The sequence below is a fragment of the Diceros bicornis genome, unplaced genomic scaffold, assembly GCF_020826845.1.
Source record: "Diceros bicornis minor isolate mBicDic1 unplaced genomic scaffold, mDicBic1.mat.cur scaffold_283_ctg1, whole genome shotgun sequence".
NCBI classification, from domain to species: Eukaryota; Metazoa; Chordata; class Mammalia; order Perissodactyla; family Rhinocerotidae; genus Diceros; species Diceros bicornis.
The window spans coordinates 160,913-305,091 of NW_026691157.1; the positions used below are offsets into that span (position 1 = coordinate 160,913).

At 42.9% G+C, this 144,179-nt stretch overlaps 4 long non-coding RNA genes and 1 pseudogene across 6 annotated transcripts; 3 read left to right on the forward strand and 2 right to left on the reverse strand.

The window, feature by feature from the left end:
* Nucleotides 1-4,993: 4,993 nt before the first annotated feature.
* Nucleotides 4,994-14,435, reverse strand: LOC131402821 (uncharacterized). Its single transcript, XR_009219000.1, has 3 exons — nt 14,376-14,435; nt 7,485-7,532; nt 4,994-5,139 (listed from the first exon to the last, which is right to left on the reverse strand). It is a non-coding gene; the product is annotated as an uncharacterized LOC131402821 (long non-coding RNA).
* Nucleotides 14,436-48,757: 34,322 nt separating this feature from the next.
* Nucleotides 48,758-59,725, forward strand: LOC131402817 (uncharacterized). 3 transcript variants are annotated; one of them, XR_009218996.1, is made up of 6 exons: nt 48,758-48,820; nt 48,907-49,040; nt 49,279-49,386; nt 53,494-53,538; nt 54,984-55,115; nt 59,682-59,725. It is a non-coding gene; the product is annotated as an uncharacterized LOC131402817 (long non-coding RNA). The 3 variants fall into 3 exon arrangements; XR_009218995.1 differs by lacking the exon at nt 49,279-49,386; XR_009218994.1 differs by lacking the exons at nt 48,758-48,820; nt 48,907-49,040 and adding an exon at nt 49,127-49,195.
* A 2,424-nt stretch (nt 59,726-62,149) lies between these two features.
* On the forward strand, nt 62,150-64,090 carry LOC131402816 (uncharacterized). The gene is made up of 3 exons (XR_009218993.1): nt 62,150-62,229; nt 63,741-63,848; nt 63,940-64,090. It is a non-coding gene; the product is annotated as an uncharacterized LOC131402816 (long non-coding RNA).
* A 623-nt stretch (nt 64,091-64,713) lies between these two features.
* Nucleotides 64,714-92,083, forward strand: LOC131402818 (uncharacterized). Its single transcript, XR_009218997.1, has 3 exons — nt 64,714-64,780; nt 91,080-91,167; nt 91,940-92,083. It is a non-coding gene; the product is annotated as an uncharacterized LOC131402818 (long non-coding RNA).
* A 14,533-nt stretch (nt 92,084-106,616) lies between these two features.
* LOC131402823 (tubby-related protein 4-like) lies at nt 106,617-131,623 on the reverse strand (annotated as a pseudogene).
* Nucleotides 131,624-144,179: the final 12,556 nt, after the last annotated feature.

A 144,179-nucleotide genomic window follows, 5' to 3' on the forward strand; every position in this document is an offset into this window, starting at 1 on the left:
GGCTGAGTAGTATTCCATTGTATATAATACATACCACCTCTTCTTTATCCATTCATCTGTAGCAGGGCGCTTGGATTGCTTCCATGTCTTGGCTATTGTGAATAACGCTGCAGTGAACACAGGGGTGCATAAATCTCTTTGAATTGTTGATTTCAATTTCTTTGGATAAATACCCAGTAGTGGGACAACTGGAAGGTATGCTATTTCTATTTTTAATTTTTTGGGAAATCTCCATAGTGTTGTCTCTAGTGGCTGCACCAGTTTGCATTCCCACCAGCAGTGTGTGAGGGTACCCTTTTCTCCTTATCCTCTCCAACATTTGGTACTTTTTGTCTTGGGAATTATAGTTATTGTGACAGGTGTAAGGTGATCTCTCATTGTAGTTTTGATTTGAATATCCCTAATAATTAGTGATGTTTTACATCTTTTCATGTGTCTGTTGGCCTTCTGTATATCTTCTTTGGAAAAATATTTGTTCATATCCTCTGCCCATTTTTAGATTGGATTATCTGTTTTTTTTTTGTTGTTGGGTTGTGTGAGTTGTTTATATATTTTGGAGATTAACCCCTTGTCAGATATATGATTTGCAAATATTTTCTCCCAGTTGGTGGGTTGTCTTTCCTTTTTTTTTTTTGGTGAAGAAGATCAGCCCTGAGCTAACATCCATGGTAATCATCCTCTTTTTTTCTGAGGAAGACTGGCTCTGAGCTAACATCTATTGCCAATCCTCCTCCTTTTTTTTTTCCCCCAAAGTCCCAGTTGATAGTTGTATGTCATAGTTGCACATCCTTCTAGTTGCTGTATGTGGGACGTGGCCGCAGCATGGTCGGAAAAGTGGTGCGTTTGTGTGCGTCTGGGATCTGAACCTGGGCCGCCAGTAGCGGAGCGCGCACGCTTAACCACTAAGGCTCGGGGCCGGCCCTGTCTTTTCGTTTTGTTCATCGTTTCCTTTGCCTTGCAGAAGCCTTTTAGTCTCATGTAGTCCCATTTGTATATTTTTTCTTTTCTTTCCCTTGCCTGAGTAGACGTGGTATTGGAAAAGATGCTGCTAAGACCGATGTCAAAGACTGTACTGCGTATGTTTTCTTCTAGGAGTTTTATCGTTTCAAGTGTTAGATTCAAGTCTTTTATCCATTTCGAGTTAACTTTTGTGTATGGTGGAAGATAATGATCTACTTTCATTCTTTTGCATGTGGCTGTCCAGTTTTCCCAACAGCATTTATTGAAGAGACTTTCCTTTCTCCATTGTATGATCTTGGCTCCTTCGTCAGAGATTAACTGACCACAGATGTGTAGTTTTCTTTCTGGGCTTTCAGTTCTGCTCCATTGATCTATGAGTCTGCTTTTGTGCCAGTACCATGCCATTTTCATTACTATAGCTATGTAATATATTTTCAAGTTAGGATTGTGATGCCTCCAGCTTTGTTCTTTCTTTTCAGGATTGCTTTGGCTGTTCGAGGTCTTTTGTTATTCCATATATATTTTAGGATTCTGTGTTCTATTTCTGTGAAGAATGTCATTGGAATTCTGATTGGCATTGCATTGAATCTGTAGATTACTTTAGGTAATATGGACTTTTTAACTGTGTTTATTCTTCCAATCCGTGTGCATGGAATATCTTCCCATTACTTCAGGTCATCATTGATTTCTTTCAATAATGTCTTATAGTTTTCATTGTATAGGTCTTTAACCTCTTTGGTTAAATTTATCCCTAGAGACTTTTTTCTTTTTGTTGCAATTGTAAATGGGATTGTATTCTTGAGTTCTCTTTCTGTTAATTCATTATTAGAGTAGAAATGCAACTGATTGTGGTAAGTTGATTTTGTACGCTGCAACTTTGCTGTAGTAGTTGATTATTTCTAATAGTTTTCTGATGGATTCTTTATGGTTTTTTCTATTTACAATCATGTCATCTGCAAACAGCAAGAGTTTCATTTCTTCCTTTCCAATTTGGATTCCTTTTATTTCTTTTTCCAGCCTAATTGCTCTGGACAAAACCTCCAGTACTATGTTGAATGGGATATGTCCTCTTGGTGGAAAGTCCCCTTTATCATTATATACTGCCCCTCTTTGTCTCTCATAGTCTTTTTTATCTTGAAGTCTGCTTTGTCTGATCTAAGTATGGCAACACCTACTTTCTTTTATTTGCCATTTTCTTGGAGTATTGTCTCCCATCCATTCATTCTGAGCCTGTTTGTTTTTAGAGCTGATATGTGTTTCCTGGCGGCAGCATATCCTTGGGTCTTCTTTTCTAATCCACCCCACCACTCTGTGTCTGTTGATTGGAGAATTCAGTCGATTTACATTTAGAGTGATTATTGATACATGAGGGCTTAATCCCACCTAATCTATATTTCCATTGTTCCTCTTCCTTTGTGTTTCTGACTACCATTTCATTTTGGGGGTTTTCTAAGGCACTTTTCTCTTTTTTTATGATCTATGGCTCTGCTCTGATTTTTTGTTTGCTGGTTACTCTGAGGTTTGTATGAAGATCTCATAGATGAGACAGTCCATCTTCTGATAGCCTCTTATCTCCATTAGCCTAAGCCGGTTCCATCCCTTTCCTCTTTGCCTTCTGAGTTATTGTTGTCACAAGTTATTCATTTTTGTGTTGTGCGGTTGTGACTAAGTTGAAGTGTTTATAGTTACTTTTGATGCCTTCCTTCCCTTCTTCTTTTAAGTTATAATTAAGTATTTGCTACCCTGTTGTGAAACAGAGCTGTAGCTTTCTGATTTTGTCTATTTATCTCTTTGATCAAAGCTTTGTAGACATTTTCCTTCTTTTTGTTTCAGGTATGAGGGCGTTTTTGATCATTGCTTGTATGGGAGATCTTGTGGCGATGAATTCCCTCAGCCTTTGTTTATCTGGGAAAACGTTTATTTCTCCATTGTATCATAAGGATCATTTCACTGGATAGAGTATTCTTGGCTGAAAGTTTTTTTCTTTCAGTATTTTAAATATATCATTCCATTCTTTCCTTGCCTGTAAAGTTTCTGCCAAGAAATATGCTGAAAGCCTGATAGGGATTCCTTTGTAGGTTATTTTCTTCTGTCTTGCTTCCCTTCAGATTTTTTCTTTGTCATTGTATTTTGCCAATTTTACTATTATACGCCTTGGAGAAGGTCTTTAAGCATTGATGTAATTAGGCGTTCTGTTGGCTTCATGTATTTGTAAGTCCGGTTCTTGCCCAGGGTTAGGAAGTTCTCAGCTATTATTTCTTTGAACAAGCTCTCTGCTCCTTTCTTCCTCTTTTCTCCCTCTGGAATACGTATAATTCTTAGGTTGCTTTTATAATTGTGTCATATATTTCTCCAAGAATTCCTTCATTTTCTAAAAATCTGAGTCCTTTCTCCTCGTCCACTGGAAGCATTTCTATATTTCTATCCTCTAAATCACTTATTCTTTCAACCATGATATCAGCTCTATTTTGTAAGGATTCTAGATTCTTTTTTATCTCATTAATTATGTTCTTTATATCCAGAATTTCTGCTTGTTTTTTTTTAATAGTTTCAGTCTCTTTGGTGAAGTCTTCCTTTTCCTCATTAATTTTATTCCTGAGTTCAGCGAACTGTCTGAACATTCTTGTAACTTGGTGAGTTTCTTTATGACAGTTATTTTGAATTCTTTGTCATTTAGATTGTAAATTTCTGTGACTTCAAGTTTGGTTTCTGGAGATTTGTCATTTCCTTCTGCTCTGAATTGTTACTGTAGTTTCTTATGGTATTTGATGAACTTATCTTTTGCCTGCGTATTTGTGGTAGTATCAGGTCGCAGACTGGTGAGGGTGGGCCTCTTTACATAGTCTATGGAATTGAATGCTAATCTCTTCCACAAACAGCCGTGTGAACACATCCAGAAATAATGCTTAACTAGCTTTCTGGGCATCCCTTAGCTCTGTCAAGTTGACACCTGAAATTAACCAAAAAGGGTCAAGTTACAGAAGTGAGATGGGGGGATCTTTCATTGGGTCAGGAAGGAAAAGGACTGAGGTGGTTTTGGAAGGATCTGGAATTTTCTGGACTTTCTCGAAGAGCTTTGATAGAGCAGTCTTAGCAGTCATGGGGAAGGAAGCCTATTTCAGAGGGTCAAAGAGTGACTGAGAAACGGAAGGGCAGAGAGGGAGTGGAGGTGGACAGCTGTGCCTTGTGCCTCCTGACAACGGCCTCTGGATTTAACACAGTGATGGCTCCCTCCCAGAGCCCACAGCTTTGGTGTGGGGCTGACTCCTCCCTAGGACTAGGGTGTTCTAATTCCTCAGTGTGAGCTAATCTGCATATTCCAAACCCCCGATGTCCTAGGACAGGGGGTGTCAGATGGCCCTCTCTGGTCCAGCAGGATCCAGGCACAGGACCCTTTATGGGACAGGAGGAGGAGCCGGGTGTACACGGGGTTCTTACCTGCCAGACCTGGAGTTCTGGGGAGTGGAGCTGAGTGAGGCCACAGTGCAGGAGCCGCTGACTGGGTTTGAGGCCACCTGGGAGGAGAGCAGAGTAGGAATGGGCATGGGGGACGGTCTAGACAAGACCTGCCCCCTCATTTGTATGCTGCATCTCTGTGCCTTGACACAATCTGCTCCTCAAGTCTCGTTACCAAGAGCTGATTTCTTCCCTCATCGTATCTTTTCTTCCTTCTTCTTATATTGTTAAATTATTTTAAGTTAAATTTCGCTGGGTTTTCTCTCCCATACATTTAAAATTATTCCTTACTGATTCTTAGATGGAGACTATGATTTCAGTGAGTTACAATGAGAAATGAAGGAGTTCAGGGGTGATAACTGTGGACCTGAGAAATTTAAATGATGGCATGGGGCGTGGTCCATGATCTTCAGGACAGCCATATGATAAGCCACATGATAATCAGAATTTTTAAGACAAGGTACTGTTAGGTTTTATGGTTTGAGTGAGAACAAAGGGAGAGGCCTACAATTGACACACAGTTTACCAACAGCAGAGAACCCTCCCTCACCTCTTCCAGCTCCTGGTGGTTCCTGCTTCCCTGCCTTGTGGCAGCAGATCTCCAATCTCTGCCTACGTCTTTCACATGATCTTCTTCCCTCCATGTCTCTGTGTCCTCATCTCTTCTTATAAGGATGCCAGTCACTGAATTGAGGGCCCACTCGTTTAATCTTCTCAGCAATCCTGGAGGTAGATACTGTTGTTATCCTCATTTTATAGGGAGCCTCAGAGGGGTAAGTTAACTTGTCTAAGACTGTACAGCTAGGCAGAGGCAAAAATCAAACCCTGACCATTTGGCCTCAGCAGCCATACTGTTAGCCATCTTGCTGCACTGCCTTATAAGTGAGCATGGGTGAAAGGCTCTTCAAAAGTTGGGAGGAATTCCTGATCAGATAAAAACATCCTAGCTACATCATGTGAAATATTTCAATTATTTATTTAGATTCTGCATTTTTATCTAACTCTGGGAGCTAGTGAAATGGTCTCCCTTAGTGCTGTAATATTCCAGCTGAATCAGGTGAGCCATGAAAAGCAGAGTGCCCATCTCTAAACTGCTCACATTTCCAATAAAAGGAGCATCCATTTGAGTTGGCTTTTTTGGAGAGAAGAAATACCTTCAAGCTCCACTGAAGAAAACTTCAAGCAAGAAGACAGATGTGTGCCTAGTGTGCAGTGGCTTTGGCTGTGGATTTGAGCCATGTCAGGAGAGGTGGTGGAGCTGTGAGCGGAAGAAGCCCCACGGCAGGAGAGGCACCAGACAAAGACACCCCAGCGTTACACGGTGGGAAGAGTTCCATCCTGAGAGGACAGCCTGCAGCTCCCAGGATCTGAGTAGTATTCATAAGACCAAGGCAGCCACTGTAGAGCCCAGGCTTATCTCCAAGGGGTGAAGTGACCCGTGTTCTGGAGGGGACACCTGGTTAAAATAAACATCCTGGCAAGGGGAAAGGAGTCATAAGACTATCCTGAAGTGCCCATATTTAAAGAGGAAATGACTTAGGTTGGAATTGCCGGGAAGCAGATCCTGAGACAAGGATTTGAGTATAAGTAGTTTATGTAGGAGGTGGTCCCAAAAATCCCAGATAGAGGAGCGAGGAAAGTGACAGGGCCGATAAAGAGTGTGACTGAGTAGGTTACTTCTGTGAGCAGCTGGAGCTCAGTCCCCTTACGGAACCTTGGAAGACTGTAGAACATGCCTCAGAGTTATTGCACACGGGGGTGGGAAAGGGAGGCGTTTACCCTTCCCCTCCCGTCTGTCACTGACTGAGTGTTGTGCCTGGCTCCACTTCTGGCAGCTGCACAGCAGCGAGGGAAGTGCTCCGGCCAGGAGGCATGGGTGCTTGTAGGAGGACACTGTGGGCATGTACTGGGGTGGTGAGGGCCCCAGGGATATGGGCCTGGCCCTGTCATACTCGCTACAGGAAAGAACAGTAGGGGAAGGGGGTGAAGGAGTTGGGTTCTTACTTAAAGTTGTCTGTATAAGCCTCAGTTTCTTACCCTTGCTAGCCCACAGTGCTTCCTTCACCAACAGTCCCCTTGAATCACTGCTCAGTTATACACAGTGCACAAGAATCTCCCTAATGTGGGGCTCTGAGCGGTTGCCCAGGTTTCTAATACCAAGCCATTGTGCCTTCATGGGGATGGTGACCCCTCAGCTCTGCCATCCTCAAAGATGTGACTTCATTTGACCCAGAGCGACGACAAGTCGAAAGGTAGTCTCTCTGTGTTCAGCTGGACCTCTTTTATCTTAATAGCTTTTAATTCATGTGTGTTTCTATTCAGAAAACAATTAGAAATTAAACTGAATACACAAACAGTTTTTCAAGTCCTGGCCCTAAAACTAGATCTGCAGGCCTGTTTTCAGGAGAGGGTAGTAACTGCTCTTCTCTCCAGGCTCGCTAGACCATGAGCTCCCGTGGGGCAGGGCCCAGGGCCCCTTCCCCTGCTACACCTGGTGAGTGAGAATGGCCCGCTGACTTCAAAGAGGGAGAGGAGACAGCTGTTCTCTTTGAGCCAGGTGTGCATGCCTCCCATTTCACATGGAGTTAGAGGGCAAATGAAGTTTGAACTCTCCACATCCTGCTTCCTTTTAGGGGTGCCTTCCAGGTGGGTAGTGGGGAATGTGGCTCAGATTTACAGCTAACACTTACATTGGTCTTACTGTGTTTCAGGTACTAAGGTCTTTATATATGTGTGTATATAAATATTTATAAATATACACACAAACATAAACATATACACACTCTCATTGCAACAACCTTACAAAGTAAGAACTATTTTTGTACCCATTTTACAGATTAAGAAACAGAGGCCAAAGAAGTTAGGTAACTTGTTCCCAGGTCACACAACTGGTCGGTAGAAGAGCAAATCTCAGCAGACTGGTTCAGAGCCTTAATTAATAAATATATCTACTCACTTTTCAGTTACTGGAAGAAAGATTTCACTTAGGAAAATGATGAGAGGGAGCCTTTCTTTAAGGGATTTAGCTTCTCTCGTAGTCAAGAAAGAAAATAACAATAAAGTCTTACCTTTTGTGGAAATGTTTGGCTACCCAACTATCGTTCCTTTCGCCTTCTCTGTGGTGAAATTATGGGACAAGTGTGTTAGGTGTCAAGGCTCTTACAAGCGAGAAAGCTGTGTTCATACATATAGGTGCACATCTTACAGTGGAGTGATGGGGAAGAGAGGAAAAGTGAACGAGAATGGGAAAAGGAAACATAAGTCGATTTTGCATGAGGCAGATAAATTTTGTGAGTAACAGTTTCTTTTCTCCTTTTGATAGTACAAGGGATTACAGAAGCCTCCACAGGAGAACAAATATTGATTTCTTGTTCTTTAGAAGACTTTCCAAATTTTGTGTACTTATGTTCTATGAAATACTGTATTAGTAGAAAAGGACAGCCTGCTTCATATAGTCTGAAAAAAAATGTTAGTGCCTAGAACTTTTTTTGGAAAGGAATCTAGCAATAACCATCACAGTTAATAGCCATATATACTTTATCCCAGCAATCCAACTTTTGGTAATCTATGCTCTAGGAATAGAAGCTCTAGTTAATTTAATAATGTTAATATAGTGAAAAAAAAATTAAATATATGAGGAAGGAATGGACAGGTGGTTAATCCATTTTAGGAAAAAGGAGCCTGCCTGTGGATGAGATTGCTTTTTTAATTGTGGTAGAGTATGAGTTGCTTTTATCTTTACTCAGGTCTCTCAGAATTAGAAAATGGAGTTGGTGTTCTGTCTCTCTGTGGTAATTCTTTAGTGAACAGGGAACTCTAAGAGACATAGTTATATCCTGAGTCACCCTATTTGGGAATTTCCGAGCAGATACAGGGCATATTAAACTGTATTATAAAAGAATGAGCAGTTACCTTGATATTCTCAGACACTTGTTAAGCTTCTGTTCTTTACTTGAAACCAAGACTTAACTTGTATTGTTTTGATGAAGGCAGTTGCTTTGGCCTAGAGGTATTGGGGAAAATGTTGAACAAAAAATGTTCCATCATTTTTTGAAAATCACCTACTGGTACAATTTAGGAATGCTGAATTTCTCCTGAAGCTTCTGTCTGCTTTTCTACTCTTCCCATTTACCCTACAGGGACTTGGTTTTATTTATCAGGTACAAGTTCCATTTAGAGTCTATTTTAGTAGATCTGGTTTTGTACTGGTTGTATTTAGTAAGAAATTAGACATAGACTTCAGATTCATTATTAGGGATTTTTATTTATTTTTTCCAAAAAGCTATGGTTCAGTAACACAATTTGAGTTTAAATGATTCAGTTTTGAGAATTGTAGCATAAGAAATGGGCACTGGAGTGCTTGTGTCTGGGTTTGAATCCTGTGACAGAGAGCAAATTGTTCAACCTTGCTAAATCTTGTAAGAGTGGGGATAATAATAATGGTTGTTTTGAAGATTAAAAAAGGTAATAGATATCTGCTTGACATCTGGTAAGTGCTTGACAAATGTTCACTGATCTTGTCACCACCACTCTTACCACTGTCACCATCATCACCATCTTTGTTCTCCACTAGGTTAGCCATACTTTGGTCCTGGCTTCTTGCCGCTGATCTAGGATAGTGGAGAGGCCAGCTCTGGGGATAGAGAGGCTAGCTATGAATTAAAGAAATGGGAGGTAAAGCCCCATGGTGGTAACAACTCGTAATATATTGATTTTATAGTGATTTATCCTACAAAATAACTTAGAATACATCCTTTGAAGCCTAAATTTAATGGATCCATTTTAAAATTTAGATAGTTCCAATGACTATTGGATTTAATGGCCAGAGACATCTCTTTGTGGCCTCAGTTGAGAAAATTTGGTTGTGTCTATAATCTATCACAGTGGCAAAAAGGAAAGAACAGTTACAAATCACATTGGTGTGGTGTCTTAGTTGGCTCAGGCTGCCATAACAAAATACTACAAACTGGGTGGCTTAAACAACAGAAATGTATTTTCTCCCTCTTCTGGAGGCTGGAAGTCCAAGAGCATGGTGCCAGCAGGGTTGGTTTCTGGTGAGGCCTCTCTCCTTGTGTTGCATGTGGCCACCCTCCTCTGTGTCCTCATATGGCCTCTCCTCTGTGCCTGTGCGTGGAGAGAGAGCGATCTCTGCTGTCTCTTCCTCTTCTAAGGACACCAGTCCTATCAGATTAGGGCTCCACCCTTATGACCTCATTTAACCTTAATGACCTCCCTAAAGGCCCTGTCACATTGGGGATTGGAGCTTCACCATAAGAATTTGGGGCCAGCACAATTCAGTTTATAACACATGGTAAAGTAAAATAATTCCTTCAGGATTGTTATATGTGTTTTTATTAAGGGATATTTTTGAAATCTTCTTAATGTAATTTAAGGACTTGTTTATGTGGAAACTAAAAAGTGATAATTATACTGTGTGAAAAGCTGAAAATTTAGTCTGACAGCTCTGTTTCCATTCTACATTCACCTTGATGCTTCCCAATTCCCTTGTCTGGGGAAAAAATATATTAAGAAAAAATTAAAATTTCCTCAGCATATTGTAAAACGAAGTATAACAAATATTTTTTCAAAGTACAGTAGTGGTCAAGATCCTCTTGCTTTGAAAATTCCGGTTAGTAATTATTAACCGAGACATCATTACAATAATTCTAAACTTGCTGATATCTCCTTATATATGTCCCCTCTTTTCCTCCAGCAAAGAGGAATGCCTGATTGAAGAAGTTACCTTCTGTTCCTTAATAAGTATTTTCAGTTGTCTTTGTTTGCTTTGCTATCACTTTCCCCAACTCTCAATATTTTTTAAGAAATTGCAGATGGGTAACTGTGACAGGAAAAGGAAGAACTGAACTAAAATCTTTGATTATAGATTTACCTCAAGCACTCAACTACAGAAAGTAATAGGAAGGCGTAAAAAAGTTGATCATTATGTCAGATCCTTAAATTCTGATACACGGTCCTTCTTTCGGCAATAACATCTGTCTCTCAAAAACCTGTCAATTCCTACTATTATTCTAGTGTCAACAATAATGTGAAACGCGACGTTCTCTCTTCAGCTTCCCTGGTTCAGAAACTGCTTTGAGAAGACACATAATTATGTTCAGAATGTTAAGATTCAAGACCACCCTATTTCCTGTTGCTAAGCACACAAACTGACCGACTATTTTAAAAAAGAAAAGAGACGCCTGTCTTTGTGCCTGTTCTCGGCAAGTGGGAAATCTGCCAACCTGCAAAAGCCCAGCTTGTATTTTGCTAGAGCCAATACTTTACTTTGCAAATGTTGAGCCCGTTCAAATGTAGCATTACCTTATGGTGAGCAGGAGTTAATTTTTGCAGATTTCTTGTACATTTTTTGTTATAAAAGTTTAAAGTATTGCTGGTGGGAATGTAAAATGGTACAGCCACTTTGGAAAACAGTTTGGCAGTTTCTCAGAATGTTCAACATAGTTACCATATGACCCAGCAACTCCACACCTAGGTATATACTCAAGAGAGGTAAAAACATATGCACACAAAATCTTATGTGCAAATTTCAAAGCAGCAGTATTCATAACAGCCAAAAAGTGGAAACAACTCAAATGTCCATCATCTGATAAATGGATGAACAAAATGTGGTATATCCATGCAATGGAATATTATTTGGCCGTTAAACGGAAGTACTTATAACTGCTACAGCATGGATAAACCTTGAAAACGTTATGCTGAGTGAAAAAAGCCAGTCAGGGGCTGGCCCAGTGGTGTAGCGCTTAAGTACACGCGCTCTGCTTTGGCGGCGCCGGGTTCGCAGGTTTGGATCCCAGGCACAGACCTATGCACTGCTCATCAAGCCATGCTATGGTGGCATCCCATATACAAAACAGAGGAAGATGGGGACAGATGTTAACTCAGGGCTAATCTTCCTCAGCAAAAAGAGGAAGATTGGCAACAGATGTTAGCTCAGGGCCGATCTTCCTCACCAAAAAAAAGAAAAAGAAAAAAGCCACTCAAAAAAGACCACCTATTACACCTATTGTATAATTTTATTGATAAAAAATGTCCAGAAGAGGCAAATCTTTAGAGACAGAAGGTAAGTGGTTGCTAGGGCTGGAGGTTGGGGAGGATGGGGAGTGATTGCTAAAGGGTATGGAGTTTCTTTCTGGAATGATGAAAATGTTCTAAAATTGATTGTGGTGATAGTGGCACAGCTTTGTGAATAAACTAAAAAACTGCTAAACTATATAGTTTAAAAAGATGAATTGTATGATCTGTGAATTATGTCTCAATAAAACTGTTTTTAACAGTTTAAATTAAGTTAAATTTGTTAAATTGGAAAAAAAAAAGCCAAGAAGACAGTGTTCATTTTCCTGGCATAATCCTGTACAAACAGATTTTGGGTAATTTCTTTTTCCTGTGTTTAGATTGATCTTTACATAGGTATAAGCATACTGAATATATAATTTTTTTTTCATTTACCATATTTAAGCATTTCCCTTGATGTGACATAGTCTTCATTTGCCTCATTTTTATGACTTCCTAGTCTTGCCTGTTTTGTTGTCATATAGGTCGCTTCCAACTTTTCATGATTATAAATAATGCTGCAAATGAACTTGTTTGTCCACGTAGCTTTTTTTTTCTGTTAGGTTTATTTCCTTACAATGTTTCCATGTAGAATTATAGAATCAAAGGCAACAAGGATATTTAGGACCCTTAATGTCTGACTCTTTTCCAAGAGGATTCTGCCTGTTTATTCTGCTACCAAGAATGCAAGAGCTTCTGTTTTACCTATCATTCATCAATACTGGGGGTTATAATTTTTTAAGTGAACTTTTCATTCCAGAATAATTTTAGGTTTGCAGAAAAGCTGCAAAGATAATATCAAGATTTCCCTTGAATCCCTTACTCAGTGTCCGCCATTGTTAACCTCTTACATTATAGTGCCACACTTGTCAAATCTAAGAAACCAACATAGGTACATCACTATTGACTAAACTCCAGACTTTATTCAGATTTCACCAGTTTTTCTATTAATGCCTCTTTGCTGTTCCAGGACCCAGTCCAGGATTGAGTGTTATAATTTTAATTTTAAAAAATTTAATGTAATGGGTATAAAATGATATTACATTATTGTCAGTCTTGTTTTTTGTTTTTTTAAGCCAAGTTTTTAAGGGAATATTTCTAACTATTTTGTTTGATAGGAGAAAGATTGGAAGTTAATTTCCCTCCCAATAAACTTAGTTTATCAGGGCTGGCCCGGTGGCACAAGCGGTTAAGTGCGCGCGCTCCGCTGCAGTGGCCCGGGGTTCGCTGGTTCGGACCCCGGGCGCGCACCGACGCACAGCTTCTCAAGCCGTGCTGTGGCAGCGTCCCATATAAAGTGGAGGAGGATGGGCATGGACGTTAGCCCAGGGCCAGTCTTCCTCAGCAAAAAGAGGAGGATTGGCAGACGTTAACTCAGGGCCCATCTTCCTCACAAAAGAAAAAAAAAAACTTACTTTATGAAAGTATTATTCCTGTCACTTAAAAACTAGAAACACACTTCTGTGGTCTTCCTGCCGAAAATGCATTACCGGAATGTAACGATGAGGAAACATCAGTCAAACACATATTGAGAGACAGTCTACAAAGTAGCCAGCCTATATTCTTAAAAAGATGTCAAGGTCAAGAATGACAAAGACAGACTGAGGAGCTGTTCCAGATTAAAAGAAATTTAAGAGACATGACCCTAGATTGGATCCTGAACCTGGAAAAAAGTTGGCTACAAAGGAGATTATTGGGCCAATTGACAAAATCTGAATGTGGACTGTGGAATGAAAAATAAGATTGTATCAATGTAAAATTTCCTGATTTTAATCATTGAACTCTGCTCATGAAAGAGAATGTCCCTGTGGACATTTGGAAATACATACTGAACTGTTTAGGGGGAGAGAAGGAAGATGTCTGTAACTTACCTTCAAATGGTTCAGGAAAAAATAGTATGCATATATATAAACATACTCACATGCATGTATGTAGAGGGAGAGAGAATGATAAAACAAATGGGGCAAAACATAAACAATTGTTAAATCCAGCTAAAGAGTATTAGGGAAGTTTCTTGTATGATTCTTGCAACTTTTCTGTAAGTTTGAAGTTATATCAAAATAAAAAGTTACCCCTCTCCCCCTCCAAAAAAGTAGAACTTTTTTCCCTATTGAGTCTCCTAAATAATTTTCTATTTATTCCTATTGGGTCTCAGCAGATCCTCAAATACAAGTTGCCTCTTTTGATCCTTATGGGGGAATAATGCACCAGACTGATTTTTATGCATAATTAAGGGTAATCTTTTTATAACTCCTGATTTATTACATGCCACTAAAATATAATGTTCTCATTAATTAGTGTATTACTAGAGTTTGTTGAGGACCCAGAGTTCCATATTCTAAAAAGTCTGGAATTCTTGGCAAAATGGCACTTAATAACTACTTGGTATCACAGAGAATTGTAACTTCTCCTGTTTTTAGGAAGTACCCACTGTTAACCGTGCTTTTTTGAATTGGTCATTGTTTTCAGTTCCTGTGGTTACGGAAGCATTTACTGTAAGTTAAATCATGGTTTTGTGCTACTTTTGTTGATCGCACCGGTTACCGTTTAGACTGTTGTTGTTTCTCTCCAGTTCTTGGCTCTCTGCATTCTTTGTCCAGTGGAAATGGGCCTGGAGTCTTCTGCCTCTCTTAGTGGGTCAGAGGAGTTTGAGAACTACTGGTTGCAAGGAGTAACTCAAGGCACTTCCTTTGGCCCTCCCAGGTGGCTTTCTCATCTCTGAGACAGGCCTACACCTTTGCTTTATGTCTTGGCCTTTAACAGACCAACAAAGACGGAGGGACTGCTGTGTACTCCCTGAGCTGGGTTAGTAATTTCTCTGGTATTGGTTCATCAACACTCCCTAAATGGGTCTTGAAAGTGAAATATCCAAGGCCTTCCAAACTCACAAGTCTGGTCACTGATTTGCCTCAGGTCTTCACTAAATGACCGCTATTGTGTACCTACTCTGAGTCCTCACATGCAGCTAGCTGAAGCTCAAGCACAGTAGCACATCACTTGGAGCCATCTTTATAAATAACTTATTTTGAGAATAGGAAAAATGAAAGTAGTTGTTACATTAGGGTACTGGTAATAGGTGATTTTTGCCTGTTTTAAAATTTGTCTTTGTTATTATATCAGCTTTTCAATTACAAAAGGAATAGAAGACACATTGTATCACAAATACTGTTCATATTGATAAATCAGAATGTTGATTAATATAATTTTGCTAATTAAACCATATGGTATAATGGAAAACGCTTAGTAATGACGTAATGGCCTCTCTGGATGGTGAAATTGCAATATCCTATAAGGCAATCTTGACCCAACAATTTTATTTCTAGGAAGCTGTCCCACTAATATTCTCACGTTTGCAGATAGACATACACTCAAGGATATTGTTGCAGCATGGTTTGCAGTGGTAGATGGTGGGAAACAAACCAAGGTCCATCAAAATGAGACTGGTTAAATAAATTATGGTGCATCTATAGAACAGGATAATATGCAGCTGTTAAAATTGCAATATAGTCTCTTTGCCAGTCCAACAAGTAAGAAACTTAGAAGTCACCACTCCATCCTAACAAGTAAAAACACAAACAAACCAAAAAATCAGCAACTCTTCTTCAGTCTGTCAGAGAAGTGAGATCATAGGGCAGTCCACTACTCCTAAAATTGGAGGGACTGCCAGGTGCATAGAGAAATCACAACTTACCAGAACAGAGCTGAAACCTCTACAATAACCAGTGCTGAGGGAGAGAAACCTCAACTGTAACTGACAAATTGCTGGAGGCTCAGTGTAAATAGGTTCAAGAGATTAAAAACTCCAGGGGGACTAGTCATAGGGAGACTCCCCTCTTTTGTGAGTTTACAGGTCCTCACAGTGAACATCGGAGAAAAATTCCCTCATAATTCAGGTAGAGGAATGGGGAAAAGGAACCATTTTTGAAATGCACTAGAGCATTCTGTTCTTAGCAGTATCTGCCCTCAGGAGAAGCTATTTAACCAGAACCTAACTGATCTAGGGGAAGGGAAATACCCAACTCCAGAAGGCCCTAGGCTTCTATGTGGAGAAAAGGAAATAACCAATTCCAGCCCCTTCTAGCCTTGAACCTAAAATTGCTCTAAAAAGATGATGTCTTAAAAATCAATTGACTTAGATGCATGGATTTATTTCTGGACTCTCAGTTCTGTTTCATTCATCTGTATGTCTGTCCTTATACCAGTACAGACTAGAATTACTCTAGTTTTGTAGTAAGTTTTGAAATTGGGAAGTGTGAGTCCTCCAACTTTGCACTTCTTTGGAAGATTTTTTTGGCTATTCTAGATCCCTTGTATTTCCACATGAATTTTAGTATCAGCTTGTCAATTTCTGCAAAAATGCCAGCTGGGATTTTGATAGAGATTGCTTTGAATCTGTAGATCAGTTTAGGAGTATTGTTGTCTTATCAATATTAAGTCTTACATTGCTTGTACACAGAATGTGTTTCCATTTGTTTAGGTCTTCTTTAATTTTTTTCTTCAATGTTTTATAGTTTTCAGTGTATTTGTCTTGCACTTCTTTGTTAAATTTATTCTGTTGTATTTTATTCTTTTTGATGCTATTGTAAATGAAATTGTTTTCTGATGTCAATTTCAGATTGTTTATTGCTAATGTATAGAAGTACATTATTTCTATTTATATATTGATCTTGTATCCTACAACCTTGCAGAACTTGTTTATTAGCTCTGTTTGTTCCTTGTGGAGTCCTTTATATAAGATCACGTTATCTTCAAATAGAGATAGATTTACAGTGATGCGTCACGTAACGATGGGGATATGTTTTGAGGAATGCATTGTTAGGCAATTTCAGTGTTGTGCGAACATCATAGAGTGTACTTACACAAATCTAGGTGGTATAGCCTACTACACACCTAGGCTATATGGTACTAGTCTTTTGGAACTACCGTCATATGTGCAGTCCGTCATTGACTGAAACATCATTATTCAGCACGTGACTACTTTTTCTTTTGCAGTTTAGATGCCTTTCGTTTCTTTTTCTTGTCATACTTCCTGGCTAGAATCTGCAGTACAGTGTTAAATAGAAGTGATGAGAGCAGACATTCTTGTGTTAATCTGAATCATAGGGAGAGAGCTTTCAATCTTTCACCGTTGACTATGATGTTAGCTGTGGGTTTTTCTTAGATGCATTTTATCAAGTTGAGGGAGTTCCCTTCTATTCCTAGTTTGTTGAGTGTTTTTTGCTTATCATGAACATGTTGGATTTTGTCAAATGCTTTTTCTGTGTCTATGGAGATAATTATTCAGAGGGATTGTCTTTTATTCTATTAATATGGTATATTACATTACTTGATTGTCATATGTTGAACCGACTTTGCATTGCTAGGATAAATCCTCCTTGATCATGGTGTATAATCCCTTTTATATGTTGCTGAATTTGGTTTGCTAGTATTTTATTGAAAATTTTTACATCTATATTCATAAGAAATATTGGTCTGTAATTTTCTTGTGACATCTTTGTCTAGTTTCAGTGTTAGGGACTGGCCTCATAGAATGAGTTGAGAAGTATTTCTTCCTCACCTGTTTTTGGAAGAGTTGATGAAGGATTAGTGTTAATTATTCTTTAAATGTCTGGTAGAATTCACCAGTGAAGCCTTTGGTCCTGGACTTTTCTTTAGGGGAAGTTTTTTGATTACTAATTCAATTGCTTAACTTGTTATAAGCCTATTTAGATTTTCTCTTTCTTCTTGAGTAGATTTTGTTAGTGTGTGTCCATCTAAGAGTTTGTCCAGTTCATCTAGGTTATCTAATTTGTTGGCATACAATTATTTTTAGTATGCCTTTATAATCTTTTTTATATCTGTAAGGTAGGTAACATAGTACCCATTTTCATTTCTGATTTACTTAGTAATTTAAATCTTCTCTCTATTTATTTATTTATTTATTTATTTGGTCAGTCTAGCTAAAGGTATCTCAATTTGTTGATCTTTTCAAAGAATCAACTTTTGGTTTTGTTGATTTTCTGTACTGCTTTTCTCTTCTCTAATTCATTTATTTCTGCCCTAATCTTTATAATTTTCTTCCTTCTGCTTGCTTTGGATTTAATTTGCTCTTCTTTTTCTAATTTCTTAACATGGAAGTTTAGGTTACTGATTTGAGTTCTTTCTTCTTTTTTGATATAGACACATACAGCTATGAATTTCCCTAGTCTAAGCACTGCTTCTGATAGGTTTTGGTATGTTGTGTTTTCCTTTTCATTCATCTCAAACTATCTTCTAATTTCCCTTGTGATTTTTTCTTTGACCCATTAATTATTTGAGTGTGTTTTTAAATTCCCACATATTTTTGAATTTGCCAAATTTCCTTCCTTTATTGATTTCTAATTTCATTCTATTGTCAGCAGAGTTCATACTTTCAATCCCTTTAAATTTATTGAGACTTCATTTATGGCCTAACATATAGAATGTTCCATGTGCAGTTGAGAAGAATATGTATTCTGCTGTTGGGTGGGTTGAGTCTTCTGTATATGTCTATTGGGTCTCATTGGTTTATAGTTGTTCAAGACCTCTGTTTCCTTATTGATCTTCTATCCAGTTGTTCTATCCATTATTGAATGTGGGGTATTGAAGTCTCCAACTACTATTGTTGAATTGTCTATTTCTCCTTTTAATTCTCTCAGTTTTCGCTGCAGGTATTTTAGGGCTTTGTTGTTAAGATATGTGTAGATATATAGATATAGGTATAGATATCTGTTTCTCATTGTTATAAATTTGTCATAAACTGATCCTTTTATCATTATAAAATGTCCTTTGTCTCAAGTAACAATTTTGTGTCTTAAAGTCTATTTTGTCTGATATTAATATAGCCGCTCTAGCTTTCTTTTGGTTACTGTTTGCATAGTGTATTTTTTCCATGAGGCTTTGTTCATATACCCTTTTCTGTCTCTTTGCTTGGAACCTCTTTGTGTCTTTGAATCTAAAATGAGTCTCTTTGGACAGCATATAGTTGGATCATGTTTTTTATCCATTCTACCAGTCTCTTACCTTAATGGTAGTATTTATTCCATTTAAACTTAATGTCATTATCGAAAAAGTAGGATTTGCATTTGCCATTTTGCTCTTTGTTTTCTATATATCTTTTTTTGTTCCTTTAATCCTCCATGCTGCCTTCTTTTGCACTAAATATATATTTTCTAGTATACCATTTTAAATCTCTGTCATTTATTTTGCTGTGGGTACCCTACTGTCATAATTAATATCTTAGCTTATAATAATCTAGTTTGGATTAATACCAATTTAATTTAAATAGCATACAAAAACTTTGCTCCTATATAGCTCCATTCTTTTCCCACTCCCTTGTGATGTTATTGTAATACAAACTATATCTTTATATCTTATATGCTACTCATCAACATAGATTTATAATTACTGCTTGATGCACTTGTCTTTTAAATTATATAGGAGAAGAAGAAGTTACAAACAAACAAAAAATATATTTATGCTTTGTTTTATATTTCCCAATGTAGTTACCCTTACTAGTGCTATTTATTTCTTACTATGAATGTGAGTTACTGTGTAGTGTCCTTTCATTTCAGCCTGAGGGATTCCCTGTAGTATTTCTTGTAAGGCGGGTATGGTAATGACAAATTTTCTCTGTTTTTGTTTAGCAAGGGATACCTCAATTTCTCCTTCATTTTTGAAGGAAAGTTTTGGTAGATATAGAATTCTTGATTGACAGTCTTTTTCTTTCAGCACTTTGAGTATGTTATCCTACTGCCTGTTGGCTTCCATGGTTTCTGATGAGACATCAACTGCTAATCTTATTGAGGATCCCTTATATATGAGGAGTCACTCCTCTGTTTTCACTTTCAAGATTCTCTCTTTTTCTTTGGCTTTCAATAGTTTGATTATGATGTATCTAGGTAAAGATCTCTGAGTTTATCATACTTGGACTTTGTTGAGTTTCTTTAAAGTGTAGATTAATGTTTTTCGTCAAATTTGGGAAGTTTTTGCCATTATTTCTTCAGAATTTCTTTCTGCACCTTTTTCTTTCTCTTCTCCTTCTGGGACTTTCATTGTGCCTATGCTGGTATGCTTGATGGTGTCCCACAGATCTCTCTCTGTTCATTTTCCTTCATTCTTTTTTCTTTCTTTTCCTCAGTCTGATAATCTCAATTGAGTTATATTCAAGTTTGTTGATACTTTCTTCTGCCTATTTATATCTGCTGCTGAACCCTTCTAGTGAATTTTTTATTCTGGTGATTGTACTTTTCAACTGCAGAATTTCTATTTGGTTCTTTTTTTTTTTTTTTTTTAATAATTTCTATCTCTTTATTGATAATCTCTTTTTGGACATTGTTCTCATACTTTCCTTTATTTTTTTAGACATGATTTCCCTTAGTTCTTTGAACGTATTTAAAATAGCTAATTTAAAGCCTTTTTCTAGTAAGTCCAACATCTGGGCTTCCTCAGGGATAGTTTCTTCTGACTGCTTTTTTTTTTTTTCCTGTGTATGGGCTTTAGTGTCTTGTTTTTTTTCATGTCTCATAATTTTTTGTTACAATTTGGACATTTGAAAATAATAAAATATGACAACTCTGAACATCTGATTCTCTTCCTCTCAGAGTTTGTTGTTGCTGTTTGTTTACTGACTTTCTGGACTAATTATGTAAAGTATTTTTTTGTCATGTGTGGTCACTGAAAGTTCTATTCACTTATTAGTGATCAGCTAATGATTAGACAGAGTTTTTTGAAATGCCTAAAACCAGTAAGTTTCACAGTCTTTGCCAAGGGGCTTTGAGTGTGTCTTCGGGCACACCTTCAGCCCTCATCCAGGCAGTTTACAATTCCACCTTGACCTTTGCTAAGTGCTTGCACAGAGCCTCAGGGTGAGCCTGAGGTGAGAGCTTAGGCCCTTCTCAGGACTTTTCCTGAGCATGCCCAAGGCCTGAGCGTGCAGGTGGCCATCTGGATTTCCAGGAGTGTGTTGGAGCTTTTCAAAGCCCCCTATGGACATCTTGTTAACCAGCTTTTCCTTTTAAGGTTTTTGGTTAGCCTGTTGTTTGCCCAACTGTTATCTACTGCCCAACTTTTATATACAGCCTTGATGTTAAACAATTGTCTCTGATTTTTTTTTTTTTTTTTTGTGAGGGAGATCAGCCCTGAGCTAACATCTGATGCCAATCCTCCTCTTTTTTCTGAGGAAGACTGGCCCTGAGCTAACATCCGTGCTCATCTTCCTCCACTTTATATGGGACGCCGCCACAGCATGGCTCGACAAACAGTGCATCAGTGCATGCTGGGGATCCGAACCGGCGAACCCTGGGCTGCCACAGCAGAGTGCGTGCACTTAACTGCCTGCGCCACTGGGCCGGCCCCTGTCTCTGATTATTTTTGACAAATACCCCCAAGGAGAAGGCTTTTTGCACTGTGTGAGCTCCAAGTCAAGTCAAATAAAGACAGTCTTGTGAGTGTAGCCTTCCAGGAAACCACCAGATAAGTCACGTAATGACAGTTCTCTGAGCATGGGGCGTTGAAGGAATTCCATCTCTTTTCCACTCCTTCCAGTAGCTGTTAGACTGCTGGGTTACAGGCTGTGGATTTTCAAAGTTACCGCAGACCTGAAGAGTGGGAAATGAGAATAGGACAAGTTAAAGCACCATAAAGTGTACTGTTCCTACCAAGATTCAGTTGTTTTTCTTGAGTAAATGCTCCCCTGATTGCTGCAAGCCTGTGGTTAATCTCCGGAATTCTAAGTTATTTTCCAGTGTCGAAGATGTTTTCCGGTGTCACTGTTTCTTTTATGAAACATAGAATTTTGAGAGGTTCTTATTCTACCATTTTCTCTGACATCTCTGTTCATTTGTTTTTAACATCAAAGTTGTTTCTTTTATTTTTTGGAATAGAAGAGATGGTATATTTGAAGAGAAGCAACACCTGATTCTGTTTCAGCTGTGTTTATGGCATTTTCTGTCTGAACATTTGGGCCTCAGTTTTTCCATATGCAGAAAAGGGGTGCAAATACGTCTCCCCATCTATTCTGTAGGGCTCTGTGAACTAAATGCTACTGTATATGTGGAGATGCTTTGGTCTCTTTGGAAGAAAAGCACTTAAATTCCTCAAGGCTTCAGGGTTGTTACTTCCAGTTCTGCTTCCCACTGCGTGTCCTTGATCAAGCCACTGAACCAATTGCTTCTGTTTCTTTTTCCACCTCTCCCCTCCCCTCTCTCTTTTCAAGGAAGAGACAATGTTCATTCTCCTGATAGACATGCCAGTAAATTTAAATTGCTTTAAATGTATTTAAAATTATTTGAAGATGTTCAGGAAAAACTGTTGTTGTTATTTGAGGTTGACTAGAAATTATGGCTGTTTGCACATATGCAGAATATTATAATGCAATCTTGAATGTGATTATTGGAGGGTTTTTTATATTACACATAATACCAGAAATAGAGTTTTGAAACCTCTGGTAGTCCTTTGTATGCATCTCTCTCTCTCCCTCTCCCTTTTTTTTTTTGCCATCAGGTACTTTCCTAGCTCCATCAAATCTGAGCATCTCTGAGGAAAGTGGCTAGAACTCACAGCTTTTTTTTTTGGCTTGTGCTAAAATATACATAACATAAAATTTACCATTTTAACCACATTTAAGTGTACAATTCAGTCGCGTTAAGTACATTCACATAGTTGTGCAATGTATGCATTTCTTTTTGAAAAATATAGATTCCATAGTTCCTTGACAATATTTGCTTTGTGAACCAACACTGTTTTTAAAATTAAAGAGTATGGACTATACCAGTTTTTTGCTCATTCATTTTGTAGGAAGCCATGAGTTTTATAAACATGGTAGCTGTTGATTTCAATGGTCATGCTTCCTTTACCTCATTTCATTTCTGAAAACAACCTAAACAACCTAATTGTTCATACACAATACATTTAACTCACGTCTCTTTTGGTGCTGCAGGTTGCAATGCAGGCAGGGATTAACTTGGGGACAGCTGTGTCAAGAGGATTGTATCAACCAGCAACAATCTTTATGGGCCGCCAAATGTCAGCCATCCCAAGCGCTGGAGATGTTAGTACAGAGCAGAAATCTCCCCAACCCACGAAGAACTTCAGAACAATTCCTGACCCACGTTCACAGCGACAGACAGCCAGAGCAGTGATGTGACAGACAGCTATGTAGTCTGCACTAATAGTGGCAGACAGTGCTTAAATAAGTCTGACAAAATAGATGGAAGGACATCTCTTCAGATTGGTGAGAAAACGCCAGTGACAGCCAGCCCATTGTCTGAGGAGGAACAGACTCATTGCTTGGAGATAGGAAGCAACTCACGTCACGGCAAGAGTAATTTATCTGAAAGCAAAAAGTCTGCTGAACTCCATTCCCTGTTACGGGGAAGATTACGTCCAGGGAGCAGAACCACTGATTTAAAGTGTGACAGTTCCAGCAGATCAGGGGCATCAGAGGGAGAAATACTGACACGGGAACATATTGAAGTCAAGGAAGACAGTGCCAGACTACCAGTCGCTCCGATATCAGTCTCAGAATACTGTGCATCTGAAAGTAAGTGTTCTCAAGAGAAGCATTCTGCTCAGGAAGGTTTCTCAGGTGGGGTGAGAGGCTGAGGTTGTTTGCTGATTTTTGTTGGTATTTAGTTTTTCTGGGTGGTAGTGGTCTTATGTAAGAACAAAGTATACTCTCTAATTTTATCTTTTGTCAAAAAACAAAGTACAGTGGTGACTTTGCCAACAAATTCCATTCTAATGAATTCTTAAATATGTATGTGGAAATATTCTTACAAGCGAATTCTCTGATTTTTAAACTCATTGTTATATTTTTAATATATTTAATAAAATATTTTTAATGAGTTTTTAAATACTGTAATTAATCATGGATTGTTTCTACATGTTTTAACTGATGAATAATCCCACTCCGTGAGGTGGAACGTCTTACCTCGCTTCTCCCTGCACTTAGTGATCAGTAGTCTCTTCATATCCCCTCTTCCAGATCATCCTCCTCACGGGGACCCCGAGGCACAGAAGCCCTTCAGGAAAATGCAGCAACAGCAGGAAGAGGAAAGTCTGAGCAGCAGCAGTGACCTCACAGTTGCCGTAAGTGAAGATGGTCTGATTTTAGAGAGTCCAGAACCACAGCCAGATCCGAGTGACAAGATGGAGGGAGAAGATGGAATAGAGGCCTTAAAATTAATCCACTCTGAGCAAGAAAGAGGTGCCCTATCCACCGAAAAACATAATTGTATTTTGCAAACTCTAAGCTCTCCTGATTCAAAGAAAGAATCCTCCACTAACTCACCAACAAGAGAGTAAGCCATTGAATTTTTTTTTACTATTCTGTTTTTAATTATAGACATTTTTAGAGATCATTCCACTGGGAATGTATTGTCGAACACTCAGTCATGAATGTATAAGTTCCTTACTCATAAATAATCTCTTAGCAAAGGTCTAATTTGCTTTCTTTTCTTTTTTTATAAAATAGCTTTAAAAGTCTGAATATCATTGAAATCATGGTGATTTGCAGTTTATAATTATATCCAAACAATCCCTGGTTAATTCATAAGTCATTCCCCCCACCCCTACCCTCCAGCCTTTTAAGAAAACAAATCATTTTGAAGTTGTGGTAACACAGAAGGTGACAAACGGTTAAACTTACTAGGAATTCAGCTTTAGAGGCTAGGAACTTTGTATCTAATTAATTTGCTTAATCCTAATATCCCTTACCATGGTGTCATTTTTGTCATACGATTAAATATGAGTTAATAAGTTCTTCTAAGTGTATATCTAAGCCAGCTTTCCTTTTCTGAATGTAAATATGAGGACACTGGAATCTTTAATGTTAAATAGGAACAACATCAGTGTTATACATTTTGAGCACTTATTATAATATCCAACTCATGAAAGCTCATGTATAATTTTTTATTATTGATTGGAGGTACTAGGTGGAATTGTGTAGAAAACATGGAAACTGTTGAAAACCAATTCTGCAATGAAAAATAACTCTAATAGCATCAAATCTCTTTTAGGAGTGGAAGGAACCTACGTAACAAACTAAGGTAGATCTCGCCTTTTAAAAATGAGGAAATCAAGGCTAGGGGCATAGGAATGACACGGAGGCCGTTGGGGCAGACCTTCCATACAGCCTGCCTCCCCAACCCACATGGCACCACTAGAATTTTCTGTTACACTGTGATGCCATCACTCTTTCTTTCCAACAGTCCCAGCAACAGTGAAAAGCCAAGTGGGCATCCTTGTATATGAGGGGATATGTTCTCTTTTAGAGCAGCGTTGCACCTTTAATGTATTGCCTCTTACCATTCATTATCTACTTATGGTGAAAATTTTAATTTATAGTCTGATTGACTTTAAAGTGATGTTCAAGAAATATTTATTAATAGCACATCCAAGTACAAAGTACTTGTACTGTGGATGGAAGAACCAACATGGTTCCTGTCATTGGGAAATTTGATTTATTAGAGTGGCAAGCCAAATGGATTTTTTTGTGTGTGTGTGAGGAAGATCGGCCCTGAGGTAACATCTGCCAATCCTCCTCTTTTTGCTGAGGAAGACTGGCCCTGGGCTAACATCCATGGCCATCTTCCTCCACTTTATATGGGACGCCGCCACAGCATGGCTTGACAAGTGGTGCGTCAGTGCGCGCCTGGGATCCAAACCAGGGAACCCCGGGCCGCTGCAGCGGAGCGCATGCACTTAACCGCTTGCGCCACCGGGCTGGCCCCACAATGGATTTTTCTAGTAAGAATACTTCTCTCATCAAAAAGGTACAGGTATTATATACTACATCATCAGAAACTTTATCACTAGAGATAGAATGTATCTGTTTTGGGTTTCGTATTTGCAGGCTTCTTTTTATAGCAATTCATTGGACCAGTAAGTAGTTTGGTGGATTAACTGGGGGACTAGTGTACTTACCCAGGACTCAGGCTTTTTCTGAGATGAAAAAAGTTGGGTATGTGTATAGAATTAAGAATGTTCTATCTCTCCTTCTCCTATATGACTGACTTTTTCCTATGATCTTAAAGCCAAGTTCCTTAGAATTTTGGGATATAGTTTTCCAAAATTTGTTAGAAAATATGGGCATTTGGGGAATTTTTGTATAGTTTGTCCTAATGGAATGGTCCCAGGATGAAAGGTCAGTCAGCAATGGTTGTTTTCTGTCTGTTACCAAATTTGAGCCCATTGATTTTGTGTGGTAAAAGTACTACCCAGGGGCCGACCCTGTGGCTTAGCGGTTAAGTGCGCGCGCTCCGCTGCTGGCGGCCTAGGTTCGGATCCCAGGCGCACACTGACGCACCGCTTCTCAGGCCGTGCTGAGGCCGTGTCCCACCTACAGCAACTAGAAGGATTTGCATCTATGACATACAGCTATCTACTGGGGCTTTGGGGGAAAAAAATAAATAAATAAATAAACATTTAAAAAAAAAAGTACTATCCAGGAATAGGTTGAAGGTGGTTTAAATGATCCTGGTTAACCTGCTGACATCCTCACCGCTTTTGAGGCGCTGCGTTCTCTTATTTCCTCTTTAGCATGAGCTCTTCTCCTTGCTCTGAGGGTTAATTATTCATCTGAGACTGTAGTGTCATATTTACAGAGCTAATACTATGACTTCAAAGGTTCATTATCTCAGTTTACTTTATGGTCTGTTGGGGGCCTGGAGAAAAGTCACTTGAATGAATTTTAGTTAACAAAGATCTCAAGGGAAGGGTAGATCCTACAATTCCTCACCCACAAGAAAAGAAACTTTGTAACTATGTATGGTGACTGATGTTAACTAACTGTGGTGATCATTTCACAATATGTACAAATATTGGATCATTATGTTGCATACCTGAAACTAATATAATGCTGTATGTCGATTATACTTCAATTAAAAAAAAAAGAATAAGAGGAAGGAAGAGAAGGAAACCAGAATGGAAAGTGTGTGGAACATGGAAATGGCCTTTCTTTTCCAGAGTGGTAAAATGGTCCCTTGCTGCTAATGTGAATTCACTTCACATTCCTCCTTTGCTAGACTCAGACCAGTGATAATATCCGTACTGTCCTATATTTGGACAGAATACTTAATCCTCCCAAATGTGAAATTAACTCACAACTACTAGCTTTATATTTTTCACGAAAATCTTCTCCTAAAAATAAAAGGCACGTGTTTTCTGAGGAGCAGGAGAGCCAGCTCACTGGAGTCAGATGATTTACCTCACAACAATAGATGAGAGGAAAGCCTAACTCCAGCTTCCAGCTGCCAGGAGCCTTTGTTTACCAAGAAGCTACTCTTTTTTTCTTTTCCTATTCTTTTTTTTTTTTAACTTTTATCTTTGCTCTCTTTTCCTTGACCAAGTCAGTATAATTGAGTGCAGAAATAGCATATGGTCATTATGATCTGGACTTATATCCTAAAAGCTGAAAAACTTTTTGGTTGATCTTTATAGAATAAAAACAAAACAGAACATTTTTACCTCTTTTACAGTGATTCCTTACCTTTTTAGAATTCTTTGATTTTATTGATACTTCTCCTCTCCCAAAAGTACCTTACCACAAATCTGAAGTAATATAGGTAGTAGGACTGACAGGAGAGTGTTATGATGCTGTCCTAGGACAGTGGGACTAATTTACAGCAAGAAACACTTTCTGTCCTAGGCCAGTACCCAACACATATACAGAAGTTATGCAAAACAGTACTTTCCCCTTCTGCATGCATGACATCTGGTGTTTTCTTTATTAAATTTGTCAAAATACTAGTTCAGGTTTGCCCAACTAATATCACAATCCAGCAATGTTAAAAAGTGTTGCCTTAGGATTTATTATTTTCAGAGTTGAGTCCCTGATCTGTACATATTTTAACTATATAGCATTTAATATTTCAAAATATGATGCTCATTTTAAGTACTTATTTTTATCTTGATTGATTCTCAGTAGGGCAAGATAAGTTACATTTGTATTCGTCAGTGTGACGGTAGTTTTAATCCAGTAATAAGGGGCTCATGGTTAAGTTCTTAAATTGAACCAGCAAAAGCAGGAAAGCAGTGATCGCCAGCCTCCGGTGCTGACAGCAGGAGTCCTTTTGTTTGTGGCCACGTTGGAGATGTGGACGTGGATGCTGTTTTGTTATGTCTGTGCTAAAACTCTATTTCTCCAGCCTCTCTTTCATCCAGGCATCCTTGAGCCTTGAGGTAATGGGAAAGTTGTGTCTCTCAGGTTCTTTACGTGATCATTATTTATTGTTTTTCCCAACAGTCTTCCCCACTTTAACTTACAGCAGACACTGTTAACAGTCCTGCAGGGTAAGGGTGTCCTGTGGGTGCCCAGGCTGCTGCTGACCCCTCTGGGGCACCTGGCTTTGCTCCCTGCAGATGCTCTTCTCTGTCCCTACCATGAGCCTGGTTAGATTTTCTCAGCGGTGGGTCCCCCAGCTCATCCTGCTGCCGCCTCCCCTTCCTGACCTTCCCGCCCCTCACTCAGCCCAGAGACCCCACACTCAAATGTGCAAGCCTGAGGCCCAGGGCAGCGAGAGCTGCAGAGGAGCAGCTGCCCAACCAAGGCAGTCAGTTATGTGTCCTCTGATTCATTCCTGTAGCCGCTTCTGCAAGGCCTGGACTGGAGAGAAACCATTTTACTGTGAGGTGAACCTATCCACAGACCCACTCAAAATAACGACTAGAATTTGGCCACCTCAAATACATTCATACAACTTGACTTCGAGTCTTGAAACCTGGGTTCAACTAAATTGTTTTTTGTTTGTTTGTTTTCAGAGTTTCTAAAAAGGGACAGTTCAAAAAACTAATTTGCATGCATTTGAAAAGTGTTAACATCGTAGGAGGAATTCAAGAAACTTGTTTCTAGGTAGTAGAAAATTCAGTGTTTCTGTGTATTTTTTTCACACCTAAAGCAGTTAATAACAATTTAGCAATATCATATATCCAATCAGTGTTCAGTCAGGAGCCAAGCAGATATCTTTTCAGTTGATGTTTTTTGATGAGTAGCCAAACTGTGCCATTGCACTGCATTTGCTTCATATGTCTCTTAAGTAGCATCACCATATAATTTATTGTCTAAATTAGGAAACTTTTGATTAACAAAAGACAACTCTATTAATTATTATGCTGGGACAACAGGCAGAAACCTGAATTGTCATGGACAAATTCTACTTTTTATTTTAATTGTGGTAAAAAATACACAACTTTAAATTTACCATCTTAACTGTTTTTAAGTGTGCAGCTCAGTAGTGTTAAGTATATTCACAGTGTTGTGCAACAGATCTCTAGAACTTTTTCATCTTGCAATACTGAAACACTATACCCACTAAACACTAATACTCCCTCCCCCTTCTTCCCAGCCCTTAATAACCACCTTTCCACTTTCTGTTTCTATGATTTTGACCACTTTTGTTACTTCATATGAGTGGAATCATACAGTACTTGGCCTCTTGTGACTGGCTTATTTCGCTTAGTATAAGGTCCTCAGGTTTCATCCACACTGTAGTATGTGACAGGATTTCCTTCTTTTTAAAGGCTGCATAATATTCCATTGTATGTATATGCCACATTTTCTTTATCCATTCAACTATTGATGGACATTTGGGTTGCTTCCACCTCTTGGCCATTGTGGAAAATGCTGTGATGAACAAGGGTGTGCCAATAACTCTTTGAGATCCTGTTTTTAGTTCTTTTGGATATATACCCAGAGTGGATTGCTGGATCATATAGTAATTCTATTTTTAATTTGTTGAGGAAGCTCCATACTGTTTTCCCTAATAGCTACACCCACCAGCAGTGCACAAGAGTTCCGATTTGTCCACATCCTCCACAACGCTGATTTTCTGTTCTTTTGATAGTGGCCATCCTGATGGGTGTGAGGTGATATCTCATTGTGGTTTTGATTTACGTTTCCCTGGTGATTAGTGATTTTGAGCATCTTTTCATGTGCTTATTGACCATTTGTATATGGAGAAATGTCTATTCAAGCACTTTGCCCATTTTTAATCGGGTTATTTGATTTTTGTTATTGTTGTCGAGTGGTAGAAGTTCCTTATATATTCTGGATATTAACCCCTTTTCAAATATATGATTTCAGTTATTTTCTCCCATTGTGTAGGTTGCCTTTTCACTCTGTTGATTGTTTCCTTTGACATGCAAAAGTTAAGTTTGAGATAGTCCTGTGTGTCTATTTTTAATTTTGTTGACTGTGCTTTTGGTGTCATATCCAAGAAATCGTTGCCAAAACCAATGTCCTGAAGCTTTTCTCCTATGTTTTCTTCTGGGAATTTAATAGTTTTCAGTCTTATGTTTAAGTCTTTAACCCTTTTTGAGTTGATTTTGTGTATGGTATAAGGTAAGGGTCCAACTTCATTCTTTTGCATGTGGATATCCAGTTATCTGTGCCTTTTTTTAAATCTGTAGAAACAAAAGCCTACCAGTTGCTGAAGTGGTCTACCCTTCAGGATAATACAAATCAAACTGAAGACAGGTTCCAAAAGGCAGATGCTTCTGCATCACAACTGTCAGGTAAGTGAGCAGATTCAGCACTCACAGCCAGTGTCTAGGTGACCCAAGGCAGCAGCTAGTGCTGTGCTCAGGGAAGGGTGGTCATTCTTTGAAAGTTTCTGGAGTTTGCTTTGTAATAAGCTATCACTGGATCAGAATCAGCCAGTACTTTTTCAGTCCTTAACAAACAAGAATTTGGAAGAGTCTTCCCTCCTGGATATGTGCCAGCCCTGGCATGGCGATGGTCCTTACAGGCCCTTGGATTATACCTGGCATGTCATGGTAGTAACTTGTCGCTAAGTACCACAGGAGACACCCCAAATTCTTTCTTTTCCCACATCTTCCAGTTTCTTAATCATCAATGGGGAACATCATCCTGGGCTATTTTCCCTCACCAGAATGTTGGAAAACTTTGGGTTTTTTAAATGAAAAGACTGTAAATCCCAGTAAAGCTAAATTTTAAGCTTAAGTGTATTTCCTTCAATCTAGGATTTTTGTTTTAATTGTAATTTTCTTTGTTTTCGTATACTTTATTGCATTTTTATTATTTTCATTGGTTTTTATTTTATTACACTTTTTTTTAGTATGTCACTTCAGCTCCCTTTGTGCAAGTAAATGGATTCATACAGAAGGAAGTACACCTTAGTCACTTCCTTATCCTTACATAAACCACCATTCCATAATTTCACCCATCAGAATGAACAGTGATCTCTTAACATCACATAATTCCCAGGCCATATCCAGATTTCCCAATTGTCTCAAAGATGTCTATATCAGACAGGCATTTTTTCGAGGGACATATGGTGCATTAGACTTAGCTGTCTGTCTTCAGAGAGCTATTTCCTAGATAATATTAGTGTTAGAATTGGTTGCTGCAAAATTCTGTTATTTTGGTTGTTTTGAGGATTCAGTGAGCCACTGCAGGCGAAATGCCCAGCACAGGGCCTGTTAGAGAGCAGCCCTCGGCGACTGCTGGCCGCGGTGGTGCTGGGTGTTATGTGAACTCCGCGAATGTGAGACATTGTAGTTGGCTGAGGTATGAAGCAGGGCCTCTGCCCCGATGGAGGGCTTCATCACTTTGGAAAGATGTGGCACTCGTGAGCCCTTAACCGTTTGCTTTTCACCACTTTCTTCACATTTGAGTCACAGAATTAGAATCCAGAGAGATTTAGAAAGTATTTATCCAACCCCCTCATTTCACAAAAGGAGGCGACAAGAGAGTAGCACCTCCCTCGGAGCCTTACAGCCAGTTAGCAGACACACGTGGTTGGAAGGTGACTCCACACATCTATGTTTGGTAAGTTTATTTTATATGGATAGTTAATTGGACAAGTTCAAAGGATGAGTAAATTTGACATAAGTTGTAGTCCCTTGGATGTATATCAAAAATGTTGGGGGCCGGCCTCATGGCTTAGCGGTTAAGTGCACGTGCTCCGCTACTGGCGGCCCGGTTCGCATCCCGGGCACACACCGACGCACCGCTTCTCCAGCCATGCTGAGGCCGCGTCCCACATACAGCAACTAGAAGGATGCGCAACTATGACATACAACTATCTACTGGGGCTTTGGGGAAAAAAAGAAGGAGGATTGGCAATAGATGTTAGCTCAGAGCCGGTTTTCCTCAGCAAAAAGAGGAGGATTAGCATGGATGTTAGCTCAGGGCTCATCTTCCTCACACACACAAAAAAATGTTGGTACTATTAATATACTAATGATTAATGTATTTGTTTATTAATTTATTCATAAGTGATACTTTATAGGTTGTATAATCAAGCACCCCTAGATTCAGTTCCCTCACTCCACACTCAAATTTACACTATGTGCTTTGCAAGATTCCACATTTTCCTGCGTTGGGATCATAGAAGTCCTTCTGGTTGTGTCAGCCGTTTCTCAGGTCAGATACGGCCTCTGGCGTTTAGTTTACGTGTGCTCACACAATACTTTTCACTCTCACTCTCACTCTCTCGCTCTCACTCTGATCCTGGGGACTTCTCTGAGCTCCAAAGAGAAGCAGGAGGCAGGCTGGCAGGGTGGAGGGAAATGGAAGCCACGTACCCCGTGGTTAGCGTACCCCGCTACTGCTGTTACAGGTAGTGGTGAGGATGGGCACCCTGAACTCAGGAGCCACCCCAAATCTGACTATTGAAGAAGCAGTGCATGTTTCAGTTACTTTCTGCATCAGATGTGTTAGGTCTCTGCCTCTGGACCTGTCACTAAGGAAAGCCACTGCAACCTTGCGCCTTCCTTTCCATGTCTGAAAAGGCCTTATGCTGGTAAGCACATGGAAACCCTCTTCAGGCTGATCACGGACACATTGTTAAGAGAATGGCTTGGCTGCAGAGGTTACATGCAGGCAAGCAGGTTACAGGATAGAAACTCAGCAAATGCCTTTTGCAGAGACACCCATGCACTCTCTATCCATGATCTCAGGTGACTGCCAGTTAAGAATCAGAATTGAAGCAGAAACATCCAAGGCTGAAGTCACCCAGGGGGCAGAGGTCAAGGATTGCCCTGCACGCTGATAGCATCATGGGAACAGTCTGGTTCCCCTGGCTCCAGGAAAGAGGTGGATTGTGCATCTTCCCCATCAACTTTTTCAGGCTGGTTAAAGAGTGGCCTTGATGGTTTTCAATGGAGATTCAGTCTCTCCTGGGAGATGGAAAAACAGAGGATTTGGCAGAGGGCTTAAGGGTGGGTGGGGTGGGTAACTGTCATCCAGCGGTGTCAGTTATTTCTGAGACCTGGTTCCCAGCACCCATTATTTTGATGATCCCTTGCTGCCCATGTGTTATAACAAGGTGAATTATCCAGTGCATGGTGCTGTAGTAGAGACCCGTGTGCTCACATGTGCATCGTGGTCATTTGGAATAGAGCTCTTCGAATGATTTTATTTTTTATTTTTTGTGGCTTCTAAGTATCACCGGAAAACGCTCCACTTCCTTTCAGAGTTCTATCAACATGTTCCTTGCCTCAGAAGCTCCCTGCCTTCTGTGGCTTGAGCAGCATCTTCCCCTGTTGACATTTGTTTCACCAAAGTTATTGTGAGCCCTCTTCTTCACTCGTTGCTGCGTGGTGGCTGACACTCCCTCTCCATGTTTGTGCTTCTCACAGGTTTGAATATTGGCAGCGGTACATTCAAGACAAAGACAACTAACAAAATCGCTTCGGAAGCTAGTTTTTCATCTAGTGAAGGAAGTCGTTTGTCAAGGTAAAGTCCTGAAAGCCTGTCTAAATAGCGGCAACAAGATGAGAAATGTCGCTACGCAATGAATTAAACTCCGGCCGCGTGTTCTTTTGTTTTGTGACTTGATGGAAGGTTATGGTTTGGGGTTTTGTTTATCTAAAATAACAGTTGAAACTTTAGTCTACCTTTGAAAATATTTGCACCAGAGCCAAGTATTGTTTTGCAGCTGTTGTTTCCTTGGTTTAAGACTCAATTGACACCTCAGTGAACCACGAATTAGCGTCTACAGCTGCTCGCAGTAGGGCTGCTTAGAGACCACACAATGGAGGGTGTAGGAAAAGGGCAGAGAGAAAAATGTCAGGCCTTAAAGGAAATAAAGTGGCCTGTTTCTTCTTTCTGAGATGGCTGATACATATACTAGCAATTTCTGGTTATTTGTTTTTGTATTCCTGTTTCTTACCAAGTATTTGGGCTAAATTATTCTTTCCTTTCCTGATACTTTCTTCCTTATTTTCCCTAAAGGACAAAATGTATTTTTTCAGTTTTGTTAAACAGTAGCACTTCTTGTAAGTTTTTCAAGCAATGATAAGTGAGTTGTGTGCGAGATTTGTCATCAACATAAAATACTGATCAGGCAAGGGCACTGAGTCACTGGGGAAGAATTTATAGATGGGAGTGGAAGCAGTCACCTGCTGAAATACCTCCCTTGTTGCTTTGGGCTAAATATCATTTAAAACAGCCCAAGTCTCCTTTAGTAATAGCATTTCTCATTAAAAAGATGTCCTTTAGATGACTGCATTCCATTTGAATTAGTTGCTTGCCCCTGATGAAATTTTAAAGCAGGAACTTTACATTTCTCATGTTCCTTAATTTTGATGATGAAGTTTAACTTATTTATTCATTTATTTAGTTGCTTCTGCTTTTGGTGTCAGATCTAAGAGTCCATTGCCAAATACAAGGTCATGAAGATTTATGCCTGTGTGTTCTTCTAAGTGTTTTATAGTTTTAGCTCTTAAATTTAAGTGTATGATCCATTTTGAGTAAACTTTTGCTTATGGGATAAGGTTAGGGTCTAACTTCATTCTTTTGCATATAGCTATTCAATTGTCACAGCACCATTGGCACCCTTGTGAAAAATCAGTTGACTATAGGTGTATAGGTTTATTTCTGGTCTTTCAGTTCTGTTCCATTGATCTGTATGTTTGTCCTTGTACTAGTACCACACTGTCTTGACAACTGTTGCTTTGTAGTAACTTTTGAAATTAGGAAGTATGAGTCTTACACTATTTATTCTTCTTTTTCAGAATTGTTTTGTTAGTTCTAGCTTGTTGCCTTAGAATTCCGTATGAATTTAGAATCAACTTCAGAGTATAAGTTTTGCATTTCTTTGGTTAATTTATTCCTGGTTTTGGATACTATTGTGAATGGAATTGTTTTCTTAATTTTACTTTTGGGTTTTTCAATGCAAATGTATAGAAATTCAATTGGGTTTTGTATATTGATCTTGTATCCTGCAACCTTGCTGAACTCATTTATTACTTCTAATAGTTTTTTGGTAGATTCCTTAGGATTTTCTATATACAGGATCACTTCATGCAAATAGAGATAGTTTTACCTCCTCCTTTCCGATATAGATGCCTTTTATTTCTTTTTCTTGCCTAATTGCCCTGGTTAGAACCTCCGCTACAATTTAGAATAGAAATGGCAAGAGTGGAAATCTTTGTCTTGTTCCTAATCTTAAAGGGAAACCATTCAGTATGTCACCATTAAGTATGATGTTAACTGGAGATTTTTTGTAGATGCCCTTTATATTGAGGAACTGCCCTTCTGTTCCTAGTTTATTGAGTTTTTTTTTAAACCATGAAAGCGTGTTAGATTTTGTCAAATGTTTTTTCCTACATCTGCTGAGATGGTCTTGTGATTTTTTGTTTTTCATTCTATTTGTATGATGTATTACATTAATTATTTTTGGATGTTTAACCAACTTTGCATCCCTAGGATAAATCCCACTTGGTCATGGTGTATAATTCTTTTTATATATTGCTAGATTCAGTTTGCTAGTATTTTGTTGAGGACTTTTACATCCATGTTCGTAAGAGATATTAGTCTGTAGTTTTGTTTTCTTTCTTTTTTTTTTTTTTTTTGGTGAGGAAGATAAGCCCTGAGCTAACATCCGCTGCCAATCTTCCTCTTCTTGCAGAGGAAGATTGGCCCTGGGGTAACATCCGTGCCCATCTTCCTCTATTTATTTTTTTTCATATGGGACACCGCCATAGCATGGCTTGACAAGCAGTACATCAGTCCATACCCGGGATCCAAACCTGTGAACCCTGGGCCGCCACAGTGGAGCGTGCAAACTTAATCTCTACGCCACCAGGCTGGCCCCTGTAGTTTTGCTTTCTTGTGACATCTTTCTCTGATTTTGGTATCGGGGTAATATTAGCCCCATAAAATGTGTTGGAAAGTGTTTCTTCCTCTTCTTTTTTTTTTTTTTTTTTTTTGTAAGAATTGGTGTTAATTCTTCCTTGAGTGTTTGGTAGATTTCAGCGGTGAAACCATTTAGGCCTGGGCTTTTCTTTGTGCATAGTTTGTGGATTACTGATTCAATCTCTTCACTTATTATAGGTTTATTCAGATTATCTTGAGTCATTTTTGTAGTTTGTGTTTTTCTAGTAATTTGTGTATTTCATCTAAGTTATCTAATTTGTGTACTATTATTCATAGTATTTGTTTATAATCCTTTTTGTTTCTGTAAGGTTGGTAATCTTGTCCTCTTTTTTTTTTCTCCTCCAGTTTTGTCTTTTTATTTTATTGATGTTTTAATAGTTTTTAACATTGTGAAATTTTGGGTTGTACGTTTTTGTTTGTCCATCACCATATATATGTCTCCCTTCACCCCTTGTGCCCACCCCCCACCCCCATTGCCCCTGGTAACCACAATACAGTTTTCTCTGTCCATGTGTTGGTTTATATTCCACATATGAGTGAGATCATACAGTGTTTGTCTTTCTCTTTCTGGCTTCCTTCATTTAACATAATACCCTCCAGGCCCATCCATGTTGTTGCAAATGGGATGATTTTGTCTTTTTTTATGGCTGAGTAGTATTCCATTGTATATATATACCACCTTTTCTTGATCCAGTCATCAGTCGAGGGACACTTAGGTTGCTTCCACTTCTTGGCTATGGTGAATAATGCTGCAATGAACATAGGGGTGCATAAGGCCCTTTGGACTGTTGATTTCAGGTTTGTTGGATAGATTCCCAGTAGTGGGATAGCTGGATCATAGGGCATCTCTATTTTTAATTCTTTGAGGAATCTCCATACCGTTTTACATAGAGGCTGCACCAGTTTGCATTCCCACCAGCTGTGTACGAGGGTTCCTGTTTCTCCACATCCTCTCCAGTGTTGGTTGTTTTTTGGCTTGGTGATTATAGCCATTCTAACGGGCGTGAGGTGATATCTTAGTGTTGTTTTCTCTCTTTTGTTTTTGATTCAAGTAATTTGAATCTTCTCTCTTTTTCTTGGTCAGACTGGACAGAGGTTTGTCAATTGTGTTGATCTCTTCAAAGAACCAGCGTTTTCTGATTTCCCTTTAGATTTCTTCTTCGACTCATTGGTTATTCATGAATGTGTTAATTCCCACATATTGATGAATTTGCCAAATTTATTCCTACTATTGATTTCTAATTTTATTTTATTATGGTTGGAGAACATACTTTGTATTATTTTTATGCTTTTAAATTTATTGGGGTTTGTTCTATAGCCCAACATTTGATCTGTTCTGGAGAATGTTCCCTATGTACTTGAGAATGTATCTTCTGTTGTTGGATGGAGTGCTCTGTAGAAGTCTGTTAGATCTGGTTGGTTTGTAGTGTTGTTCAAGTCGTCTATTTCCGTGTTGATCTTCTGTCTAATTGTTCTATACATTATTGAAAGTGGGGTATTGAAGTCTCCAACTATTGTTGAATTGTCTGTTTTCATTTCTATTAAAACTTTCATGTATTTCAATGCTCCGTTAATAGATGCATATATGTTTTTAATTGTTATGTCTTGAACTATTGACCATTTCATCATTATAAAATGTCACTATTTCTAGTATTCTTGTTTTAAAGTCTATTTTGTCTGATGTTAGTGCAGCCACTCCAGCTTTCTTGTGGTTGCTGTTTGCATGATATTCTTCCCCATCCATTTACTTTCAGTGTTTTTGTCTCTGTGACTCTCGTGTGTCTCCTGTAGACAACATATAGTTGGATCATGTTTTTTTTAAATCCAATCTACCAATCTTTCCCTTTGGATTGTTCAATCTATTCACATTTAATGTTACTGATAGAGTTGGATTTACATCTGCCATTTTAGTTTTTGTTTTCTATATGTATTTTCTAATGTAGCATTTTAATTTCATTAGTGATCTTTTTTTTAGTTTTTTTTTTTTTTTGAATTTTTTTAAGCAATTGCTCTGGGGTTTACTATACACGTCTCATCAGCTTTAGATTTGTACTAGCTGAATTTGGGTAATATGCAGAACCTGTACTGCTATGTAGCTTGATTCCCATTTTCCCTTTTTTTTTGGTATTGTTGTTATATGTATTATATCTGTTAATGTTACAAACTCAACATTGCATTGTTATAATTATCATTTTACCATCTGCAGTCATTTCCTTAGCTCATTGCAACTTTGCTTCCATCCACCTCCTTTTGGGCTGTTACTAGGAAATAGATTACACTTATATTAAATTGTGCGTTTGAAGCCATGATACGTTGTGTGATGTTATTTTATACAATTGGTTTTTAAATCAGTTAAGAATAGAAAGGATAAAAAATATGTATAATTACCTTTACTGGGGTCACTTGTTTTCAGCCTGAAGAACTTTCTTTAGTATTTCTTGTAAATCAGGTCTACTAGCAATGAATTCTCTCAATTTTTGTTTATCTGGCAAAGTCTTTGTTTTTTCTTCATTTTTGAACAGTACCTTTCCTGAATATAGAATTCTTAGTTAACAGTTTTTTCCTTCAGCACTTTATATGTGCTATCCCACTGCCTTCTGGCCTCCATTGTTTTGTCCCAAACTAGCGTGGGACAAAAGGAGAATTTACTGGCTCATAGAATTAAAGAATAGGTTTACCAACCAAACTGCAGGAAGAGGGATTTAGCTGTACTCAAAAACCACTGGAAGCAGGGACTTAAATCTGCTTCTCTCATTGCGGACTGGCAGCAAGTCCCATTCTCTTTCAGCTTTCAGCTATCTGGGAGGGACTGCCTTGCCTTCCTATGGTTCTCAGTTCAAAAATGCTGGGCAAGGACTCTCAATGGCCCAATTTGCCCAGCTGTTCAATCACCTACCTTGTGTGTGGTCTTACAAGAACACAGCACCTCCTAGGGGAACCAAATACTTGATGAGGAGGGCCTGTTTCCAGAAGAAATGAGGGACTTCACAATAGACACAATACTCCGGAATAGTTCTGGCTGTCCTTAAGTAAAACATGGGCTAACCATTTCTCTTAATTTCCACACCAGCAGTTTAAACAGTTTAAAGAAGTTTAAAGTGGCATCAGACCACAGAGGAAGGGGCAGTAAATATTTGCACACCAGGTAGCACGGAGAAATACTTTCATAAAGGCCTCTTGAGGTGAGCCTTGAGGACTGAGCGTGATTTGTCAAGCCAAGAGGGGATTCCATGGAGAAACACTTCCAGGCTTGAACAAATGGACATAAATCTCTCTTCTTCCAGATCTCTTTGTATATGCTTAACAAAAGGATTTGAAGCCATCAGAAAATAAAGGATAAAAGCATCCTGTTAGTGTAAGGACAGAGCAGTAAATGATCTTTACTTGGACTGAAACACAGCAGTATGAATAAGCAAGTAACTTAACCCCTTTACAGCTCGGCTTTCTCATCTGTTACATGAAGATGATAATATGTAACACTCTCAGAAGGTTCACGTGACAATTAAATGAGATAATCCCTTAGCCAAAGCTTTAGTACGTGGTAAGTGCTCAAATAAATGCTGGCGAGTGATATCAGCAATTCTTTTATATTCATAAATGTAGCTGGAAGGTTGAATTAGATGCTAAATGCCGTCTAGATCCCATTTTATAACTAAAGGGAGTTACGCAAACCAAACCAGCCATCATTCGTGTAAAATACCTAAAAATATTCCTTTTCATAGTCCAAGTACGTACTGTGGCACAAAACCGGGAGAAACCAGGACATAGAAATAATGAGTGTGTTTAGATGCTTTGATTCTACTCTGAATTGAGATGGGTGAGAAAAAGGAGGTGATCAAACCGGCAAGGAAGACCTACCTCCCCGGGCGCCTGCGGAGCACAGGGATCCCGCCCCAGTGGAACCCGAGGGCTGGGGAAGCAAGACGCCGGTGCAGCCCGGGATTCCCCGCGACTCACATGAGGTCGACCTCGGGCTTCAGGGCTGGCACCACTGAAAGCTAACGCCGCAAGCGAGGCCAGCCGCAGCCCCCACCACCCGGTCAGCCGTAGAACCCCGAATCCGACAACCAGCCCGGCCCCGAGCCTCCTTCCCGGCTTCCCCTGCGGTGGCGGCGCCGTGACATCACTTCCCGTCGACGGCGCGCACGTGGGAGCAAGTCCGGGTGCCACGGCTGCGGCTGCCGCTCCCGCCTGTCTCTTCTGGTTATGTTCGTGGGGGGCCGCACCGCTGCTATGGGAGGCCCGGCTTTCTCTCGCTGGCTCAGCCGCAAGTCCCCGTCCATCCTTGTCAACTGCGTGGAAGAGAAGGTGAGGAGGTGCCTGGCGGCAAGCCTGGAGCCCCAGCGCGTCTGGGCCGCGGCCCTCGGGACCCGCCGCCTGTCCCCGGGGTGCCGCGCCGGGGCCCGCGCTGCTCTGTCGGCCCCGCGGGCGGCCGCGGCCCGACACGCGGTTGGTCGCCGACACTCGTTTTCGGGGCCCTGGGAGAGCAGCCTCGGCGGGGCGAGGGCCGAGCGGGGTCTGAACTCGCTGGAGGGCTGCTCCTCCCCTGCCCGCTTTTTCCGGCCCGGAAGGCCCCGCCCGCGGCTGTGTTTCCTCTCGGCGCAGCGCGTTTCGGGTTTCAGAACAGGCTCGAAGGTGTTGGGCTGCGCATGCCTGCTCCGCTGAGTTAGCTGGGGAGCGAGGCGCAGGTGTTGATCCCAGCCTCTTGCAACCTTGTAAAGTCACCCCCCGCGGCGAGCTTTTTGTTGTTTACTGCCCCTGCTTGAAAGGTTTTCTCCTGGTGTGAAAGGACTGTTGTTGCTGTTTTAGATCCTATGGTGAAAGCAGCATCTTAGAAACGTCTAGGACGGGACAGAAGTCTCATAAGGGCCCCCTTCTCTAGGTGCCCCCACTGCTGGACAGAAGGCTTGTTGAAGTTTTCAGAATTCCTGGATGCACTTAAATACTTTGTTGTTTGTTTGTTAATGTGTATGTCGACTTCTGGCCATGATTGAGTTTTCTCTTTATCGTTCCCGTGATCTCGTCCGAGTTCGATTTTGTGCTTGGAATTTCTGGATTGGGAAGGTTCAGCGGCGCTTCATGCCCCTCGCCCCTTCGTTTTTGAAGGAAGTGCCCGTCAGTCACAGTGAACTGCATTCTTTTGCTGAGGTTGGTGAGATCTTGATTTTTACTTAGCTCCTATCCAGGAGGAACCGAAAGCCTTGTTTTGACGGCAGTTTCAGTATTCCTTGTGTTTTTCCCAAAGAGAAAGTGTTAAACTGAATGCTGGTTTCCTTTGTTTTTAAAACTTCCATCAAACTTGACTTGCATCTCATCCCATTTCTACTCTGTAGAGATAACCATTTTTAACTGTTTTGGTTCTGTCTCTAGATATCATGATTATGCCTGATTTATTGGTTTTGGATCTATCTATTGAATTCTAGCTATGATAGAAAAGGATTTCATCACTTATGCGGCATCCCCTGCCCCATTCCTAATAGTAAATCACTGTCTTTATTTCTTCTCTTGGTAAGCTTTATAACTTTGAGTAATGTGTCTTTTTTATTACGTCTTCTATTTAAAGTATCCCTTGACTTCTCACTTTCTAAGGTTAGGTATTAGCTTTTCTACCTCTGCTGCTCTTACTCTTCACCCCAAGCTTGCCAGCTGTCCTTTTGCCTTGTTGGCATCCCAAATTAAATTGTCAGGGCTTTGGCTATATATGGGATTGTTTTAAAAGCTGAAAAATCAAATAGTATTGTAAATTCTTGTCACTTTCCAGATTCAAGTTATGCTGTGATACTGTTTCTTTTCTTGTGCTACTTTTGTCTTTTTCTTGGTGTTCTCTTTCTGTTTTCCTCTTTATACGGTTCCACATCCAAACTCGCTGTTTTATTAGGTATTCTATCAAGTCCTCTTTCTTCTTGGAGACTCCTTCTTGAGGTCTTTATTTCTGTTGCTGTCACACCTGGTTCTTTAGGCTTGCTGGAAAGCTGCTTCCTGAGATTTTTAAAAATTCCTTTCTTCGGGCCGGCCCCGTGGCTTAGCGGTTAAGTGCGTGCGCTCCACTGCCAGCGGCCCGGGTTCGGATCCCGGGTGCGCACCGAGGCACCACTCCTCCAGCCATGCTGAGGCCGCGTCCCACATACAGCAACTAGAAGGATGTGCAGCTAAGACAGACAACTATGTACTGGGGCTTTGGGGGAAAAATAAATAAATAAAATCTTTAAAAATTCCTTTCTTCAGTTGAGGGTACTATTTTCTGATCATCTTTCTTAGCCTAAATCCTTCCTTGGTTTTTATTCTCAATTGAATTCTTAAGAAATGCTGTGCGGGGTGTGAGTTTTCTGAATCTGTTCTACCCTTGTACACATGAGTGGTCATTAGCTAGGCATCAAGTTTGAGCTTGCAAATTAGTTTCCCTCAAATCTTTGAAAGTGCTGTTCTTTTGACTTATGTCATCCAGTATTTTTGATGAGTTTTTTTTTTTTTGTGAGGAAGACCGGCCCTGAGCTAACATCTGCCAATCCTCCCCTTTTTGCTAAGGAAGACTGGCCCTGGGCTAACATCCGTGCCCATCTTCCTCCACTTTATATGGGACGCTGCCACAGCATGGCTTGCCAAGTGGTGCGTCAGTGCCCGCCCGGGATCCAAACCGGCGAACCCCGGGCCACCACAGCGGAGTGCTAGCACTTAACTGGTTGCACCACCGGGCCGGCCCTTTGATGAGAAGTTGAATGTTAATGTGATTTATTTATTTAACCGATACTTATGTAGTATTTAACACATACCAGGCACTGTTCTAGGCACTTTATAGATTAGTTTATTAAATTCTCATAACAACCACATGACTACTACTACTTACTATTATTACTATTACAGATGAGAAAACTGAAGCACAGAGGGGTTAAGTAACGTACTCAGGGTCACTTGGCTAATACATGGCAGAGCCATTGTCAAAATCAGGAAGGCCATGCTCTTAATTTCTATGTTCTGCTTTCGTTCTTTTGTAGTTGATCTATTTTTCTTTCTGAACTTTTTCAAGATCTTTATCCTTGGTAGTGTAAGTGTTCATGATTATGTACTTAGGTATAGATTTTTTTAAAATTTCAGGTTATTTTGATCGGTGCTTGGCTGACTCTGAGGCTGAGGACTTGTGTTCTTCAGTTCTAGGGAATGCTCCTTGATTGTTTCTTGACCTCCTTTTTCACTGCCCTCTCTGAACTCTGGATCCTGGTCCTCCTAGAGTGATTTCTTTTTCTTTCGTCTCTCTGTTCTCCCCCTCCTCTCCTCCTCCTCTTGCAGCTTTATTGAGGTATTATTGACCTACAACAAACTGCACATATTTAAAGTGTACAGTTTAATACATTTTGAGATATGTGTACATCCATGAAACCATCACCATAATCAAGATAATGAGCGTCACCTCTAAAACATGCCTTCTGGCCCTTTGTTATTCCTCCCTACAACTGTGTGCTGCCTGTCGTTAGTCAACCACTGATTTATTTCTGACTCTGTAGATAAGTTTTCATTTTCTACAATTTTATATACATGGAATTATATAATATGTACTCTTTGTTTTACCTGGCTCAGTTACTTTCATTCAGAATAATTATTTTGAAATTCGCCCATGTTCTTCCATATATCAATAGTTCATTTCTTGTTATTTTTGAGTAGTATTCTGTGTTGTGCGTGTATCACATTTTGTTTGTTCCTTCACCTGATGGAGGAACATTTGGATTGTTTCCAGTTTTGGGCTATTAAACAAAAAAAACTTCTGTGAACATTGGTGTACAAGTCTTTGTGTGGACATGTGCTTTCCTTTCTTTAGAGAAAATACTCAGGAGTGAAATGGTTGAATTGTGTGGTAGGTGTGTGATTATTTAAAAACTTGCCAAGCTGTTTTCCAAAGTGGTTGTACGATTTTACATTGCTGCCAGCATGTGTGCAGGTTCTAGTTGCTCCACTCCCTCTCCAGCACTTAGTCTGGTTAGTCTTTTTTAGTTTTAGCCGTTCTAGTCTAGTGTTATCTCGTTGTCGTTTTAATTTTCATTTGCCTGATGACAGATGGTGTTGACCATCTTTTCAGGTGCTTATTTGCGTGCTGTATATCTTCTCGAGCAAGGTGTCTATTCAGATCTTTTGCTCATTTTTAAGTTGGGTTGTTTGTCTTATTGAATTGTAGAGTTTCTTACGTGTTGATATATCTTTTGCAGGTATTTTCTCCTACTCTGTGGCTTACCTTTTTACTTCTTACCAGTGCAAAGAACAGAAGTTTTTAATTTTAATGAAGTCTGTTTTATATTTTTTTTTTTATATTTCCGCTCTTTGTATTGTATTTAACAATCTTTGCCAAAGCCAAGGTCACTAAGATTCTCTCTTGTGTTTTCTTAGAGATGTTTTATAGTTTTAATTCATCCCATGGTTTCTGTTTTTAGTTTTTTAATATGATGAATTACATTGATTTTGAAATGTTAAACTCGCCTTGCATTCCTTGGGTAAATCCCACTTGGTCATGGTATATTATTTTTATATACTGTTGGATTCATTTTGCTAAAGATTTCTTCATTTACATTTTTACATTTATGTTCAAAAAGGATGTTTGTCTGTAGTGTTCTTGAAATGTCTTTGTCTAGTTTTAGTTTTTGGGTAACCTTGGCCTCAGATTGAGCTGCGTGGTATATACCCTCCCCAGTTTTCTGGAAGGGTGTGTCTAGAATTGGTGTTATTTCTTGCTTAAATATTTGGTAGAATTCACCAGTGAAGCTTTCTGGGCCTGAAGTTTTGGGGGCAGGTTTTTCTCTACAAATTCAATTTCTTTAGTAGATATAGAGCCATTCAGATTGTCTGTTTCTTTTGGGATGAGCTGTTGTAATTTTTAACTTTCACAGGTTTTGTCCATTTCATCTGAGTAGTCAAATGTGTTGACAAAAGTTGTTCATAGTATTCCTTATTATCCTTTTACTATTGATAGCAAATGTGGTGATGTCACCTCTCTTATTTCTGATACTAATTTTGTCTTTTCTCTTTTGTTCCATTAATAGTCTGGCTAGACTGATCTCAAAGAACTCGCTTTTGGTTTCATTGATTTTTTTCTCTGTTGTTTTTCTGTTTTCTTTTTCATCAACTTCTGCTCTTATTTGTTTCTTACGCTCACTTTGTGTTTAGCTTGCGTTTCTTGTCCTTATTTCTTAAGGTGGAAACTTAGGTCATTGCTTTGGTACATCGCATTTTCTCTAATAAAGGTGTTAAGTGCCATAAACAGCCTTCTAGATACTGTTTCAACTCTATGCCACAAATAATGACATGTTGTGTTTTCATTTTCATTCAGTAACAAATATTTCCTGATATCCTCTTTGACTTCTTCTTTGGCCCATTGCTTATTTAGAAGAGTATTATTTAATTTTCAATTATTTGGGGGATTTTCCAGACTTTTTTTCTGTTATTGATTTCTAATTTAGTTCCCCTGTCAGAGAACATGCTTTGCATAATTTGAATCTTTTAAAAGCTTATCTGATTTGTTGTATGTCCCAGGATATGGTCTTGGTAAATGTTTCATTTTGACTTTAAAAGGATATATGTGCTGCTGTTATTGGGTGGAGTGCTCTATAAATGTTATCACGTTTGTTGATAGGATATGAAAGACTTGAACAACATTTACTGATTTTCTGTCTCCTTGTTCTGTCAATTATTGGTAGGGGTGTGGAAATCTCCCATTATAATTTTTTGGATTTGTCTGTTTCTTCTTTTAGTTCCATTGTTTTTTGCTCCTTGCATTTTGAAGCTCTTTTATTAGGTACATAAATGCTTAGGATTGTTATGTCTTCTTGATGAATGGACTCCTTTATCATTATAAAGCGGTCCTCTTTATCCCTGGGAATATTCTTTGCTCTGAAGTCTACTTTGTCCAATATTAATGTAGCCAGATCTTTTGACTAGTGCTAGCATGGTCTATTCCCATCCTTTTACTTTTAGCCTGTTTGTGTCTTTATATTTAAAGTGTTTGTTTTTGTAGACAACATACACTTGGGTCTTGCTTTTTTATAGTTTGATGATCTCTGCCCTTTTTTTTTTATTGTGGCAAAATATACGCAACATAAAAATTGCCATTTTAACCATTATAAGGTTTAGAATTCAGTGACATTAAGTACATTTACAATATTGTGAAACCATTGTGACTCTTCATTTCTGTAACTTTTTCATCATCCTAAACAGAAGCTCTATACCCGTTACACAATAATTCCCCGTTCTCCCTTCTCCCCTACCTTCTGTCTTATGAATTTGCCTATTCTAGGTACCTAAGATGAGTGGAATCATATAGTATTTGGCATTTTGTGTCTGGCTTATTTCACTTAGCATGTTTTCTAGTTTCATCCATGTTTAGCATATATCAGAGTTTCATTCCTCTTTAAGGTTGACTAATATCCCATTGTATGTGTTTATCACATTTTGTTTGGACACTTGGGTTATTTTTACCTTTTGACTGTTGTGAATAATGCTGCTGTGATCATTGGTGGACAAGTATCTGTATGCCACATCAATGCTTTGGGTGTATACCTGTGAGTGATTCCTGCTTTCATTTCTTTGGGTATATACCTATGAGTGGAGTTGCTACATCATATGGTAATTCCATGTTTACCTTTTTGAGGAACTGCCACACTGTTTTCACAATCTCTGCCTTGTAATTGGGGCATTTAGAACATTTACGTTGAATGTGATTATTGATATGGTTAGATTTAAATCTGTCATCTTACTGTTTGTTTTCTGTCTCATCTGTTTTTTGTTTCCTTTCTCCATTTCTTCTTCTTTTGGTTTAAGTATTTTTTATGATCTCGTTTTATCTCTTTTTTTAGCCTTTTAACTATTAATTCATTCAACCATCAATTTCTTCACTTTGTGTCCTTGGCTCATACAGTCCTCCATTCGTTAGCTTTCTGATCTTGGGAAAATGACTTAAACTCTCCTAAACTCTAAAGAACTGGAGCTTCTTGCATTACACCGCACTGCTCCCTACCATCTCTATCCTCTGGTCATTTCTGTATGAGAGCTGAAATAAGGCAGAGTGTCACCTTGTTTGACCTCAACTGGAACGTGTGTGTTGATAGACTGAAATTTTTCACTGCTCTGCTCATGTTTGCGAATGACCATGAGAATGCTGCAAATACTGATTTGGGATTCCAAAAAAATTTTAGTGAGTAGGTGAATTCACAAATATGAAACTTGTAAATAATGAAGATCAGCTGTATATGTACCACCTAGGGTGGTTGTGTGGGTTAAATCAATTAATACAAGTTAAGTTCTTCAAACAATGCCTTAACACAGACTCATTTGATGTTTCAGAAATTTATTTGGTAAGTTAGTTTTTAGTAGTTTGTATGTCCAGGTATAAGTGAGGATATTTTTATGTCTAATTTTTGGTGACATTGCATAGTGTAGAATTGTGCTCTTTTCATGTGGTGAAATCCAGGCTTCCTACCCTGCTTTTTTCCTGTCACTCCACTCGTCTACTTCATTTAGTCCTTTTTTTTGCAAACATGCAGGTATGGCTTTAAGGGCAGGAAGGATTAATAATGAACAAAAGCGATGTTGCTCCCTGACCCTACATTCTGCTTTCTTCACTATGATGTTTTTTTTTGGAGCTGGCTACTACATTTTTTAGGCAGCTTTATTGAGATGTGATTCCATACCATACAATTCACCCATTTAAAGTTTATAATTCAGTGGGTTTTTTTAATATATTCGCAGATGTGTGTAACCATCACCACAGTAAATTTTAGAATATTTTCATCACCTCAAAAAGAAGCCTGAACCCTTCAGCTACCATCCCTTTATTCCCTACCCTGTTTACCCCATCCCTAAGCAACCACTAAGCTACTTTTTGTCTCTATAGATTTCCCTATTCTGACTTTCCTATGAATAGAATCATATAGTATAGGTTTTTTTTTGGCTGGCTTCTTTCACTTAGCATTATATTTTCAAGGTACATTTATGTTGTAATATATAATACAAAATATACCATTTTAACTATTTTTAAGTGTATAATTGAACAGCATTAAATATATTCAGGTTGCTTCATTTTTAAAATAAAGAGAAGACTATTTTTGATTAGATTTTTTACCTACTTTCTCTGTTCCCTCTCATAGAAATGTGTCTTTGAAAATTCTTTAAAGACACATTCAAAAGCATGCATGTGCTCATTCTTTCTACTCTCCACTTTTTCTAACATAGCTTGTAAGTATACGAGGCTTAAGTCTCATAGGTAATAATGTCCATGGCACATGATTTGTTTGTACAAGTAATGTTTCAAATGGTTATTCTTAAAAGGAACTACAAATCAAATATATTAAACTTGTTGATACTTTAAACTTCTTGATACTTTTAAGTTACTCCTAGTTTCTGCATATTTTGGGTTCACTTTATTATATCCAGTCTCTAAAGAGGTTTCTATCTGTTTTAAGAATATGGTACCTCTTTAAAAGACACAGTGAGTGAAAAGAGCAGGTAAGAAATATACTGTATGCTCACAGAGAAGGGTCTAGAGGCATACACATCAAAATACTGGTTGGCTATCCGTCAGAGATTGGCAAACTCCAGCCCTCTAGATTTGGCCTGTGAGCTAAGAATGGTTTTTACTTTTTTCTTTATTTTTTACTTTTAAAGGAAGATTAGCCGTGAGCTAACATCTGTGCCAGTCTTCCTCTATGTTGTATGTGGGTTGCCGCCACAACACGGCTGACTAGTGGTGTAGGTCTACGCCTAGGATCCGAACCTGCGAACCCTGGCCGCTAAAGCGGAGCATGCCAAACTTAAGCACTATGCAGGGGGCCGGCCCTGGTTTTTATATTTTTAAAAGGTTGTAAAAATGAAATAAAACATGAAAGAATATGCAACTGAGACCCTGTGTGTCCCGCACAGGCTAAAATATATATATTTACTATCTGGCCCTTTGCAAAAAACATTTGCCGATCCCTGGTCTAGGTATGATTGGGATTATGGGTAATTTTTATTTTTAAAATGGTTTGGTGAGTTCTTTTTTTATTTAGTACTTGTAATATTAAAATGGATCTTGCTTTAAAAAAAGCTATAATGTTCGTTTGGCTGGAAACAAATTACAGGGTTTAGAGTAGACTTGTTTAATCTTTACTCCTTTTGTTGCAGCACAATGAACTTGCAGATAGTCTTCCTTGTGCAGAAGGAGAGTTTATCTTCCTTCGTCTTGATGTTCTTCGTGAGGTATGTAGCAATAATCATTGGAATCAGCCCTCTAAAGCAGAGTGCCATTTCATAGCTTTCATGGCAGCATTCCTTTTTGGTTGTAGTATTTGGAAAGAGAGCTCACCATGGCCAGCCTACCGCTCACATTTGATGTCGAGAGGAGCACTGATGACTGGGTCTTCATGTGCTTCTTTGTGGGAAATGACTTCCTTCCTCACCTGCCGTCGTTAGAGATTCGGTATGTGTGTTTGTGTGGGTTTTTAAACTACTGTTGTAGCCTTCTTGCTTACAGTGCGTACTGGTCCTAATACATAATGTTTGTTTCCTGGTGGCATGGAAGGTGCAATTGACCGTTTGGTTAACATATACAAAAATGTGGTTCACAAAACTGGGGTGAGTTCATTCTTGAATAATTTCAAAACAGAAGTATTTGCTTTTATAAGAAGATTATTTTACATGTATTTTATCACTTACAGGGTTACCTTACAGAAAGTGGTTATGTCAATCTGCAAAGATTACAGATGATCATGTTAGCAGTTGGTGAAGTTGAGGATAGCATTTTTAAAAAGAGAAAGGATGATGAGGTAAAGTGTTTCTATTGCAGTAGCTAAATTGCTCCTGTCTCTAATATGCTGTGATGATCCTGTGATTGTACTTTTAACCTCTTTGAATGCATTGTTATATTATTATAGTGTATCAAACGCCAGTGTAATCATGAGTGGCCAGTGCTTTGATTATTTTATAAAGGCTGTGATGCTTGCTGTGTGGAACTGTGTATTGCACACTGTGTGAATTGCACTGTAATTTTTTTCTCTCTTCATAATCCTGATTAAGATAAAAATCCAAACACGTGTCTGATCAACGGGATGTGAAATGAGGGTTCCAAGACTGGGAGAATGCTGGGAATGAACTAGTGGATGCCATGTTTTATAGGAAATGTTGATGCTGTGGAAGTCAGGTGAAGACCTAGAAACTCTGTACTCTGGTAGTGGAGTGTAGGGGCCTCTGGGTTAGATAGCATCAGTCTAGGCAGAGGGTTGCAGCTCTGAGTAAGCAATTAAACATAAAAGAAAGAAATAAAATAATAAAGCACTTGGAAATTGATGACATATGATGGAGTGAGTGCTTAGGTGAGAAGTCCAGTCTGGCTTGGACAGTTGGGAGTGTGGTTGGGCCGTTCATGAGACAGCAAGCAGTGGGGGTAGAGCAGGTTGGGGTGAGGACAAGGTAGAAATTGAGGTTCAGTTTGGAGATACAGAGTTGGAGGTGTCACAGGACACCTGAGAGGAGAAAAGTCCGTGAAGCAGTTAGATGGATATGTGTAAAGCTCAGGGCAGAAGTCTTTTGGAAGGAGATTTGAGAACATTAGCAGAATACTTCACGTCATGAGTGTGAAGTTGAAATCCCTGGAGCTTTGTATGGAGTTCAAGTGCCTCCAACAGAAACCTTAAGAAGCATAGATGTTAAGGAGAAAGGGGAGTCAGTTCTAGAGAGGTGGGAGGAAATCCCTGAAGAGATGAGAAGCCACTGGTGCTGCCGGAGGCGTCAGAGTGAGATAGGCCCCTAGTCCATGGCCAGGGGTTCAGAGGTCCTGAAGAGTTAGTGGGGTGGAGGGGCAGTAGCCTGGAGGCAGAGTAGGTTGCAGGGTGATTGTGCAAGAGTGGCAAGGGAGGCAAGCAGTGGGTAAAATGAGCAGATAGTAGCTTTTTAGAAAGAGAGTGAAGGAAATCCTTTTAGAAACTGATTTTATAAAAAGTCATATGGCTATTTTGAGCAAATAGCAACATAATAATATTGCTACATTGCTTCATTATCTCCTAACAGATTAAAACATGTCATTGCATCTGACAAGATTTTATATTTTCTTCAGCTTTGTATGCTATAGCTAGTGATCTCTTTTTTAGAACCTTGGGTACCATTTTATATAACAGTGTGAGTAGACTGTAAGTGTTCTTTTTAAAGCCTTTGGTACTTGGTAATGTTCTGTGATGGCAAGAATTTTTCACATGTAAAATTTAAATAGCATAACTGACTTTGTCTAGGATATCAAATGTCTATCAGGACAGCCATTTTTAACTAAGCCTTCAACAATTATGGTGGCTCCACCTGACCTGCTGCCATTTATGCTTAAGAAAAGCTACACATACGGTGTAGTACTTGGTGTAAAAGCCTCACGTTAGAACAGTCCTTTTATGTGGTTTTAGGTTACTCTGTACTATTAAGTATTGGTGATATTTGCCATTAGAGTGGGATGTATGGGATTTGATAGATACCAGAGTGCTTCAGATTTGAGTAATAAAGTTTCCAGCTGGCCTGGCAGAGAGGGCATTTTAAAGCTTTGAATCGTTTTTGGTATCCCTGACATCCTATGATGTTTGTCAGCATAGTTGGACATCGGGGAAATTTATGAACCCTCAGAAATTCAATATAATAGTATCTAGGTGTGTGTATTTTCCCAGGAAGTGTGTCTCCGGCTTTTGACAGACTTCCAAAGAAGTTCATAGCACACAAAAATTAAAGATCAGTAAAGTCCAACCAGGTGTACCTATTTTGCTTATGTGTAACTACCACCCTTAGAAATAGGTATTTAACTGACCAGCAGAATACATGGTAAAAGAGGAATACATCAATATTTATTATTAAAATTGAGCAGTTAGGTCAGAAATATGATGCTTTTTATTTTATGAGCTTTGATGTTTGCCTTTTGTCTTGCAAATCTTCTTCATTTATTCAGCATATATTTATTAAGTGTTTACCGTGTGCCAAATAGTATTCTGAGTGTTACTGATACAACAAAAAACAAAAGAAAAAAGCAGACAAAAATTCTTGACCTCATGGAGCTGATATTCTTCCGTGGGAGATGGACAATAAACACAAAAACTAAGTAAAGTGTGTAATGTGTTAGAGAGTGATAAGTGCTGTGAAGAAAAAAGCAGATGAGGAAATATCTGGGAAGGTGGACATGAGGACATTGCAGTTCTAGAAAAGATGACTAGAGAAGGCCTCACTGACAGATGACTTTGAAGGATATGAGGGAGTAATCATGCAGGTGTTTGCCGGAAGAGCATTTCAGACAGAAGGAATAGCCAGTGCAAAGGCTCTAGGGCAGGAGCTTACCCAGGATGTTCAGGGAACAGCAAGGAGCCAGTGTGGCAGGCACAGAGGAAGCAAAGGGGAAGTAGTAGGGGTAGGAGAGGAGGTCAGAAAGATGATGGAGGGCCAGATCTGGTAGGACCCTATAGGTCATTATAAGAACTTGAGCTTTCACTCTGCATCAGTGGAGGGTTTTGAGTATAAAAGTGACAAGATCTGACACATATTATAAAAGGATCACTCTAGCTGCCCTGTTGAGACTAACTGTGTGGAGGCAAAGATAGAAACAGTGAGCCCAATTAGACTCTTTTGCGATAATCCAAGGGAGCCAACATGGTGGCAGTGGAGATTGATAAGAGGTAATTGGATTCTGAACATGTTTTGAAGGTAAAACTAGTGGATTTGGCTGGTGAATTAAATGCTAGGGGTGAGAGAAGGAAAGCTATTAAGAATGATTCCAAAGCATTTTGTCTGAGCAATTGAAAAATGGTCTGAGCTGCTGTGATAAAGAAGACTGGGAGGCACAAAGCTAGGGGTGGGGATGCCATTTGGGGCATGTGAAGTTTGTACACCCAAGTGGAGATGTTGAGTGGGGAGAGGTCCTGACTGGGGAGTCATCAGCACGTAGATGGTGTTTAAAGCCGTGAGACTGGATGATCACTCCCATGAGAGTGAGAGGTCCAAGTACTGGGTGAAGAGGAACGCCAATATTAAGGTGTTGGGAAGTTGAGTGAAGGCATTCAGCAAGAGTGAAAGAGGAGAACCAGGTGAGTGTAGTGTCCTGGAAGCCAAGTGAAGAGCACGGATCAAGAAGAAAGAGTCACGGTCAGATACGGACTGAAAACTGAGCAATGGATCTCACAGTCTGTGGGTCATTGGTGACCTAGATAAGTTTAAAGATGGGGCAAAAGCTTGATTAAAGAAATTGGTGGTTTTGCTGTCTTAGGAGGTTTTAAGGTCGTCAGTCACCATGTATCCAGCATTCAGCCCGTCTCCTGGCACAAAGCACAAATTTCAGATCTCAATAGGGTATTATATTGCAGGTGGCAGTACTGACTTGGAAGTGATGGAAGTGCAGCTGCTGGTAGAATGACAGTCAGTACAGGACCTGCTGGCCCCTGTTTCAGTCCACAGCAACAGCCATGGCCACCGTAGCTGTCGTTTCAGTGCCTTGATGCTCACAGAAACTTGGGCGTGGGAGGAATGCTTTCTGGGGTAAAGGAGGCCTTTGAGTGGCCCAAAGTAAGTGGGGAGTTACTTATTTGTATCTTCTCCGTATTGGTGGGCTACTTGCTCCAGGATAAAACAGAGGGTCTTTGTTATGACTCTTGCATTCTTTCCTGAAATGATATCAAAAACTATCTGAAAAAAATTAAGAGGAATAATTAAATTGTATCTAAACTCAATTTAGAATGCTCTCTGTCTATCTAAAGTTCTGATAAGCAACACTTTGAACATATAGTCCATTGCCTAGTTTAATTAGTTACGTTTCTGGGGTCTTCCTTTAAAACTTTGTCTCCCAAATCATTCCTGGTAATGTTTAACTCTTACATTTTTGTGTAATTATTTGACAGAATATGTGGATTTTATACTTTTAGGACAGTTTTAGAAGACGACAGAAAGAAAAGAGAAAGAGAATGAAGGTGAGTTTTAATTAATTTCATCAGATTGGCAATAACATACATTTACAATTTGGGAGGAAGATAGCTTTTTATTCCTTATCCAGTAGTTTGTTAGGGACATAATGTCTACCCAGCTGCCTCTTACCTGGAGAAAGAATGCTGGTGTCAGTTTTAAAGAAGTCCTTTCTAAGCTCTAGAGTCTGAGGGGATACACTTGATGGGCCAGAGGGGCCGGGTAGCACTTAGCTATTTGAATTTTTTACGGTAATTGGGTATTGTTTTTGTAATAAAAATAGTTAGCTCTTTGTATCTTCTTGAAAGTTACTGCACTCTGTGTATATCCTTGTCAGGTTACTCTTCCTAGAACACAACACTCGAAACTTGGTTGTTTCTCTGCTCAGAAATTACCAGTGACTCCTTAGTTCCCGCAGAATCCAGTTCTGTCTTAGTCTGGCGTGCAGAGCATACTATGATCTGGTCAAGTTCTCACCCTGCTTTCCCCAGTTGTCTTCTAAATATACCAGGTCCCTCCTGACTCAGAGCATTGCCTTTGTTTGGTCCCTCTCAATGGGTTTCTGACTTCACGGCTCCCTCCCATCTTACGTTTTCCACGAGGCCTCCCTATTGCTTCCGCTTGTAATCCAGGTTGAGCAGTCCTTCCTTTTAACTCTAGTGCTTCTCGCTTGTGATATTTGTTTTCTTAGTTAATTGCATAACACTTTATAGTCACTTAACTTCTTAAGTTTTTGTTTTTCTTGTCTTCCTTACTGGATTTTAAACAAATGGAGTTTGGGGACTACCTTTTATTATTATGTTTTATTAGAATCGAGCAATTTCAGGAACCTATAAGGGAGAAAAGTAGAGTTATTTATTGTTGCAGGTGGGTTCAAAACCACTTAGATCGGGAAGGGCATGTTTGATGTCTACCTTATGTATTATTATTTTCTTTCAGTCAGTGTCTGTTAAAAAATATCTTTTATCAGTCAGCCATGACTGTCACCTACTGTAGCTATAATCATAGCTCTAACTAATTGGAAACAAAGAGTTAAATTCCATCAAGGTGAAGGATAAATAGAAGTTGTATTTCCTAAGTATAAATCAAACTCTTGGCTTATTTTTTTACCTTAATAGTTATCTTTATTTGCCTAAAATTGTGTCTTGAATGCGTTTTGAAATTGTAAGTGAACATAAGGGAATAACCTAATGAGATTTGAATAGCTTCTATGTATCAGAAAAGTGTATTATATGTTCTTTTATAGCAGAGTTATTAAATATTACAGACTATTGTTTACAGGGTAAGTTACCATCAAATCAAACTGTAGACAACCCTGTAATGTTAACGGAAATCCATTTCGTCTTTAAAGAGCTTACAGCAGGGACTCTTTTCCATTGCCTTCATTTCTTCCTGTCATCTAACTGTGTTGTGATTTAATTTTAATTTCTACATTCATTTCCATTTGTGTTAGAGAGATCAACCAGCTTTCACTCCTGGTGGAATATTAACCCCTCATGCCTCGGGTTCAAGAAATTCACCAGGTTCTCAAGTAGCCAGTAATCCGAGACAAGCAGCCTATGAAATGAGGATGCAGAATAATTCTGTAAGTAACTTATTTTTATGTAGCATTGAAGAGTGGTGACTTTCAGATGCCTCTTACAGTTGTGTGTGAATTTTATCACTTAGCCTGGAGTTGTTTTGTTTTATAGTTTTTCTCAATTTCTTTTGCCTTGAGATATTTTGAACTCTGTTAAATCCTTATTAATATGAAAATATCTAAATGATGTGAAAGAAAAGAACATACATGTAAATGTGGATAGCTAAGTGGCTGCAGTGTTTCTCTAATGCAGTGGGGCCACAGTGCTTCCTGCTTCCCCAAAGGTACTGGGTGGTGATGGTGCTAGAAGCATGACAGGACATCCAAATGTCTCATAGCTAGAGCAAGAGAAGAGGGTGGTTTTGCTGCCGTATTTCCCCTTTCCTCCCAGGGATCAGTTATGGGCATTTTGCAGGATAGTATTCCTCAGTTTGTCAAATACAGGTACTCCTCACTGCCTAAACTCTCACTCTCCAACTCAGACGTGGAATATATCTGAATATATATTTTAAGGTAGCTCTCATTATCCACATTTTTTTTAGAGCTCTTTTTTTGTTGCTGGGAAAGATTTGCCCTGAGCTAACATCTGTTGCCAGTCTTCCTCTTTTTTTCCCCCTCCTCAAAGCCCTAGTACCTAGTTGTATATTCTTGTTATAAGTCCTTCTAGTTCTATGTGAGCCGCCACCTCAGCATGGCTACTGTCAGACAAGTGGTGTGGTTCTGCGTCCAGGAACCGCACCTGGGCTGCCAAAGTGGAGCGCGCCAAACTTTTTTGTGAGGGAGATCAGCCCTGAGCTAACATCCGTGCTAATCCTCCTCTTTTTGCTGAGGAAGACCGGCTCTGAGCTAACATCTATTGCCAATCCTCCTCCTCTTCTTTTTTTCCCCCAAAGCCCCAGTAGATAGTTGTATGTCATAGTTGCACATCCTTCTAGTGGCTATATGTGGGACGCGGCCTCAGCACCCTGGACAAGCGGTGCGTCAGTGCACGCCTGGGATCCGAACCCGGGCCGCTAGTAGTGGAGCGCACGCACTTAACCGCTAAGCCATGGGGCCAGCCCTGAGCGCGCCGACCTTTAACCACTAGGCCATCAGGGCTGGCTCGGTTGCTCCCTATTTATAAACTCAGGAACTGAATGGATTTGCCTCATGGTATTCCTCCTTATTTGAACGTTGTAATCCAGACTGCAGAAGCAAATCGTCTCAGCCAGCAAGGCTATGCTCTATTCAGTAGCTTCCTGTAATGGCAGCAGACCGTGAGCTCAGAGCACCCGGCAGGGCAGCAGCAGGGGTAAGGGAACAGACCGTGAACTAATGTACACAGACAAAAGGTAATCAAAGCTGTTGCTTGTTTCAGGCTAGTAGGCACGAGAGAAAGAGAGAGTGTGGTAGAGGGAGGAAAGATGTTATATAAGGTACAGTATCCTATGTAAACTTTTGCTATGATATATCCAAGGGTATTACGTAAGTTGGGATATTTAAATTTCATTATTCTAATAGTTATCCTATTGATGCTCAAATCCTTTATCACAAGGCAACCCTATATGTGAAATTTTTGCCATATCATGAGACTGGTTGAATTTATATTCCCATAAATTCACACTTAGAAGTTTTAGGACCTTAGATTAGGAATTTGGAAAGAGATTTTGCATCTTCTGAGAGAAGCGGCTGGGGTTTCTGTTGTGTTTTTGTTCTGTTTTTGCTTTCTTGTCTTATTCCTCACACCATTAACAGAGTGGGCTATGGAGAGTCAGTGAAAGGTTTTGCAGTGAGATGCTTGTGTAGAATGGAAAAAGCTGATGTCCATCATTTAAGATTATAGTGACTACCGTCCTCACAGAATGAACGGAGAGTGACTAGTATTGCTAAGACCACGTTGATGATAAAATGCTTTTTTCTTAATCTCAGGGAGGCAGGTAGGTTTAAACTTTGCCAGCTATGATTGCTTTGAGAAAGATTCCAATATTCAGGCTCCACAGGATTAGACTATATTGATTAATAATGTCTGCCATGGGAATAGGAATGGGGAGATTGGTGATTAGGTTGCTTATTTGATCCTGTCTTAATTCTCCTTGACACAGTTATTTCTACTGGAATCTTTGCATAGAGGAGTTTTCATCTAGAATGTGTTGAATTTAAGGAAATCATGAAGCCAAATGACCAGTTTATTTAAAGGAAGCCTTTACAGTTATGGATTTTTGCTGTGTTATTTTTTCTGAGCTGTTTGGGTGTGCTGGGCTCCAGTGCTTGACTGGTATCTACTGATGGTCAACATGGTTAGTGTTTTATTAGATAGCTTCTGTTTCCTCATAAATATGTTTTTAAATTTTGCATTCTGAAGTGTAGTTTCATTATATTTGCGACCATTCTCAGTTTAATAAACTTTGATTGCAAAAACAGCTTTTTAAAAAGAAATTTGAATGAATTGGTATGACTCTGGTATGTTTAGGAAAGAATATTTCTGAATACTTTTGTTAGTAGAGATAGAGCAGAAAAGAGCAGCAGATCTTTAGCATTAAAGAGCAAACAACTTCTTTTCTTCTTTTCTTCCCTTGAAGGTGTATTATTTTTGTTGTCTAAAGATAATTTATATCTTGTTTGTGAATTTGGGAAAGATTGCTTTGTTTACAACTTCTCTGTACTTAGATGATTGACAGGAATATCACTCTCCTAATTTAATCCAAATGGATTAGTGTTGTTTAAAAACTAATAGGGATGACTTCCTGAATGGTTAACCACCATGCACCAGGCAGGCAGCTTTGATGGTTTACATATATTGTTTCATTTACTCCTTGCTATAACCTGTAAAGAGATAGAACATTATCGTCCCTGTTTGAAGTTGAGGCTGACAGAGGTTAAATAAATTGCCCAAGGCCATACAGCTGGTAAAGATTGGACTTGGTATTTCAGACTCAGATGTGTCTGACTGAAAATACCCATCTCATTTTCCAAGTACAACAGTGCCTTCCTGGATTTATTTTTATTCTTTGTGGTTTGTTTTTTTTTTGTTGTTTTTTTTTGGTGAGGAAGATTGGCCCTAAGCTATCATCTGTTGCCAATCTTCCTCTTTTTGCTTGAGGAAGATTTGACCTAAGCTAACATTTGTGCCCGTCTTCCTCTATTTTGTATATAGGTGGCTGCCAACGAATGTTTTAGGTCTGTGCCTGGGAACTGAACCCGGGCCGCTGAAGCAGAGGGCCCCAAACTTAACCACTAGGCCACAGGGCTGGCCCCTGTTTTCTTTTTTCTTTTCTTTTCTTTTTTTTGATAGTATTAGCCATACAGTATCATGAATAAAATTGATATTATACATCTATTAAAGGAAAGTGTTGTGAGCTCTATGTGAAATATAGTTTTGCTTTGTTGTAACTTTTCTTGGCCTTTGGTGTGAACTACCTTCATGCTGAGGTTTTAGTTACAGTATCATTAAAATAGGCTCCTGAGTTCTCGATTTAAAAATAATTTACTTGAAATATCTAATATACTGTGAATAACAGAAGAAAAACTTTACCATGAAAACATTTTCTGCCACTTAGGTTTTTGGTCATTTAACATTAAAGTTGCAGAACATATTAATTTGTGTGTGTGTGTGTGTGTGTGTGTGTGTGTGTGTGTGAGAAAGATTGGCTCTGAGCTAACGTCTGTTGTCAATCTTTGTCTTTTTGCTGAGGAAGTTTGGCCCTAAGCTAACATCCATGCCCATCCTCCTCTATTTTGTATGTAGGATGCCACCACAGCATGACTTGCTGAGTGATGTGGAGGTGTGCGCCCGGGATCTGAACCTGTGAACCCCGGGCCGCTGAAGCGGAGTGTGTGAACTTAACCACTATGCCACCAAGCTGCCCCTAATTTTTTAGTTAAATATTAAAATACTTTAGGGTGCTACTATGTTCATTGAGTTAGGTACAAAGGGAAGATAATGGTAAATTAAAAGTGGTATCCAAGTCTTTGAAATAATAATAAAAGCTGCATTTTTCTAAGATGACTAATAGATTTTATTTGTACAATGAATTTTAAAACAACATGTATAAAATAGTTTAACAGATATCTGGCGGAGTCTCATTAAACTGTTGCTTTCTAGAATGGTTGTACTAGGTTGAACCACTTACATCTAACTTTATTCTCACCAGCATTGAGTATTTTATGTATTAATTTATATACATATATATATATTTTTCCCCTTACAGCTTTGTTAGTTAATTGGTGGAAAGTGATCACAAATTCATAACACGAGGGAACCACCAAAGAGAAAAAATGTTCAAGTCCTATAATTAAAAAAAAAAAAATCTATGAAATTAAGTTTTTCTTATTTCTTCTGAAGCAGTTTTTACCCTAATGTTCAAATTCTTTTGAGTTTAAGCGTAGGAGGCTTGGTACTATATTATTCTTTTTTGGAGAGGTGGAGTAGGCCAAGATCAGTCTTTATACTTTCTAAATATATTTACCATATCTATTTAATAGCTTTAAAAAAATGTATTACTGTGAAGCATGGTGGTAACAGTAGTTGGATGTAACTTCTTATGTGAAATGAATAATTAAATCCTTCCTCTGTAATGTCATAATTGTCTACAGAGTCCTTCAGTATCTCCTAATACGAGTTTCACTTCTGATGGCCCGTCTCTGATAGGAGGAATTAAGCGAAAAGCAGAAGACAGTGACAGTGAACCTGAACCAGAGGATAACGTCAGGTGAAGCTATTTTTTGGTAGCACTTTGTTAGCAAATTGCTGAAATAGATGCCGTCTAATGAATGCTATTTAGCTTAGAGCAGCAGTGCCTTCAGATGCTTGCCTGTGATCTTTTTACCCACCAGTAATTAATGTGGAGGGTTAGGGTAGTCAGTAAATTCCAGTGAGATGTGTAAGCTATAGCTGTTAAACCTAAGTATCTAGATTAGTATGCATGCTGGTTTTCGTCCTCCAAGCCACTTTTCCCTCTGAGACGAGGCACTAGATTGGCTAGACATGAGGTGTTCAGCTCTATGTGATCTGAATGTTACTGTTATGTGATTAAATTTTCAAGCTGCTTAACCCAGAAAGTTCAGTTACATTTGGTTACTTGATATAGTTTGTTTTAATCATCTCAATTGAAAAGTTTCTTCTTTAAAATGAAATATGCAAAAGGCTTTCGGTTAAGAGAGAAATGTATTTTTAAAAACCACGAACTTGCATATGCACAACTATATTTCATGACAGAGAAGTTTCCCATTAGCTATATACTTAAAATTTATAGTCTGAAAATTGGAGTCTTTAATTTATACAGAAGTTTGAGATCATTATATAATAAGATTAACAGCTTCTTGTGTGATTAAATCTGAATTTGAACCCTGGGCTCAAGTGCAAAGGGCCAACAACCTCAATAATTGTAACTCATTTAGAATTTTGCAAAATGATTTATTTCAAAGTTAAACAGTAGTGGTTCACAGCTCATGCTTCTTTTATAGGATGTGGATGATGTGTTTGTATTTATGATTAGAAACTTCAGAAGTGTGATGTCTGGTTCTGTATTTTCCCAACATCTTTTGATGTCAGATTCAGAGATCTGTGGTGACTTGTGATTGAGCATTTACCTGATCTGAGTTTTTATCCTCTGCTTCTGCAACTCTTGGAGTATATTTTTTTGTTTTACCATGTAGCCATCATGATCAATATCAGCTTAATAGTTAACTTGATTTTTTTAGTACTTTATTGTTTAATTTTGGTGCTGAAGATAATCAAAGTAGAATTGCTTCTATCAAGAAATGCTTGGAGTTCTTAGCATTTATTTCATTAATAGTTTCTGTAAAATAGTGATATTCAACATTATGGATAGAAGATATTTCTCCTAATTGATGTTCTGTAAATCTTTTGCGTGGGGGCAAAGTTAAAATTGGTATGGTGTAGGGGCCGGCACGGTGGCACAGCAGTTAAGTGTATGCACTCCGCTTCGGCGGCCTGGGGTTCGCAGATTCAACCGCTTGTCAACCCATGCTGTGGCGGCATCCCCTATAAAGTAAAGGAAGATGGGCATGGATGTTAGCCTAGGGCCAATCTTCCACAGCAAAAAGGGGGAGGATTGGCATTGGATGTTAGCTCAGGGCTGATCGTCCTCAAAAAAAAAAGTAAATTAAAAAAATTGATATGGTGTATTCTGAAACATGACTGCAATTAATTAGTAAGATCTGGCACATGGTAGAAAAGAGCCCTTAATGGAGAATCATCCTGATGTTCTTGATCGTTCTTGATTTTTTTTTAGTATTCTTTGGCATCTTTAAATCTTTCAGAGATTGAGAAATGAGTACTTAAAAAAATAAAAAATACTTTGAGTGAAAATGTGGTTTTTCACATTGTATTTTCAGTGATTAATGAAAATTTAGTGAATTGATGACCTCCTTCTAAGTTTTACCAGAACGTGTGTGTGTGTGTGTGTGTCCGTGTCCTTCACTTATGCCAACAACGCTTTGCTGAATGAGGGAGAAGGCCCAAGGATAGGGAGAGTAGGTATATACATAATTTCTGCCTGGCTTCTAGATTATTATTTTTCAAAAAAGTAATTTAGTTGACTTTCTTTGTGTAATTTAGATATACTTTAACAAACTGAGGAACTTGAACTATATAAAATATCTTCAGTATTTGCCTCTTAAAACGTACTTTTAGAATTGTTCTACAATCAAAAAAACATGTAAAACAGTATGAAAATCTGAGCAAACAAGTGTTGTGTATCTACTTTAATAAATGATTATTCTCTTTTTTTTTTACTGTAGTTTTGTAATGATCTTTCTAGAATCAGTGTTTGAGTTTTTAACGTTTAACTATCTTTAAGTTGATAATAAATCCTGTGAAAGTGGACTTTTTAGAAATAATTAAATGAAGCTATGTTAATATTACTGTTTAACTCATTTACATTTTACCTGGATATTAAGTATAAATTGATTTGGATGATAAATTGGTAGCTAGTTACTGAAAGTGTATTAATTCAACATGAACTGGCTTTGCCTGATTTTTAGGCTTTGGAAAGCTGGTTGGAAGCAGCGGTACTACAAGAACAAATTTGACGTTGATGCAGCTGATGACAAATTCCGTCTTAAAGTTGTACAGTCTTACGTTGAAGGGCTCTGCTGGGTTCTTCGATATTATTACCAGGTACAAAATGAATATTTTCCTCTAAATCTCTAGTTAATCACTTTAAGAAAATAGTTATTTCTATAATAGTGTGTTGTTGAGCTATATTGTGAAATTGAACCCAGACTCATATTTTCAAGCTTCCTGTAAAGAAGTTCATTACTTTAAATAAGATTTGTTTGTAAAGCCTTTGAAGCTCCTTAGGTGTTAATATATAAACGAAGCTAATTTTTGTTATGCTAAAGAATTTCAGCATTAAATAGTGTGGTTGAGAGTACTTGGTCTTTAAAATTAGTAAAGTTTATTGTTTTGTTTAATTGGAATAAAAAATAACAGAGTAACTAATACACAGTCGCTAAATGACTAAACAAAGGACAAAAGCCTGGAAAATAACTGGTAAGAATTTGAAAGGAATTTGAAGGATCCCATTTCCTCCATATAGTGTAGTGATGTTACATGAAGTGCATTCTCATTGGAGTAATCTGTATCTGACTTAAAGCTTTTGATAAATGAGATGTCAGATTGGTGAGAGATTAGGCGGACATATAGGGGATTGTAGCACTGATAATACCTGGTTTCGTGCTTGGGGAGTGAAGCAAATTTGATGTGACTTGGGAATAGGTGAAGTTTTTTGGAAAGTAGAAAGTAATTTAATACACTAAGTATCAATTGTAAAATATTCTCATTTCGTGTTTTACTCCGACCCTCAACATTTTTCTCCCCAAAGCTCCCAGTACCTAGTTGTATATCCTAGTTGTAAATCCTTCTGGTTCTTCTGTGTGGGACGCCGCCTCAGCATGGCTTGATGAGCGATGAGTAGGTCCGAGCCCAGGATTCAAACCGGCGAACCCTGGGCCGCTGAAGTGGAACGTGTGAACTTGACTGCTGTGCCACTGGGCTGGCTCTGACCCTCAGGATTTTAATTCACTAGGCGCAGAGTCAAAACTCATTTCAGGAAGGCTTCTCTTTTCTTTGAGTATAACTTACTGTTTTTTCTTTTTGCTTGGTTTACTTAAATATTTTTAAAGTAAAGAGAAAGTTGTCACATGAAAATATAATAGGGAATTGTAAAATGAAACTTTGGGCTCTTTTACGCTCAGTCACTCTTCTAGTGATGTCCCTTACCCACCTGTACACTCAGTGAGTGTCAGCTGCAGTTGTTCTTCATTTTATGTGATGATAGCAGCTCTCGAGTTGGAAAGAAATGTCACCAAACACATTTTAAGGATAAAAATCTTCACCAAATTGTGTTTGTTAATATAAAGTTTGGTATTAACTACTGATTATTAAAGATGCTTTGCAGTATTTTTTAAATCAAGGAGCCGTTGATACGAAGTAAAAGTTTAGATTCAATCCAAACATCTTTTAGGACTCATGGAAAAAACTTAATATATGGAATGTATACCAAAAGTCATATGTTTTATCAGTAGAATATTATAGGTTGATAGTTTAATTTTTTTGTCTTTACCGTGTCCATCATTAACATAGATTTGTTTTTGTTGTTGTTGTTTGTTTGTTTTTACTGATTTTAGGGCTGTGCTTCCTGGAAGTGGTATTATCCATTTCATTATGCACCATTTGCTTCAGACTTGGAAGGTATTGCAGACATGCCTTCTGATTTTGAGAAGGGTACTAAACCGGTAAGCTTGAGTATTTAGAGCCATAACATTTGTAGAATTTTGGCTTAGATAAAAATTGTGTCTTATCTGAAAATTTTTTTCTTTCTTGCAGTTTAAACCACTGGAACAACTTATGGGAGTTTTTCCAGCTGCAAGTGGTAACTTCCTACCTCCATCATGGCGGAAGCTCATGAGTGATCCTGTGAGTGTCTTAGTTTTTGAGTGTGTTGATAACTGGATTTTTGTCGTACATTTTGCTAGCACTAGTCACAATTGCTTTTGCATCTTATAGTTACAATAGTGAAGTCCAGAAACAAAGTAAAAGTATTTGGATTCTTCTGTATATTTTTTACTACTTTTTTTTTTCCTGCTTTCCTTGGCCATCAGTACCCTACCCAGTAAATAAAATTGATATGTGTTTGGGAGAAATTCTTCTAACAGTCATTTTGTTCTCAGCATACCTGTAAGTCATTATTTTTATTGGTTCCAGCCATGTGTGGTGGGTACCAGAGCATGAAGGCTGGTTTACCTGCAGTCACCGCTGCGTGTGTTTTGTGTCCTAGCTAGAAAAAGTGACACCCAGCTGAGAAGTAGGAATTATTAGAGTTAATAAACTCTTCACTGTCTTGGGCCCACAGTCGTCAGTTCTAAAATTCTTTTATAATAAGGCCTTTTTATTTTCATCTTTTAAAATAAAATTGTTAATTTTGTTTTTGCTAGGCCCGGGATTAGTGACCTGATATCTTAATAACATTTTTTAAAAGGAATGAAACTTCATTTTCTTATCAGGCCTGATAACTTGAATGAAAGTTGTATCAAATTCTTTGTAACAGAAATATGTGACTTTTGTTTTGAATCTTTGCTTTTCTCCCTGATACAGGATTCTAGCATAATTGACTTCTACCCTGAAGATTTTGCTATTGATTTAAATGGGAAGAAATATGCCTGGCAAGGTAAAATTTAGACATTATTCCTTTTTTTTTTTTTTTCCCTAAGGTAAAATTTTATTTATTTATTTATTTATTTTTTTATTGATGTTTTAATTCTTTCTAACATTGTGAAATTTTGGGTTGTACATTTTTGTTTGTCCATCACCATATATATGACTCCCTTCACCCCTTGTGCCCACCCCCCACCCCCCACCTCCCACCTCCCACCCCCACTGCCCCTGGTAACCACAGTCCAGTTTTCTCTGTCCATGTGTTGGTTTATATTCCACATCTGAGTGAGATCATACAGTATTTGTCTTTCTCTTTCTGGCTTATTTCACTTAACATAATATGCTGCAGGCCCATCCATGTTGTTGCAAATGGGGCTATTTTGTCTTTTTTTATGGCTGAGTAGTATTCCATTGTATATATATACCACATTTTCTTAATCCAGTCGTCAGTTGAGGGACACTTAAGTTGCTTCCACTTCTTGGCTATGGTGAATAATGCTGCAATGAACATAGGGGTGCATAAGCCTCTTTGGATTGTTGATTTCAGATGCGTTGGATAGATTCCCAGTAGTGGGATGGCTGGATCATAGGGCATCTCTATTTTTAATTCTTTGAGGAATCTCCATACCGTTTTCCAAAGAGGCTGCACCAATTTGCATTCCCACCAGCTGTGTACGAGGGTTCCTGTTTCTCCACATCCTCTCCAACATTTGTTGTTTTTTGTCTTGGTGATTATAGCCATTCTAACAGGCATGAGGTGATATCTTAGTGTTGTTTTGATTTGCATTTCCCTGATGATTAGTGATGTTGAGCATCTTTTCATGTGCCTATTGGCCATCTGTATATCTTCCTTGGAGAAGTGTCTGTTCATTTCCTCTGCCCATTTTTTTGATCGGATTGTTTGTTTTTTTGTTGTTCAATTGTGTGAGTTCTTTATATATTATGGAGATCAACCCCTTGTCAGATGTATGTTTTGCAAATATTCTCTCCCAGCTGGTTGGTTGTCTGTTCATCTTGATTCTGGTTTCATTTGTCTTATAAAAGCTCTTTAATCTGATAAAGTCCCACTTGTTTATTTTTTCTTTAGTTTCCCTAGTCTGGGTAGGCATGTCATCCGAAAAGATTCCTTTAAAACCAATGTCAAATAGTGTGTTGCCTATATTTTCTTCTATGAGTTTTATAGTTTCAGGTCTCACCTTCAGGTCTTTGATCCATTTTGAGTTAATTTTTGTGAATGGCGATAGCACGTGGTCCACTTTCATTCTTTTGCATGTGGTTGTCCAGTTTTCCCAACACCATTTATTGAAGAGACTTTCCTTTCTCCATTGCATGTTCTTAGCACCTTTGTCGAAAATTAGCTGTCCGTATACGTGTGGTTTTATTTCTGGGCTTTCAATTCTGTTCCATTGATCTGTGTGTCTGTTTTTGTACCAGTACCATGCTGTTTTGATTACTATTGCTTTGTAGTATGTTTTGAAGTCAGGGATTGTGATGCCTCCTGCTTTGTTCTTTTTCTTTAGGATTTCTTTAGCTATTCGGGGTCTTTTGTTGCCCCATATAAATTTTAGTATTCTTTTTTCTATTTCTGTGAAGAATGTCATTGGGATTCTGATTGGGATTGCATTGAATCTGTAGATTACTTTAGGTAATATAGACATTTTAACTATGTTTATTCTTCCAATCCACATGCATGGGATATCTTTCCATTTCTTTATGTCATCATGGATTTCTTTCAATAATGTCTTGTAGTTCTCATTGTATAGATCCTTCACCTCCTTGGTAAGATTTATTCCTAGGTATTTTATTCTTTTTGATGCAATTGTAAATGGTATTATCTTTTTGAGCTCTCTTTCTGTTAGTTCATTATTAGCATGTAGAAATGCAACTGATTTTTGTAGATTGATTTTGTACCCTGCAACTTTGCTGTAGTTGTTGATTGTTTCTAATAGTTTTCCAACAGATTCTTTAGGGTTTTCTATATATACAATCATGTCATCTGCAAATAGTGAGAGTTTCACTTCTTCGTTGCCTATTTGGATTCCTTTTATTCCTTTTTCTTGCCTAATTGCTCTGGCCAAAACCTCCAGTAGTATGTTGAACAGGTGTGGTGAGAGTGGGCAGCCCTGCCTCGTTCCTGTTCTCAGAGGGAAGGCTTTCAGTCTTTCCCTGTTGAGTATGATGTTGGCTGTGGGTTTGTCATATATGACCTTTATTATGTTGAGGTACTTTCCTTCTATTCCCATTTTATTGAGAGTTTTTATCATAAATGGATGTTGTATCTTGTCAAATGCCTTCTCTGCGTCTATTGAGATGATCATGTGGTTTTTATTCTTTGTTTTGTTGATGTGATGTATCACGTTGATTGATTTGCGGATGTTGAACCATCCCTGCGTCCCTGGTATAAATCCCACTTAATCATGGTGTATGATCTTTTTAATGTATTGTTGTATTTGGTTTGCCAATATTTTGTTGAGGATTTTTGCATCAATGTTCATCAGCAATATTGGCCTGTAATTTTCTTTCTTTGTATTGTCTTTGTCTGCTTTTGGTATCAGGGTGATGTTGGCCTCGTAGAATGATTTATGAAGCGTTCCATCTTCCTCTTTTTTTGGAATAGTTTGAGAAGGATGGGTATTAAATCTTCTTTGAATGTTTGGTAAAATTCACTGGAGAAGCCATCTGGTCCTGGACTTTTATTTTTTGGGAGGTTTTTGATTACTATTTCAATCTCTTTACTTGTTATTGGTCTATTCAGATCCTCCATTTCTTCTTGGTTCAATTTTGGGAGGTTGTATAAGGCTAAGAATTTATCCATTTCTTCTAGATTGTCCAATTTGTTGGCATATAATTTCTCATAGTATTCTCTTATAATCCTCTGTATTTCCATGGTATCCGTTGTAATTTCTCCTCTTTCACTTCTAATTTTATTTACTTGAGCCTTTTCTCTTTTTTTCTTAGTAAGCCTGGCTAAGGGTTTGTCGATTTTGTTTATCTTCTCAAAGAACCAACTCTTTGTTTCATTAATCCTTTCTACTGTTTTTTTGGTCTCAATTTCATTCATTTCTGCTCTGATTTTTATTATTTCTCTCCTTCTGCTGGCTTTGGGCTTTGTTCTTCTTTTTCTAGTTCTGTTAGGTGTAATTTAAGGTTGCCTATTTGGGCTTTTTCCTGTTTGTTCAGGTGGGCTTGTATCGCTATGAGTTTCCCTCTCAGGACCGCTTTTGCTGCATCCCATATGGTTTGATATGGCATGTTATCATTTTCATTTGTTTCCAGATAGTTTTTGATTTCTCCTTTAATTTCATCAATGATCCATTGGTTGTTCAGTAGCATCTTGTTTAATCTCCACATTTTTGTCACTGTCCCAGTTTTGTTTTCATGGTTCATTTCCAGTTTCGTAGCCTTATGGTCTGAAAAGATGCTTGTTATGATTTCAATCTTCTTAAATTTATTGAGGCTTGCTTTGTTTCCCAACATATGGTCTATCCTAGAGAATGTTCCATGCGCGCTTGAGAAGAATGTGTAGTCAGCTGTTTTTGGATGGAGTGCTCTGTATATGTCTACTAGGTCCATCTCTCCAGTTTTTCATTTAAGTCTACTATTTCTTTATTGACTTTTTGTCTGGATGATCTATCCATTGCTGTAAGTGCGGTGTTAAGATCCCCTACTATTATTGTGTTGTTGTTGATGTCTCCTTTTAGGTTTGTTAATAGTTGCTTTATGTACATTGGTGCTCCTATGTTGGGTGCATATATATTTATAAGTGATATGTCTTCTTGATGGAGTGTCCCTTTTATCATTATATATTTCCCTTCTTTGTCTTTCTTAACCTGTTTTATCTTGAAGTCTACTTTGTCTGATATGAGTGTGGCAACAACTGCTTTCTTTTGTTTGCTGTTAGCTTGGAGTATTGTCTTCCATCCTTTCACTCTGAGCCTGTGCTTGTCTTTAGTGCTAAGATGTGTTTCCTGAAGGCAGCATATTGTTGGGTCTTGCTTTTTAATCCATCCTGCCACTCTGTATCTTTTGATTGGAGAGTTCAATCCATTTACATTTAGGGTAATTATTGATATATGAGGGCTTAATGTTGCTGTTTTGTCACTTATTTTCTGGTTCTTTTGCATTTCCTTTGTTTCTTGTCCCATTTGTTTTGGACTGCCAATTCAGTTTGGTTGTTCTGTCTTATGACTCTTCTCCTGAAGGTTTTTGAGGTAGTCTAAACATAGTTGTTAAGAACAAGTAAATTAAATAGATCTAAGTAGGATAAAAAGTTTTATGTGAACTTTTAAAATAGCTTCCCCAAATCTTTTTGGTAACCTGAAATTTTACAGTTTTGCTAAGTTACGTTAAATGATGAGTTAAGTTAAATTCATTGAATATTCAGATCATTTCTAAATAAGATAAAATACTGAAATATTAATTACTGAACATAGGTTTATCCACATTTTGCTTTACAAAGGAATTAAAGATATTTGGGCCTATTAGTAGACATGTGTTGTGCCACACTGAGAAATTTACTACAAGAAAGCACGTTTCCAAAAATTATCAAAAGTATTTATAAATTTACCAAGCCACAGAATGCTATTATAAAAGACAGTTCATAATTGTTTACTTCTTTATTTTCACTAAAAAACTAAGGTTTTTTAGGGTTAAAAAATTCTAACATATGTGATTTAAACTACTAGAAGTAATAAGGGAAACATGTCTGTAAGCTAGGAAAGTAGGGTATCTGTTTTTGATAGGAGAAGTTATGAATGGAGATGCATTTTCTGAGGGAAAAGAAAGTAATTTTGTCCTAAAGTGAGGCTGGTTATTTCAGGATGGGAAGGAGGAGAATAAGGACTAATTAAATAGAAAATTGGGAAGAGAGAAAGGGAGAGAGAGAATCTTGCATTGTGTAAAGTTGGCTAAAATCAAATGAATTTATTATAAGAGACATAAAATTAAGTTTTAAAATCAGCAATGTATTTATGTAAAACTAGAACATAATTTTCTTTCATCTGATAAAAGGACAAGGTTTTCTTAGACTATTAGTCTGCTCCTGATTAGAGATTTCGAAAGGTTTTTCTTTACCTCTTAAGTAATCTGCTTAGAAAACAAACAATTTGTGACCTGTCAAAATAATTTCCTGTGCTGTCTTTATCAGGTCTTTGATTACTGCTGAATCTTCTTTATTAAAAGAGTTAAGGTTTTTGACAATTGGGTAACATTCTATACTTGCATGTGAAGTCTTTAGTTGTCACTATGGTTAAATAGATAACTAGGTATTGTTACACAGTGTCCTATGATCCTGTTTGACCAAGTGTTCAAAAACCGTTCTTATTTTTTTGACAAACTTCCCAAAAATCAATTCTAAAATGAAGTCTTTTTGACCTCAAATTAACTTTGGGATTTTCCAGAGGGTTCCTGGAACATCTCAAAAGATTTGTTTTCTCTCCTTATAAAAAGAGAGATGTTAAACTAATTAGGCTTATTTGATATGTTAAATCATATGGGAAGCATTGTCAAATAAGAATTAGTACAAAGCCTCCTTTATGGTGTATTCGTATAGGTACAGGTGTGTTATAAGTGTTTCAGAAATTGTATGAAATTCCTAATGTCTAGTACATCCTGGTATAATGTTATCAGTCATAATTCCAGTTATTATCTTAAAATGTTACATGTTACAGAAATAACCAAATTTCCTTGTCAATTCCATTATAATGAACTCCCATCAGATCTTTAACAATGAGCATCTTTAAGACTTTTCACAGACAGTTATTGTTTTACTCTGATGTTTTGCAAAAGTGTTCCCACAAAAGTACTTCATCTTCAAGGAGATTCATGGAAAGGGCTTTTGACAAGTTCAAGTTTTTAATAACTTTAAAATCATAAAACTGAACTGGATAAGAATTTCCAGAAATAATGGAAAACTGGATTCTCACAGAACAAAAATTAATCACATGGGACAGACTAAACTGAGGAGGATGATTAAAATTTTAATAACTTTTTCTTTGAAATATTACCAGTTCCTTGATATTTTATTTTTCCAGATTTAAGGAAACATTTTCTCCTAAGGTGTCTATGAATACCAGCAATTTGGTAAAGTACACCCTTTTAAATAAAGATGAATCATTTACTTTTTCTCCCTACTTGATCTCTCCACAATTCAGAAACTCATGAGTATTCTTTTTAGGGCAATATAGTTATTTGCATAAGTTCAGTAAGAATCTGTTATCCTTGTAACAGAACACAATTGAACACATTGGTTATATTACTAAGGCTTTGACTAGAATGCCATATTTCGGGGAGATGTACGTAGATTTGGAGATGCCCAGAAACCTTTAAGAAACTAAAGTTGGCTTTGTGGAGCCAATAAAGCCCCTTGGAGAAATCAGCCTGATATCTTGCTTACAAAGTTCCAGCAAAGCAGTCTTAAAAAGAGCTTATATGGTCAATCACTATTCTTCCTGCACTTATGAAAATAATCAAGATAAGTTTAATACAAAGCAATTAGTTTTACTGTGATTATCTTTGATAAAAGGGGAGCAAACATAGAGAGAAAAACTATGCTTGCATATTTGTCTACATAAGATTCTAATCCTATTATCTCTTTGAGGTTTTGCTATATATCTGTAAACTGGACTGGATCCTGAATTCTTCCAGTTTCCTAAAATATCTGGCTATGAATCTCCAAACTAGCATTTCTAATTTTCTCTTACCCTTCTGAGTCGGAATCACTCAGAACAAAGACTGCCCTTGGATCTCCTTGGAAGGGACTATACCAGCTCCTCCTCACCACCCAGCTGGCAGTCAAACTCCAGGGACTTGAGGCTTGGGTACACTTCTCACAGATGAAAAAGCCTCCACCTGACACCTGGTCCTGTACAGATGCTGAAGACGTCCTAAGCAAAGTGACGAGGAAGAGAAGTAGCCGACACCAAGGAAGACTTGCTTCCTCCCAAGAGGCCAGATCAAGACTTCATACTTTAACTAAATGTGAAACCCTGTCCTCTTCTCTTCCTTTCTTTATGCTGACGTGGGCCTAGAAAGATAATGCCATCATCTGTATCTCCTAGGCCATTGCTAAGGGGGGTCACTTTTCAGACTGCTTCATTTGTCATCAAAAAACACATCTGTCCATAATGCTAGAGACCCCCTGGTCCGTTTCCCTGTCTCTGGTTAACAACCCCAAACTTAGGGAACTTTGCATCCAGGATCTATGCAAAGAAAGGGACACAGGCAAGAATCACCAGAATAAAACCATCTGTATGGTCTACACACACTTAAATTTCACCAGCCTCCAAGGCTGTCACCTTTCCAGTCCTGAGCCACAGATTCAAACGGGAGTTACTAGGAGGCGTTCATGATTCAGGATTCTCTTCCTTTGGCAGAACCCTACTTTCTTGGTTAGAGGTAAATATAAATGAAGCTTTGATTAGAAACCTCCTCTTAACTCTTGGAAAGATTGTAGAATCTGCTGCTAAAGCAACAACCTGCCCAGTAAAAATCCTTAGACTCTCTGGCCAAAGTTATTCTTTGTTTTTGTCTAGCTGCCCTTAATATTGTTTCTTTGTCGTTGACCCTGGCTAGCCTTACCACTAGGTGTCGTGGTGAAGGCCTTTGTCTGTTAATATATATAGGCGTCCTGTTGGCTTCGCTTACTGGTATTTCCTGCTCCTTCCCCAGATTTGGGAAATTTTCAGCTATTATTTCCTTGAATAGGCTCTCTGTTCCTCTTTCCCTCTCCTCTCCCTCAGGAATACCTATAATTCTTATGTTACATTTTCTAATAGAGTCCGATATTTCTCGGAGTCTTTCTTCATTTCTTTTTAGTCTTAGTTCTCTCTCTTCTTCCATCTGGAGTATATCTGTATTCCTATCCTCTAAAGTACTAATTCTTTCCTCCGTATTGTCAGCTCTGTTCTTTAAAGATTCCAGATTCTCCTTTATCTCCTCCATTGTGTTCTTCATCTCCATCAGCACTGATAGGTTTTTCTTTATGATTTCAATCTCTTTTGTGAAGAAACTCCTAATCTCATTTAATTGTTTGTCTGTATTGTCTCGTATTTCGTTGAGTGTTTTTATGATAGCTATTTTGAAATCTCTGTCATTTAGTTTATGGATTTCTGTGTCTTCGGGGTTGATTTCTGGGTGCTTGTCATTTTGTTTCTGGTCTGGTGATTTCATATATTTTTGCATTGTGGTTCCTGTGTTGGTTTTGATTTTCCTCATCCTGGAAGTCTCTGGTTGCAATTTCCACCTGCCGCCACTGTCTGGTGGTAAAGGGCTGTGTAGTCTAAGCCCCCTGCGCTCTGCCCCAGTTTTTCTGCTGCGATCCGCAGTTTTGTTTTGTTTTGTTTTGTTTTGTTTTTTTTCCCCACTGCGATCCACGGGTCCAGTCCAGTTTGTTCAGGTCTGCCTCGGATCGCTAGATCTGGTCGAGCTGCAGACTCCAGGTTGCGGGGAGGGGGGAGCTCTCTCTTTTGCCCTCTGGGTCCCTGACGTGGGAGGCTTCTCGTTTGCCCCTCTTTATCCGCTCTCTGGGGTGCTCAGATGTTGATGGTAGCCCTGTGGCTCCTCTGAGCCCTCTGTGCGGGAGTTTCCCACTGGCTGAGAGAGCCCGAAGAGCTACAGTTTCCCGCCGAGGGCCGCCCCTCCCCCCTCTCTGGGAACCGCGCGGACCGGATCGCTGATCTGATGGGGAGGGAGCGGAGTTCTCCTTACCTCTCCCCACTTCCTCCGGGGGCCCAGCACGTTCCGCTCTCAGATGTGCGGCAGTGTGGATCCCTCTGCTCTAGCTTTTCACTGTCTGGGATTCCGTTGTTGGTCTGTGGCTGTTGCTTTTATTGTATCTTGTGGGGGAAGAATTCACGGGAAAGCTCACTCCGCCATGATGCTGACCTCACTCCCAAAGTTATTCTTGATAATAGGAAAGCCCTTGATTATCTTTTAACTGAGCAGGGAGGTGTCTGCGCTGTGGCCAACACCACCTGCTGCTCCTGGATTAACACTTCTGGGGAAGTGGAAACTCAGTTACATAAAATCACTGAGCAAGACGTTTGGCTTAAAACGGTGACTCCTTCGATTGGGTCTGTCTTTGACTTGTTTGATTTTGATTGGTTTGGGTCTTGTGGACCCTGGCTTTGAGATGCACCCCAGACATTGGGAATTATCCTGCTCATGATAATCATAACAATCTTCCTGGTGTGTTGTGTTCTCTCACAAGCTTTAAATGCATGTTCCCAGCTGCTAACCACCAAGCAAATGATCTTGCTAAGGGTGGAACATCAGAAAAGGAACAAAGAGAATGTCTGACTTAGAGATTGTGAACCTGAAGATGTGACCTGTGAATGTCACAGTGATTAAACAAAAAATGTCATGACCTATGGATACCACACAAAGGATCCCCAAAAGCTGCGAGCAGTAGCTGAGAGTGGTGCTAATGCCTTAAATTTTGATCACATCTCTCAGTTAACATGAGAGTCTGATCAAAAAGGGGTCATGGTTAAAAAGGAGACAGTAGGCCCAAGATGGAGTCACTTGAGCTAAGCCCACGTCACCAAAATGTGACTTAATACCTCATCTAATTGCAGTTTCAACCTCCCCCAGGAAAGTAATCTTAACTGATCAGTCTGGAATTTCTTGGTCAGCGCTGTGAGATAATCCTCCTAATAGACCCCTTTTGTCCTTCAAAAGAAGGTGAACTTGCTCAAAAGAATCTTTTTTTTCTGTTCACGACTTCCTTGTCTCACTCCCTCTCTGCCTTCAAAAACCTTTCCTTTTGTAAAGCTCTTTGGAGCTCCTTTCTGTTTGCTAGATGGGATTCTGCCTGATGCATGAATCATCAAATAAAGCCAATTGGATCTTTAAATTTACTTAGTTGAATTTTGTTTTTTAACATCTTTGACCACCACCTCCCATCTTCCCCTCCTCCCAGCCCCTGGCAGCCACCATTCTACTCTCTGCTTCTATGAGTTTCTTCTTCTATGAGTTACTACTGTAACTTCCACATATAAGTGAGATCATACAGTATTTGCCTTTCTGCGTCTGGCTTTTTTCAAGTGTCTAGAAATGCTGATTTGAGGGACTTCTGGCCGTGACCCACTGTGAAAAATACATTTTACATCAGCGAGATAGAGGGAAGTGAGCCGTTTCAGAAATCAATATTCACTACATGCAGCATCTGATACTTTATAATTATAGTCCTTTTCATTTCTTTTAAAATGCTGGTTGTTACCTACTAAGTTGGTTTCATGACCCCGCCCCCCCACCAGTGGGTCATAAGCCGCTGGTTGAAAAATACCGACCTGTAGATACTTTGACTGTGAATAAAACACACAATTCTTTCACTGTGAGCCTGGCATTTAACTGCCCTGATGTGTTTATTTTGGAGATGAGGTGTGTGGCTTGTGAAAACGGTTGTTAATTCGCTATGCAACTTCAGTAAACTCACTCATCTTTTTAGATTTTGTTTTATTCATTTTTAATGACAAATTGCTTATACATCACATTGGCTTCAGACTCTGTTTCTTAAAACTTTCTTATTTTAATTCACTTTAAGCCCCTTAATACACAATTCACCATCTCTTTTGAGTGTGCTAAAGCATTTCAGTGAGTTCCATACTACCACTTAAAACACACATTCCTTGCCCAAGCAGAGGTGTGAAAATGAAGGTAAGATAGATGCCCCTATAATAACTTTCAATAAATAAAGCAACAGGACATGTAATGAGGTCTCCTTGAAAATTTTTCCAAAGGCAGAACATTTTTCTAGACCCAAGATCACAAGTGAAACATTATCTATTTTCTGTGGCAAGATGCTAAACCACTTCTTACTTACCCACAAGGTGAAAAGTTCTGGCTTCTCATCCAGTCTGGCAGCTTCTCAGAGCTAACAAAAAAAGGAAATATGTCGCTTCTCATCTTGAGGTCCAGTTCTTCAAGGAGTCTTGTGGGTGGCAGAGAGGGCTGGGAGTGTTGGGTGGGGAGTTTGCATAATGCAGGGTCCGTTAGTTCTCTTTTCATTCAAGTAATTTAAATAGTACATTACTAGGGTGGACCCTATTAAGGTGCCTCAGAAAACGAACTTGGAAAGGGTGATGGTGTCCAATGGGGAAAACCCATAATGAAGAGTGGTGTCAACTTCCATCTACACCAAGAAAATGGATCCAACTATGTGGAGGCTCCTTTAATATGGTGACCTTCTTAGTGAGAGAGTTGAAGGCCAGGATGTGGAAGAGAGTCACTGTATCTATGTATAACCCAGTCCCTCTCATGGTATCACTTCTCATTTTACCACCTTGGGAAAATGATGTACCATATTCTTGGTCTTTGAGATAAGGTCATCCAACATAATAACACTCATCTACATGGCTGGCAAAATTCCATGGTGTCGTGAAATTTTCTTCTCCTTTGTATTAGAAGAACGTTTTCCGATCCAGCGCAAATATGGCAAATATCCCCTAGTTTGACAAGTCAAAATACACACTTAGTGATTTACTCCTTGTCTTGGTTTTATTACATTTATGAAATGTGGCCTTATTATCCCTAACATTAACATCTTCCTTTTTCATTTTCCCATTTATTTTTATAAGTAAATTAGAGCTAATGCAATAAAATATTCAACTAATCATCTAGATCTGGTTGTCTAGGTGGGCTGGCAGTCAGCTTCTCCATGTGAGACACAAAATATTTGCTTTATGTTATACTCAAAATGTTTCTTTTGAATGACAAATGAAAGAGGGTTTATGCCTATAATTGTCAGCTGGGCTAAAGTGAAAATGGTCTGAGTATTAAGTTGAAATGCTTAACTCCAAGAGAAGTCCCTGAAATTCTGAGCATTTCATGTGCTCACAGCCTAATTCTGCATGTGACAGATTATTTGCACAAACAGATGCAAGAATTCCCCCATTTTCACATGTAGTCCTCCATGCTGACTCTAAATTTGGCCAAGTGGCTGGCTTTGGCCAATGAAACAGCAGCCAACAGGATGTGAACAGAGATTTGAAAAGTGCTTGCACATTGGGGTTTGCCCTTTCTTCCTGCACTTGGAACAACAGGCCCCAGAGGAAGGGGCCTCTGTTGTCCATCATATGGCTGAGCTACTTCTTGAGGAACTCCCATGTCAATATCGTTAGCTCTTTCCTCTTAGATTGGTGTCCAAAGGGCACCCTGCTGTTATGTGACTGCGCCACTGCTGCCATCAAGGAGTGCAATCCATTTCTCCTTAACTTGAATCCAGACTGGTTTTGGAGTTACACTGTACGTCTTCTGGTCCAGGCTTAAGAGGAGCTGCACCTTCTGTTTTCAGCCTCTTGAAAGCCAGTCTTTGCATAAGGAAGTCTGGGCTTTGCTGCTGGAGAGACGGTGTGCCCTAGAGGATGAGAGGCTGTGTGAGAAGAACTGAGGTGCCCCCTGTAAACAGCCAGCACCAACTGCCAAACATGTGAGCAAGGGGATCTTAATGTTCCAGCCCCAGCCCAGCTCTCAACTGAAGGCAGCCACGTGAGTAACACTAAGGAAGAACATACGGAGGAAGAAATGCCTACCTCAGCCCAACGTACAGACAGAATCATGATATGTTGATGTTTTAAGCTAATAAGTTCTGAGATGATTTGTTTTGCCACAATTAGAAAACTGGTACAACTAGTCCAATTGTGTAAAGAAGGACTCTTTCGTTTCTTACTAGAAGGTGAAAGACTGGCTGCCAGCATTCTGGAAGCAGAATGGAGGAAGAAGGATGGGAGGGGTCCTTATGCATTTAGTATTCATAGGCACTTCCCCTTTGTTTTGGCTATCTATTGTTGTGCTGCAAAACTTAGTGGCTTAAAATAACAGTCATATATTTACTCACAATGTTGCGGTTTGAGCTAGGCTTAGAAAGACAGCTTGTGTTTGTTCTATATGACATCAGCTGGGGAGGCCCACCCAGCTGGAGGATCCAGTTCCATGATGGCTCACTCACATGGCTGGCGATTGGATGCTGGGAGCTCAGCTGGGCTGTTGGGCAAAGGGCCTGACTCTGTTCCATGTCGGCCTCTCCATGTGGCTACTTCGGCTTCCTCAGAGCATGGCAATAAGTTCTCAGAAGGAGATAGTGAAGGCTGACAGGGCTTCTCAATGCCAGTGCTTGGAAGTCCCAGGATGTCACTATCTGCATCCTATAGGTTGAAGATAGGCCCAGTGCAGATTTGATGGAGTCAACATGAGTCGACCTCTTGATGGGAGCAGCAGCATGCCCGTACAGGGAGGAGTGCAATTGTTTTGGGGTTATTTTCAGAGATGGTCTTCTATACCCCTGTTTTCAGCACAGCTTCCCTGCCCAAAATTGTGGCCAGTATGTCCCAGTCCAGATTCCCTCTATTTTATAGTCTCTACAGGATCAACCTCTAGTTTCCTGCCAGCGTTAGGAAATGGAAATTGCCTGGTTGCAAAGTGGGAAAAGATTTGGAAATGTAACTGCTTCTCAAACTTTTAATCAATCCTCTTGTTTTTTTTTTTGAAGATTGAGGTATAACATACACAAAGTGAACAATTTTAAATGTATAGATTATCCAAATTATATATATATATATATATATTCATCCATGTAACCACCACCAACATGAAAATATAGGTCATTTCCTACACCCCAGAAGGCTCTGTCTTGTCCTTTCCCAGCCACCCTCCTCTCAGTGGTAACCACTATTCTGGCTTCTATCACTGTAAATATATTTTGCCTGTTTTTGAATCTTACATAAATAGAATCATACAGTATGCATTTTTCTGTGTTTGGCTTTGTTTGCTGAATATTATGTCTGTAAAATTTTTTATGTTGTTTCATGGAGCAGTAGTTTTTGGGGTGTTTTGCTATATAGCATGCCACTGTATGGAGATAGTACAGTTTGTGTGTTCTACTCTTGCCAATTTTGGGTTATTATGAATATGAACAATCTTGTACATGTTTTTTGGGGGGGCATATGCATTCATTTTACTTGGGTTTATACTTAGTAGAGGAATCGCTGGGTTATACATTAGGCATATATTTGGCTTTAATAACTACGGCCAAACTCTTTTCCAAAGTTGTCCCATTCTAGGTTGTACCATTTTACACTCCCCCCGGCAATGCGTGAGAATTCCAGTTGCTGCACGTGCTTACTAACCTTGATTTCATCAGTCTCTCACTTGTAGCCTTTCTGGTGGTCTGTAGTGGTCCAGCCTACTGATTTTTGCAGCATCTTCACTCTCGCTTCCAAAGAGGATGCTGGTGCTGCTGCTTCCTGAAATGTTTGAGAAATCCATGGTGCAGATTGGGCTGGTTTTGGTTTTTCTGGCTGCTGGCTAAGGGTCTAAGTTTCACATATTTGTTCATTTGCTTTATGATTTGCGAAAATTGGTTGTTGTTTTCTCTTTCCCCATTCTCTCTGTCCTTATTGTGCTTAAAAAAATTCCCTTTACTGGGGTTTTACTGGGGTTTCAGCAAAAGTAATGTGTGTTCAACCCTCCACCTTCATTTTGGCCGTGTCCTATGGTACTTAATACACGTTGGTTGAACGCCCTCAAATTACCCTTTGTACTTTTTCACCCATCGAAAGGACCACTATCTTATGGGGATGCTCTTACAAAACCAAGAGAAAGAGAGCATGTTCGTTCAGTCGTGGCTAAGAGCACAGGTTCTAATCAGAAAGATTTGTCTCTACCGCTTTGTTAGAAATGTGAGCTAATGCTGAATACTTAATATCTCTAAATTTTGGCTCCTTTCATGTGTAAAATGAGAATGATAATGCTGGCTACCTCATGAGTTTGTAGAGAGGATTCTGTAGAGCACTTAATACAATGCCTGGTCCATAGTAAGTGCTCACTAATGGGTTGACTCCCCCAGGACATTTACATATTTCCTCCCCACAAGATTACTGATATCCATGTTTTCTCATTATAGAAACTTATATAACACACAAGAGCTTAGGCAAGAGAATGAAAATCATCCATACATCCATCACCGAGAGAGAATCACTGCTAACATTTAGAAACATTTTTCTTATCACATGTGTACTACATTAAATTACTGCCCAAGTCCCTTTAGTGACTGGCTGGGTTCTCTCCATATCTTAGACAATAGTTGGAAAGGCACAAACTCAAACCGCACTCACTGGTTTATCAGAGACACTCTCCCTGCCAACATTAATACCCAGCCGCTCACTGCTAATGTGACAGCAGAAACCATTTCTCCACAGGATTGGTCATTTCCATTCAGATAGTTCATTAGTCCCACCCCATCCAGTCTCCTTGTGATTGACGCAGCCGTCACCAGGCTGGCCCACTTGCACTTGCCACGCGGCTTATTCAGCTTCCCATTTAGGGATAAGACAGCACAGGGGCAGCCTGGCTGCACAATGGTTAAGTTCACACTCTCTGCTTCAGCGGCCTGGGGTTCACGGGTTCAGATCCCAGGCGTGGACCGACACACTGCTCCTCAAGCCACACCGTGGCGGTATCCCACATACAAAACAGAGGAAGATTGGCACAGATGTTAGCTCAGGGACTGTTTTCCTCAAGCAAAAAGAGTAAGATTGGCAACAGATATGAGCTCAGGGACAGTCTCCCTCACACACACACAAAAAAGAATAAGACAAAACAAAAAAAAAACTCTAGGGCAGCGTGTGTGTATAAATGTCCTCATTCACTCTGTGCCTGGTCCTGGTACATCTTTTGTTACAGTCGAGCACAGAAACAGCATACATATTACTTTCCACATGTCACACCCAGGGCTTTCTGTTGTCTCCTGGAACTCTGTTTTCCTCAATCCTTAACATTTTACACAGCTGGAACTGTATCATATCAACTATTTGGGATCCTGCTTTTTCACTTATGAATATAAGTGACACATCATTACACAAACCCTTCTTAAATATAACTTTTAATGTTGCACAGTGTTCTAGCTCAGGGGTGGACTATAATTGACTTAATCATTCCCCTATTCTTGGCCACTTAGTTGTTTTGATGCTTTTGCTATGAATAATGCTGCAACGAATATCTTCATGCACAAATCTCTGAATTTCAGATTATACCCTTAGGATCAGAAATGAAATTGCTAGGTCAAAAAGAGTGTAAACATGAAAAAAAAAAGTTTATCGTGGAAAATTTCAAACATAGAGAGGAGAGTTAATGAACCCCATGTGCTTATCAACCAGATTTAACCTGGAATTGACATTTAAAGGAGGATGCCTGCTAAATCAAAATAATGAGTCTCTAGTGGTGGAATTTAGGGCAACAGCTGCTAGTTTAATATGTGTTGGAAAGGAGGCTCTTGTTTGTGGCAGAGGGACCATCCTGTTAATGCTCTCAGGTCACACAAAGCAGGTAACCACTTGTTCTACCAACAAGGCTGCCTCTTCCTCCTTGGGCCCCAAAACAGGTCTTCAATAAACACTGTTGATTGACTGAATAACATTAACACTCTGTGAACTTTACCTGCAAACAGACATCCAGCCAGGAATAAGAGATACTAAAAGGGATTACGCAAACACCAATGAAAATTAGTCTGTAGGCATAAAGTCAAATGGATAAGCATTTTATTAATATCTACCTTTTAAGATAACTACAGTGAGCTCGAGGCCACTCCAGGAAGCTGAGGGAACACAGAGGCATGTAAGGGTATGTCCATGCTTCCTTTCCACCTGGACAACACTCAAGCCTCATGTTTGGGATGGGGAACTCAAACAATAGGTCTCACCCAGACTAAAAAGTTAACCTAATACCATCAACCTGCCATCAATAAAACCATAAATTCTGCCTTGAACACTCTTAGGAAGTTAGTGGACTCCTTTTCTGATTTGGTTAAACCTGGTGAAAATATCCTAGTATACTGATAGGGTAGACTTCCAGAACTAATCACATCCTTGGGATCTGTTTACACATGTGTCTTTCCCACTAGACTATAAACTCCTAAGGCAGGAACTGATTCTTACTCAATTTTGAATTTTCCATATCTAATATTGTCTGGGACATAACAGATATTTCAAGTTTCTAAAGATTAAAATAAAATTCAAGTGCCCCACTTCTACTTCAATGTTCAATTAAAAATCAAGATCAAGTTAACGGGGTTTTCAAAAATATTTGAGACCAACAACCTTTATACATTGTCTGAATGAAAATGAACTGAATGCATAGTTTGTAAATCTTTATATTTTTGATGCATCTTTAAAAGGTGTTGGTAGCAATAAATAAATAAATAAATAAATACCCCTTAAAAATAAACCTTTGCATCTCTGTCTTTTTAAAATATGAAATCATAAGAGACCTCCAAGTGACACACATTTCCATTCTGTGCAGGCTTCCCTGTGGTCACTGGCTTGTTTATTTGTTGATTAGATTTTAAAGGGCATTGCTCCTTCTGAGAACATAAGGGATTTTGCAAAGAATCATGAAATCAAAAATACTCTTCAGATCATTTTCATCCTCTGAGAGGGATAAAATAAAGGAAAGTCATGAGGAAATCTAACTAGAAGATGAGATGGGAAGGGCAATGAATATGGTTGGTGCAATTTACTATTGCTGAATTACAAACAGCCAAATGTGCACTTCTTTCTCTGCTCTTCAAAGAAATCACACAATAAGTTTTCTGGTTCTTAACTGAGATACTCCCTGGATATATTATTAACGGTAGTTCTATTACCAATAACTACAATAATAGACCTATTTTATTGAGCACATACTGTGTGCCAGGCACTGTGATAAGCACCTCATGGTCGTGTTTTGCTCAGTAATCTCAACAGTTTTATGAGGTGGTGTAGTAGTCAGGTTCTCCAGAGAAACAGAACTAATAGGAACCAATAGGATATATAAATATATAAAGAGATTTATTACGAGGAATTGGCTCACACGATTAAGGAGACTGAGAAGTCTCACGATCTGCCTTCTGCAAACTGGAGACCCAAGAAAGCTGGTGGCATAGTTCCACTCTGAGTCTGAAGGTTAAGAACCAGGAAGGCCAACCGTGTAGGTTCTAGACTGAGGTCCAGAGAAGAAAAGATGTGCCAGCTCAATCAGTGAGGCAGAAAAAAGGGGCGAATTCCTTCTTCCTCCAACTTTTGTTTTCTTTGGGCCTTCAACAGATGAAATGATGCCCACCCACACTGGGGAGGGTGATCTACTTTACTGAGTCCACCGATTTAAATAATCTCATCCAGAAACACCCTCACAGAGTCACCCAGAAATAATGTTTAATCTGGGCACCCCGTGGCAGTCAAGTTGACACATAAAATTAACCATCACAGGTGGCTACTATTCTTATTGCCATTTTGATATAATTGAAGCTTAGAGGGGTTGAGTATCTGCTCATAATTCCACAGCAAGTAACAGGAGTGATATTTTATCCCAGACGTGTCTGACTTCAGAGAATTCACTTTCACCCAGCATAGGGTACAGCCTCTACGGAGGCACCCCATCAAAGAACAGTGGTGTTTGGAGATTGAGGTATCGTAGCTCCATTAAGAAACAGCTCTATTTCCCTGATTTCATGTAGCATCACACAACCCATTGAAGATACACCCTATCTCTAAGGACAAGTAAGGCCAAAACTTCTAGAATCTAGCTACAGTTGTAATAGATAGTGATATTCATGCATATATATTCATGAACAGCAGTATTCATGTCCTCTGTCTTGCCAATCTCATGCCAATGCCTCCCATTGACCAAACCTGAAGGGAACCCAGGGATCAAGGGGGCTGTGTGATGCAATTCATAGATGTCAGGCTTCTGAGACGCAGAACTAGATGGAGAAGGGAGGCACGTGGATCTGGGAAGGGGACCAAAGAGAATATTCAGCACACCCTGCTCACAGAATGAACCTCTGAACCCATGAGGTTTGCTGCTTGATGGTAGAGAGTAAATAAGACTTAAGAGACTAAAATCCTGGCCCCTTTCTCAGCCCCAGGAGTAGCTTCGGCTCAGAGGGAAGGGTGCTAGCTGAGCCAGGACAACACTGGGGCCACGGGGAGAGCTATTGTCCCCTTTCATGGATCCGCACTAGAGCATTTGAAGAAAAGGCTTACAAGCCATCGAACAGAATATGAGATCAACACTGTGCAGGATGAGGAAGTTGAGGCCCAACAGGATTAAGTGGCTAATACAATACAGCACAGTTGGTGGCAGAGCAGGGACTAGACCCCGTCTTCCTGACCCTTGGTGCAGGGTCTTTAACATATTACTAATACTCCATCTTTTTCTAAAGAGGGCTCAAGGCATATCTAGTCCCTGTAAGCCTTCACTTTCTTCTTCACCATCACCAGACGCTTCTGGAAATCTCACACAAAGCCACAGTTTTTCCTAAACTTTCCATCACATTTAATTTTAGCACGGTTTCAGCCACAAGCGACACAAAAATGACAGCACGTGTCTTTTAATGAAATTAACAGTGGTGCTTTGTGATGACTTAAATGCATCAGGGAAATTTTATCTAATCGTGTTCGATAGAAGGACCAGCTCTCTGGTTTGTGGATGCAATCACTGAGGGACGCTGGTGGGCAAGGGGGTGGTGAGGGACTTGCCATCACCTGCTCAGCTCTCAGGGCAGCTCTGTGGTTGCCTTGTTGCAGGAAAGGGCAGCCTTCTGAGGGAAGTGTGTAGTCCTGAGATGACCTGTCACTGACAGCATGCAAAGATGACAGAAAATAGCCTTTGTCTATCTATGCTTTGACTGGTCGTTCGTAAGTAACAATTGTGAAAGATCTAGAGCAATAAAATGTCCTTCCACCGGAGTTTAATTTAAGTGTTGTCTAGCCAACCTGTCCTTTAAGCTGAGACTCAAAAGAGATTGATTTACGGGCACCAGCAGCTGAGATGTCGGTCAGCAGGACCAGACACTCTGACTTCACCACTTTCGTCAAGTGAGATTCTGGGCTCAGAGCTGAGTCACACAGTATACATGAAGCTTCCTGGCTTCACGGTTTGCTGATCATTTCTCGCCAACCATCATCACAAATGCCATCTCTCACACCGAAATGCCCACGCCACTCATCAGAATCCACAGGCGGCTGGGCCAATGACACTGGATAATAGATAGATCTTGATTTTTCAATTGAACATTGGGGCAGAATTGAGCACTTTAATTTCATTTTAATCTTAATAAACATTAAATACCCATTTGTCCCAGACAATATGAGGTACTAGAAATTCAAAATCGAGTAAGAATCAGTTCCAGCCCACTAGGGATTCACAGTCTGTGGGGGAGACTCATATAAACGGAGCCAGGTGATGTGATTGAGTCTATAGTGGAGGTAAGTCCAGGGTACATGAATCTAGAAAGACTTCATAGAGGAGGTGATGCCTGTGCTGAGAAACCAGGAATGAAGAGTTCCCTGAGTGGATAAGGGGAGGAGAAATTCCAAGTGGGAGAACAGTATGTACAAACACAGCTCATGTGAGAGTGGTGTGTTGAGAAATCAGTAATAATTCAGCACGGGTGGACACGGGGTCTGCTTCAGCGTGGCAAGGGATGAGTGTAGTCAAGTCGGCAGAGGACCCATGGGGGACCTGGACCATGACAAGGAGTTTGGGCTTTGTCCTGAATGCAATGGGAGCCATTTAAGGACTTTGGGCAGAGAGTGGCTGGATTAAATGAGTTTTAGAAGGAAGGTTCCTGGGGAATAGGAGGGCAGAACAGAGGCAAGGAGGTGAGTTAGGAGGCTGTTAGAGTTGTCCAGGCAAAAAGTCTTGATGGAACGCAAGGGATAGTGGTATGGAGAACATTTAGAAGGTGGAATTTACAAGCCTGGCACTGGGTGGGAGAGGAGGAGATATCTCGAGTGATTCAGTTATCTGGCTCTGGTGACTGAAGGTGCAGTGCTGATTGTTGGGGATGATGGTGATTTGGCTTCGGACACCCCAGGTGGGCAGCACCCAAGGGCTGCACCATAGAGAGAGAACCGTGTTTGTGATCCCCTTAGGAGACTCCCTGTCAGGCTCTAGTCCCATCCGCTGTCATGGGGAGGCAGGGATCTATGCCTTTGGTAGACTCAATCTAAAGACGACTTGATATTTTTCTTTGTGATACATAATATGATTGAGTAGATGATGTATTGAGAAATGTGTTCCTGTTCTCATCATTTTCAAGGACTAGAGAGAGGTCCATTTTCTCCTGTAGGGTTGGCAGCGTTCTTCTGCTTCTGCCCTTTGCTTTCCCCGAAGTGGGAGTGGAAGCTATGCCTGGCCACCTAGAGCTCTGCCCTCTGCCAGGTCTGGGTCATCTCAGCCTCATTTTAGCCCCTAGTTGTTACAATGGGGCATTGTGAAACACATCCTGCCCCCAGAGGCCACTGAAGGGACAGGCTTAGCTTGTCTATTCCCCCAATGTCCCCACAGACCTATAAGCACCTATGAGACCCTAAGGGGATATGTCGACCACTTGCCCTGGCCCCCAGTGCTGTTGGAGTTGGCCTCTCGCGTCCACCTCAGCTATTTCTTCTCATCCCTGTAGTGGGTCTGCTGCTCTCCATCCTCCATGGCACGCCTCCATCTGCCCTTCCTTCCCGTTCATTAAAAAAACAATCATCTTTTTCCCTACTCTCTTTATCTCTTTTCGCTTCTTTCTCTTCTAATTATCTTGTACATCTTGGCTTTTGAACCAGTGTATTTGGTCTTTCTAGCCATTACTAACTAGGTCTTTGTGGTCATTAAGTCACATCCTGCTCTGTGTTGTCTGGTTCTTCGGCTGCTTTCTGCTGCTGCCTCCTCGCCCACAGCTCAATGGTCTTCTAGACATGAAGATAGCTAAATGCCACTTTCAGATAAGCCACACACAATGCCACATGGATCAAATTCAGATCAATAGCTCAGGGATGTATTATGTTGAACCAGACAGAATTGCCAATAGTCAATCATTTTGACCCTCAGTAATGACTTTCATTGACATCAACCTAATAGAACGAGTTCGTTTCCAATGATTAGCTCTACACCCAATCTGTACTGCACACTCACTCATGAGGGGCCAATTATTTCATCACAGGAAACAAGACTCAGGAGAAAGTGTTCTTTTCCTTTCTCCTAGTCATACATATTCTAGCTCACTGATTACTTTGTGTTATCGCTCTGCTGGCATTGACACATCAAAATTGAATTCCAGATATACATTTTATCTTAGCTGCTCATTCCCACCCACTTATCTTGATATTATGGATGGAGAGTCAGTTCATAAATGTCATCCCTAGCATTTGTACTGGGGGCTTACCTACCTCCTTGATACTTTTTCATTCATATAAAATTCTACCTATGCAACTCAACACTGACCATTCATTTAATTTAGAGTAGTCAATGTATAGCTGTTTAATTTGATGTTATTGGACACTGGTCTTTTAAGCAAGAATGCTTACTATCTTGTGGCTTTTGTTTCTGATGTAATAGAAAATGGATTCCTAGATTGTACCTAGAAAACAATAAGAAGCATTATCATTTAGCAGGTTTAAATTTCCCTTCTCCCTCTCTTTTTTGGCTTTTATTAAGTTATGAGTTTATCAAGGTATCTTATTATATAATGTAGCTAAGCATTTTTCCCTAGAAATGTATATTATCTAATTATTTTACAGAAATATAAACTTTACCTGTGACTCCATTTTCCCCAGAGGAGAGAATAAATAAGAAATAAATCTGCCTTGTATTGCATTTATTCAACAAATATTTATGGAGACTTATGGGCCTGGCACTTCCTAATCGTAGGGAACTGTTCTGGGAGTTGGTATTTGGGCTTTGAAAGCAGCTATGTCCTTTTTACTTAATTCAGAGGCACTCAACTTGGATTGAGCCCAGACCCCTCCAAGCCACTCCCCCTCCCAGAAGTGACCCTAGCCCATCCTGACAGCCCAGGCAGGATTGAAGAGGATAATTGACAACCAAAATTGGTAACTTGTTTCTAACTCCATAAAACCTTAGGTTAATTTAGGGGCTGGCCCGCTTGCGTGGCAGTCAAGTTCACGCCCTCAGCTTCGGCGGCCCGGGGTTCGCAGGTTCGGATCCCAGGCACGCACCAACTCACCGCTTGTCAGACCATGCTGTGGCGGTGTCTCATATAAAGTAGAGGAAGATGGGCACGGATGTTAGCCCAGGGCTGATCTTCCTCAGCAAAAAAGAGGAGGATTGGCATTGGATGTTAGCTCAGGGCTGATCTTCCTCACACACACACACACAAAAACTTAGGTTAATTTAACTTGTTTCTCTTTTTGCTTGAATCTAAGAACAGTGTGAAAACTGTCGAACCAAGAATAATTTCTTTAAGTAGGTGAAATAAATGGGACCCTGAGAGCAATTCTAAGCATTAGACTGGTCTGCCCAAGTTTTTCTGAGTTAACCCAAAAAAGGAAATTTGCACTTAAGTGATTAAATGTTGGCTGATATGATATTTGTCTATTGAAATACCAATTTCTAGAGGGAAGGAGAAAGAAAAATGAAATGCAAATGTGCCAGGCATTTCTTAAGTGAGGTGGCCTGAATTTTCCTTTTTGATTTGGTCCTTGTCTTGTTTGGGTATCAATGTATTAGCATCATGGTGGGGGTGGGGGAGAAGTGTTTCCTCTTGTTTTTAAAAAAAATTTCTAGAACTGTATAAGAGTGAAGGGATAAGTTACTTGAGAGTTGATGGCACTTACCACGGCAAACAATTGGCTGAGTATTTTTTTTGTAGGAAGATTTTCTACCAATGATTACATTTCTAAGTTTTCAAATCTAACGTCATACAATTGTTCATAGTATTCTTGCTCTCTTAACTTTTAAAAACCTCTATCTGGGGCTAGCCCCCGTGGCCTAGTGGTTAAGTTCGGTGCGCTCTGCTTCGGCAGCTCGGGTTCAGTTCCTGGGCACAGGCCCACACCGCTTGTCTATCAGTGGCCATGCTGTGACGGCAGCTCACATACAAAGTAGAGGAAGATTGACAACATATGCTAGTTCAGGGCAAGTCTTCCTCAACAACAACAAAAAAACTCTATCTGAAGTTACGTCCCATTTTCATTCTTAATACTATTGATTTGTCCTTTCTATTTTTTCTTCATAAATCATGCCAGATATTTTGTCAAATTCATCAACCTTTTCCAAGAATTAATTTTGACATCATAAATCTTCTTGAACGTATTTTTGGTTTTCATGTTCATAAAATTCTGTTCTTTTTCTTTATCTGTTTCCTTCATTTTTTAAAAAGTTTTTCTGCTGTTATATTTCCAATGTCTGAAGATGTGTACTTTGCTCACTAATTTTCAGGTAAAAATAAGCATTTAAAGCTAAAGCTATTGGGCCGGCCCCATGGCTTAGCGGTTAAGTGCGCGCGCTCTGCTACTGGCGACCCGGGGTTCGGATCCTGGGCACGCACCCACGCACCGCTTCTCTGGCCATGCTGAGGCCGCGTCCCACATACAGCAACTAGAAAGATGTGCAGCTATGACATACAACTATCTACTGGGGCTTTGGGGGGGAAAAAAAAGGAGGAGGATCGGCAATAGATGTTAGCTCAGAGCCGGTCTTCCTCAGCAAAAAGAGGAGGATTAGCATGGATGTTAGCTCAGTGCTGATCTTCCTCACACACACACACACACAAAATAAATAAATAAAATAAAGCTAAAGCTATAAATATATCTCCAAGTACTGTTTTCATGGCATTTCACAAGTTTTGATTCATTATCAGACAGTTCTTCTTGGACCTATGGGTTACTTAGAATGCATTTCAAACTTTCAAATATTTAGACAGTTTTATTTGTCTTTTTATTATTGATTTATATCATAATTGCATTGTGTTCCAAGAACATAGTCTATATGGTACAGATTCTTTGAATTTTGTTGATACTTGTTTCATGGCTTAGTATATGATCAATTTCTATAAATGTTCCATCCATGTGTGTTTCTAAAGATTTTGTATGCTCTAGTTGTTGGGTGCTAAGTTTTGTGCCCATGAAATTAAGCTTTTGATTGTTAGATCCACGTGTAATTGAAAGAAGTATTTTGTAAGTTCCCACCACAATGGTGGATTTGTCAATGAATTCCTACAGTTCTATCAATTTTAGCTATTTTGCTATTTTGAGGCTATTTAAAAACTTTGTTATGGAAATTTTCACACACACTCAAAAATAGAGTCTAGTCTAATGAATCTCTTCACCCACTCTCTGTCCATGTATCCATCATCCCTCACCTAGCTTCAGTTACCAACATTTTGCCATTCTTGTCTCATCTGTTCTCCTTACCATTTTTGTTGTTGGGATAGTTTAAAGCAAATCCCAGATATGACATTTCACTCCAATACTTTAGTATGTTTCCCTAATAGATAAGACTTAAAACACATAACAAAATATGTTGGAGCCACTGTGTCAGGTGCCCACAAGGGAAGAATCGCTCGATCCTAGTGAGGTCAACCTCCATGGTTTTCAGGCTCTCCTTTGAAAAGCTGACCCCCTCTCCAGTTTAGTCGCATGTAGGAAACAGCTGCTATGATGTCTTGTATCCAGTGAGTGCTCAATAAGTGTTTGTGACAACTACTTACTCACTGGAATCTCTAGGAATGGCCTTGGGAAGTGGAGATTGCTCACAGCTAGCAACTCTATAGGGTCAAATACTTTGGCAAGGCCCCAAAGTCTTGATATTATCCTTGTTCTTTTCCTGCCATGCCGAGCACTTGGTAGAGGCTAAGCGGGGTCCTTGGAAGTTTTGGGAAATGGGAGTAACAGGGTGAAGAGTTGATGTCAAATACCACCATTAATCAAATCCATGCATACAGCCAAACCTTCTAATTCATACTGGAATTTTGCTGAATGAGACATGGCTTACAACAAGTGTTCTCTCAGATGGGTCTTAGATAAGCCCTATTTACTACAAAGGTTTTATATATATGGAGCACCTACCATGTTACAGGCACTGTACATGGCACTGGGAATGCTCATGGAGCCCACAGTGTAGACGGGACATGACTGTTATATATGCATTCTAATTGAGTTCAATGGGACACATGCTCTGAAGGAACATAACAAGACTTGATCTAGACTGGGGTGAGGGAAGGCTTCACTGCAGACATGGTCTTGAAGGAGCTCTGAGGGATGAGTTGAGTTAAAGGCAAAGCTGGCAGTCACGGCAACGGCGAGATGAGCTCGGGCAAGGGCAAGTGTGGTGAGGACCTTGCAGAGAGGGACTGGGTTCTGGAACACAGAGCAGCAGGGTGAGTGTTGACAGCCGAGACTGGAAGATTCTGGTCAGGGGTTTGGTCTTTATCCTAACGACGATGACGATGATAAGGACGATGCACTGTTCTGAGCACTTCACATATGCTAACTCATTTAATCCTCAAAGCTACACTGTTCAGTGGATATTATATCATCCTCCTTCTGCAGGTGGGGAAACAGATACAGAGCTGCTATATAATTGTGCCCCAGGTCACCCAGCTGGTGAACCACACACCCATGTGGGCTGGATCCAGAGGTGAGGCCTTGCACCACCATGCTGGACTGTCTTTACAGGGTTTTAAGCCGAAGAATGACGCAAAAACAGGTTTTGGGGGCTGGCCCGGTGGCTTAGTGGTTAAGTTCGCGTGCTCCACTTCAGTGGCCCAGGGTTCATGGGGTCGGATCTCGGGTGTGGACCCACGCACTACACATCAAGCCATGCCGTGGCAGCATTCCACATACAAAAAATAGAGGCAGATTACCACAAATGTTAGCTCAGCAACAATCTTCCTCAAGAAAAAAGAGGAAGATTGGCAGCAGATGTTAGCTCAGGACCAGTCTTCCTCACCAAAGAAACAAAAAATGAAAAACAGGATTTTTTATTTTTTAAAAAAATTTCCTGGTTGCTGAGTGGAGAGCGGACTAAGGGAAGACGGAGCAGGAAGTTAGGAGGCTTCTGAAGAAGTCAAGGCGAGAGATGATGAGGGCTTGTGCCAGGGTCGTGGCAGCAGAGGTGGAGAGTAGTGGGAGGGCTTGGCAGCTCCGGCAGGAAGGGAAATGGCCAGGATTGGTGAATTGCTTGGAAAAGGAAGGCGAGGGAGTGGTCAAGGCTGGCTCCTGGCTGTCTGGCACAACTGTGAGCCCTTCCACCGGGCTCCAGAACGTGAGGTGCTGAGCAGAGAGCATGAGCCGACCTGGGAGAGAAGGGATTCTGCAGAGTCTGGTAGACAGAGAGCTAGTGGGGAACATACGCGCCGTGAGGCAGGGCTGTGTCTGTTTTATTCACCATGGGTTTACTGTCTCAACAGGCATCCTACTGATTAGTATGTAGCAGGCGCTCCATAAATATTGGCTGAATTAATGGAAGAACAACAAAAAATCTGTGTCCTGAACCCACCAGCTAAGTAACGGTGAAGCACTTCGCCTCTGTAGATGAAACAATCCCTGCACTGCCGTCCACTCTGAGGCCAGGCTTGTTCTGCGTTCTGAAAACAGCACACACAGCCTGTGACGTCCTGGAGTCGGCTGGTACTGCCTCATGACAGCTGATGGTTAAATTTTCAAGAATCTTGAGGGCTGATTGTTAAACACAGTCATTATTAAACATTAAATTGCTACTTACTGCGCATCTCTTTCCAACTCCTCATTCGGTGGCATTATGTTGATTGCTTGAAACTGACTCTGCTGGGAATATTTACACCATGGAAATCAGTCAAAGCCAAAAATCAGGGGTTGATTTGGTTTTGTTTATTGTTTTGAGTCCAGGCTCTAGACTTAAGAAAGTGCTGGAGACGATGTTAATAATGCAATTTAAATAGAAAAGTGTATCATGTCCATAGCCATTATATCGTGAATAGCATAAAAAATCGAGGAAATTTTCTTCCAGTATTCGAAAACCATTATCCAATTTAGCAAAGAAAAAAAAATATATGAAATTACTTATATCATTAATGTACAAGTAAAGTTCTGACATTTCACTGAACATACATCTTGGTTGTTTCGCTACTGTCTCGCTCATAAATGTAAATGAAAATATCAATCAACATTCGTGTTGGAATTACATTTGTTTGTCAGTTGCAACTATAGATTGGCTATGGACACAAGCATTTGGCGAAAATCAACAAAGGCATTCTGTGAGAATCAATTGGCTCTCTGGACTCATAATGAAGAGTATTGCATATTTTATTATTTGTAATGGTGTGCTTCACATCCTTTATATCGTTACAATTTATAATGCTTATATGTATATTTACGCATTCAGGGTTTTGTTTTTTTTTTTGGAGAGCCGGTTGTTAAGCATTTACCAGCAGGCCACTGCATTCAACCCTTGCTGCAAGAATTCTTCTTATAAAGAGGGTAGCATGAAGGGGACAATGCCAAACAACAGAGAACACACACGGGCAGAGGTGGAGAGGATCATGTTTATCCAGCAGCGGGACACGGGCAGGCTGAATTACTGAAATGAGAGTACCGAGAAGTCAGAGCTCTGATAAAGTAGACATTTACATTTCCTACTTACCACGCCTTCTACTGAGAGACTTGCAGGTACGGCGACTGGATCGGTAGGGAATTAGATGCTCTGTGAATTTCTGAGAACATGCTGGCTTCAATATTCATTTGCTGCTAAGCTCTGTCAAAATTGCTACACCACCTCCCCCGCCCCCCCCCGGTGGGACTCAGAATCCATTTTCCTCTTCAGGATGGTATTACTATTTAGAGGTGGGAGAATTCTTTTTTTTTTTTTTTTCAACATTCACTTTTTTTTTTTTTAATTTTTTGTTTATTGTAGTAACATTGGTTTATAACATTGTAAAAATTTCAGGTGTACATCATTGTACTTCTATTTCTGCATAGATTACATCATGTTCACCACCAAAATACTAATTACAACCCATCACCACACACATGTACCAAATTATCCCTTTCACCCTCCTCCCTCCCCCCTTCCCCTCTGCTAACCACCAATCCAATCTCTGTCCGTATGTGTTTGTTTATTGTTGTTATTATCTACTACTTAATGAAGGAAATCATACGGTATTTGACCTTCTCCCTCTGACTTATTTCACTTTGCATTCTTATTTAAACATTTCCAAAGCAAGCAACTTGGTAACTAACGGCACAGTCCTGTGACAGGGTGAGCAAGATTTCCCTGAATTAATCACTATTAGTGAAGAGAAGCATCGTTCCAACTCTGCCCTGGAAAATTTGAAGCTTTTGAGAACTCACCACGAGCACTGCAGGGACTGTTTCCGTGTTCCTTGGGGGCAAACTAAGGCAATAAAATGAAAATGAGGTTTGTGATAAAATGTTATTGTACCTAGAATATGATCTACAGGGTATTTCGTAACTATCTTTCTCACGTTACTTCTAGTGGCTCCTACACTGTTTTTCCCTTACAATTGTTTCTGCATGGGCCCACGGTTCAGCACACCCTTCCTATTTTTGCAAGGTCTAATTAGACACTGGGGCAAGATGCATGTTGTCTGGAGGGTATTTATAACTTCTTGTGTATTTAAGAGTATAATTATGCAATTGTAAGATATTCTTATTAATGTCAATTAATCTATTGTTCATTGGGGTTCATTCTTAGGATGATAAAATTCAGGAAAACTGGAAATTTGCTTATTTAAACTGAGAGATTGCATATACAAATGGACAGTGGCCAGACCATATATGAAAACTCTGACCTACAATCTACAGTGACCATCCCAGGAAGCCAGACTGCCATCTCTGGCAACAATCCAGGAAGCCAAATAATGACCTCTGTAACAGTTGGCCCCAAATGGCGAGGACTTGGTTAATGACTGACTGCTTCCCTCGTTTTTGTCCCTGCTTCCAACTTAGGGCCAACCAGAGAAAGTAAAACATGCACCCCTAAGCGATCACACGGATGCCCTGCTTCTAGTTAGCTGCCTCCCGCATCTCCGTGCCCACAGCCTCCATCAGCACACGCCTGAAGCCGTCCCTCTTCTCCACTATGAAGCCTTCCCACTCTTCTCTCTGCCTTGAGTCTCTGCCGAACACAAGTGACGGTGGCTGACTCCCTTAGCAAACTCTGAATAAACAGCCTTTGCTTATCCTCATTTGGTTGGTCTTTATTTTTCCACAAAAGTAAAAGAAAAAATCCCTCCAGATCATCTTGAGGCAACCCTGAACCCTAGGCTGTCTCCCCAGAACCAATGGGCACAATTCAGCATCTTTCTAGTGGCGCCTTCAGGGCCCTCAGCACCCGGCCTCTCCCAGGGAGGTCGTCACCAGGGGCTTGGGGACCTCCCGGGAACACATCGTGAGGCCCCGTCCCCCTTCCCTTTAGGCAGTCCCCAGGTGGACACCAGCTGTTCCCCTTCCCTTTAGGCAGTCCCGAGGTGGCTGCCAGCCTTTAGGGGCTCCCAGGGGACATTATTTGCTGACTTGCAGGTCCGATGAATATTCTCAGTCCTTGGCTCTTTACTTTTGGCAAGTGAAATAACAGGAAGACTTTTGCAAGCGTTCAGAAGAGACACTCACTTTTGTAAATCACCTACCCAGCCAGCTGGAGTTCTATTTATGACCCCATTTCTGGATATGAACTCCCAGCCCCTGGAGAGCACAGACCTCAGCATGACACCCGGTTTAATCCACTGGCTTCGACCTAGATGAATGCTTGGTTGACCCTAAGTGGTTCTCTTCTCTAAACTGAGTGAAAGATGATGTCCAGGGCCCTCAATTAAGTGGGAGGCAGAAGTCTCAAAGTATTAATTAGGAACAGAAGATGACCTAGGTCAGAATGAGTCTGGCGTCCTCGATCTCAGTTGTCTTAGGAAAGACAGTATTTGCATGAGTTAGAATTGCAAATGGAACAAGCTAAATATTTGCATCTTGGTAGGTTGTAACGGACAAGAGCTCATTTCTGCTTCAATCAGCTCGACTTTGTGAGAAAGTACACTGTAGAAGCAAAACAACTTCACAGCTCGGCAAACTACTTCTCACTCCAGCAAAGGTCTCTTGCCTGTTTGAGCGGAAGCAAAGTAGATCTTTTATTCTAGCAGAAGAGAGAGGAAAGAAACCTGCTTTAGGTTTTCAATAAAATGCAGAGAAGCACAGAATTAGAGCACCCAGTCCTATTTCCCAAAGCCTATTTATGCCTTGGGTCACTGGTCCTACAAGACGCTCCTTTAAAGTAGGATTCTGAGGGCAAAAAAGTTTGGGTAACACTCTACCGAGTTTCTTCCCCTTGCTGGTCACCATGCACAACAAATTAGCATATTGAAGTTTCTGGAAAATTCTACAGTAAAGGAAGCCTGTTTTACTCTAATCAGTGTGCACAATTACTGAGGAAGCATGGAATATGCCTTGGGAAATACTGATTTAGGCCAATCTCCTCATTTTTTAGTTGAGCAAAATGAAGCCCAGGGTTGAGTGGCCTACCAGTTACAGTTTTGGTGAGAGATCCAGGATACGCTCCCTGCCCTTCTGGCTTTCAGAGTAGCACTCTTCATACTGCACCAGGCTGCCTCTCCATGATCCCCTGGCCAGTGACTTGCCCAACCAGGTGGAGAGGATCTAGAGTCCTCTCCACACAGTTATTGGTTTTGTCATTACTCGTGGAAAGAGAATGCCTGTGACCCACCCAGCCTCCCAATGGTTTTCCATTCAGTCTGGTCTCAATTATAACTCTGTCTTCCAATGGTGCACATAGGTAGATTAAGTGTGTATAGCATTATGCTTCTCAAGGAGACACATACTTCAGAGGTTTTTTATAAAATCTACACTGCTTCCAAGAAAAACGCCTGGTATGAATGCCCAAATCCTGCTGATTTGCCCCCATCCCTTACCTGTGACCTTGGAGCTCCAAAGATGCACAGCACAAGCGCCTCCCGTGGGGACGGCCAGGCACACGGCAGATGGAGGCCGAAGCATTTAGGAGCCCAGGCCCCTGGCAGAGCACTTGAGTGCTTCTGTGAGAAGAGGGGAGGGAGTCTGGAACATTTCACAGCATAACGCAGCCTAAAGGAGAGCTCTGTGCAGGCAAGTTTGGGTCAGGCCTCAGTCTCTTCTGTCTCATGCAGCTCTTTGCGCATGTGGGAGGTTTGAAGACCCACTCTTTCCTTCCCTGAGGAGGGTGGCTGGTGTGGAAAATTCTGGGGATACTGTCCTCTCCAGTTCTTCTCTTTGACCAGAGCCCTTTTCAACCACTCTGTCTGATCTCCCTGCGCCATCTCCTCGGCCCCCTTGTCCAGGCAGGTCTTTCTTGTGGGCAGCTCAGGCTCTCAGATAAAAAGTCAGCTGCCCTGGAGAGTGGCCTCTCTTCTCTTAATTCTTGACTCACTGAGTTTCTTTTCACTTCTGAGATGTCCAGGTCAGGGGTCTGGATGAGACGAACTCGTGTCTTTGCAGCCGCATACCCCTCACAGGAGGCTGAAAGCCAACGTCCAGGACAGCTTGTGGCCTCACCCTGGGCTCTGGTCTGGGCAGGGCAGGTTTCCACTCACCAGGGACTCGCTGCTTGTTCTGTCATTTAGGAAGCTTCCAGGAGCCCTTGTCAAAGAGGAGCTGTGGTTGGGCTGCTCCGAGATTTGTTCCAGCACTTCCTGGCTTTGAGCAAACCCCTGAAAATTTTCTACATTAGATTTTCCCTTCTCTAAACTGGGACCAATCCTGCCCACAGAGGGTTTGTGAAGAGGGATTTATGACAGCAGGAGGGCATACCTTCCCACTGGGGTTTGCAGAACTTGCTGTTATTATGGGGCTGGGTTGTTGGTGTCATTTCCACCTTTGCTTTATTTTGAACACTACACATAAGCCATACATTGTTGTGTGGTGCCATTTAGAGGGGACAAGACCTTAGCGAATTAAATTATTTTTAGCTATGTCTCTGTGGTGTACTGAGGGGGAAAAAGGCACCAGTCTCCATATAAGAGTCTGGTACAGATGCACTCAGATCTGGCTGGTTTTTGAAAATTTTATGTTTTCGAATACAAGTGTACCAGTTCTTTATTGCAGGAAGAGAAATCAGGTTTTTCAAGCACAATCTCGAGAGACGCACATCATGAAAACACAACATTAAGAAGCGAGACAGGCTGGGTTAGCAGAACCAGCGCCCTGTGCCGCTGTCAGAATCTGCGTGGAGGGCAGAGCTGCCACGGGATCTCACCGGGAACAGAGGAGGAGGTCCACCTTCACCGCATCTGGCTCCCAGTGGGCGGAACCCACCCAGTGAGTTACACGCCAGGAACCGAGTAGGTCTTTGGAATGTGACGTTCTCCAGAGGCTGGTATGGTCTAGTCTGAGGGTTTCCTGGGGACATCGCTCTTTCTGGGAGCTGTTTGTGGAGAAACTGGCTGATCCCCTCAAAAGTTTGTCACACCCACTCTCTCTCAGCCTCCCAGGAGTTCAGCACCTGCCAGGAAGTGTGGGTGCTGGAAAAGAGAATGTTGATCAGCTGACCCCATGGGAGGGAGGCCCTGGAAGTGAAGGTGAGACCCACTGGTGTGTAGCCAATGGGAACAGAAAGGCTGGAGAGGGAGGCTAACTCCACCTGGCCAAGAAAGGACAGAGATCCTGAGAGTTCAGTAGATGGAATGCTCTGCGCCTTTTAGAGCAACTTCCCGTTCCAACTGGCCTGGGATCCAGGGTCATCAGATGAACTGTGTGGTACTGAAGAGACTTCCTTCCACTGCTGGACACGAAGCCTCAGCTGGGGCAGGTATTCCAACGGAATGAATCGAGACAGCCTCTTCCTGTCAGAGGAATGTCTCTTCTCAGGATTTAAAACAAAGGAGTCAGACGGGAGCCCTGGTGAGAAACCGTAACCCCAGGACATAAGGGCCTCCTGCAGTTAGCACAGGTACTGAGGACAGCAGGAAGCGGGCCGCAGAGGATCCGTGGGGCTCAAGCACAGAAAGAAGGGAATTACTGGAGGACGATCCTTCTCCTTACAGTAGGAGTCCACTACATGTTTGCTTCTCAAGTACTGTGGGGTCTGGGTTGCTCGCCTTTTTCCAGGGAGAGAAAGAAAATATAACACTGGCAAAGCCCAGGTTTCCATGACACCAGACATCAGAAGAACAGGGATTTAAGGATTCAAGGATTCCTCCCTTTAGTAACAGGGATTGCACCCAGCACTGCGTGAAAGTGCAGGATTTCGATAGGTAGTTCAGAGAAGGCCCACAAGGCCACACCTGGGGAATTCGTTCATGAGAAAGGAGAAACCACAGACTATTTGCATGAGCTGCAGGCCAAATGGAAAAGAGACTTCTCCTGCACACCCGGGGAACGGTGTCAGGGCTGGCCATTTTTTCTACTTTGAAGAGTGGGAAGAGTAAGCTCGGGTTCTCCAGACCCTGCAGCTGACGATGGGAGACCGGCTGCTGTGACTGAGAAGGCAACTGGATCAGCAGTTTGAGACGCTGCCACGTGGCCAGCCTCTATCCGCCAAGCTCGCCATCTTTGGGGAGGGCGTGAGGGAGCCATGACTGTGGATGCAGTGCAAATGCTGCCTCATCACTGGGCTCAGAAAGTGTCTGGAAGAGGGCAAGCGCTCCACGGCAAACTGGAGCTCTGGATTTCTGATGACACCAACTTGGGAAGAGGACAGACGTTTCAACCGGCAGAGAGGAAAATGCTTTGCAAGGTATTTGGACAGTGCTGAGAGGTGGCCGAAGTGTCATAAATCCCTCAGACCAATTTCTCCTTAAGATAAACTCATAATTTCACTCCTATAGTTTTATAGTTTCCCAAAGAATGTTTACTTTGCCTCAATACAAGGATTCAAGGATCAAGTCTTGAAACTGCATTGAAGGCTCCCATCCCCGTTCGAGAGAAGCGTCAAGAGAGGTGGCTTTAACGTCATCTGAAGCATGGGGAACCCATTCCCTGTAGAGAGAGGTGACGTGTAGAGCAAAAGGAGAGCAGAAGGGATGAGGTATGACAATTTTGCACACCTGACACCCAGCTTCCCACTGGGGTCCATGCTGGTGCACCTTCTGTTATCTGGAGCTATCATTCTAACAAGAACTTTAAGCAGATTTAAGAAATGAGCCTGTTCTTCAGATGGATGGCTTCACATCCTTTGGCACATGGAGCAACTGTTTCTAAGATACGCAGAGACACAAGTCCACACCACACTTGCTCCTTTGTGACGCCCGGTGAGTAATGTAGCCTGTGAGCCACATATGCCATCTTCTGACAAGTCGAGAAGGAGCACTCCCTCTCAGCTGTCTCGGATGAGCTCACCTGCTGCCCGCCAGGGTGGCCCTCCTGTAATGCCTCTTTTTTCGAGAGATCACTAAGTGTAAGTAGCTCAGAGCTCATTGCAGGCAAATCATTACAAAGCAGCAGAGTGAGAAGCTGGGGATAAACGAGGTCTATTCATTAATGGGACCCAGAAATCTTGGGTTCTATTTCAGCATCGGTGTCTGCTGTGGAATCCAGAAATCATTTCAACCTCTCAGTGCTTCAATTTTCTTCTGAAAGGAAAGGCAAAAGGTATCCACTTGATAATGAGGTTTGGAGGTTCAGCTGTGCATTCCTGGAGCATGGTAATGCAATCTCCATGGGGCAGTTATTTCTCTTCTACAATGAGTTTTGGGGCTAACGTATGAGAGCTAAATGGATTCCAGATTCTCTTACCACCACCAGGAAAAGAATACTCAGTGCTAGAATAAAAATAGAAAGCTTCCTTTTCAAAATAAGTTTGTAGAAGGAAAAGGATTTGCTAAGTTTTCTTAGCAGGGCTTTGAAAATAAATCACTTCTGGGCCGGCCCCATGGCTTAGCGGTTGGGTGTGCGCTCGGGTACTGACAGCGCAGGTTCGGATCTCAGGCGCGCACCGACGCACCGCTTCTCCGGCCATGCTGAGGCCGCGTCCCACATACAGCAACTAGAAGGATGTGCATCCAAGTCTTGGCTATTGTGAATAACGCTGCAATGAACACATGGGTGCATGTACCTTTACAAATTGGTGTTTTCAAGTTCTTTGGATAAATACCCAGCACTGAAATTTTTACAATGTTATAAACCAATGTTACTGCAATAAACAAAAAATTAAAAAAAAAAAAAAAAAGAAGGATGTGCAACTATGACATAACAACTATCTACTGGGGCTTTGGGGAAGGAAAAAAGGAGGAGGATTGGCAATAGATGTTAGCTCACAGCTGGTCTTCCTCAGCAAAAAGAGGAAGATTAGCACAGATGTTAGCTCAGGGCTGATCTTCCTCACAAAATAATAAATAAATAATAAATAAATAAATAAATAAATAACTCACTTCTGGAGACGCCAGCTCACACCGAAAGGCCCCGAATCTGACTGTGGGGCTGGTGGAGACGGCACTCCTACACACTCTTCCGCGGCACAGACCCAGGTACGGCCTGGCTGCTCCGGTTGGGGTCTCTTGTATTTTTGGGGGGAGGGAGAGAAGGCATTTTTGTTCGACAACGTCTCCTTGCTACCTGGTTTAAGTGATGAAGATACAATGAATGTTAACTTGAAGTTCACAAACTTTCATAACAAAATAAGACATATTTTGATTCTTATACAAAATTCAGGTCAGTTAGCTTTGTATGGCTACTGCTATTTAAAGCACAGATTTATAGTCCTATGATTATTTTAAAACAATGCACAATTAGAATTTGGTAGAGCCAACAGTGGTTTTTGGTTCTTCTGTCTCTAAAGCCTGAGTGATCACGTTTATTTTTATCTCTGAAAAAACCAAAAGGGCAGTTCTGCACATGTGCATGTAACTACCGTGTTTACAGATGAGCCTCCTATGACCCCTGTCCCTGCCCCCCTCCCATGGTCAGAGGGAACTCTAGGGCAGGGCAAGGAGGTGCCCTAAGACTCGCTAGTAATAACAACAATGAACAGTTCTATTAGCACTTATAGTGGAATTGCTCAAAACCTGGTTTTATTAACTTTCCTACAAAGTAACAAAGAAGGTGTCAGTGTATTTAGCACCTCTGGTCTTGTAGGTACTGTGATAGATGCATCCTGAATGGGCCCCCTTTAATAAAACACGAAAAAACAAACACAAACTCAAACCAACTTGTCAAGACAACAGCACAGCCTCTGACCTCTCGAAAAGAGCAATGATGATAAGGATCTCAGGGTGTCCAGTAACCGTCAGCAGTAACTCACGGAGCTGGCAGTAACCCAGGGATTGAAGGGGCAAGTGGAGGATGGGCCATGCCAACAGAGCAAGGTCATTTCTTCTCACAGGACTCAAGATCCACATCTGAATTCTGCACACCAGTAATTGATTTTTTTTGATTTGCAAAATTTTATTAAGCAATAGCTGGACAACTCTTACAACTTCAAATCATCAAGAAAAAAAACATAAGGAGATTAATCCATCTCAATAATAAAGACAAAATAATTTGGACAAACCACACCATTTTGAATGCAAACCATTGATGCCTTCTAGAATACCTCCTGCACAATCTGATACACCAAATGCATAAGAGAGGCAAACAAGGGTGAGCTCGTTAGAATGCAACGGGGAATCTCAACAGATCTTGCTTGGAAAGCAAAACAAAGCAGGATGCTGGAATTGAAAACAAACAAACCAACGGTGGAGGAACTGAGGCGCCCACAGCAGCGTGCGCCATCCCCGAAGTTTGGACGAGAACATGCTGGTGGTCTGGTTTGGTCTGGGACCTGTGCACCTGCATCGCGCACTTACAGTTTAAAAAAAAAAAAGGGAAAAGAAAATGCCAGTAGTAATAAACTCAGAAATTATGTCCAAATTTACAGTACCAAAATAATGCATTTATAAACAAATGCGACAACAATACCCCTTTGGTAAATAATACAGTGCCTTTTTCATCAAACGCATAACCCATGCTTTTCTACAACATGAAAAGAAATTTTTTGATCTACAGTAAACAACGAGATCTTAGAACCCTATCCCTCCCCTTTAAAAGAACTTGTAAACAGAAAATATAGGTACAAGTAAAGTTACAAGAAAATTGCACGAAGCCAAAGAAACGAAAACAAAATAAGCCACAACCCCTCAGAGTTTTATCAGCTGGGGAGAAGGAAATAAAAGAATGGTGAAGAGTTTTGAGTTCTGTGCTATTACAAAATCCCAGGATCTTAAACAACCTTTTTGACACATTTTGTCTCAACTAACTTGGTTCACAACCATTGACTTGGCCAAGTGATGGACGGCCCACACAGGGACACAATGGGCTCCTTTTCAAGAAACCTTTGAACCTGAAGACAGCGCAACACTGCAGAGGACACTCGAATTCAAGCCAGCCGGGGCATACACTCCTTTGCTCTTTTTTCAACCCACTCTCTGGTCTTTGGGGCAAGCGATGACTTCTTTTAGGGCTGTTCTCAAGGGCGTCCACCAAGCAGGGCACACTCATGGGGAGGCTCCTCTGTCTCAGCTCGACTTGGTGTTTTTGTGTAATTTTTGAAAACAATTGCAATTCCAAATGCATTTGTTTCTAGAGGTGAGCCTGCTCGAGACAGTATTTTAAATGCACTGGTTTACACTCAGTAGATAGCTCACTAATACAGGAGAAATCTCTACAAAAAGGCAATGTTTGGGAACACAGCTTCCGAGTTTGTACAGCGGAAGGATGAGGCGCCATGTTTTGCGCCTTTGGGCTGTTAGAGTGGAGGGGAGTTCAGAACACGGTCCCGGTCGTCCTTTCATTTTACAGATGGACAAATGGAGGCCCACGGTCACCCTCCAACTTTCGGCACAGAGACCTTGGGGTCTCCTGACGTTCTGCTATGCTAACAAGAGGAACGTGCACGTTCCTGCGTGTCCTTGTGGGACACTCAACAAGGGAGCAGTGGCCATGGATGAAAAACACTAACCTACAAAATCCTGACTTATGCTGCCATGAGAGCTTTGACATTTTCCTGCTCCTTGGTGCCAATTTTTCTTGGGATATACATTCAATGGGTACACCGTACACACATCTGTGCCTTTGGTTTGGTGAGGTTAGAGTTAAAACTCATTTAAAATTGGTTTTTATGTTTGTTAATTTATCGCTTCCCTCAAAAAGGCATGGATTCTTTATGTAGTTGACTATTGACTGGGCTAATGTTTTTAAATTTAGGAATCCAATGAGGTATTTTAACAGTCATAAATTGCTATTAACAAACATGAAGGATGTACAATTCTGCTGTTTAAAGTACTGACTTTAGTAGTATTTAATACATTGGGACTGACTGAATGAAAACAATTTTTAAAACAAGGAAAAGCATCACCATGAACTTAAAAGACACCACACAGCAGCTGCTGCAGACACCTGGGCCGTCTGCCGTGGCCTTCGAGAGTCTCTGCTCCTTTGGCCGGAGCAAGGGGAGCTGGGCAGTTGCTCATCCACAGGCGGACGCGCATGTACGCAAAACATCCCAGCCCGAGGTCTCTGTCTCTACCGAGGGAAAAGGCCTTTTGGGGAGCGATCTAAGAATTTAGTAAGTTTAGTTAATTATTTGCTACACATACTCACTTGCTCTTCAAACATGTATTTGTAGTTTTTATTCCAAGGATTTCCCCCTATATTTGCTCTGATGAAGAAAAGTTCTAAAATGTACCCTTTCGTGGTCTTTACATCTTAAAGACCAGGCAGAACTTTAAAAACGGAAACTTATTACTAATAATTCCTTCCTCTGCTACTCTCTTCCTAATGTCTCCTCTCATTTCATATCACCTTTTATTTTTAATTAAAAATAAAATTTCCAAGAGAAGGGGAAATATTATTTTAGGCTATGTTATCTCAAAGAAGTCTTCTCCTTTGTATATGATCAATACCACAAAATGCAAAGAAAGAGTTACTTTTAAAGGATGAATAGTATTTTTTTCCCAATTAGAAAAAGTTATAAATTGTCCAGCAAAAAAACCTTTTACCATATCCTCTTTATTTCTTGCAGCAAAATATACTGCTACCAAATAAGTCATTACAAACATACTCTTTTTCTAAATAAATAATAAAATGGGCATAACTCACCAGTACATAGTAACAAAATAATTCCTAACAACACTATTAAAGCAAGATAAATAATTATCTTTTGGACAATAAAACAGGGGAATTGCATTTAAATTATTTTAGAAATAGGCTATAACCATTATTGCACAACTAATAATAAGCAATGAAACATCATAACAAGCTACAGAAACTCATAAAATAATTATATAATTCTGAATACACTACTAAATTCTTTCTGGCAGAATTTACCCACCAAAGAATCAGGTTCAATATTTTAAAATATAAAGTGGGAAACTCTGGTATTAGCTGGAAGATGGTCTTCACCACATTTAAAACCTCATCTGTTTCTTCGCAGTCTGGAGAGAACGGTGAGCGATACCATCTTGCTCTGGGAAAGGAACGGACCAGTGTCTTTTAAACCCAAACAGGGAATTAAAAAAAAATTATTTTGAAAATACTTTTCTGCAGTATCTTCCACTTGTCTGTTTCCAAACAAAATCCAAATTTAGGACCCTAAGCTAGTAGACAGTTCTTGTGCTCCTGCCCTACCTAAACAACATTACAGATGTGAATAACTGAAAAAGAGGAACTGGGGCTTGTTCTCAGAGCTGAATGTCGCCCAAGGCGTCCCCTGAGGAGGGGGAGGTGGCAGAAGATCATCTCAGTGGACTTTTTTTTTTTGGCGCAATTAACAATGAGTAGTCAACCAACTACCTAAAGTCCCATAATTTAACCACGTTCTCCCAGTGGTTTATTTCCTCAGTAAACGGTCTGTACAGTTACTAAACAACTTTTTTTTTTCCCTAGAGAAGATTGTGAGACTTTTGTCAAAGAGCTGACTATAACTCTCTCTCTTAATACCCTGGCAAATGCTTAAAATTTTTTTGTTACATTTCTAATCTAGTGGAAACCATTTCTGGTCAATTGCATTTGAATGTAGCCAAGAAGAGGAAAGGAGGGCTTTCAATTGGTGTCGTCAGCCTTTTTAGAAAGGGTAGAACAGTGTCATCTCACGGGAGAGAAAATGTCCACTGCTGCATTTTCCAGATTAAACAATAAAAGGGGTGGGGGAATAAAGGCTGCTTCTCAGCTGGTGGGCATCCAGTGACTAGCCACCGCGGTAGCTGAGAAAATCGTTACCCCACCGCACGCCGGGATCTCTCCACTTCTGTCTCCTACCTTCTCCCGAAGTCAATCATACTGAGTCACTGAGCCTACGGAATTGTGACATATTATAAAACTAGTGGAGTCTTCAATGTAAACATCCTCCGAAGAGGAGCATAGCCCTTGTACGATTTCAAGTCACGCTGCGTGAACCGCCCGTGCGTACATGTGCAGGAGTTCCCTCCTCACCTGCCGTCCCTTCCCCTACATCCTCATGAGCGACGCCTATTTATACCGGGTAATAGCACCCCCAGACAAAGCCTACTTTTATTAGTCAAACACAGTGCATTTGCCAAAACACCCTTCATTAATCAAATCACCTCTGGGGGAGTAACAGAATATGTGTGAACTAAATGTTGTTCCCCCAAGAGAACCTGTACCTTCAGGATTTTTGGTTGTGTCTTTTAAAAAAGTTTTTTGTTTTTACACTAGTGGTGATGTTGGAGGAGTAATAAAAGCTAGACATTGTGGAGAATGAAAAGCACGCATACTCCTTAGTCTAAAAGAATAGCAGGCCAGAAGGCAGTCCATGTTTCTGCTGAAGGGCCCCTCGTCCCGCAGCTCACACAGGCACACCAGGAGGACATTCCCACAGCAACCACGTTTCCTAAAAGAACACCAGGTGCCTTGCACCCTTTGCTTCCAAATACCACTCTCCTGTGTTTTGTTTTTGTTTAAAAAGAAAGAAGTAAGAAAGACAATAAAGGAGAATAAAAGCCCAAACAAACGACAGCAACTGAAGGTCAGCGCCTGCCCCGGGCCCGACAGACGTTTCCAGTTCTGCTCCTGTCTTCTGGTCCCCAGCCCCTGGGGCCCGGGCGGGCTCCTCGAGCATCTCCATCAGGCCCCTCTGGAAAGGCTCCTCTCCCTCTCCTCCTCCGCACAGCAGTCTCTTCATTTCAGGCGCTGAGTCACGGTGGCCAGGGCGACGGCGAAGGCCTGCACAGCGGAGAAGGGGTACTGGAAGTCCAGGATGTACGCATTGCCGTCGATCCTTCCAAACTGCATCACCTGGTGGGCGAGGGAGGGAAGCAAAGACATTAAAGCACAAACAAGGCGGGACACAGGGCAGCCGGGTCTGGGCAGCACCTGTTGGAGGCAGATAGCATGGCCTGTGAGATGCCAACAAAAGTGACTCCGATCAAGCTTCTCGATCTAACTACGAGTTTGGTGGAAATAAAGGAGCGGAGGAACATGTTAAACAACGCAGTGGGGAGACAATGAGCAGACCTCAGGGCATGGAAAGCTCCACAGGTCAAATGAAGGGGCTTCCTCATCCAGGAAACAGAAAAAGGAAGAACAAGTAGGAAGAAGAATCTACAGGCTAAAAGGGGCTGACGAGAAATATCAACTGCAACTGTCAATGTCACTACTCAGAGAGGGACAGAATGCCACCGCCTCTTTCCCAAGCCTGCTTGCCCTTGTCATTTCAGTACTCATGGGACCACGTGACATGTATTATTATGCAACATGTTATGTACACTTATTTATTGTCTTTCTTCCATTTTTGTAAACTCCATCAGGATAGGGATTTTCTGTTTTCCTCATCGATCTAATTTCAGCACTTAGAGTAAGGGCTGGCAAACTCTCTGTAAAGGGCCAATAATATTTTAGCCTTTGTAGGTCATACGGTCTTTGTCACAACTGCTTAACTCTGCTGCTGCAGGGCGAAAGCAGCTGTAAACTATACTTAAGTGGACGGGCGTGGCTGTGTCCCAATAAAACTTTATTTATAAAAAGCAGCAGCAGCCGGACTGGCCTGTGGGCCATACTCCTGGCTCAGAGGATTGCCAGGCACACAGCAGGTGCTCAATCAACATTTGTTGAGTGAATTAATGAAAATGAGATTTAAATAGGAGAAGTGAAGGGAATTCCAGGATGGTGGAGGAGGGTAGTTCCAGAACAGTAGCTACACAGCAGGGCTGGGGCAACCGTTCCAGGTTGGAGCAGGAAGAACCGACAAATTACCCAATGTGTTTGCACCAAGAGGGGACTTGCATTCTGCCAGGGAATCCGCGAATGACTTAATAATAAATACACAGAGAAATTAGCAAATAAGCAAGCAAACAAAAACTGGGTAATTATTATGTCTGGGGGACAAAAACCACTCTCCAATAAAAAAAGAAATGTGATTAAACCATATCACATGGCTCAGCTCTGAACGGTACTTACTGGCATAAGGACGTGACCAGTGACTACTGATTCAACTGGGAAGGGGGGTGGAGAAAGTTCACGTGTGTGTAGTCAGAGGGTGGGGGGTGAAGAAAACAAACCCTCACGTTCCTCAGGAAGAAGTCAATACACAATGCTGAAAACTGAAAAATCACCAAATAGTAGACACCCTGCTCTTTACAAATATGGTGGCAAATACCAGAAAAAAGCCAACAGAGGTGGAAGCACGCCCTCTGGGGGAGGCTGAGGTTTGGGAGCATGCAGGGGCCTGTTAGGGGTCCTCTCGGGTCTTGTAGAAGCATTTGACTTTAAAAAATCAGTACACGTGTTACTCTGATGAGAAATAGACAAGACAGCAAGGGGTACACTGAAAATCACAACTCCACTTGGCCCTGAGAGACACCAGCTGTTTTCCACATTTCCCCTGCGGCCTTTTGAGAAACGCCCCCCCAAGGCCAAGGCACTGATACCCGCCCCCCCTTTAAAGGCCCCCAGAGGCCCGTCAGGATGAGACAGCCGCGCCGTGGCCCCGGGCCAGGCTCTCACCTGCCGCCCGTCCAGCTCCATCTGGAAGTTCTTGGCCGACTCCTGGGTCACCCGCCCCCCGAAGTCCAGCTGGCGCCCCTGCGTGGCCTCGTCCACAGCGGCTGCTTGTTGGCCATGACGTGCACGAAGCCCTGGCTGCGCGGCCGGCCGTCCTCCCGCTCGCTGGCCCTGCGGCCCTTGGCCTCCTCCGGCTCGCCGGCCGCGCGCAGGCTGCGCTTGCCCTTCCAGCCCGTCTGGCCGCCCTGGCTCCGGGTCACCAGCTCGTCCCCGCTGACGCGCAGCCCGGGCTGGCTCTCCGAGCTGTCCTGGAACCCCTTCCTCTTGTTCAACTTCTTCCACTTCAGCTGGTCTTTCTGACTCTTCTCTTTCTTCTTCTCCCTCCCCAGGCGGGGGCTGGAGATCAGGGAATTCAAGTCGCTCCGAGGCCGAGCCTCCTTCTTCATCTCGCCCTCTGTGATGGCCTGAACGTTTCCCTCCTCGCTCGGCTGTCCAGGCGCTTCCGGCTCTTCTTCCCGAATGTCTCCGGCCGCTGGGGGACCGGACTTTCCGTCAGGGAGAGGACTTCCTGGAAGTTGTCAGCGGTCTCTACCATCACCTCTGTGCCCAGGTGGCTCTGGAGGTCGGCGGGCGGTGGGGACACGAGGGGCTTCTCCACCACCAAGTGTGCCTTGGGGGGAGCGTGCCCTGGGGGTTCTGCACGGGCGGGCATGCGCTGTAGGAACTCCAGGGGTGCAAGGCGACAGGTGGCGGCTGTAAACTCGAGCACGTGCTGCTTCCTGGATACATGGGGAGCAGGGGGCAGTAGCGGGGGGCGGGTAGGCGGGCTACAGGACCACGGTGGGCTCCTGTTGTGCAAACTGTGTCTGGGACAGGGTGTCTTTCGGGGAGCAGGGAGCCTGCACTCCCGGCAAAGGGGGGGTGTTATAGCTTCCTGGGTAGGGCACTCCCATCCCATAGCCCGTCTGGAAAGTGGCAGTCGGGCTGGCGGGCGACTTGGGGGAGACGAAGGGCACTCGGGACACGTCCAGGTGCTGGCTCTGACCTGCCATCAGAGGGGACAGTTTCAGGGGGTTGGGCACTGCAGTCTGTGCTGTCCTGTCCTGGGGAACCCAGATGTCCTCCCCCAGTACGGGGTCCCACTGGTAAGGGGGCGGCCGCTTCCCGGCCACCGCAGCCTCGGGCAGCGCGGGGTGCCGCAGGGGCTTCTCGACTGGACAGTGCTGGCCCAGCGCCTCGTCCTCGGGGAAGGCCGAGTTGACAGAGTGGGCGCGCTCGCGGGCGCCGTCGGGCGGGCTCAGGAGGCTGTAGGAGGACTGCAGGGACAGCGGGGACGTGCCGGCCGCATGCGCCCCCGCCCCCGCCCCCGCGCCCGGCCGCGCCCCCGCTGCACTGGCTGCAGGTGTAGAGGGCGGGCGGCGGCCGCGCGGGGAAAGGCGCTGCGCCCTTGGGCTTGGCCAGCGGCTGCGGCGGGGCGCGCGGGGGCTCGGCCAGCTGCGCCGCCCGCAGCGCCGCCTCGCGGTTGTTCCTGCGCAGCGCGGCGTGGATGAGGCTGCTGTCCGGCCTCTGCGCCGCGGCCGGGCCGGGCCCAGCGTCCCGGCGAGTGCGGGATACCGGGGCGGGTCCCCCGGTGGAATGGAGGTGGAATGGAGTAGCGCGGCCCCGTCAGGCGGTTCAGGGTCGCGCTGGTGCAGGGCTGGGGGGCCTTCTTCTCGGTGGCGTGAGCCTCAGGGTGGCCGAGCTGCCTGGGCCGGGGAGGGTGTAGGTGTTCCGGGCGCAGAGCATCGGCGTCCGGGAACGGCACACCTCCTCCACGTTGCCGCTGCTGTCGAAGGTGGTGATCCTCTCGTAGCCCAGGGGCGGCTGATGGTGCGCCGCCGTGGGGTACAGCGAGAAGTCGCCCTTCTTCAAGCACACGTCCACCGGGGGCTGTGGGGGCGGCAGCGGGGGCGGCGGCGCTGCCGTGGTGGGGGCGGCGGGGATGGTTCCTGGGTAGGGCGGTGGGGGCTCATCTTCGCCACCTGGACCTCCTGGAGGGCACTGAACACCACGGCGTCCCCCTCGGCGGCCAGCTGCGGCACCGGCCGCAGGGCCTTGGCTGGCTTCTGCAGGTGCTCGTGGTCTTGGTCTCCGTGGTCCACCACCGACAGCTGGATGGCCCCCTGTGCTGGCGGCGGCAGGGACAGCTGAGGGGGGTTCGGAATGATGCGGCCCATCTCCACACCTCCGAAGATCACCTGTCCGGGGTTGGAGTAGCGGTTGGAGATTGCGTATGGGTTGGCACTGTCACTTGCGTGCTCAGCTGCCCCCACGGCCGTGGTCTGATTGGTCAGGACGTCCAGCTGCACGTTCTGATTGGCCAACAGGGACTGCACCAGTCCTATGCTCTGTGTGGGGGCCGTAGCTTGAGCTGAGCTGTGCATGGGCGCGATGGGGATGTTCACGGTACACGGTGGGTTGTTCTTAGGCACGCCAGATGCTCCCGTCACTGGAAGATTAGAAAAACCAACTGCTTACAAAACAGTGCCATGAAACTGGGTCAGAATAAGCAACTCATCTAGGCCTTTTACGTATAAACTGTAATTCCTACAAACAGATGCCTTTGCGTGGGGAAAGCTGGACCCTTCCTTCAAGTTACACAAAGCTTCTCTGAAGTTTCTGGAAGGACACTGGCAATCGGTGGGCTCTGGAGCTAAGGGCATTGTCAGAGCATTTCAATGAATACTTCTGAACCTTCTGAGTGTGGTGCCACGTGTCTGAATGGTACTATGGCAAATAAATGTTTAAGGACACTTTTTACTCATGATGGTCATAAAACGGCCCATTCTTATGCAAGAGGAGGGCAGTGGTACAGTATGAAACTCCACTGAGGACTCAATGCCTAGGCTTCTGAGTAGGTTTATCCAGGGTTTTGGATTGGTTAGTGTGGGAAGTGTCGTGGGGCAGATGTGTAGCTGAAATTTGTACGTAAATTAATTTTCTGTAAATAGAACCATGTCAAATGCAGTAGAGAAACCAATGATAAGAATCCTTTGGCAGATCTGCATATGAGGGGAAGGATCATTTCCTAACTTTACTGCTTTTTAGCATTTCAAACAGTATATAAGTTAGAGCCACACTGATTAAAACCCTGTAAATCCACCCTATTTGCACACAGGAGGAGTTTAATGGAGTGTGCGTTTGAGCAATCATCTGCAGACCACACGCAGGGCCTCAGCGCCACTGTTCAGTACTGCCCTTTCTAAAGAGCCCACAGAGCACTGGAGGTCTGCTCATCTGGACCTAAGTGCCACGTGACTATGAGCACGTGCGCAGGAAACAGGCATTAACAGGAAATTGCACAGGCTGGCTGACCTTTCACCAGAACTACAGAGGGAAGCCAGTAGTCCATCAAAAGCTAAGCCCACCCTTCGTGCCTGTGACAGACTCATCCCCCTTCCCTGGGGTCCTCCACTGAGACGTGACTGTCCCCTGGCTGCAAGAATCTAGGTCCTGTCTCAAGTTTTCTATGATTCCTGTTCAGATCCCTCTTCCAGATGCTCTCTCCTCCGTATGGAGTACTGAGGGCAGGCATCTTCCCCGCCGAAGGAGAGTCTCTCTGTTGCGTCACCAGCAGTATGTGTAAGCCCTGAGACAAATCATTCCTCCTTTCTCTGGGAAGCACAGACAGTGACGACAACAGCAGCAACAGCTGAGCACGAGAGAGCTAGATTAGCCACATTCCGGGAGAACGGAGGGCGCTAAGGGGAAAGTGTGAAAGCCACTTCTAAATCCAAGGTTCTGAAATAGCAGGAGAGCTGCTATAAAGCTCATGTGTGAGATTTCACCAAACTGCAGGTTTATGGGGTTGCAAAACCTCGCCCATTAGTCCAGAACATCTGCTCCACCCATGAGGAGAAAGTATACCTATCAGAGAACCAAAGACGGCTACTGTCAGAAAGTACAGTAGAATAATTTTACACGCAGAAATCTGGCTGAAGGAAGGTCAACAACGCCCCCAAGTTCAGAGCCCGAGTTGGGACGCGTGTCCCTCCCCATCCCACGGTGAGGTCCAGAGCCCCTCGTTTGAGAATGACAAGATACAGGAGGAGTCAGTGGCCGTGTACGGTTCCTCTGGCTCAGAAGCCAGAGGCTTTCAGAACCTTGCTTGGTTCTAAGTAGAGGAGCCTCTATATTTATAAAATCGCAGGTGGACTTTTTTGAGAATAGTTACATATAAATAATTGGTGGACTACTTAGAAATCATTCTAATAATCAAAATAGGATTCCCCCAGTAGAAAAGACTTAAATTAAGATGCTATGGATCTGAATGTTTGTAAGTTGAGATTTTAAAAACTTATACCAGCTTTGACCTTGAACTCAGACCTGGCCTCTATGCACTGGGACACGCTCTGCACATTAGGAGAGAGATGTTCCGCCCCGGAGGTGGGGCTGGTTTGAGAAACTGGGCTCTGTGGCACCACAGGGAGATGCCATTCTCTAAGCAGGGATTGAAAGGATGAGGGCTAGCCTGGGGTCAGTGAGACTGGGTTTCAGTCCTGACTTGACTGAGTCCTGATGAGTCCTGTTAACTTCCCTATCTGGGCATATGACTAAGAGGACTACCGAGAGGATAAAGTGAGATGGTAGAAGTGCTCTGTGATCATGAGCCATCACGGCCACCTCATCGTCCTTGCTCTGGTAGCTCCCCTCCTCCCCAAACCAGTGACAGTAGGTGACCTTTCTCCAGTGACACGCCACCACACCCACCAACCTTACTGAGGAAGTTGTACCTTTTCCAAACCGAGGCAGCAGGCACGGACTGACATGTTGGCATTCTTGACTACTTACCACTCTGTCCCCGTCGCGACCCACTAACAGAGGGCTCGTGACAAACCAGTTGATGTGTGAACACACCTGGTAAATCATCCTCATCTTCACTGACAACATTCGGGTTGAAGACAGGTAAATTAACATACTCCATGGAAATCTTCCGGACCTCTGGGAGATAGATGGTCATCTGCCGCGGCTGGAGATGCAGGAGGCTGGTTTTATAGATTACTGGTGGGAGGAGGAAAGCACGGTTAATAGAGACAAGCCAGAGGAGAGCCAAGGCATCAACAGTCATGGGAAGAGATGTGGGGTGACCTGCGTGGGCAAGGCCGGAGACTCTGAGATCAGCCCTCCACCTCCCCTGGCGCACAACTGGCCACCCCGGCCACGGAGTGGATTCGGGAACAACAAATTCTCAGTCTAGCCCAGAATTAAAAACCTATCTTAGACAAATTCTTTTTAGAATGAGCTGGGTTATGACAAATGTATTTTTTAAAAATCCCATTTGCAATCACCAGGATAACTTGGTGGAAACAGTTGTGATAACCAGAGAGCCAAGCTCAGGGGGCAGTCAAGCAGCTACTGGAGGGCAGCTACGCGGGGAGCAGCAATGACACTCGGGCTGTATTCGGGACTGGATTCTGGGCTTCCTGACTTCCAGTTTCATGCTCAGGATAGAGAATCGCGGAGAACTTCCACACAGTTTCTTTAAATGCTAAGATTTAATTTCATTAACAGGGACCTTTAAGAGAAGGCCTAGACTGCAACTAAAATATTTAGAGAAGACAAAACAAGTTGAAAAATAATGAATCTGAATTTAAGTTTCACAATAGGTTAAAATCAGGATGAAACTGTCCCGTCAACTTTCTCTTATGTTTAATACTCTTTGCTGTGAGATATGTAGAGGTTCTTTAATTATTCCTATTCTTATTTTTTATTAAGATGAGCCAAGTTCTACCTGCGAGGCTGTCACCTCACAGCCTGGTGGCTGACTGGCCAGCACTCCCACAGCTCCAGGCCTTCTGCTCTGAAGCACCGTCGTAAGGCTGCTCCTTGGGCTTGAGTGGGCTGAGACGCCTTTTCCACGCCAGGGGTCGTTACAGGTCTTATTCATGTTTTCCTCTCTCTTGCCCACAAAAGAGAGTTTGAATTTTGTCTCAAAAATTCTGGATGGTTCCATATAGCTTAAGAATTAATGCATTAAAGTGCTATTCTTTGTCGTTCAGATCGACAAAAGGATGTAAAATTAAAAATCTCAGGAGGGATGTAAAAAATAATATCAGTTGCCTCCAGGGAAAAAAACTAGGTGGTTGGGGGTGAGGATAAGAAAGATTTTTACTGTATATTCTTTTAAATCTTTTGAATTTTGAATTTATTCCACATTTTTAAAATTAAGAAATGCAAAAAATTAAAAACACAAAAATTTCATGAGCCTGATCATTCTAATTGAAGGAAACAAATTATTCAATGTAATTATCCAATTATTCAATATAAAATATCCAACAGCACTCACTTTTTGAATCTAACAGAGTGTCAAAGATTATTTAATAGGGCGCCATATGTAACAAACCCTCTAGAATCCCAGAGTTAATTTCTTCTCTCTAGTAGAATCATGTGGAAAATTCTTTTAGCTTGACAAATGAAAACGCTCTTTTTAAAAAGGTCAACGATTAGGACAATGATTTCACCGCAGTCACACACCAAGCTTTTGTCTTGGGCACTGAGATTCCTAATACAGGCCCTCCCATCTTAAGGTCCTCCTTGACTTCTTTATGGATCCACTCAACATCCAAGAACTAAGGGCAGAATGAGAAGACCCGTTGAGCATAGGTGCACGTCCATTCCTTTTGTCAACATTTGCTGTAGGCAGATGGCTAAATTCTCAGATTACAGGTGTGGGGTAACCATGCCTCTCACACAGTGGTTATTAGAATCACCATACATATCATGAGGGTGCTGCTGAATTACTGAAGAGCAGGCTTTTGTGGTCATGAGAGGGTTTCCCGGCTGTTGAAAACATGAGAGATTTCTTTCCATTATGTGAATGGATTGTCTATTGTTATTTTCTAAGTCAGTTTTATGTTTTACTTTTATTCTTTTTTTCCTTTGAGCTGAGAAACCTCAAAATGAAAAATCCAAATGCAGCACCATTTAATGTCTCTGAAGATGCATACACAGCAACAGGTCTTTTTAACATCTGCTTTGCAAGAACTATTTGTTTTAAAAGATCTAACTGTGTCTGAAACAACTCTAATGGGCAGATCCAGAATTTTTCAAAAACTATTTTTGGTAGGTTACACAGACCACATTCAAGATGGGGCCACCAGCCATCGGTGAACCCCACTGGCTAAGCTGGCCTTCTAGAGAGACGTGTGCGTGTTAGATGATCAGGCAATGTAGCAAGGTGGGGGACAACACAGGCCCTTAGCCCACACAGAGATGTGGCCATTAGGATGAAGCTGCTTTGAAAAGGACCTTCTGTCATTTCACTCCTCACGGTCCCCTAGTAAATATGACACGTCAGTCATTCAAGCAGATACAAAAGAGAAGGCAAATTCTGGGTTCTGCCCAGCCTGGTTCTCCCTGGGTTCCATTTTCCTCGATGTCTCAAACTTCTCATGGAGAGGATATTTATCTGGTACTTAGAAATGAAATCCAAAAAGATTTACCACTAAGAACTGTACTAACAGTCAGCCAACTTCTTCTTAAGGTCTTGAACACTTTCTTCTTGACTTTCTTCAGGAGTTTCTTCTGACTCAAGAACCTAAAGACACTGGTACCAAAATCTGTCCACAGTAAAAGACCAGAAATCAAAGTAACCAGAAGCCTATAAGAGCTTTGATAGAGATTTCGGCTATTTTGTCATTTTTGTAAGTCAGGGCTTATATAAAAAAACGAAAACACCAGTGGCAAAAAAAGAATTTGAGTGATAATTCTAATTTTTGTGAAATCAGAGTGGCTACAGTCAAACTTTGGAGGTAAAATACATGCTCATCTTTTGGTGTCATAAGAGCGCATTTTCTACATTAGGCCACCAAAGGTTGAAATTGCTTATTCAGTCTGAGTTCCAACCGGGACAGTGGGAAGAGAACAGGACGCAGTTTTTACCTGCACCGAGGTTGGTTGGCAGGAAAGCAGCCAAGCCCACAATCTTAAATTTGGTTCCCCAGATATTAGACATGACCTGAGCAAGATAGTTGTGCTGTGGGAAAAAAAAGGAGAAAAATCACAATCTATTTCCATATTTTCTATTGATCACTCAAGAAGTAAGGACGTTAACACTTTTTGCTTAAAAAGCCACACGTGGGCACTGCCAGAAATATTCACTCTCTGTCATTCCACTGTTTTTAAGACCAGTAGCTGCCTACAGCATGTCAGGCACCCATTTGCAAGTGGTGGCTCAGCGAGCTGTCATTCTCAGGTTGGGAGTGGGGGCGGGTGTGTCCCGGTGTGTCCACATGTGTGTAGGTTAAAAAGGCACAAAAGTGATTTGGGCACTTTTTTCTTTACCTCTCCTTCCTCCCAGTCACTGAACCAGAGAGAGCACCTGGCTCTGAACCCATTTTCATCCTTGATATTTCTCCTGGAAACATCAGCTGCACTGATACCAGTATATCCCAAAACTACCCAATTATCTGTTTCTTATTCAATCAAATTTTTAAAAATTTAAGAAGTTATCACTATGCCCAAATCATGCATGAGTGTGTGTGTGTGTGTGGAAGGGCAATAATAAAGATGAATAAAATACAGCTCCTCAAAGAGCTTAGAACCTAATGGAGGAGAGAAGGCCTGTAATTATTTATATACAAGGAAGTGACTGAGAAATGTCCTAAGGGAGTTACAAACAAGATGCTCTGGGATTACTGTGGCTGAGCCAGGGGAGGAAGCCTTCACGACAGAGGGGAAGTTCTATCTGGAAGCACGTGGGCAGAAAGGAGGGTGAGGAGATGGAGCGGGTTACCCAGGCAGGGCAAAGGCACAAAGGCGGGAAGAGGTGAGTCAACAGTGTGGCTCTGGCACCTGGAGAGGAGGGGGTGTCGAGGAGGACAGGAGGGAAAGACAGGCCAGGCCAGGCAGTGGGGCTGTGACCAGGGATTGGCTCCTGCCGACACTGGAGTCACTGAAGGGTCAGAAGCGGCTTGAGGGAGCAGAGGTGAGAAGTGTGGCTGTGTCTCAACCAGAGCTACCTGTGAGGAGATTCCTGTGGCAACAGGGGGATGCCCGAGGTGGGAAGAAGGCCCCTCGGGATGTGGAGGTGACGGGGCATGGAGGAGGGCAGACAGGCTCTGGTTCTCTACGCCCGTGTCTGCAACTGCAGTGACAGGCACGGAGAGGGGGGACCGAGGGTTCAGCGGCCATCAGGCACACACTGAGGAGGGGAGCGGAGCGTTGGATTGGGGGACCACCCGAAAGCCGACACTACCTGAGTGATGTCTTCAAAGGGAAACTCTCTTCGCGTCAGGCTGGGCGAGCCAATGGAGGGCTTGCGCATCGGCAACCGTGGAGACCTGGAGATCTCCTGTGCCTCCCGGGACAGCTTGGGGGACTTCTGAGCCTCAATGTTGATCCTGCGGAGGCAAGGCCCCGAGGGTCAGGCGCCCCGGTGGGGGCAGCGCCTGCACTCCTGGCACTCCCTTCACTGTCCACCAGTCACGGTGGATGTGCCACTCCCAGGGGCCACGTCCCTTAATTTACCCAGGCCCCGCCCGCCTGCTTCTGCCTTATGAACACGAGGAAAGAAGGACAGAACTGCATATCGAATAATATATATTCAACAATATAGTGAGGTTCAATCGAGTGATTCATTTGTAAAGAACCTCAGAGAATTAACTTTCTACTGAAAACTTTCTACTGACTAATAGTAAGTTTGGAATCGTCCACATGTCTTCTGCCAGGGGTCGCAAAATTCGTCCTGAGGAAAGTGGCGGGTGGAAGAGGCGTTTCTCACCTAAGTCCACAATGGCGTTACAGTTCCTAACACAGTGCTGGGATTTCAACAGACTTACCTAGCATCTCCCCCCTGCAATATTGACATCAGATCAGTGGATCTAAGTTTTTCTGCTGCCTTTTGATCCTATGTTATATCTCTGTTCCTCAGTTCCTTTGTTTATAACATGGGGACACATGTGTTTAACGGCAGTCTACCCCAAAGAGAGTGTTATAAAAGTGAATATGGTAAGGTTGATGACATTCCCTGAAAGAAAAGCATTAAGCCTCACAGATACTGCTTGAGAGCTTGATAAGACACCTAGGGCTCCCAAAGTGTGGGAGGACAGGGGGACCGAGCTGGTTAAAGCTCTGAGCGAGGACAACTGGCCTGGCTGCTGCGTAGGGGCACTCAACACTGAGAAAGACGGAAGGAAAGAGGACCAGCTCCAGAGACCGCAACATCCGGGAGCTTTCCAGGGACATTTACAGGTGAAAGATTTGGTTGCTTATGTATTAAATGGCCTCTTCTCCTTAAGCAATGGGAAAAGCCAAAACACTGTAGAAGTGTAGAAAAGTTCATAATTTTATTTGTAATTTTAACAAGCCTAGAATAAAGATGAAAAAAATAAATCGAACAGATTGCTGGATATCTGGATATCTATATGGGAAAAAAATGAACGTTTACCCCTAACTCAGACTATACACAAAAATTAATCTGAGGTGTAAATTAATCTGAGATTTAAGTGTGAAGGCTAAAACTATAAAGCTTGTAGAAGAGAATAGAAGAATGTCTCATGATCTTAGGGTAGACAAAATAGGACAAAAGCATTTCCTAAACAGCACACGAAAAGTGCTAATCATAAAAGAAGAAATTCACATTAGACTATACAGCAATCCATATATCTGCTAAAGGACTCATAGCCAGAATACATGAAAACTCCTACAACTCTAAATAAGAGAAAAACAACTCAATAAAAAATGGGCAAGGGGCTGGCCCAGTGGTGTAGTGGTTAAGTTCACGTGCTCCGCTTTGGTGGCCCGGGGTTCAAAGGTTTGGATCCCAGGTGTGGACCGACCCATTGCTTATCAAGCCATGCTGTGGCGGTGTCCCATATGAAGTAGAGGAAGATGGGCATGGATGTTAGCCCAGGCCCAATCTTCCTCAGCAAAAAGAGGAAGATTGGCATCGGATGTTAGCTCAGGGCTGGTCTTCCTCACAAAAAAAAAGGTGCAAAAGACTTGAACAGACACTTCACAAAAGAAGATATCCAAATGGCCAATAAACATAAAAAGCTGCTTAGCATCATCAATCATTGAAGATATTAGGATTAAACTACCATGAGATACCACTATACACCTACCAGAATGGATAAAATTATTTTTAAAAAATGACAATACTCTGTAGGTGAAGATGGAAGCAGCTAGAACTCTCATATACTGCTGGTGGGAATTTAAAATGGTACGACAGGCACCTTGGAATACTGTTTGGCAGTTTCCAATAAAGTTGAACATACGTCTACCCCGTGGCCCTACAACGCACTCCTAAGCATATACCTGAGATAAACGAGTGCATACGTCCATAGAAAGTCTTGTAGAAGAATGTCTACAATGGTTTTATTCATGATAGCCCCAAACTGGAAACTACCAAACATTCAATTGGTAAACGGAATAAACAAATTGTAGTATATTCATTACAATGGAATTCCACAGAGCAAAAAAGAAAAACTGTTGATACACGCAACAACATGAATGAGTCTCACAATCATTATGTTGATTAAAAAAAGCCAAATAAGAAAATAGGACATGTGGTTTGACACCATTTATATGAAGCTCAAGAGGAAGCAAAACTCATCTATGCTGACAGAAGTTAGAGCAGTGGTTACTCTAGGGAGTGGGTATCGAATGGGAAAAAGTACAAGGGAACTTTCCGGGATGATGGAAATATTCTTTATCTTCAACTGGGTGGTGAATACACTGGTTTACCAACTGCACAATGCATTATGTGTTTACAATCTGGGCAGGTACGTATCTGCACGTACATTAGACCATCATTTCACACAGCATCAAGAATTTTAGAGCTAGAAGGATCTTAGTGAAGATCTGCTCCACCCTTTAACTTCACAGACAAGGAAACTGGTCTCCAGGTCATGGATCAACGTTACATTCTGAGGTTACAGAGCCCTCGGTGGCAGGGTCAGGACCAGCAAGGCAGGGTTTTTTATCTATGACACTGCAGGCCCTTCCATCTGCTTTTAGCTTTTTGCCACTCTTTAGGCCAAACCCTTAGGATAGAAATTTTTTTGTGTTTGTGAAGAAGATCAGCCCTGAGCTAACATCTGATGCCAATCCTCTTCTTTATTTTTTTGCTGAGGAAGATACCCTGGGCTAACATCTGTGCCCATCTTCCTCTACTTTATATGGGACGCCACCACAGCATGGCTTGACAAGTGGCACATTGGTCTGCGCCCGGGATCCGAACCTGCGAACCCCGGGCTGCCAAAGCAGAGCACATGAACTTAACCGCTATGCCACTGGGCCGGCCCCCCAAACATTTTTTTTAGAATACTATTTTTTCCAATTACAGCATCAAAGGCATTTGATTCGGCATTCCTTTCAACACATTACATACACTGTAAAACCTCTGTCTTACTGTTCTCAGACCAGAAATAAAAACAAGTAAGCCAGAAAGCTACGGCCGCCCCTGCCACCCACCACCAGTGCTGACCCCTAGAAGTTCTGAGGGTTCAGCAAACTTCTTCCTGGGGATCTTTTGCTGTCCTGAAGGGAAGAGTAAAGGAAAGCTATAATTATCACAGGCAGATCTTCCAGACGACAGACTTGGATTGCCTCTTGCTATGCTCCTCTGGTGTGCGTTAATGGGATTCTGCTGCAGACACAACACAGACACACCTCCAGAGGCTCAAAAAGGGAGGATGCCCCTACAGACCAAGATTACCTTGGGAGTTTGGGTGATTTGCTAGCTCGGGAGATTTTGGGAGATTTCTTGGCAGCCCAGTCGTCACTCAGTTCGATGTCACTGGAGTCTGAGCAGTTGCAGCTGTCGATCATGGTAGAAATCAAGCTGTTTCCATAGATTTCATCGGGTAAGATACCAAGCAGTAGATTTTAGGGAAGTGACATCAGTTAGACCCTCACGACGATCATTACTAGGAACTAAGGACAGCCTGACCCTATAGGCAGCCGTTTGAAGTCTACAGGTTGAAACAGAAAGGAGCAGAGCATTGTCTTCCTTTTACATTTTTATGCCATTATATTTTCTAAGCAAAAGTAGTCCATTACTTCTGCGGTTAGCAAATGGGCGTGGAATTTTAATGCCTCTGGATTGTACAACAGTCTGGCACTGTTTACTGTGCCAAACCTGGCAACAAAACGGCCGCGCTATTGTGCCTCACCACACACCAGGCTCCATCTGGGTTCACACGGGCAGCCTGGGAATCCAGGCCGGTCAAGGGGCTTGCTGACTCACTGACTCCCCCAGAACCTGCTTCTGCCCTGGGACCGGGGAAGGCCCTTGTTGGTTCTGGGCCTGCTCTGGACTCAAGACCTGGCAGAGTTGGGTCCATTTCAGGGACTCCGAGAAATTTATGTCTGGCGTGTCAGAACCGTCTCCTGGAACCGCCACAAGGATGCTTGCCGGGGGGGGGGTGGCTATCCCACCTGCTAGAGGTGCCTGCCTGCTTCGAGCAATGGCTGGAAGAAGACCTGTGTGGCAGGACTTTCAGCGGGAGCTTTGGGTTCTCCTGAGGGTGCCTGCGTGGAAGCCACTCAAAACAACCTTGTCAATTGGCCATTAGGTAGAAGATTAGAGGCCCCAAGGCAGAAGACGACAGACACAGCAACGGGGCGATCACAAAACTGCAGAGTAGATGAAGTCCATGTTTAACATCCTCCTCAAAACCCCTTCTCCTTTGCTGCCTTCCTCACACGGCCTCACATCCCCTCACATCCCTTCACCACCCAAACCCTGCTCTGCCCCACCCCAGGTCTGCCCTCACTGGAAGTACCTCATTCTTCAAAATCACTTTGTTTTGCTGACAAAAGCCTCATTCCCTCAAGGCTCCAAGAGCCTTGCCAGGCAATAAAAAAGCTGCATCATTCAATCACAATGAAATAATTTATAGACTATGAGCGATTTTACCATTCAAAAGGGCTGTTTACATTTGAAAGAATGAGTTTGTAATCCAAACTAATCTCTGTTTCTGAACACGTGGAGGTGACATCTGTGTGGAGGTGACATCTGTGAACAGGGCCTCTCTGAGGGCCCTGGAGGCAGAGCAGAACAACTTGGCGTGCTACTTGGAAGGAGACTAGCTGACGCCCGATCAGTGTTACTACATCGGCCTCTTCATCAACTACTTCCTGAATCAGAAGGCACGACTCGTGAATCCAGCAAGCTGGAGTGGTGTGCATCTGAGTTCCATCAAATAAAAAGGCTTAATTCACACGGCCCAAGCAGTGCTTTACATTATTTAACTTAGGAGCCCTAGATCAAAGGAAGTTTGGCCACGATTCCAAAATGCATATAAGCCCACAGAACGCTTCCTCTGTGTTCATGAGCACAGAGCCAGTTCACCGACCTGAGGAAATTCAGTAATGTATTGTCCACTCAACATCTGATTGACTTGCTGATGCCGGGGTTTTGTAATTGCTGGATGTCATACCCTTTGCTTTTTTCCTTTACTCACGTCTTAGTCTGTGTGGGCTGCTATACCAAAATACCACAGACTGGATGGCTTATAAACAATAGAAATTTACGTCTCACAGTGGGGAGGCTGGAATTCCGGGATCAGGGTGCCCGTATGGTGGGGTTCTGGTCACGGCCCTCTTTGGGGTTGCAGACGGCTGACTTCTTGCTGTGTCCTCGCATGGCAGAAGGGGCTACTTTCTGGAGCCACTTTTATAAGGCAATAATCTCATGATTATAAAGGCTCCGTCCTCATAACCTAATCACCTCCAAAGGCCCCACCTCCTAATTCCATCACACTGGGCATCAGGATTACAACATACGAATTTAGGGGGGCATAAGCATTCATAACCACTTTTATTTTATTGTCTGTCTCCCCAACTAGTGGAAGGAGAGTTGCCTGTCTCGCCTCCTGCTGTAACTCTAGAGACCAGAACAACGCAGAGACTGGATAAATACTTCCTGAAAGAAAAACGAGGTCTCTCCCTGCTGCCTGGCTGCACCCCAGACTAACTGCAGCAGGATCCTGGGAGTGGACGCGGGCACTGTCGATTTTTAAGGCTCCCCGGTGATTCCCATGAGCAGCCAGGGCTGAGAACCACTTGCCCAGGAGCAGAAGGACTTCCCCATAGAACGGACTTAAAGGGGGCGGCGTGAGAAGAAGGGAGTTGCTTTCTGAGACAAGCCCCAAGTCCTGCTTGTTCAGTGTTACAGTTACACACTTGGAGGCTCATCACTCTGCTCCCTGTCGTCAACAACTAGAAATTCAGTGCAGCACGTCAGAGTAAGACCCAGGGAGCCTGGGGGTGATGGACATCTGTACCTCTTATTTCTAGAGATTCTGTCATTAATTTATCATGAAAATTCTGGAAGAAACATACAAGTTGTAGATAAATGTAAGTTGATATTCCTCTTTGAGAACAGAAGGCTGAACTGTACTGTTTGGGGCTTCACATCCCAGTTTTGTCAGTTTGCAAGAATATGCTTATTTCATCTGGGTTGAGGCCTTTTCAAAACACACAGCCCAAATCAGGTATCTTTTTAGAATTTTAAAAAAATCTTTAAGCACAGTTTCAAAGCTTTTAAATAAAAGTTCTGTCTTAGTCTGCTTGGGCTACCATAACAAAATACCACAGACCAGGTGGCTTAAACAAGAGAAATTTATTTCTCACAGTTTGGGAGGCTGGAAGTCCGAGATCAGGGTGCCAGCATGCCAGATTCTGGTGAGGGCTGTCCTCCTGGCCTGCAGACGGCCACCCTCTCACTGTGTCCTCACGTGGGCTTTCCTCAGCGTGTGTGTGTGTGTGTGTGTGTGTGTGTGTGTGTGTGTATGCAGGGAGATCTCTCTTCCTCCTCTTACAAAGCCACCAATCCTACTGGATTAGGATCCCACCCTTACAGCTTCATTTAACCATAATCACCCCCTAAAAGCCCTGTCTCCAAATACAGTCACATGGGGGTTAGAGCTTCACCATATGAACTTGTGGGATGGACACAATTCAGTCCATACATTCCGCCCCTGGTTGCCCCCTTATTCATATCCTTCTCCCACGCAAAATACATTCATTCCATCCCAACACTCCCAAAAGTCTTAACTCACTCCAGCATTAACACTAATGTCTAAAATCCAGAGTCTCATCTAAATATCACCTGAATCAGAAATGGGTGAGAGCCAAGATACGACTCACACTGAGGCAAAACTCCCTTCCAGCCGTGAACCTGTGAAACCAGACAAGTTACGTGCTTCCAAAACACACAAGACGGCAGCGGGCCAGGCACAGGGTGACATTCTCATCCCAAAGGGAGACACAGGAGAGAAGGAAGGGCCCCAGGCAAGTCCAAAGCCTAGTAAGGCGAATTTCTAGACCTTAAGGCTTGAGAATAACCCTCTTTGGTTCAATACTCTGCCCTCCAGGCCCACTGGGGTGGCAGTGTCACCACACAGCTCGAGGTGAGGGTCCCCACGGCTCTGCGGGGCTGGGGTCTTGTCCTCAAGTCTCCGGGTGGAGGCTGTCTGGCCTGCTAAAATTGAGGCAGTGGCCCTGATGACCTCTGAATCGCTTTTGGGGTCATTTTTCCCTCTTGAAGAATAGTGCATGTTCCTATCCGACCAGCTCCATCATCCCGTCCTGTCAAATCCAGGAAGTCAACAGCCTTCCTTCGTCTCAGCCCGTATGGACAGGCTGAGAACTTTCCAAATCTCCAAGTTCTGGTTCCTTTTTGCTTAACAATTCCTTCTTCAGTGTGTCTCTCTCCTCTCTCATTTTACTATAAGCAGTTAGGAGGAACCAAGCCAATCCTCCAAAACTACTTAGAAATCTCTCAAATATCCAATTTCATTTGCTTGCAAGTTTTATCTTCCACAAAACACTAGAACACAGTTCAGCCAAGTTCTGTGCCACTTTACGACAAGGATCGCCTTCCTCCAGTTTCCAATAACATGTTCCTCATTTCTGTCTGAGACCTCACCAGACATGGCCCTAATATCCATATTTCTAATGTGTACCTCAAAACCCTTCCAGCCTCAACCCATGACCCAGTTTCAAAGCTGCTTCCACATTATAGGTATTTGTTACAGCAGTTCCCCACTTCTTAGTACTAAAATCTGTGTTAGTCAGGGTTCTCCAGAGAAACAGAACCAATAGGAGGCAAATACATATACACACACATACAGAAAAAGAGAAAGAGATCATAAGGAGTTGGCTCACGCGATAATAGAGGCTGACAGGCCCCAAGGTCAGAGTGCCAGCCTGGCTGGGGTCTCGGCTTGTGGATGCACACCTTGCTGTGTGCTCACGTGGCCTTTCCCCAGTGTACGCGTGCGTGTCGAGAGAGAGCTCTCCCTCTTCCTTTTCTTTTTTTTTTTTTTTTTTTGTGAGGAGATCAGCCCTGAGCTAACATCCGCCAATCCTCCTCCTTTTTTGCTGAGGAAGACAGCCCTGGGCTAACATCTGTGCCCATCTTCCTCCACTTTATATGGGACGCCGCCACAGCATGGCTTACCAAGCAGTGCATCGGTGCGCGCCCGGGATCCGAACCAGCGAACTCCGGGCCGCCGCAGCGGAGCGCGCGCACTTAACCGCTTGCGCCACTGGGCCAGCCCCTCCCTCTTCCTTTTCTTATAAGGCCATCAATCCTATCCCATTGGGACCCTACCTTCCTTAAAAGCTCTATCTCCAAATACAGTCACATTGTGGATTGGCGTTTTAACATGTGAATTTGGGGGGGGGACACAATTCAGTCCATAGCAAGCTCTGACTAAAGATTTCCTTTGGAAAATTTGTGAACTTTTGCTAAACAAAAATTATTGGGATTCATGCTATGTATTATAAAACGCACACTGGTAATTCTGAGAAACACATTTGTTAAGTTACTTGGGGGACATTTACAACAGGGGATCAAAAACTTCAGAGCATAGCAATCCCCTGGGGCCTCCACTAAGTTGCAGATTTCTAGGCGTCGTCTCCAACGTGCTGAACCAATCTAAGGGGCAGGCCTAGGAACCTGGATTCAAGTAAGTATCCCAGGCGATCTGCGGGAAGGTGGCCCATGGACCACATCTGAGAAACGACGACATGGAGGACTGAGAGAGTTCATCAGCTTCTCACGATGAGCAAGTCCTGGCTTCTCAAAGTCAGGAACCCTCTCCTCTCTGAACCAGGTTACGTCTACCACTCGGTTGGAAATTAGTCATGTTCTGCCTTGTGACACATCGTCTATTTTTGTCTCGAGGTATTTAAATCTTGACTTTTTTATTGAAATTTTCAAGTGTTAAGTTGTCTTTCACCCAAAAGGGATCATGAACTCCCTGAAAGCAGAGATGCCCCGGCACTGCTTCACAACCACAGGAGACCCGAGGACCGTGTACAAGGCAGGCACTCAATACGTCCCGCCTATCTGCTTTGCTTTACAGCCTTTTCATTATAAAAACACAACACCTCCTTCCCCACAGGCCTGTTAGCAACTGGGCCAGCCTGTGTTGGGAGGAGCTGACAAATGTGACCACTACGGAGAAGCAGGCTGGGACGCTCAGGTCAGGTCCACACAAGCAAGGTCTTAGGAGGCTGCAGCCTTGTCCCTACAGCACAGCCCCCGCTGCTTCTGTCCTGTTCTTCAGTGGGAAATTGACGCACAGGAGCGGGGGAACAGAAGCAAGCTCTTCACATAACTTCCCGTCAACACTGAATCCGAGCATAGGTTTTATAAAACTGCATACACGGGAGGAACCTTAGAGACAATGACCCCGCTGAGAACCGGCGATGCGCCCTCAGGTTCAGGACCTTTCCCAAGTCCCCCCATCAGTCATCTCTAACCGCCATGGCTCCTGTCTTCTCTCTTCCCCTGAAACTGCAACTTCCTTCTAAGTTCACGTGCACTGCTCTCTGGCTTCTCTCACTTTGCCTTCCTTCCTTCTGAATCTTCCCTCTCCCTCCTTTCCACCTGCCTCCCTACCAGCCTCCAATTCTTCTCGCTCTCCCTGCTCTTGGTCCCAGGTCATCACATGACTCAAAAGACGAAATAACTGACTAATATCCAATTTTTAAAGTATAGTTTCACTGCTTTCAATTTTACACGGTAACACTGACAGCAGAATGTTGCTACAGATGCGGAGCATTCCAATAAAGAAAAGCAGACAGCAAGTGGATCGACTGTAAAATACTGAGGTGGGCAATTGAGGCCAAGGTTGAAAAAGCCCATTGCACGTGACACTCGGCTAACTGGTGATGCTACACGGCGCAGCGGCTTCAGGGACAGAATGGGGGCAGAGGCCAGTCTAACGGGCGGGAGAGGGAACAGGAGATGGGAAGCGGAGAGAACAAGTATGAACTAATGAAAACAAATCTAATTCAACCCACATTGTCCCACGGTCAGGCGCTTACCAGGCACTGGGGGTACAAAGATGACTCAGTTCCCTCCCTCCGGGCCCTCAGGATTCAGGGACTGTGTGCCCCGAGGGATACCAGCAGCTCAACTGACTGAGGGGCGATGGGCACAGAGGGGACAGCTGCTCGCTCTGCTCTAGGTGACCGGCAAGATTTCACAGGGAGGCGGGGGAACGTTTGAGCTGGCAGGTACTGCTGACAGAGGCCACAGGCCTCGACTGTGACTACAAACAAAAAGAGCAAAGTCCCTTCCCTGGAGGCTCACACTCTAGGGTCCCAGAGAGAGGTGTGCAGTGAGCCCCCTGAATACGGCAACGGAGTCATGAAGATTGGTATAAGAGAGTCTTTAGAAGGAGGGAGTGACTGTCATGCGAAATCTTTACGGACCAGCAAGAAAGTCTCCTTGGTCATCAGCTAAAAAGCAGCTAAGGGTGGCTTAGCGAGCGCAGAAGCAGGATCCCAGCAGGAGGCTGAGGAGCAGGCTGAAGGTCTGAAGCGTTTAATCCTGTCACTCGCTCTGGGGGGCAGCGACGGCATCTCACTACTGTTTTGACGGTCTCAACAGCACATTCAGGCCCTCAGTGGATACCTGACAAATAACTGAAAGAGGAGGCTGCCATTCCCAAAAGACCCGCGCCAGCCTCCCCTTGATGACAGCCGATGTCTCCTCCCCCCACAGCCCCAGCCACACGGAGCCTCAGGAACGCTCTTAAAAACCCGTGGGAAAGTCCACTTAGGGAATCGGTAACTTCAGCAGGATTTTGGAAACGGAGTAGCTTCAGGGACGTTCCACGCTAGCCAAACGTTCACAGATAGGCGTTACCTTTGCGTGGGCAGTCAGGAATACCAGTCCGCACCCCCCGAGAGGGGTCTGCAGTCCCTGGCGAGGCGCCCCCCTGCCTTGCTGTCTGAGCGCGGGTCCGTGATGACGAGCTCCGGCGCAGCTGGCTGACGCGCCGCCCCTCGAGGACGCGCACGAGCCCGCCCGGGTGCTCCAGGCAGAGCGCGTGGCACGGGCCGCCCACCTCCGGGCCGCGCTCTGTGCGCTTCACGGTGCGGCGCAGACGCTCGTTGCCGGCCGAGGGGCAGCTGACAAAGTCGCGCGTGTTGTCGGGGTCCGGAATCGGGGGCTGGAGGCAGGACGTGGAGAGAAAAGAGCGTGCACATCACTGATTACCCTGGCGGAGCACTGGCTGGCGGCTCGGGGAGGGTTAACTCTGCGGTGTGGAACAATGACTCCCAACTCTGGGCGCACGTCACAACCTCCTGGCAGCTTTCAGAGACCTCAGCCCGGATCCCACCACAGACGATGGAACTGGAATCTTGTGGGGGTGAGCCTGGGCACGTGTGTGTTCTAAAAACTCCCCAGGCGATTTTAACGAGCAGCCAGGGTCCAGAATCACTGGTGTGGAACCAAGAGTGTAAAGCAACTTGAAGAAAATATCACAACAGATTCTAAAACTCGGATGTTGTAGGAAAAAATTAACCAAGAAGTCAATCTGATACTTAGAAGCAGAGACAGAAAACAAAAAAGAGAACACAGGAAGCAACCTACATGCGGAGGGCCAGAGGGAACGGGGAACCCACACTGGAACAGCCACAGGCAGGTCCAGTCCACATACCACCATAGCGACAGACCAGTTCTCAAGCTCCAGTCAGCATAGAGGACGCTGACAGCGAGGGCTGGGTGAGGGCCGCCCCTCCGCACAGTGATGAGGAGAGCAGGCCCCGGGGTTGACAGGGTCCCATCCTGACCGTTCCCCTAACGAGCCACAGAGCAAGTCCCTCACTTCTAAGAACGCGTTTCCTGCTTTCTCAAGAGGGGATAACGGCAGCATCTGCCAGGGAGTCAGGACTGAACAAGGCAGACTGATCATCAGGACGACAACGGCAGCCACGCTCGGGATACTGCCTCTGCCATGAGAAAGCTAATGCCTATCACACAAGGTGACTCTCTTGTGGACACTAAGGGTGATGCTAGGGACAGACTGCGCGCGTGGGAGACCGAGGTGGGACTTTGCGGAGCCGCACACCTTCATCTTGCAGAGGAGCAGACGTGACTTCTGTGCTCCTGCTCTGGGACTCTCGCCTGTGTTCCTTGTCTCGGCCCTCCTCTTGGCGAGCCTTCGGGAACAGGCAGCCAGCACGAGTGAGGAAGGAGGAGAAGGTGAGTGGAAGGGCTTCACCTTGATGGTGGGGATGAAGGCAGTGGGGAGGTGGGAGCAGAGGCGGGGGGGCGGGGTCAGCTTGCTGACATCCTTGTCCTCTCGCAGGGCGCTGGCAATGGCCTGCTGGCACAGCAGCTGCAGGCCGGACACGCGGTGCTCCACACGGACCACGTACAGGGCTGGTCCTGATGCCATCAGCAGCCACGAGTCCCGGTGTCCCCAGCAGATGGAGATGATGGGGCGCTGCCAAGAAGTGAAGGGAGACTACGCTTAAGCTGTCGCTCTTGTAAGCAAAGATCATGCACGCTTGTGTCAAGCCAATTCAAGTGACCTGATAGTTCATGAGGATATTGGTTTTAAAAAGCACAAGAGAGGATGTTACATACCATATTACAAAAATTCAGTATTTCCATTGAAAAGCAGTTAGATCCCCAGGCCACAGCACAAAGCACTGGAAAAGTTTTACAAAGTTCTTTTACACGTATTATCTCATTTAATTTGGTGCCATAAAACCTAACTTAGCTCTTATGACGTTTCTCCCAGGAGATGCAATCAGCCTGGGGGACTGTACTGCATATTCCTTACTGAAGCTCTGCTATCTGGAACCCCAAGTAACTGGTGGTAGGTATTCCCATGGCTTGGGGAGGTGGTGAGGAGGCAGACCAGACGGCTCTTCCCTTTTGTCCCGACAGGGAGCATTTTAGAGTCAAACCATCACTGGATTTGGGGTCATGAGCTATGTGACCTGGGAACTATGATGTAACCCTTGGAAGTCTCCTACTTTCTCATGAGCAAAATGGGAGCTGTGAGGACTAAAGGAGATGAAAGACGTCAAGTGCTCTGGGACCTATCACCAGTTATAACCCATAGATATTAAGTCACTGTTATTCTCAGCCATCCTCGAGCTGATGGGGCAGAAAGAAAGTAGAAAGCTATCTGGAAAGGGGAGAGAGGGGAACACAGCCCCTGTGGCAGCTGCTCGAGGGGTCTGTGGCCATCATTTGCTTTGAAAAGGCAGGCTGAAATCCAAATGTGCAAGTTAGAAACTAGTTGTACTGAAAAAAATCCAAAGCTTTAGGGGTGCCATCTATGTAAGATGAGCCAAGGAAGAAAGAGAGAGGTGGAGGGAGTGATGGAGAAGCAGCGAGGGAATTTCTTCACTCCGATCTGGACAGATGGAGTTCTAATTTAATGAGGTCTTGAGGGGTTTCAATGATCAGAAGTGGGGCTATCAGATCTTTTATATGAATGACAGATAGGAACAGAGTTTTCCCAACACTTTAGTGACAAACATCAAGATAAAAGGAACACATGAAGATGCTTGCTTAAAATCGCCTCCAGGGTCGGCTAATCCTGGTTTGAACTTCAAAACACAATGCGGGGCTGAAGATAATTCATCTTCCATTTCCATCACAGTGAGGCCAGGCAGTCACAGCCTGGTGGACGAGGACCACGGAGCCTAGAACTCAAGTCTGGGGGCTTCCGGCGTACTTCCAAGATGGGCCTCCTTCTAAGAGGATCCCACGCGGAGGGTGGACCCCAGAGAGACGCCTGTTAATTTAGAGCAAGGCAGAATCTCTGCTGAAGACAGGGCAGACAGCACATTAAAAATACACACCAAATGTATTTGGTATCATCAACCCCCTTACGTGCAGGTTAGGACTAAAGTTCTATTCCTACCAAAGTCATGCTTAATCTTAAAGATACACGCCACCCGCCACCCCTGAGCCTCCTAAGATAATATGTACAACTTAGAGCTCAAGTCATGAAGGACAGTTTTCACTTAGCACAATCGGACTGGTTGGAACTGGCTGCAGAAATCTCAGACACTGCTTTCTCCCAATTTCCCATTACTTTTGAGCCCATTTATCTGACATGCCAAGGGTTATGATGTACGAATCACATATATATATATTTTTATCCTCCTGTGTCCTCCCTCCTTCTGGTTCTGTTTTTCATAGTAACTATCTCTATGTAACAGTTGATTACAATTTTGGGGAGGATCTTACATACTTATCATAATGACAGTTTTATATATCTCTTACGTCTTTGTACAAAAGAACTTAAACCACTTAGAGTTTCAAACTGGATAAAAATCCTCTCTGTTACATTTACATGTACAATCACTAAGCATCATAACAAAAATAACAATTATGTCTTAAAAACTTACCTACGTTCCAATAGCACATTGAGTTATCTTGATAAGCACATATATTATCTCATTTAATCTTAACTCTACCACGTAGGCATCACTATTCCTATTTAACATATGAGGAAACTGAGCTAAGAGAAGCTAAGTAACTTGGTTACAGCCAATAAACAGGAGAGCTGCAATTCTCACCCGTTTCCCTCTCAACCCCACAGCTTATGCTCATCTTACTACAAGGTGCCACCACTCTTTTTTTTTTTTTTTTTGTGAGGGCGATCAGCCCTGAGCTAACATCCATGCTAATCCTCCTCTTTTTGCTGAGGAAGACCCGCTCTGAGCTAACATCTATTGCCAATCCTCCTCCTTTTTGTTTTCTTCCCCAAAGCCCCAGTAGATACTTGTATGTCATAGTTGCACAGCCTTCTAGTTGCTGTATGTGGGACGCGGCCTCAGCATGGCCGGAGAAGCAGTGAGTTGGTGCGCGCCTGGATCCGAACCCCGGGCCGCCAGTAGCGGAGCGCGCGCACTTAACCGCTAAGCCACGGGGCCGGCCCAGTGCCGCCTCTCTTAAGTGTCAGTATAGCGATACAACCACCTGAGAACGCGTAATGGCCCACTACCAAACTTAACTATCTGCCCATCACAGATAATAACGAGCCCAAATTCTCCCCTCTGGTCTCCTCTTAGTTCATTTGCTCAAGGCCATTTTACCCAGAAAGAAACCGAACCACATGTCTGTAGAAGAGACACACAGACAAGAGGAGAAACAAGCCGCATAAACAGCCAGCCAAGGGACAAGGACCGGAATGATTCCTCACGGCAGAAAAGGATCCAGAGGTCACGTGGGCCCACAAGCAGGGATAAAGTAGCCAAGGAGTCCTGGTAGAGGAGCACGAAGCAGCAGTGGGACAGCCTGTCTCCGAGGTGAGGAAGGGCCGTGCTACTTCATGCTGGGCCTTGCATCAACGAGAAAACACAACTGCTTGTTGTGTTTGTACTTGTGATGCAGACAGACCCTAATGAAGTAAATTGTTTACTGATTTTGTTTTTATTGTTTTTGTGTCAATAGATTGTCCGAGGATTAAAAAGTAAGCAGCATTGTTTGTTGGAGAGCCCTACAGGAAGTGGGAAAAGCTTAGTCTTACTTTGTGCTGCTTTAGCGTGGCGACAGTCTCTTCTTCGTGTAAGTATGTGGTTGATATATTCAGCTTGATTATTGGGACTTGAAAAAAATATAATAAAGTACTTTTTATCCAGAATGATTCATTTAAGGAAATAGCAGTAACTAAGAATATACTTTTGGTCTTTCTTTTAATCCTCCCTGCTTGATATTTTAATGAATCTCAATATAAACGAATACTCAAGTGGTTGTGCCTTTATTACATTATTAATCTTTGACTATTATCTTTTTGTAAGTTATGTAAGTTGATGATAATTTCTCTATAAATGTCTCTGACAGCATAAGTGTTTCTCTCCTGTCCTAATTTGATGCTACAGATAGGGTGACCAACTTGTCCAGATTTGCCAGGTACTTTCCCAGGTTTAGCCCTGAAAATCTTACAGCCTGGGGGACCTCCCAATCCTGGGCAAATTCGAGTGGTTGCTCACTCTAGCTGCAGAGGATGATGAATGTTTGTTTAATTAGAAATATTATGAATAGAGGTTCTTTCACTTTGAGGGAAGCCAGCGGATGAAAGCTTAAGCGAAAAAGCTGAAGTGCCGTTGTCACGTCGTTGTACGTGCCGCTCAAAGAGTGTTACAAACGATGGCGAGGACTGAGGAGCTTCACGTCATTTCAACAGTCCAAGTACACCACCTTCTGAAAGAAATGGCACTTCATCAACTTGTCAAGGTAGGTTATATTTTTGCCTGGGTCTGTTGGTATGTGTAATAGGAACCTTCATTACTGTTGTTATGAGACCTAATTTGATAAATTTGATGAGCATAATTCATTAGGTACCTCCATGTAATTTCTCTGGAATTATTTTTAGATAACACAAGAGTGGTCAGAAATCCTTGGACTACTTTATTCTTGGCTTGGCTTTTAATTGATTTGGACATTTTGCTAGCTTAAATCATTTTTTGAAGCAGGCAAGGCAAAATAAATGATATTCAGAAATTGATGTTATTTGTAGGCAGGATTGTTAATTATAAGTTAGAATTTTAGAAAACATTGATTTGTATTGTAAGACAAAATCTAGTTAGCCTCATTCATTCTTGATAAGTTTGCATGAACTTCTGAAGCCAGTATCCTGCATGAGGATGAGATATGTTTTAGGTATGATCCTTGAATAGTTCTAATTAGATTTATTTAAGTGAAATATATTAAGAATAACATAAGACTCTTAATTTTTAAAAAATATTTCTCTGGCTTTGACTATATGGAAAAGATTGGTCGTTATTTGCCTAAGACCTAGGAGACCTCCTGTACACGTTGCTCTACCTTATTTCTCCGTGCAAATCTCTATCTCCATTGACAACTCCCTGGTCCAAACTACCATCTCTTGTTTAGAGCATGCAATAACTTCTTTTCCTGCTTTCACTCATGCCATTCTTTAACTAATCACTGGCAGGGAGAAAAGAGGTGGCCATGACTGACTTAAGTCTCAACGTATCCACTTCCTAAAATCAAGAATGGAGTCGTCTTCCTCTAAAGCACATGACTATGTGTGGAGGAGGGTGGCTGCTGGAACCCAAGTGTGATTCTGTTAGGAGTGAGGAAGAGGAGATGGAATAGTTACTGGAGAGGTGACCAATAGTGTTGTCTACACTGTTTTGACCCTTAGCCCTTTTGACTTTCTTTCCATTCCTTCAAAGGGTCATGCTGGGCCCTCAGCTGCCTCCCTGTCTCCTGCAGGAGACTGTGCAGGGGATGGCTCTCCCTGCACAGAGGCTGGGCCCTCAGCTGCCTCCTGTTCTCCTGCAGGAGCCTGTGCAGGGGATGGCTCTCCCTGCACAGAGGCTGGGCCCTCAGCTGCCTCCTGTTCTCCTGCTGGAGGCTGTGCAGGGGATGGCTCTCCCTGCACAGAGGCTGGGGCCTCAGCTGCCTCCCTGTCTCCTGCAGGAGACTGTGCAAGGGATGGCTCTCCCTGCACGGAGGCTGGGCCCTCTGCTGACTCTCGTTCTCCTGCAGGAGCCTGTGCAGGGCATGGCTCTCCCTGCACAGAGGCTGGGGCCTCAGCTGCCTCCTGTTCTCCTGCAGGAGCCAGTGCAGGGGATGGCTCTCCCTGCTTGGAGGCTGAGGCCTCAGCTGCCTCTTGGTTTGTCTTTCCAGCTTTCTACCCTTTCTTGTTTTTGTTTAGGCCGCAGGAAGAGCAACGCGTTTCGTGTGTGGCTTCTGGCTCTGGTGTCCCACTTAGAACAGCAGTCTGTACCCCAAGATTATGCACATATTTACCGAAAGGGCTTTCTTTGATACATCAAATCTAGACTCCATCTGGGATTTTCCTATCAAATTAGAGAAATTCTATTTCAAATAAAAACAGAAAAGGAAAACCTATCAGGCCGTGCGAAAATAAATGGGCAGAAAACACATGGCCACCTATGGCATGATTTCACTTATAGGAAACATCCTGAACAGATTTAAAAAAAAAAAGGAACAGTGACAGAAAACAGATTAGGGGTTGCCAGGGCCTGAGGGAGAAAGTGGGAGTGAGTGCTTTTATAACAGGGTGTTCTTTTGGAGAATGAAATATTGTAAACGCATACAGCGGTGATGGCTGCACAGCATTGTGAATGTACTTAATGCTCAGGAACTGTACAATTTAAAATGTAAAACAGTAAAGTGTTCAAAGATGAAAGTGAAATTTATTTTAAATAATCAAGATATAAACAATAAAATAAAGCAATGAAAGGAACCATGAAATAGAGAAACACAATTAGGAGGATGGGGAAGGAAATTTGTGGTAAGGGAGCAGGTGGAACAGGTGGGACTGGAGGTGCTAATGAGGGAGGTTCCCGAGCCAGCTCTCCCAGGCCTCAGAATTTGGCCTCAGCTGCCTCTCTGTCTCATGCAGGTGCCTGTGCAGGGCTTGACTCTCCCTGCACAGAGGCTGGGCCCTCAGCTGCCTCCTGATCTCCTGCAGGAGCCTGTGCAGGGGATGGCTCTCCCTGCACAGAGGCTGTAGCCTCAGCTGCCTCCCTGTCTCCTGCAGGAGCCAGTGCAGGGGATGGCTCTCCCTGCTTGGAGGCTGAGGCCTCAGCTGCCTCTTGGTTTGTCTTTCCAGCTTTCTACCCTTTCTTGCTTTTGTTTAGGCCGCAGGAAGAGCAACGCGTTTCGTGTGTGGCTTCTGGCTCTGGTGTCCCACTTAGAACAGCAGTCTGTACCCCAAGATTATGCACATATTTACCGAAAGGGCTTTCTTTGATACATCAAATCTAGACTCCATCTGGGATTTTCCTGTCAAATTAGAGAAATTCTATTTCAAATAAAAACAGAAAAGGAAAACCTATCAGGCCGTGCGAAAAGAAATGGGCAGAAAACACATGGCCACCTATGGCATGATTTCACTTATAGGAAACATCCTGAACTGATTTTAAAAAAAAAGGAAACAGTGACAGAAAACAGATTAGGGGTTGCCAGGGCCTGAGGGAGAAAGTGGGAGTGAGTGCTTTTAGAACACGGTGTTCTTTTGGAGAATGAAATATTCTAAACACATACAGCGGTGATGGCTGCACAGCATTGTGCATGTACTTAATGCTCATGAAGTGTACAATTTAAAATGAAAAACAGTAAACTGTTAAAAGATGAAAGTGAAATTTATTTTAAATAATCAAGATATAAACAATAAAAAAAAATCAATGAAAGAAACCAAGAAATAGAGAAACACAATTAGGAGGATGGGGAGGGAAATTTGTGGTAAGGGAGTAGGTGGAACAGGTGGGACTGGAGGTGCTAATGAGGGAGGGTCCTGAGCCAGCTCTCCCAGGCCGCAGAAATTAGCCTCAGCTGCCTCCCTGTCTCCTTCAGGCGCCTGTGCAAGGGATGGCTCTCCCTGCACAGAGGCTGGGCCCTCAGCTGCCTCCTGTTCTCCTGCTGGAGGCTGTGCAGGGGATGGCTCTCCCTGCACAGAGGCTGGGCCCTCAGCTGCCTCCTGTTCTCCTGCAGGAGGCTGTGCAGGGGATGGCTCTCCCTGCACAGAGGCTGGGCCCTCAGCTGCCTCCTGTTCTCCTGCTGGAGGCTGTGCAGGGGATGGCTCTCCCTGCACAGAGGCTGGGCCCTCAGCTGCCTCCTGTTCTCCTGCTGGAGGCTGTGCAGGGGATGGCTCTCCCTGCACAGAGGCTGGGACCTCAGCTGCCTCCCTGTCTCCTGCAGGAGACTGTGCAGGGGATGGCTCTCCCTGCACGGAGGCTGGGCCCTCAGCTGCCTCCTGTTCTCCTGCAGGAGACTGTGCAGGGGATGGCTCTCCCTGCACGGAGGCTGGGCCCTCAGCTGCCTCCTGTTCTCCTGCTGGAGGCTGTGCAGTGGATGGCTCTCCCTGCACAGAGGCTGGGCCCTCAGCTGCCTCCTGTTCTCCTGCTGGAGGCTGTGCAGGGGATGGCTCTCCCTGCACAGAGGCTGGGACCTCAGCTGCCTCCCTGTCTCCTGCAGGAGACTGTGCAGGGGATGGCTCTCCCTGCACGGAGGCTGGGCCCTCAGCTGCCTCCTGTTCTCCTGCAGGAGACTGTGCAGGGGATGGCTCTCCCTGCACAGAGGCTGGGACCTCAGCTGCCTCCTGTTCTCCTGCAGGAGGCTGTGCAGGGGATGGCTCTCCCTGCACAGAGGCTGGGCCCTCAGCTGCCTCCTGTTCTCCTGCTGGAGGCTGTGCAGGGGATGGCTCTCCCTGCACAGAGGCTGGGCCCTCAGCTGCCTCCTGTTCTCCTGCTGGAGGCTGTGCAGGGGATGGCTCTCCCTGCACAGAGGCTGGGACCTCAGCTGCCTCCTGTTCTCCTGCAGGAGACTGTGCAGGGGATGGCTCTCCCTGCACGGAGGCTGGGCCCTCAGCTGCCTCCTGTTCTCCTGCTGGAGGCTGTGCAGGGGATGGCTCTCCCTGCACAGAGGCTGGGGCCTCAGCTGCCTCCCTGTCTCCTGCAGGAGACTGTGCAGGGGATGGCTCTCCCTGCACAGAGGCTGGGGCCTCAGCTGCCTCCTGGTCTCCTGCTGGAGAGAGTGCAGGGGATGGCTCTCCCTGCACGGAGGCTGGGCCCTCAGCTGCCTCCTGATCTCCTGCAGGAGCCTGTGCAGGGGATGGCTCTCCCTGCACAGAGGCTGGGCCCTCAGCTGCCTCCTGTTCTCCTGCTGGAGGCTGTGCAGGGGATGGCTCTCCCTGCACAGAGGCTGGGGCCTCAGCTGCCTCCCTGTCTCCTGCAGGAGACTGTGCAGGGGATGGCTCTCCCTGCACAGAGGCTGGGGCCTCAGCTGCCTCCTGTTCTCCTGCAGGAGACTGTGCAGGGGATGGCTCTCCCTGCACAGAGGCTGAGGCCTCAGCTGCCTCTTGGAGTCCTGCGGGAGTCTGTGCAGGAGATGTCTGTCCCAGCACGGAGGCAGGGATCTCAGCTGCCTCCTCGTCTCCTGCAGGAGGCTGTGCAGGGGATGGCCCTCCCTGCACAGAGGTTTGGGCCTCTTCTGCCTCCTGGTCTCCTACAGGAGACTGTGCAGGGGATGGCGCTCCCTGCACGGAGGCTGGGGCCTCAGCTGCCTCCTGCGCTGCTGCAGGACATGGTGGGTATGATGGTTCTCCCGGGATTGAAGCTGGGTCTTCTGGTGGCTCTGAGGGTTTTATCACTGTCACTGCAGACCGTCTCCCGTTAGCTGCTGGTCCAGGCCTGTGGGACACCGGCGCCTCCATCGGGGAGATGGATGGAATATCCCCTTCCGCCAGCTCCACGCTGATCTTCTTCGTGGAGCTCTGCAAAGACAGTGACTGGCTCCGTCCCAGAGGCATCAGAGCCCTGCCCAGCTGTCCTTGCTGCTGCTTCTGCCCTCTGGTCCTAATTCTCCCAGATCAGGCACACACCTGTGCCTGCACATTATTCCACCCCTGAGGAAAGACCTACACCTCAGGGGCTTGGGATAAACCTCAGGCAGAAGGGCACCACCCCGCACTCCACATCCCACCCAGCCGGCCTTGACCTGGGCTTTGAACCTGACCGACCCCCCAAGGCTTCTAACACCTCACCGACTGCTCCTGCTCATGGTGGTCTACCCACATGAACCCGCCCTTCCAGGCACACATGGGGAGGGGATGTGGGGCTGCCCAGATGGGACCACAGTGGTAGCCTGGTTTGGAATGGCCTTCCCTGGGCCTCCCGGTGTTACCTTTCCGTCCCTCCGGGTAAACGACCAGAGCCGTCGGCCGTGAGAGGGGCACCAGCATCTGCATCGGTCTTTGGGGGCTTTCCTGGGGCTCCGGCCCCTGGTCATTGGGAAGCAGCAACTGAACATATTGCTCCTTCTAGACAAGTGCTAGAGAAGTGAGCTCGCTTGGGGGCTGTGTTTAGGATGTGGGTGCCTAGTTACCAGGGTTCCAAGTTCTATTGGGCTCTGTGAGGTCACTTCCTGGGATCTCCTTACCTAAGCTTCCTCCTCACACAAGACCTTCCTAAGGGCCCCCCGGGCTGCTGACTGCTCACTCTCCATCTCCATACCCTGTCCAGACACAGTCACACCGACACAGTCCACCCCACAGCCTCTGGGGAGGTCTGGACGCAACCAGGGCCCCAGCTTTGAGGACACAGAGTTGAATTCAGTCCCGCTCCTGCTTCTTGCCAGTGATGTCACCCTGGACAACCCTGCACCTCTCAGGGCCTCCCCTCTCAGGGTCTCTCCTGTGTTCATGTCCCTCTCTGTAGTGGGGGTCATTCTAGCATCTACTTCCTAGGGATGTCATCAGGTGTATAGACCTAGAGATCCCTTCAGAGTCTGTGAATCCCGTGGGCTGCTCCCACACGTAGCTCCTGCACAGACTTGGCAGTGCAAGGATTACAGAAAGGGCTGGCTGTGGCAGAGAATACAACGCAAAGAGGCTTGGGTCTGCTGGGCGTCTGGGAGAGGCACTTCCCCTCTTGCCTGTTTCCCAGTGTTCCTAGGGAGGGTTGAAATGAAATGACGTTCAGACATCATCTCCTTCTGGCTCGCAACCCTCCAGGGCCTCCTGTTATGTTTAGACTCAGGTCCAAGTGCCTGAGTGGTGGTCATCTCAGCCTATGTGGTGGGCAGCCCCCACAACGGCTCCCAGCGTTCCCACTTCCTAGGCACACATCCTATGTAATCCCCGCTCCTCTATGAGAATGGACTTTGCGGCTGGCTTCTAACCAATAGAATAGGGCCGAGTGATGGGATGTCACTTCCACGGTCAGCTTAATGAAAAGTCTGTGACTTCTGTGTGGTTCTGTCTCTCCTGTGTTCATTCTATCTCTCTGTCTCTGTCTCTCTCTCTCTGTCTTTGTCTCTGTGTCTCTGGCTGTCTGTATCTCTCTTGGTCTCTCCCTGTCTCTCTGTCTCTCTCTTTGTCTCCCTGTCTCTGTCTGTGTCTACTCTCTTTGTCTCTCCTCCCCATCTTTCTATCTCTGTGTGTCACTGTCTCTCTTTCTCTCCCTCTTTCTGTCTCTCTGATCCACTATTCAGGAGAAGCCATATCAGATATTATGAGCTTTCTTCCCTATGACACCCCCTAATGCAAAGAACTGGCAGAGGGTCCCGGCCCACAGACAGAAAAGGCCTGAAACCCCCCCATCTAAACTGAATCCTACCACTGCCCCGATACTTGTGAATGATCTCCGAGATGGCTCCTGCCTCTATCGAGCTTCAGTTGAGAACACAGCCCCAGCCTCCTGCTAGACCTTGACGGGGAGCCTCCCAGCTGACCTGAGCCTGGACCCTGGTAGAGACACTGTCAGATGCTCAATGATAGGTCTCGTAAGTGCTAAGTGAGGCTAATGCTGTCACCCAGCATAGACAGCTAGTACCTCCTTCCAGGCCTGGGTCTGGCCCTGCCATCCTCTCTCCCTCACTTCTCTCCTCCCCAGCTCACTCTAGCCACACTGGCTCTTTTCTCACCTCCTCTCTCGTCAAATCCTCTTCTGCCTCCAAGTCTCTGTGCCTTTGAGCTTCCCCCCAGCACGCTGTTTGCAGACAGATGCAGGGCTGGCTCCTCTTGTCCTTCTGCTCAGGGCACAAATGTCCCCAGGGGGGCCCTTTACACCCACCTAGGGGCTCCAGGCCCTCCCTCCTCCAGCACCCTGCTTCGTTGCTCTGTAGCACCTTCTCTTCTTTTTCACATGGATTTGTTCATGATTTTGTCCTTTCCACCTCCAGGCTGTGAGCTCCTGGAGGACAGAGACCATGTGGGTGCTTTCAGCACTGCCCTCAGGACTAACATGGGCCCTGCTCAGGGTGAGTGCTGGGGCCACAGTAGCTGAAAGAATCATGAAAGGATCTCAGGGTCCCCTCCCGCCTCTGAGCAGCTCCCATTGTGGACGTGGATGCCAGTAATCAAAGGTGCCTGTTGCTTTGGACAGGGGAACACCCAGAACGAGCCCTGGGCGTCCCTTCCCTGCTCCACTTGCTGCATTGAGCATGAGTGGACACAGGACACCCCTGGTGGTCAGCCCCAGCCTTGCAGCCCCAGGCAGGAAAGCAGAAAGCAAAACACACACCTTTCTTTGTTTGGGGTCCTCAAGGCAGTGGTTCCACCAGGGCCCAGGACGCAAAGGAGCAGGACCTGTGGGCTCCAGGAGGGACGTGAGGGACCTCAGAAGCCTCTCTTGCTCCTCGCTTTCCCTCCACTGGCCGTGGCGTGTCCCGTTGACTCACAAGGCCTCCTCGCCCCAGCCAGGGCAATGACTCCACCTCACTTCCAAAGGAGGCCCCCGAGGCTCCGACAAGGATGGCCTTGTCCCTGGTCCCCAGACAAGTCGACCAGTGCTCTGCCATGTTCTGCACTGCCCGGGGCCCCAGTCCCCAAGCTCTCAGGCTGCCTTCTGCTCAGCAAGACCTCGAGGGAATGGAATGCATTTTACAAGGACTCAGAGAACAGTGGGTCATGGATGGAGAACGAAGGTCAATAGACTCTTCTACAAGCCTGTGGGACCCTTAGAGTCACCCCATCTATGCACCCCAATTTACAGAGGCGTAAGATCTAGCCTTCTCTGCTGTATCCCCTCCCCCCTAGGGGGTCACATCCTAGTTCCCGGTGCCCAGAGTGGTGGCCACAGGACGCCAGACCTGGTTCTCTACAGGCTGCTCTAGGGATGGCCCCAACCCCTGCATCCCCCTGTGTACCTTGGGGACCCCCTGCCCACCAGTCTGGCATCTCTCCCCTTCATGCTATGGGCCTGGGCATGTTGTTAGGGGACCGGATGCCCATGCCCCATGGCAGAGCTGCCTCCAACCTCTTTCTTCCTTCCTCCTGTCACCTCCCCAGTGAGCACTTCCCTTCTGAGACCGGGCTGGGCATTCAGAGTGTGTGTGTATGCTTGTGTGTGTGAGTGTGTCCACGTGGGGATGCGTATAGCAAAGGGCCCTACATGGGAGGGCGTTGGCAGGGGTCCCCCAGGGTATTAGGGGCTCTCATTCCCAAAGCAAACCCCTTGGAAGTGCTGAGGCTGGCCTAAGAGCTTGGAATGCTCTCTTCCCCTCTGGACTCTGCCCACTTTGTGACCCCAGGGCCTGTCCCTGCTTCTCCTGGCCTCAGTTTCCCAACTGTCCTGTGAGGGTTGGACACGGAGCAACATCAGCCCCGATGAGCATGGACATGGCCTGTGATCTCCGCCCACATGAGTGTGGCAGGGATACCCTCACGGTCTCACAGGCCTCTCTCCTGTGCGGCAACCAGGCCTCCTGTCCGTGGTCAGGCACACAGAGGGGCCCTGCAGACAGCACTTCTGGGTGACACAGCTCGCAGCACACACGTGTAACACAACGGTCCCTTGACATGGCTGCTTTCGTCTGTCCCCTCCCCAGCCAACTGCTCGGTGACCCTCACATCCCCTACGTCGCAGGAACACGCCACAGAAGCCAGGTGGGCCACACGGTGCACAGTTGGGTAGGTTGGACATCTGGGGACATGAGGGTCACTGAATATACACCGACCTCACTGTCCTGGTCCACAGACTCCATCCCAGGGTCCAGCTCCATGCATGGCTGGTCCTGCGGACACGAAGACAGTGGTGGACACAGACCCTGGGCAGGGAGAAGGCCAGGCTGCCCTTTTCCCTCCTCCTCTACACCCCCTCCCTACCACATGAGGTCCAGCCAGTCCCTGCCTGCAGCCCTGGTGGGTGTAGGAGGAGCTGAAGGGAGCCCAGCTGGGCAACTATTGGAGGGAGTTGCTGTTATTAGGGAGCCCACTGGGTGCTGAGTGATTGCACCCCATTTTACAGATGACCAGTGGTCCCAGCATTCAAGGTCACTCTGCTCTAAGTGACCAAGTCCAGACGTGAACAGGGGACTAGAAATCCTTGATTTTCACCAGTGTTGAGCCCAGCATTGACCATCGAGGCCTTGTCCTGCATTGGGGCTCCCCCAGCCAGGCGACCTCCTGAGTCCAAGCACTTTGGGCAGCTTCGTCTCCCTGCTTGAATCCCAACACACTCTCCTGAGGTCAGAGTCACTGACCCCATTTTTCATGGAGGAAACTGAGGCTCCGAGAAGACACCACATGACCTTGCCTGTCACAGGGCTGTGAGGTGACCCAGCTATGGGTTTGACCCCAGGTCAATCTGACCCTAAAGGCTCTGCTAGCACAGGAGCCTGAGGAGGTGGCCTGTGAGCCCAGCACAGAGGTGAGTCCATCCTGGATGGGGGCTCGGGGGAGGGGCACTGCAGGCTAGGAGCTCTGAAGGGGGCAGGGGCTTGGCAGGGTCCTTGGGGAGGAAGGCTTTAGGGAGGGTGGGGTGCGGTGAGGGGTGCACTCTGGGGACGGTGTCTGGACCAGATCACACAGGGCCGTGACTCAGGCAAGGAGTCGGGCTTCACTACAGGTTGGTTGGACTTGAACGAGCAGTCTCATCAGAGCCTCAGGCGGTTAGATCCTAGATTTGGAGGGAGCTCGGTGGGCACCTTATCCACCTCCACTCAAGCCCAGATCCCCAAGAACCAACAGGATGAGAAGGCTG